At 38.5% G+C, this 142,772-nt stretch overlaps 11 protein-coding genes, 4 long non-coding RNA genes and 1 pseudogene across 53 annotated transcripts; 6 read left to right on the plus strand and 10 right to left on the minus strand.

Annotated features, from left to right (window-relative positions):
* Positions 1–3,769: 3,769 nt before the first annotated feature.
* On the minus strand, positions 3,770–4,177 carry LOC147472829 (uncharacterized). Its single transcript, XM_086588144.1, has one exon. The coding sequence runs from the start codon at positions 4,175–4,177 to the stop codon at positions 3,770–3,772; it is 408 nt and encodes a 135-aa protein (XP_086444270.1).
* Positions 4,178–4,404: 227 nt separating this feature from the next.
* Positions 4,405–5,673, minus strand: LOC147472830 (uncharacterized). The gene has a single exon (XM_086588145.1). It carries the CDS (start codon positions 5,671–5,673, stop codon positions 4,405–4,407), a length of 1,269 nt encoding a protein of 422 aa, XP_086444271.1.
* A 14,337-nt stretch (positions 5,674–20,010) lies between these two features.
* LOC147472831 (plastidial pyruvate kinase 2-like) lies at positions 20,011–22,523 on the plus strand. The gene is made up of 5 exons (XM_086588193.1): positions 20,011–20,054; positions 20,975–21,077; positions 21,186–21,341; positions 21,854–21,962; positions 22,307–22,523. The coding sequence occupies exons 4-5, from the start codon at positions 21,906–21,908 to the stop codon at positions 22,412–22,414; spliced, it is 165 nt and encodes a 54-aa protein (XP_086444319.1). The 5' UTR covers positions 20,011–20,054; positions 20,975–21,077; positions 21,186–21,341; positions 21,854–21,905; the 3' UTR covers positions 22,415–22,523.
* Positions 22,524–25,284: 2,761 nt separating this feature from the next.
* LOC147472832 (uncharacterized) lies at positions 25,285–28,061 on the plus strand. The gene is made up of 5 exons (XR_015210673.1): positions 25,285–25,735; positions 27,009–27,178; positions 27,380–27,504; positions 27,634–27,896; positions 27,976–28,061. It is a non-coding gene; the product is annotated as an uncharacterized LOC147472832 (long non-coding RNA).
* Positions 28,062–30,033: 1,972 nt separating this feature from the next.
* Positions 30,034–32,447, plus strand: LOC147472833 (uncharacterized). 3 transcript variants are annotated; one of them, XR_015210672.1, is made up of 4 exons: positions 30,034–31,121; positions 31,399–31,824; positions 31,934–32,030; positions 32,121–32,447. It is a non-coding gene; the product is annotated as an uncharacterized LOC147472833 (long non-coding RNA). The 3 variants fall into 3 exon arrangements; XR_015210671.1 differs by having other exon boundaries at positions 30,229–30,393; positions 30,882–31,121; positions 31,399–32,030; XR_015210670.1 differs by having other exon boundaries at positions 30,256–31,121; positions 31,399–32,030.
* Positions 32,448–48,203: 15,756 nt separating this feature from the next.
* Positions 48,204–50,249, minus strand: LOC147472834 (uncharacterized; annotated as a pseudogene). Its single transcript, XR_015210674.1, has 4 exons — positions 49,438–50,249; positions 48,796–48,896; positions 48,553–48,676; positions 48,204–48,423 (listed from the first exon to the last, which is right to left on the minus strand). The product of XR_015210674.1 is annotated as an uncharacterized LOC147472834 (transcript).
* A 1,322-nt stretch (positions 50,250–51,571) lies between these two features.
* LOC147472835 (acidic endochitinase-like) lies at positions 51,572–52,635 on the minus strand. Its single transcript, XM_086588195.1, has one exon. It carries the CDS (start codon positions 52,601–52,603, stop codon positions 51,704–51,706), a length of 900 nt encoding a protein of 299 aa, XP_086444321.1. The 5' UTR covers positions 52,604–52,635; the 3' UTR covers positions 51,572–51,703.
* A 7,026-nt stretch (positions 52,636–59,661) lies between these two features.
* Positions 59,662–62,160, minus strand: LOC147472836 (PR5-like receptor kinase). The gene is made up of 5 exons (XM_086588146.1): positions 62,157–62,160; positions 62,044–62,103; positions 60,922–61,878; positions 60,474–60,682; positions 59,662–59,748 (listed from the first exon to the last, which is right to left on the minus strand). Exons 1-5 carry the CDS (start codon positions 62,158–62,160, stop codon positions 59,662–59,664), a joined length of 1,317 nt encoding a protein of 438 aa, XP_086444272.1.
* A 66-nt stretch (positions 62,161–62,226) lies between these two features.
* LOC147472837 (uncharacterized) lies at positions 62,227–66,989 on the plus strand. Its single transcript, XR_015210667.1, has 2 exons — positions 62,227–62,461; positions 62,881–66,989. It is a non-coding gene; the product is annotated as an uncharacterized LOC147472837 (long non-coding RNA).
* An 8,427-nt stretch (positions 66,990–75,416) lies between these two features.
* LOC147472838 (WRKY transcription factor) lies at positions 75,417–79,042 on the minus strand. Of its 2 annotated transcripts, none has more exons than XM_086588138.1 (3): positions 78,953–79,042; positions 78,554–78,604; positions 75,417–78,044 (listed from the first exon to the last, which is right to left on the minus strand). In XM_086588138.1, the coding sequence occupies exon 3, from the start codon at positions 77,798–77,800 to the stop codon at positions 75,806–75,808; it is 1,995 nt and encodes a 664-aa protein (XP_086444264.1). In that variant the 5' UTR covers positions 77,801–78,044; positions 78,554–78,604; positions 78,953–79,042; the 3' UTR covers positions 75,417–75,805. The 2 variants fall into 2 exon arrangements, with proteins under 2 accessions (XP_086444264.1, XP_086444263.1); XM_086588137.1 differs by lacking the exon at positions 78,953–79,042 and adding an exon at positions 78,803–78,915.
* Positions 79,043–82,758: 3,716 nt separating this feature from the next.
* LOC147472839 (protein PAM71, chloroplastic) lies at positions 82,759–88,566 on the minus strand. Its single transcript, XM_086588194.1, is given in 13 exon segments — positions 82,759–82,964; positions 83,351–83,398; positions 83,486–83,556; positions 83,898–83,942; positions 83,945–84,026; positions 84,930–85,004; positions 85,149–85,200; positions 85,752–85,820; positions 86,008–86,069; positions 86,871–86,924; positions 87,617–87,919; positions 88,216–88,306; positions 88,385–88,566. Coding segments are annotated over 11 exon segments (786 nt in total). The 5' UTR covers positions 87,773–87,919; positions 88,216–88,306; positions 88,385–88,566; the 3' UTR covers positions 82,759–82,892.
* Positions 88,567–92,539: 3,973 nt separating this feature from the next.
* LOC147472840 (dirigent protein-like) lies at positions 92,540–97,746 on the minus strand. 5 transcript variants are annotated; one of them, XM_086588190.1, is made up of 3 exons: positions 97,285–97,711; positions 96,697–97,004; positions 92,540–93,390 (listed from the first exon to the last, which is right to left on the minus strand). In XM_086588190.1, exon 3 carries the CDS (start codon positions 93,360–93,362, stop codon positions 92,793–92,795), a length of 570 nt encoding a protein of 189 aa, XP_086444316.1. In that variant the 5' UTR covers positions 93,363–93,390; positions 96,697–97,004; positions 97,285–97,711; the 3' UTR covers positions 92,540–92,792. The 5 variants fall into 5 exon arrangements, 3 of the variants coding, with proteins under 3 accessions (XP_086444316.1, XP_086444318.1, XP_086444317.1); XM_086588192.1 differs by lacking the exon at positions 97,285–97,711 and adding an exon at positions 97,095–97,182; XR_015210666.1 differs by lacking the exon at positions 92,540–93,390 and adding an exon at positions 93,620–94,315 and having other exon boundaries at positions 97,285–97,746.
* A 719-nt stretch (positions 97,747–98,465) lies between these two features.
* Positions 98,466–100,355, minus strand: LOC147472841 (disease resistance protein SUMM2-like). Its single transcript, XM_086588147.1, has 4 exons — positions 99,997–100,355; positions 99,765–99,907; positions 99,287–99,603; positions 98,466–98,840 (listed from the first exon to the last, which is right to left on the minus strand). Exons 1-4 carry the CDS (start codon positions 100,353–100,355, stop codon positions 98,466–98,468), a joined length of 1,194 nt encoding a protein of 397 aa, XP_086444273.1.
* A 598-nt stretch (positions 100,356–100,953) lies between these two features.
* LOC147472842 (uncharacterized) lies at positions 100,954–104,145 on the minus strand. The gene is made up of 5 exons (XR_015210661.1): positions 103,433–104,145; positions 102,176–102,454; positions 101,767–101,848; positions 101,555–101,667; positions 100,954–101,466 (listed from the first exon to the last, which is right to left on the minus strand). It is a non-coding gene; the product is annotated as an uncharacterized LOC147472842 (long non-coding RNA).
* A 127-nt stretch (positions 104,146–104,272) lies between these two features.
* LOC147472843 (uncharacterized) lies at positions 104,273–121,802 on the plus strand. 31 transcript variants are annotated; one of them, XM_086588165.1, is made up of 12 exons: positions 104,273–104,353; positions 111,457–111,867; positions 112,635–112,749; positions 113,162–113,231; positions 114,145–114,309; positions 114,397–114,428; positions 114,516–114,560; positions 115,343–115,423; positions 115,914–116,002; positions 116,158–116,208; positions 116,323–116,691; positions 121,762–121,802. In XM_086588165.1, the coding sequence occupies exons 5-9, from the start codon at positions 114,236–114,238 to the stop codon at positions 115,922–115,924; spliced, it is 243 nt and encodes an 80-aa protein (XP_086444291.1). In that variant the 5' UTR covers positions 104,273–104,353; positions 111,457–111,867; positions 112,635–112,749; positions 113,162–113,231; positions 114,145–114,235; the 3' UTR covers positions 115,925–116,002; positions 116,158–116,208; positions 116,323–116,691; positions 121,762–121,802. The 31 variants fall into 31 exon arrangements, with proteins under 31 accessions (XP_086444291.1, XP_086444299.1, XP_086444296.1 ...); XM_086588170.1 differs by having other exon boundaries at positions 104,291–104,353; positions 112,688–112,749; XM_086588164.1 differs by having other exon boundaries at positions 104,307–104,353; positions 112,622–112,749.
* Positions 121,803–125,291: 3,489 nt separating this feature from the next.
* On the plus strand, positions 125,292–142,476 carry LOC147472844 (uncharacterized). Its single transcript, XM_086588188.1, is given in 17 exon segments — positions 125,292–125,402; positions 125,529–125,656; positions 125,732–125,825; positions 125,917–125,992; positions 126,137–126,233; positions 126,371–126,473; positions 126,680–126,813; positions 127,011–127,188; positions 127,284–127,438; positions 140,513–140,722; positions 141,030–141,038; positions 141,040–141,139; positions 141,142–141,377; positions 141,535–141,575; positions 141,577–141,633; positions 141,635–141,657; positions 142,092–142,476. Coding segments are annotated over 16 exon segments (1,752 nt in total). The 5' UTR covers positions 125,292–125,402; positions 125,529–125,569; the 3' UTR covers positions 142,244–142,476.
* The last annotated feature ends 296 nt before the right edge of the window (positions 142,477–142,772 follow it).

Genomic DNA, 142,772 nt, shown 5'->3' on the forward strand with positions numbered 1-142,772 from the left:
GCCCCCTCAAATCCCACTCAAATCTCTCTCTTCTCTCACAAACCTCAAAACCCTCAAAACAGTAAACCCTCACCAGTTTTCTTTTCAACTTCCCCTTCTTCAACCTCTTCCCCCGTTTCGTCAATTTCTTCGCGCAACCTCCGGCACGCTTTGGTTCTACGCCCTCCATTGCTTTGGCCCTCTCTTGCTACAGGTTTGTCTTAAATTGTTTTCCTTTCCTCTTGTTATTTGTGCATTCATTGTTTATTTTGGGGGTTGCTTCCTCATTATCTTCTTTTCTTAGATTGCGCATCTATCTTTTTCTGAACTTCCCTCTTTGCACTGTTTCCATTATGCCTTCATCGGAATGTGAGGTCATCTCCTCCACCCAATCCTCCACCACCACATCAGGTAAATCTGGATCCTCTACCCCTAGATCTAGTCAGCAATCCGCGGACAGATCTGAATCCCCGGCTTCAAACTCTACCGATCCCATTGATGTTCCATCTACTTCGGGTAGGAAACCTTCTCTGCCATCACCGCCGTCTTACTACCGCAGACCCAATCTAGATGCCGTTAAAGCCGCTTACGACATTCCTAGTGACATTATTCTCGAACATGTGTCTGGCGTCACCCACTTTCCTCACTTAGTATCACCGCGCCCTGGTTATCTCGTAGCTACTGTAGGACAGATAGCGGCCGGTTTACGTTTCCCTTTGACTCCCCTTGACGTCGAGGTCTATAACCATTTCAACATTCCTCCGTGCCAGGGCATAGGTAACTTCTGGCGTGTTATGTATGCCGCCAACCACTACAATGAGACTCACTCCCCCAAAATACAACTCCGTGATATCCTTGCCCACTTCTATATAAAAAAAAGCACTAAACTGGGGAGTGTGGGATATCAATCCTTCTGCACTCGTCCTCAAAAGAAGTCTTTCCTTCTTCACATCACCACTTCTGACAAGGTGTGGCATCAGTACCCGTTGTATGTGTCCGGTAATTTTTTATCCGCGGACCTCCCTCCGGAAGTTTCTCTGAGGCATCTCCATTTCCTAACAAGTGGTAAGTAAGCCGTTTTGAGTCGCGGTATTTATCTCTCACCTGTATTTAATTTGTCTTTGTTCTTGGTGATGTAGGTTGGAGACCCGATTCGCGATCTCAGATATACAACGGTGTTTACTCAGAAATTTTCCAATCCCTCCACGAACTCGGGAGTTCACAGTGTGAAGTCCTTGGCATTGATCCGGAAAAAGCCACTCCTCTGTTACTTGACCCTTCTCTAAAAGACATTGGCAAATACCAAGGCCCCCTCTATCGTCTGCCGCCCCCCAAAGAAAGAAAGCCCAAACCATCCCCACCTCAAAAAAGAAAACGCCCGTCTTACAAGTCTTTCAACTATACCACCAAAATCTCCCATTCACGAGCTGTTGCTCAACGTGCCGCTGCTGCTAAAAATAAGACTACTACCGCGGACACCCTTCCTCATTCCTACTCTTGTGTGGCTGAGTGGGAAGACGATTTTGCTCCTACTACCGCTCCCCCTTCTGCCACCGCAATGGATGTGAACAAGTACAAGCTTTGGGACAACGACTCTGATGGGGATGCTCCTGTTGACGTGTCAAACAAAAGCCCTCCCACCAAAAGGGCTAAAACTTCTTCCGCTGTTCCTCCACCAACTACTGGCCGCAATGAACCTCCGCAGTCTGTGATATCTTCACGCCGCCCTAGACAGGATTCTTCTTCAATTGGTCCTTTAACCTCTGGGCCTGTCGAGGTGTGGCAACCCAAGTTCAAGGCTAGGGACCGCGATGTGACTACACGAGACTCAGCTTTGGAAAATCCAGCCGTTGCCGCCTCCTTATTTTTCAGCTCTCACCTCCCTCGGGATCAAGCTTATGGAGATGCTGGTACCGTTGCTTCCCACAGGGCCTCCATTTACACTGGATGGGAAAAGCTATGCGTTATTGACTATAATATCTCTCCATCCTTTGTGCTACTATTATACCCAATATGTCTCTGCAGCTGAGTCTAGACATCGGCTATGCCGCTTTGGGTTAACCCAAAGACCGTGGAGAACTTGGGGGCGAAGCGGCGGAGATACACGACCCTGATGGCTGGAAAGCAAGGTACGCCAAGCTGGAGAAGGATAGGGACGAGGTGTGGATCAAGGCAGTCAAGCTCCATAAGGAGCTCGGGTAGTGAGCCGGGGCGGATTAACCGCGACTACGTAGCGGGTGTCAATTCAAAAATGGAAAGCCTCAGAGAGACGGAGAGGCTTGCCACTCAAGCTGCTGTGGATAAGGCTGTAGAAGAGGCCGCGGATCGATTCTGGGGCCTTGCTACGAAAAAGATCGCACGCGAACTGCAACAACAACTTGATCAGCTTAGCGCTGCTGGCCGACTGCTTCCACCGCCTCCTCTTGTTGTAGAGACATCGTCCCTGGTAGAACCAATTGTGCAGTCTGAAGCTGTTGAGACGCCTACCACTGGTGTTACGACTCCCATCACCAGCGCGGTCCCTTCTCCAGTGGAGGCGAATGAAGAGGCCAGCATCCCAGTCAGTGAAGATGAAAATACTTCTCCTGCAGAACCGACTACTGATCCTCAGTAGTAACACATGTCGGCTTACTTTCTTTGCAGATGGCCTTGGATTTGTAATAGTTGAATAATTATCGTTGTGTTTATGAGGAACAACGTCTTTTGTAGCTAGTACTTTTATATTCTTTGTGCTCTTTTTGCATTGTAATTCACTATCCATCGTGGTTTCGACATTTAATTTTATTTTAACTTCGTTATGCATGGAGCTATTGATCTATATGTTACTTTGACTTAATCCCTTTTCATTTGCATCTCCAAACTCCGTTAGCTGGACACTGGCTATGATTGTCCCTTGTTATTTGGACGCACTGTTGGCGAAGGGCTCTCTTCCCCCCTGCATTTACTATTTGTATGGTTTTTAAACAAGTTAGGGTTGCCCCCAGTTCGATTCGGACAAACAGTCCGCGAAGGGCTCTTTCCCCCCGCTCTCTCTTTGGTAGCTGTGAAGCTAGTTAGGGTTGCCCCCATTGTGATTCGGACACACAGTCCGCGAAGGGCTCTTCCCCTACGGTTTTGTATAGGCGTGCGCGGCTAGCTAGGGTTGCCCCCAATTTGATTCGGACTTTATCCGGCGAAGGGCTTCCCCCCCAGCTTCGCTTTGTATAGGCTGTGAAGCTAGTCGGGGTTGCCCCGGTTTGATTCGGACTTCACGGTCCGAAGGGCTCATCCTCCCGCTTCGCTTTGTATAGGCTGTGAAGCTAGTCGGGGTTGCCCTCGGTTTGATTCGGACTTCTGGTCCGTGAAGGGCTCATCCCCCGCTTTGTATTTGGAAGCTAGTCGGGGTTGCCCTCGGTTTGATCCGGACTTTACATCCGCTGAAGAACTTCGTCCCCCAGGCCGCTTTGTATACGGAAGCTAGTCGGGGTTGCCCCGATTTGATTCGGACTTACAGTCCGTGAAGGGCTCGTCCCCAGCTTCGCTTTGTATAGCTGTGAAGCTAGTCAGGGTTGCCCCCAGTTTGATTCGGACTTACAGTCCGCGAAGGGCTCGTCCCCCCCCGCGCTCGCTTTGTATAGTGTGAAGCTAGTCAGGGTTGCCCCCATCTTGACTCGGATAACATACTCGTCCCTGTTTGGTTTCTATTATGCGTTGCTAATCTTGTTGGAAGGAATGCATGTTTATTTCATAGTCATAATAATAAACCATACAAAGAGTGCGTTATCAAATATGAAAAGACTGAACAAAGATCTTAGACATGGAACTTTTTCAACATTCTGATGTTCCACGGCTTATCTATTTTATCTCCAGTCGTAGTCTCTAATCCATAAGTTCCAGAGGTACCCTTCTTACTGATGACATATGGGCCTTCCCAGTTTGGCCCCAGCTTCCCGTCGTTATCTTTCTTGGTGGCTGGAGTAACTCGTCGCAGCACATAGTCCCCCACCTGAAAACTCCGTGGCTTCACTCGTTTATCATATTGTCTCTGCAGAGTTCGATGGTATTCCTCCAACCGAATTCGGGCTATCTCTCTTCTCTCCTCAACAAGATTCAAGTCCGCGGCCAATATTTTCTCATTCAGTCCATGTTCCACAGCTTGCGTTCTGGTCGTGGATTCTATCATTTCCACTGGGATGACGGCCTCTACTCCGTACGCCATTGCGAACGGCGATTCATTAGTGGAAGTTCTTGGTGTGGTCCGATACGCCCATAGCACATGACTTAATTCGATGCGCCCATGCACCTTTCTCTCTTCCAACTTTCGCTTTAGATTGTCCATTATTATTTTGTTAGATGCCTTTGCTCGTCCATTTCCTTGAGGGGTTGTATGGGGAAGAAAACCCTTGTTTGACTCTAAATGCTTGAAGAAATTCTCGACTTTTTCCCTCAGAATTGAGTTCCGTTGTTCTGCGATAGCGGTATCGGCAGCCGAACACGCATATTATATTCTCCCACAAAACTTTTCACACTCTCTTCTTTAACCTGTTGCAAAGCTACTCCTTCCACCCATTTGGTAAAATAGTCAGTAGCGGCTAACATAAATCTCCTTTTTCCACTTGTCAGTGGTAGAGGTCTTACAATATCCAGTCCCCACATAGCGAACGGCCATGGGCTGAACACATTATGCAGTGGCTCAGCTGGTGAATGTATGAATGAAGCAAATCGTTGGCATTTCCCACATTTCTTGGCATACTCGGTAGCGTCTCTTTTCATATGGGGCCAAAAATACCCTTGCCCTATCAATCTATGAGTTGTAGTACGCCCCGCGGAATGACTGCCACAATCTCCTTCGTGAACTTCGGCTAGAAGTTCATGAGCTTGCCGCGGACCTATACATTTTAGCAACGGCCCATTGAAGTTTCTCCGGTACAGGTCATCATCCAGTAATGTGTATCGCTGACTCAACTGTTCCATTCTTCGCCTGTCTTGTTTACTCTCCACCTCTACCCCTCTCAAAAAAGCCTTGATTGGTTCCATCCAACTCTGATCCCCTTCGGTAACGAGGCAAATATCATTTTCATCTGATGTACTCGGCTTGCTTAACACCCTTACATCAATAGACCGACCCTTTGATCCAGGCAAAACTGCAGCCACATAAGCCAAAGCATCGGCGTGTCTATTCTCTCCGCGGCCCAGATGTGCAAACTGTATTTTGTCGAACTTACTTGCCCTTCGCTGTAGGACCTCAAGGTATCTTGCCATCCGGGGACAATGAGCTGCAAACCCTCCATTCACCTGACTCACTACCAAGTTGGAATCTGAGAAAACAGACAACTCCTTCACCCCTAGATCTCTCGCTAAGTCTAACCTAGCTATCACGGCTTCATATTCAGACTCATTATTTGAGGCTGCGAACCCCAATTTCATGGATAACTCAAGGCGATTGTTCTCAGGAGTAACTAACACGACCCCTATGCCATTTCCCGTGTCCATAGCAGAGCCATCCGTGAAAACTCTCCACCCGTTACGCACATCCCACGGATCCAACGGATCGCAGCTGACCTCCGCTTCAAATTCCATTACCATTTCATCTCCCCAAGTGGGATCCTCTGCCGGAAATTCGGCCAGAAACTCCGTCACGGCTTGTGCTTTTTCTGCTGTTCTAACTTGATAAGTAATCTCATAAGAACTGAGTAAGACCGCCCACTTAAGCATCCTACCTGACTTCTCGGCCTTCAACGCTTGTCTCAGAGGCAAATTTGTTACCACAACCACAGAATGAGATTCGGCACGGTTTCAATTTAAGTGCTGAAAATATCAACGCTAAAGCATACTTCTCAATCCTGCTATATCGGGTCTCTGCCTGCAGTAAGGTTTTGCTTTGAAAGTACACTGACTTTTCTATCCTGTTGACCACCCTCACAAGAACTGAACTTATTGCGTACTCACTAACCCCCAGATACAAATGCAATTTCTCTCCCTGTTCAGGCCGCGACAGCAAGGGTGCCTGCCCAAGGTATCTTTTCAACTCTTGAAAGGCTGTTTCGTACTCCGCGGTCCAATGGAAATCAGGCGATTTTCGCAGCAATCGGTATAATGGCCGGCACTTGTCCGACGATTTGGAGATGAATCTGTTAAGTGCGGCAACTCTCCCAGCCAGTCTTTTTACTTCCTTCACATTCTGCGGAGATGGCATCTCAATCAGTGACCGGATCTGATATGGATTTGCTTCAATTCCGCGATGAGTGACTATGTAGCCCAGAAACTTTCCTGAAGTTACCCCGAATGAGCATTTCTCGGGATTTAGTTTTAGCTTATGCTTCCGAAGTATGTCAAAAGTTTCCTGGAGGCCTTCCAAGTGCTCTCTTTCCGACATGCTCTTTTCCACCATATCGTCGATGTATATTTCTATCCCTTTCGAATCTTGCCTTCGAACATCTTTTCTCCCAACCGCTGAAAAGTAGCACCTGCGTTTTTTAAGCCAAAAGACATTCTGGTGTAACAATAAGTACCACCTTCCACCACAAAGGTGGTTTTCTCCTGATCTCGCTCGAACATCGCGACCTGATTGTATCCCATCGACGCGTCCATGAAGGGAAAACACTTTGTAACCCGCCGTTCTATCAACTAGCTCATCCACGGGGCATCGGTATGCGATCCTTCGGGCATTCTTTATTAACGTCCGTGAAGTCGACACACATTCGAACTTTTCCGTTCTTTTTCGGTACCGCGACTACATTAGATAACCATTCTGTAAACTCCACTTCCCTTATTATTCCTGCCCCTTTTAACCGTGTAACCTCTTCGCGGATCCCTTCCGCGTATTTTTGCCTTATACTTCTCATCTTTTGTCGCACTGGCTTAGCACCTTCATTCATATGCAAGTGATGACAAGCATACTCCGGATCCAAACCTATGATATCCTCAATTACCCATGCAAATACATCGGTGTTGTCTGCAAGAAAATGTACCAACTTACATTTCCATTCATCCGGCAAGTCCGCTCCCACCGATGTAAACTTTTCCTCCTCTCCCACCCCGAGGTTCACTACCTCCAACTCATCCAGCGTTTTCGGTCCCAGTGGAGGCCCATACCCCTCTATTCCCGCTTCCTTCTGTAATTGCTATGCAGGTCCAGGATCGTGCGATGCCTCCTCGCCCTTGGTATCGCAGACCATACTTTTTACAGTCACTTGATGGATACTTTGCGCTGCTACTTGGTCACCCTTTATTTCATATGTTCCCCCATTAGTGGGGAAGCGGATCACCTGGTATAATGTCGATGGGACGGCTTTCATTTTGTGGATCCATTTCCTCCCGAGGATGGCATTATACTGGGAACTTGCATCCACCACCATAAATCTGGTGAATACCGTGGTCGGGCCGGCTGTAACCGGTAACATCAATTCACCCAAGGGCTCTGTCATGCTGCCGTTGAACTCATAAAGATTAGTTTGGGGGGCTTGTAACTGGTCTTTTCCAATATTCATCTCCTCCACCGCCCCCTTAAACAACAAGTCAACCTGAATCACGCGATCTATTAGCACCCTCTTTACCAGATAATTGCCCATCGCTATAGTAATCACCAGAGCATCCTCATGCGGGGAAATTACTGACTCTAAGTCTTTCGAGGTGAACCTTATGCTTTCATCGCCCATTACGACTCCTCGAACTAGTCGCGGTATGCTCACCACTTCATTCACTTGTTGTAAATTGGCTGTCTTTCTCATCTTTTCTCGGTGTGCATTTCTTCCCAGGGTTTCCCCGCTGAAGATGACATTGATGGTACCTAAAATCCTTGCCGGAACTGGCCCTCTATCGGCTTGGCGAACCTCTGCGACAAACTCCCTGAGCATCCCTCTTTCAATCATTCTCTCCACCAACCACTTCAAGGCGTAGCATTCATTGGTAGCGTGATTCCTGATTTTATGGTAGGCACAGAATGGCTTCCCATCTATCTCCACTGGCGTACTCCGCGGACCCTCAAAGTACTGTAATCCCTTAATCAGCGGCAAGATTTCCTCAAGCGGCCGATTTAGCGGGGTCTGCTCGATTTCCCTGTACGGCTTCCTCTCTCGGATATCCGCCCGCCACGATCTCCGGCCCTATCCGGACCCCGACTTTCTCCTCTCATGCGTTCCTTTCCCTCTTTCCTCTTCTCTTCCTTTTCCCTTGCGGTCATCGCGGTCAACGGCCTGCACTGCCTTCCCTGCTCTCTTATGTTCCTTTGCATTTCTCTGCATTATGTCCTCGTAGCGTATATATTTTTGTACCTTGGGATACATAGCGTGCAAAGAAGTGATTTTGATTTTGGAAACCGACTCATGAACTCTAGTTCCCGCCCTCAAGCCGTGCTGGAAGGCTATGACCGCTGCATGTTCCTCCAAATTTTCCACCCTCAATGTCTCCTCCTTGAATCTGCACAGAAACTCTCTCAAGGACTCCGCTGACCTTTGTTTTATGTTGAATAGTGCCGCGATGTCAACCACCCTTCTTTTCTGGTGTATGAAGTGACCAACAAACGCGCGCTCCAATTCTTCAAACCTTTGGATACTCCGCGAAGCCAACCTATAATACCAATCCGAGGCTCCCCTTTTCAGACTAGCGGGGAACATCATATACCGAAGTCCATCATATTTATTCTCCTGCCATAACGGCATATGTTGCCTGAAATGGTGCAAATGATCCGTCGGGTCTCCCCTTCCATCATACCTCTCAAATCTTGGCTGGGAGAATCGTTTCGGCACTTCTGAATTCCATACCGAATCTGCCAGTGGATTTTTGTTGAGGCTTGCAACCTCCTTCTACGCAGCGCTCTGGTTCGCTTTTTCTGCAGTGCGATTCATCTCTCTCTCCTTCTCAATCATTGCCTTCACTACCTCCAAGGTGATACCCACCGTTTGCTCAATGTCCTGTGGCGGATACTCCTCGTTCTCCCCCTCTACCCATTTGCTCGATGATCATCCGACCCGTTGCGCCCTGCGTAACCTCTCTTCCCTTCCTTAACTCATCATTTTCCGTTCGTAGCCTAACAATCTCCTCCTGAAGAAGTTTGGTAGCATCCGCTGCCGCGTTTGATACCTTTTCTTCTCCTATTCCCTCTTCCTCTCCTACCCTTTCTTCTCCAGTGATCTCTCTTTCTTCGATATTTTCTCTCACCGTTGCTTTCTTAGGTCTCCCTACTCCTCTTTTCACTACCGTAGCCATTTTCTCTCGGTCCCCACAGACGGCGCCAAATGTATAAATTGTGATTACAACCTATAATATTACTAGTCACAAGTTCTTGCTCTCTTCCCTCTCTCTTTTTCTTTTTTCTCTCTCCTCTCTCTTTCTCTCTCTTTTATATCTCCTCCTCCCCTTCCACGTACAGCAGCGGTTATCTTACGGTTCTGGTTCCTCTCTCCACGTCTCGCAGCAGTTCCAGAGCGGTTGGAATACCGCGGATCTGATCCTGTGCAACCTGTCTTCCCACGCTATACCGCATCCGGTCCCGTTGTCACCACTAACCTCTTAGATCATGTGTACGTCCTATACAGGGCTCTTTGCTCAAAGGCCTCTGGCAAGTGTTCCTCGACCTTGCTCCGATTATGGAGTCAAACATTAAGTCCGAGTAATAATTCATATGGTAAGAAGCAGCAGGACCAAAGGGTATATCGTATATGTTGCAGTCCGGCAGAATCATTTGACCCCATACGTACTATACGTAGATCATTTCACTCTTAATACTTAGAATTAGCTTTTGTAATGGTGGACGTATAGACTTCTAAGTCTATGAGAGAGGAAATTGTTGCACATTTTAGACGACATGATATATAAGTAGATAATTTTGACAGAAGATCGTAAAGCAGTTGAAACATTTTTGCTACGCATCTTTTCTCCAATAAATACTTGTAATGATGAATATAGGTGAAATTCTAATAACATCATATGGACTAATAACTTGTGACTTATTAGGCACATCAACGCAGCCTTGCGGTGAGCACAAAGCGACTATTCACAAAGCGACTATTCTTTTCTCTTTACTAAACAATAACTTGTGACTTACTGAAAGCATATCTTGCGGGGAGCACAAAGCCGAAATATTCTTTAGCCTTTTACTAAAGAATAGTGGCATAATGTTCCTTTCGTCTGTTTCAACTTTCAAGGCATGCAAATTTAAGTGTTTCGGGTTTCCCATCAGATCTTCTCCGCCCGGGTAAAAGTGGTCTTTTTACACCTTCCAAAAATATAGTGATACCTGTCCACCTATTTCACACCAATAACAAAGAGTTCTAACGGTGTTAGATAGAGATAAAACAAAAAATCAAAACAAATTCTACAAATAACAGGAAAGATTTTGTGCATGGAAAATAGGGAAAAAACTCTTTGTTCTCAGCTCTTGAGTCTTGATGTAAAATATATAATAAAAATCAGTTCATGGAATCCAAATAGACAACTCGTGAATATATCGACCATCGCCCTCTTCTTCTACGCTCTATCTGAAAGAGAAAAAAAAAAATATTCATACTCCAATTAAAATAAAATCTCTTGAACAAACATAATGAAGTTAGGGAATACCAATTATATTGTGATAATTGTTACAAAAATAGTTTAATAGGGAAGAAAAGGAAAAGAATGGAGTAGTGGAAGATCGGCGAATTAGCGGATTCAATATTACTGTGTTCGTTTCGATATTCAACCAACCCAAAACTACGACAAGATTTTATTTTTGGCTGCTAATATCTTGAGATTCCTTGCACCCTTTTAATTACTGGTTTCTTTTTTGTGTGCTTGTGCTCCGAACAGAGCGTATTCTTACTTGATGTGAAAAGTCTCACTTGATGTGAAAAGGAAGGTGTGGGAGTAACTAACAACACTTCTGTCCGATACTTTATTATGTTGGTTTGTAAGAGGTACCATTTTAGGTAATATTCTCTTTATGTTTACCCACATTACTCTATTCGCCTTACGATTTAACCAATGAGATGAAAGTATTGGGCATCAAGTCTACCAGCAAGATACCTCTTGATGAACTCAGTTATGGAAGTGTTGCCGTTAGAACTCTTTGTTATGGTTGTGAAATGGGATGACATGTGTCACTATATTTTTGTAAGGTGTAAAAAGACCGCTTTTACACCCAGGCGGAGAAGATCTGACCTCTTACCAATAAACACAACACAAAGTTTACAATCACCCGTTCACCCCTTCACCCCTTCACTTAGATATTTTTTTTGGTAACTCCCTTCACTTAGATATGGCCGATGTACTTGTCTCTCCCATTGTTGAACTTCTTGGCTCCAATTTAACTTCTCTGATCAGGAACGAGTTTGGTTTACTACATGGTGTGAACAAGGACTTGGTGAAACTATCCAGCACTTTGGATGCTGTTCGATCTGTCCTTGATGACGCAGAGACGAAACAGATCAAAGACAAGTCTATTAGAGATTGGCTAAGAAAGCTCAAGGACGCTGCTTATGAAGCCGAAGACATCATGGATGATTGAGCATTAGAATTTCAACGCACCGAGTCAGAGGCTGGGGAGCCAACTTGCGGTAGGCAAGTAAGTAACTCCCTCTCAACTTGTTTTGATTTCAAACAACTTGTGTTTCGTCACAAAGTGGGAAAAAGAATTAAAGAACTCAGGGAAAAATTTGATGAAATTGCTGTTGAAAGGCTCAAGTTTCATTTGAGTTGTGTACTTAAATAGGATGGTGGTACAGAGTTAGGTCCCCACCGAGAAACTAGCTCTAAAGGAAAATGCAAAATGGCGACGTGCAGTGCTGCTACTTTGTTGGGGTCTTGTGGATTATTTGGATCGCAAGAAATGACACAAGGTTTCAAGGTAAACGTCCTCATCTAGTTCGATACATCAACAAAGCCTCTAAACACATACAGCTGGTTAAGGAAGTCATGTCCCATCAGATGCATAAGGAAAAAATGCGGGTTTATATTAAATGGTTCCCACCCAAAGATAGCCTTGTTAAACTGAATACAGATGGGGCTTCTATTGGAAACCCAGGATATGCAGGTGGAGGATGTATTCTCAGGGATTCAACAGGTAATTTTATAATGGGAGCATCGATTTCAATCTTTTTCACTACCAACAATGAAGCGGAATTTTTAGCTCTTTTATATGGACTTCAAATTGTGGCAGAAACAAGATATATGAAGGTGGAGGTAGAAACAGATTCTCAATTGCTGTTTAAGGTTTTCACGGATGAAAACTTAAACTGTCATTGGTTACTAGCTAGAATTGTTACTCAGATTAAGCGTGTGCTGAGTAAATTTCAAGAAGTACACTTCAGTTGGTGTTATTGCGAAGCAAATGGTGCTGCAGACACTCTAGCCTCACATGCTGCTGCTCAAGTAAAGAATTTCCGATTGTTGGGGCCATCAAATGTACACTTCCCAACTGGGCCTGTTGGAGACTTGTCTTTCTTTCCATCATTTTCGTCTGTATGGTGGCATTAGGCGCTAATGATTGTGAATATGTAAGTCCTTTATGATGTACTGGGTACATGTAAATTTCGTTTGGTTTAATTAATAAAAGTTTGAGGTTTACATCAGAAAAAAAAGAAAAAAGAAAGGGAGAGATGAGAACAGAGAAATTATTGTGAAGATACAGTTTTCATAAAATTAATTTGATTTTTTTAAATATTTTTTTAATTATTATGTATTAAAAAAATTTAACTGTAGAATACTGTAATGATTCGTAGAAAGTGTGTTGACTCGTTGAGGCATAATAATATAGTATTAATAAAAGAAAAAAATAGTTCAACAAACATAATTAATTTGTTTCATGAACAAACCACTGACAAATCCTAAAATTTAAAAGTAGAATCTATCTTTCTTTCATACACAAATTCAAATTGGAAAATTCATTGAACTCAAAATTTAACTGTTGACATTTTTTAATTGATTATATTTTGACAACCAGTAATTTTTTTCCCCTAATTTATACTTTAATTCATAGGCAGAACATGTTGAGTTCACATTTTGTGAAAACATAATTATTTATATTTTAAAATTATTTACTTAAATTACATAAATTGACACCCTTCACAAAACGGGAACCATTTTCATATAATTGATTTTTTTTAATAATAGAACGGGGACCCCCCCTGATAAAACCTTTCGACTATTTTGTTGTTGTTTATTAATAGAAGTTTGATTAAAGATTTGTGAGAATGTCGGATGACCCCTCCTGATAAAACCTTTCGACTATTTTGTTGTTGTTTATTAATAGAAGTTTGATTAAAGATTTGTGAGAATGTCGAATGAGGCGAAGATCATAATTAATGAAGCCACTTGAATAGCAAGACAATCCCAATTATACAAAAAAATATATATAATAAATACCATTTTAAATGCAAAATTATATTTGTCGAGACTTTCTCACTACATATCATACAACTATGTTTTGAGGTTAGTATGATGCATTTGCATTCAATTTTCGATTTTTCGTTAATACTTATTTGATGCTAGTTCGATTCATTTGCATCAGTTTTCGATTTTTCGTTAATTATTCTTTGAGGTTAGTTCAATGCATTTGCATCCAGTTATTTTTAATTTTTCATTAATTATCCAAGGTGGTGTATAATATCAACTTCTATTGATCTTTCTGTAGCGTCCTTGAAAACATCGCATAAAAAAATATACATGATTCACTATGTGGGATCATCATAGATTATCCAGTTTTCGATTTTCTGTTAATTATTCTTTGAGGTTAGTTCTTTGCAGTTGCATCTAATTTTCAATTTTCTGTTAATTATTTTTTGATTAATTATTCTTTGAGGTTATTTCAATACATTTGTATCCACCGATTTCCTGTTAAATATTCTTTAAGGTTAATTCGATGTATTTGTATTTAATACTTTTTGAGGTTAGTTCCATGCATTTGTACCCAGTTTTCTATTTTCTGTTAATATTCTTTGAGGTTAGTTTAATTCATTTTGCATCCAATTTCTGAGTTCTCGTTAATTATTCTTTGATGTTAGTTCAATGCATTAACATCCAGTTTTCGAATTCCCGTTAATTATTTCCTGAGGTTAGTTCAATGCATTTGCATCCAATTAATTTTCAATTTTATTTTGATTATCCTTTGAGATTAGTTCCATTCATTTGCATCACATTTCCGACTCCCGTTAATTATTATTTGGGGTTAGTTCAATGCAATTGCATCTAGTTTCCGATTTCTCGTTAATTATTTTTTAAGGTTAGTTCAATGCAATTGCATCCAGTTGCCGATTTCCCGTTAATAATTCTTTGAGGTTAGTTCGGTGCATCTAGTTTCTGATTTCCCGTTAGTTATTAGTTGAGGTTAGTTCTTTGCAGTTGGATATAGTTTCCGATTTTTCGTTAAATATTCTTTGATGTTAGTTTAATACATTTGCATCAAGTTTTCGATTTCTCATTAATTATCTGAGGTGGTGTGTAATACTAACTTCTATTTATCCTTTTTTAGTGTCCTTGCAAATATGACATTTAAAAAAAAAAAAAAAAAAAAAAAAAAAAATTATACATGGCTCGTGGGATCATCAAAAAATTATTGAGTTTCTGATTTTCCATTAATTATTCTTTGAAGTTAGTTAGTTCCATGCATTTATACCTAGTTTTTTATTTCCCATTAATTGTTATTTGAGGTTAATTTCTTATTTCTCGTTAATTATTCTTTTTCCAATTTCTGATTTCCCGTTAATTACTCTTTAAGGTTAGATCAATGCATTTGCATCCGGCCAGTTTCCGATTTTCTGTTAATTATTATTTGACATTAGTTCAATGCAGTTGCATCCAGTTTTTTATTTTCGTTTTGTTAAGGTTAGTTCAATGGATTTGCATCTAATTTCCTCTTTCCCGTCAATTATTATGTGAGGTTAGTTTAGTACATTTGCATTCAGTTTTTTATTTTCCGTTAATTATTCTTTGAAGGTAGTTCCATGCTGTTGCATCTGGTTTCTGTTTTCCTATTAATTATTCTTTGATGTTAGTTCTATTCATTGCATTCTGCTTTCTATTTCCCGTTAATTATTTTTTGAGGTTAGTTCAATGCATTTGCACATAATTTTTGAATTCCCGTTAATTATTCTCTGAGGTTAGTTCAATACATTTGCATTCAATTAATTCTCAATTTTTTGTTGATTATTCTTTGAGATTAGTTCTATTCATTTGCATCACGTTTCCGACTCCCATTAATTATTCTTTGGGATTAGTTTAATACAATTGCATTTAGTTTCTGATTTCTCGATAATTATCTTTTAAGGTAAGTTCAATGCAATTGCATCCAGTTGCCGATTTTGCGTTAATAATTCTTTGAGGTTAGTTCGATGCATCTAGTTTCTGATTTCCCGTAAGTTATTAGTTGAGATTAGTTCCTTGCAGTTGGATCTAGTTTTCGATTTCTCGTTAAGTATTCTTTGACGTTAGTTTAATGCATTTGCATCAAGTTTTCGATTTCTCATTAATTATCCGAGGTAGTGTGTAATAATAACGTCTATTTATCATTTTGTAGTGTCCTTGCAAACATGGCATTTAAAAAAAAATTATACATGACTCGTGGGATCATCAAAAAATTATCGAGTTTCTGATTTCCCGTTAATTATTCTTTAAGGTTAGTTTAATGCATTTGTACCCAGTTTTTTTATTTCCTGTTAATTGTTATTTGAGATTAATTTCCGATTTCCCGTTAATTACTCTTTGATCGAGGTTAAATCAATGCATTTGCATCCAGTTTCCGATTTCCTGTTAATTATTATTATTTGACATTAGTTTAATGCAGTTGCATCCATTTTCCGATTTCCATTTTTTTAAGGTTAGTTCAATGGATTTGCATCCAATTTTCTCTTTCCCGTCAATTATTATGTGAGGTTAGTTTAGTGCATTTGCATTCAGTTTTTGATTTTCCGTTAATTATTCTTTGAGGGTAGTGTTCCATGCTGTTGCATCCGGTTTCCGTTTTCCCGTTAATTATTCTTTGAGGTTAGTTCCATGCACTTGCTCACAATTTTCGATTTCCTGTTAATTATTCTAATTCCATGCAATTGCGTCCAGTGTCCAAATTCCCGTTAATTATTCTTTGAGGTTAGTTCAATGCATTTGCATTCAGTTTCTGATTTCCTGTTAATTATTATTTGAGATTAGTTCAATGTAGTTGCATCTAGTTTCCCACTTCTCTTTAATTATTCTTTGACGTTAGTTCAATGCATTTGCATATAGTTTATGATTTATTGTTAATTATTCTTTGAGGTTAAGCATTTGCATCCAGTTTCCGATTTTCAGTTAATTATTCTTTGATGTTAGCTCTAGTATCCGATTTTCCGTTAATCATTTTTTTAGGTTAGTTTAATGCAATTGCATCCAATTTCTAATTTTTCGTTAATTATTCATTGAGGTTAGTTCAAAGCATTTGTATCCTGTTTATTTCTCATTAATTGTTCTTTAAGGTTAGTTCGATGCATTTGCATATAGTTTCCAATTTCCCTTCAATTCTATATATATATATATTTTAATGAATGCTTGCAGATACATATTTTGATCAGAAACTGAGAAAGAGTTCAAATACATGTACCTTGAGTGAAAGTAGTTTGGAGATTATTATTAGAGAAGGCATACGATTTATAGAACTTGGAGCTAATTGTGAGTGGAGCAGAGTTAGTTATCAAGGTGGTGAAGAACCTCAAGGTGTGTGTAGATTGTCATGCTGCTATTAAGGTGATTTAAAAGCTGACTGAAAGGGAAATAATTGTGAGGGATAACAACAGGTTTCACAGTTTCAAGGATGGTGTCTGCTCTTGCAAGGATTATTGATGAACCTAACAAATTCTCGCAATAGTTTGAGTATCACAATAGACATGCATGTTTGATAAAATAATAGGTAGTTTTCGATAGATTGTAACTTAAAGATTCAAGTTTCTAAAGATTGGAGTGTATGATAGGGGCGGTCTATTTACAGCATATATACACTAGTACAATTTGGAGCACTTTAGCAAGAAAACTAATGTGCTAAGTAGCCAGGGTACTTAGCTTCATACAAATTAATTTTCGTAATGAAAACTATTGTTTAGTTAAGAATAGTGTAATTAAAGTGCATTAAGTCTGCCCTTAACACTTGGTGGATAGGACATAGAATCAAACGTTGTTGGTAATATCTTCAATCAGATTAAAGAACATGCAGTTCTTCTATTGTCTATGTTGCTAGGGCGCTGTGCCAAAAATTGAAAGTGCAGATTCTGTGCCAAATCTTCATTCTATTATCACAGCATATGATGGGGTGGGTGGTCAATGATCTTTGATCTTTCATTCTCACATTACTTCTGTATTTGACATCAGATAGACAAGTTGCTAGATTGAAAATACAAAAAAAAAAGTACAAAATGAGTATTTCTTTTCACCTCGTTATATGAGGGTGAGTTTCTTGGGTTGGTTGTGTTCTTACGATTTTACTTGTTCGTATTATTTTATATACCTCTATGCAGTTTTGTAATCTACTATCATAATTGTAATCTCTTTAATGTCCTGATTTCACGACTTCCACTGGGATGGCTCCACTGTTCTAGTGGTTCAAGTTGACACCTAAATATATCTGTGATCCGAAATGTTTGCCTGCTTAATGACTATTCATTTTGTTCAATGTGAAGAAGGTCTTTAGAACAAGACAAGGAATATCGAGTTTGCATATAATCCATTATCTTTGATTTATATCATTTTATGTGAGATCTTTGATAAATATAGACGGACTGCCTGGCCTCCATAGTTCTTGACCCCATTCATTTCCCCACTGGAGAGTATATACTTTGTTTTCTCTATGAAGATACTTAGTAACTTAAAGAGCAATTTGAATATACTTAGTACTAATCTGATCTTGTAAATACTTTTTTGTAGGCCATGGTAGCTAGGGGAGATCTTGGTGCCGAGCTTCCTGTTGAGGAGGTCCCTCTGCTACAGGTATTTCTTTCATTTGCAATAAAGAGGAGATATATAGGGGACATTATTCACAAGAAAAATGCTCGATGGACCTGAACAAGTAGTTTACTATATTTTGTTTTTTATTACGACCAGATCAATGACATGTCTTTTTCTCTAAAAACTAACTCAAACCCTACTAAGGGATGCAACTTTTTCCCCATCTCAAAAGTTGCTAAAACAACTCACTGCTTTTTAATGCAGGAAGAAATAATTAGGCTGTGCTGTAGCATGGGAAAAGCTGTCATGGTGGCAACAAATATGCTTGAAAGCATGATTGTGCATCCTACACCTACCCGAGCAGAGGTATCAGACATCGCCATTGCAGTCCGTGAGGGTGCTGATCAGGGACGGAGCCAGGAATCTCACCTAGGGGGGGCGAGTCAACGAGTGTATATATACAATCAAAATACAAGACGGCCGGACGGAGCCAGAAATCTAACCTAGGGGGGAGTGCTTATACTATTTCAGAAAATGAAATAGCATGAAGTGTGTTTACCACTTTGACCATGTAATTAACAAGGGATAACAAAATGTATTAGTAGATGAAGTAAAACATTTAAATTATGAACATACCCCATAGATCTCGAAAAGGAACAATCAAGGCAGACTATGAGAAAGCAAAGGCTTGGCCACTTTAAGCTCCCCACAATCACTTATATAGACTGTTTTAAGAGGTCTATTCCATATATTACGTGCACTCTCAGCTCTTTCGTCTCCAAAAAACTAAGTCAAATCGTTGAATTGGCATATCCGATCGGATGGTTTGTAAGTAAGTATAACAACTATGGTCATCACCACATCAAGGCCTGAAAACAAAAATTACCACATCCCCCCAAATGAGCCAATTAGGCCCCCAAAAAATCCTAATTGGCTCATCTTGGGGGAGGGGGATATGGTAATACTAGTTAACCCAAATTCACCACTTATATTTTTTCATTCTTCTACTACAAATTCACTCACGCTACACTATAGTCCAACATATAAATTATACATTGTACATATAAATTAACCATAAAATGACTTATACACTGTCTATAGTAATAGACAGTAAGTAAACAACACCACAATTGGAATGACAGTTTCTGCATACATATATTTATCATCAAAAAGTATGATTGCAAAATCAAAGAGGATATACAATTAATCATGATCACTTGTATCTACATACCACATTTACAAACAAAAAAAAAACTATTGGTTTGTTAGCCTATATCCTACTATACAGAAAAGATCGAACAAGGAGCTCAAGTAGCCAAGTCAGGCATTTGAAGCTGCTCTCGTCGAGTTTTCTTCAAGACATCAAAAGCATCTATGATAGAATCTTTATCAAATTGTGTAGCAATATCTTTCTCAATAAACACAATCAAATAATTTGCTAGATAATCATCTTTCATCCTATTACATAGTTTGGTCTTTACAATCCTCATCGCTGAAAATGCACGTTCCGATGTAGCAGTTGAAACAAGTAAAGTCAACACAAGACGAATCAGAATCAGTCTATCTATAAGATGATAAATTGTTGACTTTCCTGTTTCTATCAAAACTTAACACAACTTGAAAATTGGTGACAAATTTTGAAACTCAGAGTGTATGAGAATGTCATTCTCATAGTTTTGCAACTGGTATCTCAAATGAAAATTTTCTTGCTCAGTGAAATCCATCGGATAATAATTATTTGCAAGCTCACAAATATCATTAATTTTGAATGATCTATAATTGTTCCTGGGATCTAAAGCCGAGCTAAGAACAAATAATCTCATTACATCCTCCTTAAACTTGTGATTTAATTCTTGTAGCTGTGAATCAATTGTACCCATGAAAATTTCAACTCAAAAATGATGCTCATTGGTAAGGGAATCTTGAGTAGATTAATGATAAAACACTTGGGTTTGATATGGCGCTCCTACACCTATTATAAGAAGATTATAATGTGGCTTTACGTTTAAAAAACATAGTCAAAAATTTTGAGGGGGCGGTAGTAAAATATTTAAACTTATTTTGAGGGGGGCGAACCTCTACGTATTCAAAAAAAATCATACTGATAATACATAGAACATAATGGTTCTTCAAAATCTTTGGGGGGCAACTGCCCCGCCCCCTGTCTCCATCTATGGTGCTGATGCAGTTATGCTTTCTGGAGAAACTGCTCATGGGAAGTGATTATCTTTTATTGTTCAGTTCTTACATTCTCGAGTTGGGATTCGCTCTACCATTTAATGTTTCACCTTTAAAGTCTCCAAGGCAATAGGTTTGGGATGACATAATGAGAACCTTAGTACTAGCACTTGGCCCGATTCCTAGTCACTTATCATAGATGATAAACTTGCACACACTTCTGTGTTTTATAGTAAAGTATGAATACTATACCCAAAATGTTCCAATCACATTCTTTAAATATGAAGTCTACAAGCTAATACAAAAATAGTGCATCTTATCAACTGATTGCCCAATTTGGTTAATGAAGCTTACAGTTAAACATAATGTAATTTACCACTATTTGACATGGGCTTCTCAATCTCAACATTTTTTAAAAATAAAGATCGGTTGTTGGAGAGCTTCCATACCTTCAGCTGTTCGTGGGTCCCACATGGTGACAAACTAACAATGTAATGGGAAGATGATCTCCTTTTTAGTTTTTACGGAGACCCCTCGCGAAGTAATTTCAGCATTACCATGCATTTTTATGGGATCTAAAAGCTGAAAGACATTTCTACAGTCGTTTACTCATTGTGGCATTGATGCATTTGATGTCCATGTGGATGGAAACACCAAAATGAGCATTTTTTTTCCAAGGATGACCTCTGTTGTAAAGAAATCACAAAGACTTGAGCTAATTTGGATGTGCAGCCTGTGTTTGGGCACTTCAGAGTCTCACAAAACGATATTGAAAATGCCAGCTGAGTATCAAATGTTCAGACAACTAATTCTTTTTTCAGGCCTAGTAAAAAAACACCTATTTTGTCTCTTTTTTGTTTTCTTCCAAATCGCATGATAGTTGCCTAAAAAATGTGTGTTTATTCTTTAACGAGTAAATATTCACATTATGTGAAAATTTACTGAGCTTACTTCCCTGTAGGTTTCCTTTGAAGGCGGTGAAAGTTATGCACACAGTCTCATTGAGGACTGAAGCAACCATGGTTGGGGGACAACAACCTCCTAATCTAGGCCAGGCATTCAAGGTCATTTACCACTACAAACTAGTTATTACTTATTATGCAGTATCAATGATGTCTCGTCCTTTTAAACCTTTTGGCTCCAAATGCTCACTCAACCTTTTGCGTTTGCAGAACCATATGAGCGAGATGTTTGCATTCCATGCAACCATGATGTCCAACACTCTTGGCACCTCTATTGTAGTCTTCACCAGAACTGGTTTCATGGCCATCCTGTAACCTGTTGAGTCATTATCGACCTTCTGGCACTATTTTTGCTTTCACAAATGAGTGAGTTTTGTTCTTGTAGTCTTTGCTAAAACTTGTTGGGGATTATTTGAATGTGTAGACTGATTATATGTAGAGTGCATCCTGGTTGTGCACCTCGCCTAATGTTGAGGTCTGTTGCAACCAACTTTCCCTAAAGTTGACGCTGATTAATGCAGCCAACCGTTTGATCTAAGCATGTTCTGAACTAAAAGTAAAAAGCACACACATTTTTCAGTTCCCTCTGCTTGAATTGTTAATATTCTCAAATAATGAGTATTTGTTCTGAAAGAGTTCTAGATATGCAGGGCTGAATGTGGTTGCAACCGTCCTCCTTTTTCTGAACTGTTATCCACGTGACAATGTAAAGAATAATGAGTGAATTAATTTATCCTGAATGTTGATCTCAATCCTGCTAATCGGGGGACAAGTTCTCTATTCTTTGTTTATTTCTTTGTCTTAAGAATATAAACCTTCTCAATCTGCTTAACTATACAAAGTCAGAAATGGACTGATAACATCAATTGCTTATGCAGGGAGAGAGTAAGACAAAGACTAGCCTTGTACCAAGGAGTATGCCCCATATACATGAATTTCTCAGATGATGCTGAAGAAACCTTTCAAAACGCTGTATCAGTCTTGCAGGTAACTGAAAATACTCTTTTGAATAGATAAATGTAACCAAGTTGATCAATGATCAACCTTTTCCCCTACTATAACAGAATCTCGAATACCAGTTTACATGAATTGTAAAAGGTCAACTTGACCCTGACCCAAGGGTCATCCCACAGTCCGTACCCATACCAGATTAGATCTTTGGTAAAAGTTTTTTACTTGGGAAACTACACATTCGAGAAAGCTTTACTTTTAATAAGTGTTTGTATGGATATTGTTAGTGGAGTTTATGTCTTCTTATATCATAAACACAGCGTTCTGCCTTTCAAGTAGCATCTAGAGGTTCTCATTATGACATGTAATTTCCTTGCCAGAAACAAGGGATGGTAAAGGAAGGAGAAGAGGTAGCACTTGTTCAGAGTGGCAGGCAGCCCATCTGGCGTTTCCAGTCCACTCACAATATTCCGGTCAGGAAAGTGTAGACATGAAGACAGATTGAAACACGGAGATCCTAGTCGTACTTGCGCGTGCCCATAGATGGAACGGCATGAACCCATAGATGGAACTACATGAAATCATTATGTTAATTTGTTTGTTCAAGAAATTGGGCTAGAGAGTCTCATTTAAAAAAAAAAACAACTCTAAAGCCCTATCCATAATTTTTTTGGGTTTTAATACCCCTACATTGTTTTTATTCGCCATAAGTGTTTTTTTATAGAAAATCTTTAGAATCTAAGCTTTTGACTCGAGACTAGGTACCACCTGTTATTTTTTAATATAAATTATTTTCTTTTTCACCCTTCCAAAATAACTACTTGTAGATAAGATAACTACCAGAATAAAGATTGAATAAGATAACTACTTTTAGATAAGATAACTACTAGAACAAAAAGAGTAGATTTTGGGTTTGAATAGAATTTAGCAAAAAACGTGTATTGCTCCAAAAGTTAAATTTGACACTACTACCTGTTTTTCATCCGAATGTGGGCGTTATAAACTTATACATTTTAAAATCTGGATGCACCATGTTATAAACTTATATATTTTAAAATCACGAGGATGCACCACGTTATAAACTTATATATTTTAAAATGCAGATGCACCACGTTATAAACCTATATATTTTAAAATGCATACACACCACGCATTTTAAAATCTGAGATACAAAATGCATTTGATTATTTATTTTGTGGGTTTGATTAACTACTATTAAATGAAACGGGTTGGTTTAGAGTTTATTGTTTATAAATTTAGAATATAGGGATTAGGGTTTTAGTGTCTTAAGGTTTAGGGTTTAGGCTTAGGGTCTAGTTTATAGGGGTTAGGGTTTAGTGTCTTAAGGTTTAGGGTTTAGGCTTAGGGTCTAGTTTATAAAGATTTTGGGTTTAATGTCTAGTGGTTTGGAGTTTAGACTTAACGACTAGTGTCAAATGCCTCCACAAAATATTGGAGACATAATATTTTTAGTTTTTTCATTACCGAAAAGCTAGTGTAGGTGTGTCTTTCAGTATAGCATATGGGCCACTCATATAGGCACAAATCTTGGTGTATTGCAAAGAAAGAAGTATTGTCAAGGGCTCTCATTCCTCAAGACTCATACACTCGATGCACCCTAGATGCCCTCTTTTTCATTATATGCATTTTTAAATGTGAAGGCGTGTAGTTATAAGTGAATTTTTTGTGTGAAATTTAATTTTTTTATTTTGTATCCCACTATATTACTTTCGGTAGAGATAGTCGGTTATGTTTGTTTCCAAGTGAGGATATTTTCGATCTATTCTTGGTAAAATTGGATAACAGGTGGTTAGTTTCATATTCTGGTCAAATTGGGGTATTAAATTCTAAACAAATTTAAGAGGAGTCTTAGGACTACTAAATATTTATAACTAAGTCCTCTAGACTAATTTTCTGTTTGTTTGTTAGTGATGTAGGATGGACATGCTTTTTCCTTGCTTACAGTTATTTCATGCGTGTTCAACATTTATTTGTAATTTTCGGATTAGTTCAGATTTTCCAGAATTGCTCTAAAAAGGAGGTTTGAGTGGAAAATACGTACGCCAATAGAAACAATCTGTGCAATTGTGCCAGTCGCCCTTTGGTTTGCGTATCTGATTACAGAAGTTTATGCCCTGAGTGGTATAAATGTATAATCCAAAATCTTGCAAAGAAATGATACTCTCCTGGGACATGGTTGTGGATGGGTTTGATTGATTTATTTGAGCTCAGTGGGATCCTGGCATGTAGCAAATGCCTAATTGGAAAGAGAACCGAATTTCCAGAGTCCCAAATACTAGTCTGAATCATCAATCATCACTTCCTTGGTTTACAGTCTTTAGGTTTGGTGATGTTTTAACATTGATTCCCAGTCTAGAAAATGTGAAACTCTTTCTCAGTTTTAGCAATAGCAATTCCATAAGTAGTTCCCCATCAAAACCTAATGCTCTATAAAATTTGCAAAGGGGGACCTTCTCAATTATCCAAATTGTGCTCGTTCCTTACTTCTTATAATTGAACACTCCTTAAAAAAAGGGTACCCTAAAAAAAATTGATTATCTTTGGTCGCTTGGACAACATTCGTTTATTAATCTTGTCACTGAACTGATTCCACTTTCTTCATAGAAGTATATAAACCAAATAACTCAATAGACAACTCAAATGCCAGCGCAGAAATAGAAAAGAGTGTGCCGTTCAAAATGGAAGTCTTCTAAGATGGTCTAGGCCGGCTAATATGCCCAATGTACCCCCACGCAGGATTTACAGATTGTAATTTTCCAGTTAATCCATAACGATCAGACACCCATATTCCAGGACCATACAAACCTGTTACATGATATGCACTAAACCCTACCCTGAGAGAAATAAATGAATTCCAAAGATCTTGGGCAAATTCAAAGAGGATTTGCCGGTAAGACAAACCAATACCTCATTTAGTGATAAGCTATGCTTATTGTAGAGAAACATAATGAAAGTACTTTCTACAAATGTCTGAGGCAACTACATATTGTAGAAAATGCACTACATGGAATCTTGAATCAGGAAAGACTTTTGCTAAACCACCGTTTAGCTTGCAAAGAATTGGAAACAATAAGATATCTCTACTACTAGTATAGCCTATAATAATCGTGACCTCTTAAATTCATCCCGGACTTTTTCTGACGCATAATACCCTTAATGAATAATAAAATCAGATGCTTACCTATTTATTAATGAGGACTACTTTGTCTTTTTATGTGTTTATAAATTTTCAATACCAATATTGTCCTTAAATAAACAATTGTTTAACACCTTTAAATAGAGCCAATCAGCCTTTTCATGTAGGAGTATATTAGAAAACCAAATCCACGTCATTCTCAATTGTACGCATTACTATAAATGTCATTTATTAATTATTAGTAATAATTGGATTATTTAATAAGAGGTTCTTTTAATCAGAGAATACGAACCGATTCATTTCCTTCTCTCCCATCTCTTCTCCTTTCTCTCCCATCCCTTCTGTTTCTCATAATTTTTTTTTACTCATAATGAAACTACTACAACCAAAAAAAATTCCAACTCTTCAAAACAATCCCAATTCTCGGAAGAAAACTGTTCGGTCTGCATTTTCTGCAAAACCCCACTTTTCCTTCTCGACTAATATAACTTAGGTTTGCCAAGGCAAAAAAGTGAAGTTTTAAGTGCTGAGAAAAGTGATCGCGAGGCAATACAATTAAGCCTCTTTTGACAGATACAGTACGTGTCCAGCAAGTGGAGCTGACAGATCAGGAAGTTCTTATATGTTCATTACATTGATTTGTACATTTCGTGTAGGTAACCTTTCTTAGTCCTCTTCCAATAGAAACTGGTAATTTTGTTATGCATGTATCCTGAATAATTCGGATAGGAAATGGTGTTGGTAATGTTTCCAATTGAAATGAAATATATTCATGATGGATACTTCTCTTTTTTCTTGTGAGCAAAGACATATAGTACCATCCCAAACTTTGATTTACCAATCAAACGGTCCTGGCACTCAATAGACGACTAAAATGACTAAAAATGCAATATCAAGTTTTCATGTTTTTGGCAGTATTAAAAATGTCCATTTATTAAATCTTTCTGTTTGTAATGTTGGTTTGTGACAAACCTTTCTTTCAAAGCGTTGGGTCTCAAGATAATGTTGTGAGCTTATGTGCTGACACTGTTAACTTGTGGGATTTGTGTGACAGAGATTGGGCTTACTTAGAAATTTAGAGTTCTGATTTAAGTTTTCTATGCCCTTTTCCTCTGAAAATAAGAAAATAGTTGTGTAGACTTGAAAACATTTTGATTTCATAATATCCATTTTATTTAGTGTAATCTAAAAGGCAGTTTGATAATCTTCTAGATTAAATTATAGCCAAACACGAGATCAAGTTGTTATCAAGTTAGTAAAGTGTGAGAAGGTTGTGAAGAGGTCGGATGAAACATTAAGTGATGAGAGTACGAGACATTGTGGTGGATAGAGTACTCCAGAATAGTAACCACAACCCTGGAGGATGGCAGACAACTAACCACAATGTATCTTAACTGGGTTCTTAAATGCCCTTTTCCAAGAGCAGAATAGAAGATCTATTTGGATTCATGTTTGAAACCATACTTCCGAAGTGCAAATTACAAATTTAAGGTTAGTAAAGAAAGTAAGTTACTTAAACCAGTATCATAAAAAATTGATGTGTTATAAAAAAATCAACTGTGTCCAGTTAGGGAGGGAGATAGGGAGTCATTTAAAGGAGTCAGAATTAAGTTATGGATGCAACAAGATATGATGTGCTCATTGGCAATAGTTCAACATTTTATTCGTTTTCAGCCAACTTCAGCATTGTGATCTTCACTTTTATCATCGAGAGTAAAATGACATGAGTTCTGTCATTTTTATATTTGTATTGTTGAGTAAATAAGGTTTGTGTTACTTGTGGCCCTACGGGAACTCAATATAAAAACGTGTTTGTCAGTTAAAGAAAAAAAAATAACGCAGAAGGTTTGTGTGTTAATAAGGATTTGTGCATTGTAGTTTAAAGTTGTCTTTCCTGTAATAACTGTTGTTTATGTATTGTGCAGTATGTGCAACCTGCTCACCAGTGCACGTTGGGGCATCTAAGGTTTAGAGCTTTTGAGCATTTTAAGAAAGGACTAGAAAATTCATTTAACAAAGGAGAACCATGCATTTGCCGCATCAGTTCATGTGTCTACCCAGTATTGCATGTTTGAATTTGATAAAGGAGCTGCAGGTGGGCTTAACTCAAATCTACAGTTATCCAATTTGGTAACTTATAATGCTCATTCTTGGGCTATAGACAATTGACAAACTTCTTTACAACCATGAGTTGTGATGTCCAACTGAAAAAGTTTCCTTTGAAGTATTAAATTATGTTTGTTGTGTTGCCGATATACATGCTTAATACCCAGCTCATGTGTGTTTTGATTTTCAGATCTTTGCCATATATATAACAGCCAACTTGGATCCTACAAAAGTCGAGAAAAACGTGATATAGAAGCACATCGACATCTGTCCGTAGTGAGAAATTAATTGTCAGAGTTGAAAGCCAAATATTAGGTGTTGTACCTAAGATTTTATTTTTGTAATTGCTCCAATTAAAGCATGTTGAACCCATAGAAATATCGTCATTGATACACTTGCTACTTTGAACTGAAAATTCATCAGTGATGCTTTTATGATTTGTAGAAACAACTCAATGAAGCACTCATTGAACCCGTGGATTCCCTATTAGATGTTTCTGGTCGAGACACTTGGGCATCAATTAGAATATTACTTTGATGTGAAACTGAGTCTGCTGTTGCAAAGTTCTCAACTTCCCTCTCTGGTTTTGAGTTGGACCAAGCGACTTATAATGGAATGGTTCTGGATCTACGGTAATTCGCGAGAAGTCTTGTGGAGAAAAAAGCAAAAGAAGAAGCTAGGAAGTTGCTGATCCGAATGTAGGATAGGTACCTATTTTCATATTATAAGCTTTGTATCTGCTTCATTTTTCCTTTATTTTTTTTAACCATATTTTTTTACGTTTAGGTTTTCAACAGTGTTCAGTCTTGACAATGATTAAATGCCAAGGGTTTGGTGGGAAGGAAGACATTAGGAAAATAACAAAAGATGCGATGTTATGCGGTATTACTATTCTCGAATACTATTTTATACCTTTAGGCACGGATTTTTGAGTTTCATAATCATATGCATGTGGTTTTGTTGTAACGGTCGCCAAATTATTATTAATAATGCGTGTTGCGGTCCTTGAAGATTTTGTTTGTAATGGTAGATTACGCTTTGGAAGACAAATCGGATAAGATTGAGAATGTAATATTTTTCTTTCTCGATGGATGGAACTGTTTTACGTTCACGGGTCTCAACAGAGCAATGTAGGAATCTCTGCAGATCCGCTTGCCTCAAACACATGGGAAGAGGTATGATATTCTTTCCTTCTATGTTTTGTCTTTAGGTCATAGTTCACGAGTATTGTGTTAAAGAAAAGTTTTTTCTTAGGTCTCCCCAAAGGATGCCGATTACTTGAGTTCAATGCAAGTCTTTGTGGAGGTAGTTCAAGACTGAAACGAGAATATCTGGTGACTCAAGCTATTTCCTCACAAGTATGTTACTTCTTTCGTACAATAGTTTTGTTGTTTGGTTGTATTGAAGCTAGGGGTGCAGACGGATAAGTTCGGATGCGGATATGCCTGTATCCGAATCCGAATCCGAAAGTTTGTACTTACATCCGAATCCGAATCTGAATCCGACGGATGTATGATAATAGTATCCAAATCCGATATCCGATATCCGATATTCGAATCGGATAATATCCAAATCCGATCACAAAATCAAACAGATGGAAATAAATCCAAATCCGATCACAAATCCAAATCAAACCATATATTGTCAAACCTGTCGAGCAAGTCATGAAAGAACTTAATCTTGCAATGGAAGAAGATGAAGAATTGGAAAAACAATCTTAGCCTTGTGTAAACAAACTCGAGAAGCTTCTACTATTAGCGCGAGTTTAGTGGAACGTAGTTCGGAGCAGATGAAGAAAAGTTGTTGCGAGTTTATTGAGATCTGATGAAGAGACTATTGTTAATAAAAAGCTTGCTAAGGATTTGGTTTATAAGTGGCTCCAGTCAATTTTCTGTGAGAGATGTACAAATGTTCAAAAGACCAGTAGCAACTCAAACTGTTGGTAGAGAAGACGGTATTCAATTCAGGATGACAAACATTATAAAAAGCCCTAAACTAAATTTGTATTTATATTTATATTTTATATTTTATAATTATAATATAATAATATATTTATATTAATTAAATCGGATTCGGATATTATCCGACGGATAGTACCAGCATCTGTATCCGTATCCGAAACCTGTTCGGATGTGAAAATTTATCCGAATCCAAATCCGATATCCGAAAATTTCGGATAATATCCTATTTTTCGAATACGAATACGAATCGGATTCGGATATTCGGCTATCCATTTGCACCCCTAATTGAAGCCATATCATATCATCAGAGGTGTTATAACGTTAAGGAGAGGGGACATCCCATGTGTTGTTAATATTTCTCGAGTTCTATTGCTATTTGTTTCTGACGGGTTACTCGCTTCAGTCTATTTTGCCTGTAACACATGGAGTCTTGATTGTTTTTATGGCAATAGTCAAATTGGATATCAGACAAACCAATTGATTAGAGCAAATCAATATTTCTCTCTATTTTGTTTTCTATAAGGTCCAATTCCTAACTCACCAGTGAACTTTCAAAGATCAAATAGGTATGATAAATAGCCATACCTATTTGTTGCTGACTTGCTAGATTCGATTTATTACATTGTCTGTGTAGATCACATAAGAAGAGGTCTATGAATCAACCTTTCCTATACCCAAATCTTTCCTATACCCAAATGCCAGAAAGCACAAAGTAAGTTAAAAATCTCAGGTCAACTTTTATACTTAGATTTAGAGTTGTCAAGTCTTTCTTGAAGTTGTTTTCTATATCAGTCCCGATATTCTCTCGATGGACCAAGATTTTGGATTTAATTGAGTGCTATTTTGGTGAGAAAGGGCTAGAGTTACGTAGAATTGACGGTAGCGTGGAAGTGAATGAAAGAAAAAAAGACAAGTATGTATTGCTAATTAAATTACTCTCTTAGCGGTAAATTAGTTAATTAGGGTATAATAATGCAAATCATGGTTAAGTTGTGTTCTTGGTAAAAGATTATGACATTGTGCACCCCACTGTATCAGTAAGTCTCGACAGTTGTTTCAAAATCCAAGTAAAGTTTGCGTGGCTACTTGAAAGTGATGATGTGCAAGTTACATGTTGGGTTCCTAACTTCCTACCAATAAATTATTTTTGGAGCTTCTAATAGTCAGAAAGTATATTCCCTCAGATGGAAATCAGTTGCCTTTTGTGCTTCAAAACTTAATTGGTGGTTATCTTGGTAATGAGGTGAGACTTTTGACTTTAAGCTTCTCAATACAGTTTATATTTTAAACTGTTTATACGAGTTTTTGGTTGTTTAATTATTGTTTGGCATATAAAAAGGAATTATTGTTGTAGCTCGCCATGTCATTCATTTTTTAAGTTTGTATCATCCGCGCAATCGAAGCTTTCATTAATAGCGTTGGAAATAACCAAATGGAAAGCAAAGGTGCAAAGATGCAAAGATGCAAAGATGCAAAGATGCAAAGTTTTTCTTTGAATTGAGTTCTCATATACTCATAAATCTATTGGGGTCATGGAAGCATTCAAGAAATGCACACATGCTACAATGAGTGTGCATCGTTTATGATTGAAAAGGTCTTCACAGGCACTGGGGCAGTAGTACTTGCCACACATAACCTTGAGTCTAGTGAAATTGAAAGACCTTCATGGATTTTGTATCCTTTTGTATTTCGTTAGATTTTTGTGTATGCTGATATATATGGATTATGTAGGGAAAGTTGCAGCAGCCAAGGCACAAGGTTTGGGTATAGGGAGGGGAACCCAAGCTCCAATTTGATGAGCTTAAGGGAATGGCAAATGAGTTATTGTTTGGTTTGAGAAATGCAGGGTTCCAAGTGAGCAAGTACTTCCCTTATGACCCAGTAGAGATGGTAATTCCCATACTTTCTTTGAAGGGCTGAAGAAAACAGAGGACTGTTATCCGCCTCAACCTTGGATAGGTAGCTCATGAGGTATGTTCTATGTAGGCAATACCGCGATATATCGTCGATTCACACATGTATGATGTACTATGTTTTGGAAATTTCAAATAAATAAATAAGTGTAATATGTCGAAATGTTACCTAGCCCCACCATGTTTGCTACATAAAATTTCAGCTTAAAAACATCATGTCCGCTTCTAATATTTTTTATAATGAATCTAGACATAGTAGTAAACACAATGATGTTATTTGTGCATTTGATTCCTAACCGAACTAATTTGAGGTTATTTATGTGGTTTGCATGAAGAAATTATTGAGGAGACTCAAAGTTGCAGTTTAGTGAGGTGATCTCGACACGATCATGGGTCAGGACCTCAGGTTGCCAATGCAACAAGTTAGCGGTCAGCCATGGCCAGATTTTTATTTTATTTTATTTTTTTTATGTTCATAGGACTTTAGGTTGTATGTAAATATGCAAAAATATTCCTTAATTCACAACTAAATATTTTAGCCTCATAGTGCACCTTAAGAGCATCAAGTTTATTTGCTTTTTTAAGGCCCTAACTCCTAACCTGTTTATTATTTTCATGTTGTTAAGAACAATTCAAAAATTAATATTTTTTTCTTTTGCCCCCTTTTGTATTGTTAAAAAAGCTCATTTGTAGTAAGAGGCGGCAATTGGGAGGTTTCTTTGTTGAATTGTTCCTCAGTAGTTTCATTCAATCTTAGCTCGGTAATCTTCAATTTTGATAGATGTTGCATCTACACATTTGTTAACCTCTAGCTAACCAATAAACAAATAATGTTTAGGACTATTTTGAGGCCTTTTGTTGGTGTTTCAGTTCAAGGTTTTCTCTACCCTATTAAGCACTGGGATTCTAGATGCAAGATCAACAGCCCCCCCCGCCCCGCCCCTATGATTCAGGTGCTCATACTAAGGTATTCTTTGCCATCTGGCTTATGGTCAAGTTCTCAATTGCCTTCAAAATGTCTAAGTCAACAATGCCTAATCACTCACGTAATTATCAGGTAGAGTGAGCAGTGGACTTTAGTCATATAGTTTATGGTTTGCTTCGAGGTCGTATATGAAAAGGCAAGTAAGTCATTTATAATATAAAGTAGGGTTGCAGAGATGGTCCTTGCAGAATAAACTCGTTACAAGTCTTTGCCAAAGAAGATACGTTATGTTGATCTAGAAGACATACGTTGCTTCTGTTCCAGTTTGCACATTTTGCATGTGAACTTCTAAGTTGTGAGAAAATCAATGTAAATGTATGAAGGTTGTCATGTATTATGTATCCCTGTGAAGGAAACAATGAATCGATAAATAACTTAATCAATATATGATTTATGGAATTCTTGGAAAAAGAGTTATTTGGAAACAAAAGGTCCGTGTGTTTTCAAGTCAAATTTTTTTCATCTCCCAAGTTGTCACATGATGAACGAAAGTAGTAAAGATGGCCTGGTCAAAAACTATAAAAGCACACATGAGCTGCAAGATCAATTTGTTTTCTTCGTTTTCTATCAGCACATAGTGAGAACGACAGAAGCTTTTATTTTCATTTTCTTATGGTTGGTTTGTACCTTGTGCTGCTGAGTGCTGACTTATTGGTGTCAATAAACTTGAATATATCTTGATAGGCAACCATTCAAAAGGATTGGATCAGTGTATCTAACACCTTCACAGGTTCACAGTTTGGTTAAGTGTGATAATTTTGCACTAATCAAACTTTTTACATTTAGTCAATCGTTAACAGTTTGCTTAACTAAATATTATGTCTCATTTTATTTATAATTGAATGTGTTTTAAGCTTTCGAAACAAAGCTTCAGGAATACATAAAATAAAGAGGAGTCTTGAAATTATATTGTGTTCGCCACTATTCTACAATCCCATATATTCAATTTTCTCTTCACTAATTTTCAAATGGATATTAGTTTCTATTATTTATATATGAGGTATCTTTACATATTGACGTTGTTTTGTTATCTAAGATCATTTGCACACAATACCGCTACACATTACAAGATCATGAATAACAACATCAAACAGCGCTGTATTTGAAGAGTTGGTTTCAAATCAATGGCATATTGTAAGTAAAAGATGTTGGTGCCTATGAGAATAGGTAGGTGTTGTAGAATGGATGGCCTATTATTTGTGATGATTAGACAACTGGTTCCTTATTATTCCATACGTCTCAATTTTTCATATGCTTAGTATTCAATTAAGTTGTTCATCAATGTAAAGAAGTGTTTCGGTCCTCTAACGCCTATCAAGTTTATGCATGTGTTTGTACAAAAAAATTGAGCACTTCATTTCAAATTTCCTGTTTGCTATGATATTTCCTTTATCCTTGCAACTGATAACAACAGTTTACATACGTTCACCCTTTTTCTATGTTCATGGTGATGAGTGTTGGCTATAAATTCAAGCCATTATACATGTTATGTTTTGTTTTTTTCCTATTCTTCCTGTTATCTATCTACTCTATAGGGATTTGATAGTCTTAATTCATGTGATGACCGTGCTGGCAGAGTGGCAGGTATTGCCTTTTCTTCTTATTGTTTTCTAATTGTCTTGAACTGTCTGGTACGGACAACCTATTTATTCACCATTTTTCAATCCTTTTCGAATTGTGTTTGATTGTGTTTAGTTTCTGATTTCAGTCACCAATTAGTTTGTATATATACAATCCACTGTTAGATTGCACATTCTTATTTTAGAGGATGGATAAAAACAGTCTAGCTTAGAAGCATATGTTAGTATAGAATTATGGAGAAGGGACCTATTTCCACACTCAAATATGTTAGTATAGAATTCTTTTTTTTTTTATTTACTTTCGATGCCGAGAGTAGTACTTATAACTGGAGGTTCTTCCTGGTTTATACATTATAGCACTACTTAATTGTATTGCCCTCACCCGCCCCCTCAAAGTGTGGTGATGGAAGCAACAAAGAAGGATTCCTGCTACATGAACGATTGAAGCTTTTGGCCATTTTTGTCACTCTACGCTTCAAACCAATAAGTTCAGTCTCCCTCTGCCATTTCAATTCCTTATAAGGCCTCAGAAACTCACATGTCAATATCAAAAGGCAGGTCAAAGTTTATGATACAATTTCTTTTCTTCAAAAAAGCCTATCCCCCAATCAATTCCATGATGCACTGTGTTTTTGAATGTGTTATATATGTAATGGTCATCAAACAAACTTTAAAGAAGTCCCTATGCATGCATATTATACTAACCAATGCTTACGTCACCCAAAAATCACATACTTTACTAACCTTCATATATATATTTCGTAATAAATTTTTTTGTCAACCACGTGCATATGCACTGTGTTTTTGAATGTGTTATATATGTAATGGTCATCAAACAAACTTTAAAGAAGTCCCTATGCATGCATATTATACTAACCAATGCTTACGTCACCCAAAAATCACATACTTTACTAACCTTCATATATATATTTCGTAATAAATTTTTTTGTCAACCACGTGCATAGCACGTGCATCTTGCTAGTATATATAAACAACTAAACAATAAGATAATATATGTACTATAAGATCGTGCAAAATTCCCTGCCAATACCTTTCATGAAATCTTCTCAGCATTAATGTGTTACTTGTGTGTGTAGAAAGATATATAAACAACTAAACAACCGCTATGAAAACGAATCAATCCTGTCTCGGTTAAGAAAACAAAAAACCTGCTTCAGATTTCCTCTGGATGGTCGCGTTTGTAGCGAATTTGCAGATAAATACAAGTCTTCTTCGCATCTCCAATTTACTAATACATGTCTCCTCAAAACACTTACTGTAGGGGAGCAATATCCTCATTAAGGAATATTGCGCACACGCGAAGCATAAGCGAACTCAGGGCATCGACCTCCAAGACCGATCGGGAGCAATATCCTCATTAAGGAATATTGCACACGCGCAAAGCATAAGCGAACTCAGGACATCGACCTCCGAGACTGATCTGTGAGCAGCTCCCTTAATGTAGGTGGTACGCTTGAGCTCGTTCAAGGATATCTCCAGACGAATAAACGACTGGAGACAGAACGCCTCAGATAAAAACACCACCAGGTGTAATCATTACCAAAATCTTACTTGTAGTTCCCACCACCGGGAAATAGGGACTACAACACCAACTTCCAATCAGCCCACGACTCATACTAAAACCAGCCCAACACACATTCATAATCTCCACCCTACACATGTACAAGGAGGTACACGTGTCTCAGAGATCAACACTCCCTTAGGCCTATAAATACCACATACTTGAACTACGTGGGACCTGATTCTTCTCTCTCCTAAAAAAACCAAGAGAAGATACGTAGGCAGCTCGCTTATTAGTGAACTCGGTCTCTCCAAAAAACCTCAGCCAATTCTCCTCTCTTCATTGCATCTAAAGGAAAACCAAAACACCCCTTTACATTGGCGTCGTCTGTGGTCTTGATTACTTGAGAAACCGCTTTCACACAACTCAAAAACCAACAATTCTCAAGCCCACGAAGCATGGCAAGCCTCGAAGCTTAAGGTCAAAACCTCGCAAACCAGCTAGGCTTAACAAACGAGAGCATTTCCTTGCTCAGGCAAGAAAATGCTGCTTTACGAGCACAAGTAGATGCTTACCAACAACAACCAGTCGGTAACGTCGCTGAGAATGGCATCAACGAGGTTAATCATCAGATTAACGAATTGTCGCAAAGGATCGGCCAGAGTGCAGTAAGAAAGGACGCGACCCAGATTGTTCAAAAAATGCTCAAGACATACCGCGCATCTCCGTTCAGTGCCGAGGTCCTCAATAAACCCTCTCCTCAAGATTTTATCCAGCCACATTTCCCAATGTACGATGGCAGCACGTGCCCTGATCAGCATGTGGCTAGCTACATTCAAAGTCTGGCGCTCTACAGTTCTCCCGAGTTCGATCACCTTCACTGTCAATTATTTCCAGCCAGTCTCAAGGATGGCGCACTTGATTGGTTCTTCTCACTTGAGTATGATTCTATCAAAACCTTTGAACAACCCCATCGATCATTTTGCTACCAATACGCGCGCAAATGCATCTAAAGAAAGCGGATCTTGACTCAATCGTTCCGGCTATCATTGGGGAAGATGAAACCATTCGCCAATTCTTAGGGCCGGTTCAAGGCCGAAGTTGTTATGTATGGAAAGCGGCCGAAAAGAGTCTTTTGCCATTAATCGGCATTCTCTAACGCCTGCCGAGTCGCGTATACCGACCTCTCCAAATCATTGATGAAAGAACGCCAGAACGTATTTGTCCGAATCAGTTTCGGGTAGACAAGTATATTAAGTTGCAAGAAAGTTTGAAGCTCTATGGCTTAGCCGAGGACCAGGAGGTGGCAGCGATCTCTGATCACACCCCGCGTGCCAAAAGCGATCTAGGTCGCTTGCACCAAAGGAAGGTACCTGACCAGACAACAGCAGAGAGTTCGCTGTCTTGACACGCTCCCCCAGTTACATACTGGACAAGATCCAGCGAGCCTCCTATTTCCGACCAGATGTGAGGCAACCAATAGATCGACCTGACAAGCCCTACTGCGCATTCCACAAAGCAAAATGCCATGAAACCAATGCGTGCTGGGGGCTTAAGCACTATCTCCAGGACCTCATGGAAGCTGCTCATATTAAACAGTACACCAATATTCCTGACGGAGACTTGCGCCATAAACTTATGGCTCGCCGAGTACGCAGTTGATCTCCGCCTCGCCGTAACCACCAAGAGGTTCAAGCTCGCCCTCAAAGCAGAGGACGTCCCAGAGACCGTTCTCGCCACGAGCGAAGACAACACTCGTCAGATCGTGACAATGCTAGAACCATTCATATGATTACTTTCCCCGATGATTCTGTAACCTCCTCCAGAGAGAAAAGACGTCGTGTGTCGGCTCTTCGTGAAGTGTATCATTTCACTTCACAGGCAGCACATGCTCCGTGAAGCTCAGGTCGCAACTCAGGAGATATCATTTTCACAGAGGCCGACCTCAACAAGGTCTACCTCCCTCACAACGACGCACTTGTCGTCCACGTCAAGATTAGCGACTGGATAGTAAAGCGCGTCCTGATCGACCCTGGGAGCTCGTGCGACATTTTGTTCTATCACACCGTTCAGGAGATGAGCTTACCCAAATCAGTCCTCATAGATCCGATTGCCCCCCTTTACGGGTTCAATGGCTCCAGGGCCGACCCCGTCGGTGACATCATACTCCCAGTATAGGTAGGGTCTAGTGAAGACAAAGTCAGCTGCAATACACGCTTCAGCGTTCTAGACATCAAGTCGTCCTACAATGCCATACTAGGTCGGCGTTGGATCCATCAAATGCAAGTCGCATCACAACATCAACATTGCATCAAGTTCTCCGTTTTCCAGGCCCTAGAGGAATGATGGAACTGCGCAGCAATCAGCTTGAAGCGTATCATTGTAATCAAATCCTATCAACAAGTAAGACCGACAGTATACCAATCCACACAAGGAACGAGCCCACCAGTTATACAATGGCCAAAGACCTGGTTGCCGAGGTCAGAGCCAAAGCATCAAAACAACACGCTGGGGGCTCCAGCAAGAAGGTTCAGCCGTTTGTTTCAACTCCAGCAGTCAGTCCAACCATTGTCGATCCACCAGGTCGGATCCCAGAAGTCACATCAGTTGTTGTCAATCCAGCAGTCAAGACCCCAGAAGTTACATCCACTGTTGTTGTTCCACCAGTTAGCACTCCAAAAGTCGCGCCGTCATGTTTCGCACAACAAATATCAATTCCGGAGGTCACTCCAGACTCTGTTGTCATGACCACAGAGGCCATTCCAGCCCCTGTTGTCGTCGCCGCCACGATATATCTCGGCTCCGTCGCGGCCAATTTCACTCTCCCTCAGATCGATAAAGTATCACCATCTGAGGAAGCATCAGCGCCAAAGACAACACCTCAACATGCAGACAGAGAGCGAGTGAACCTAGGAACTGAGGATGATCCCAAGTTCGTATATGTAGTGGCTAACCTTGACCCCACACTCAAGGCCCAACTTGTAAACTTTCTGGCCATGAATAAAGATGTTTTCGCATGGTCGTATATCGACGTGCCCGGAATAGATCCTAATGTAGCATGTCATAGATTAAATGTAAATCCCAATGCTAGACCAGTTCGCCAACGGCCTCGCCGATTATCCCTGCGATTTCAGAAAACCATCAATGACGAGGTCGACAAACTCAAGCAAGTCGGTTTCATCATAAAGGTAGACTATCCAGACTGGATCGCTAACATCATTGCGGTCCCCAAAAAGAATGGAACAGTTCGCCTATGCGTCGATTTCACGAATGTAAATCAAGAAACACCGAAAGATAGTTTTCCCCTACCTCGCATTGACCGACTTATCGACCAAACCTGTGGGCATGAACTTCTCTCCTTCATGGACGCGTACAATGGATACAACCAAATCCCACTCGCTGAGGAGGATCAAGAGAAGACCTCGTTCATTACCGAGCAAGGAATTTATTGCTACAACGTCCTCCTGTTCGGCCTTAAGAATGCTAGAGCGACGTATCAACGTCTGGTAACTGACATGTTCCAGGACATGTTAGGAGATACCATGGAGGTTTACATCGACGACATGGTCGTCAAAAGCAAGAAAGCAGGCGACCACCTCACTCACCTTGAGCAAGCGTTCTCCAGATTACACCGAACTCGAATGAAGTTGAACCCAGAGAAATGCCTCTTTGGAGCGTCCTCCAGAAAGTTTCTAGGATATCAGGTGTCACAGCGAGGGATCAAAGCAAATCCAGACCAAATCCGAGTGTTCTTAGACATGCCCAATCCACAGACAAAGAAACAAATACAGAAGTTGTCAGGCATGGTCGCTGCACTCAACCGATTCATATCCAGGGCGTCAGACAAGTGCCGACCGTTCCTACAACTCCTCAAAAAAGGCAAGCAGTTATCATGGAACGATCAATACCACCAAGCATTCGCCACTCTCAAAGAGTACCTCACCACGCCTCCCATCTTAGCAAAACCAACAGATGGAGAAACACTGGGGCTCTATCTAGCAGTATCAGACTTCGCCATCAGCTCAGTTCTCTTCAAAGAGGAGAACAACTCAGAAAAACCGATCTACTTTACAAGTAAGACGCTCACGCCAGCTGAAAGGAATTATTCTTTCCTTGAAAGAGTCGTGACTTGCTTTGTCAGATTCGGCAAGAAAAATTCAGCCGTACTTTCAAGCACATCCGATCAAAGTACTTACCGACATCCCCTTGAAGAAAATCTTCCACAAAGAAAACAATACTACTCAGATGGCAAGATGGGCGAAGAGCTCGGCGAACACCACATGGAGTTTGTACCTCGAACTTTCGAAAAGGTCAAGTCGTCGCAGATTTCCTAGCAGATTTCCCTGTCGATGACCCAAATTGGGAACCAGAAATGGAGCTCGCAGACACAAAGGAACGTATCAAATCAATCTGGTCTCTCTTTGTAGATGGCTCTAGCAACCCTGGAGGGAGTGACATCAGAGTCGTCTTAGTGTCACCCGATAGAACTATGGTAGAGAAGTCAGTTCGAATCGACTTTGCAACTTCCAATAACGAGGCGGAGTATGAAGCATTGATCATGGGACTTCATATGGCGCTACAGCTCGGTATACAGGAACTTCAAGTCTTTAGTGACTCGCAACTGGTCGTTCGCCAGATTACAAAAGAGTACACTACCCATGAAGGTAACCTTTCGAAATATCTTCAAGTCGTCCATCATTTATTGCCTTCTTTTAAGAAAGCTACCATACATCATTTTTTGCGTGGCGAAAACGCCACGCAGCAGACTTTAGCTTACTTAGCCACTCAAACACCGAATCAAGGCCCCAAGACAACTACTCATTGAAGTAGTCGACGGACCTGCGTATCAAGTCGAGCACGCCTTAGCAATAAGCGATCTGTTCCCTCTCTCCGCCAATCAGTTGACTCAGACATGGATGCAGCCCATCATAGACTACATCCAGCATGGCACGCTCCCTGTAGAACGTACTAAGGCCAGGCAAATCCTATATCAAGCTCGTCGTTATTGCTTATTTCTGAACAAGTTATTCAGGAAATCTGCTGGTGGACCACACTTGCGGTGCATTACTCCAGAGCAGGGTCAATCGATTTTTGCAGAAATCCATGAAGGAGAATGTGGAAACCATGCCGGAGGTCGCTCTTTAGCCCACAAAGCAATTTCCCAAGGATACTTTTTGCCCCATATGCAGATCGATGTCAAAGCATACGTCCTCAAGTGTATAAAATGCCAAACATTCGGCCACAACATCATCATCCGGCCATTTCAGCGTCTTGATCAAGATAAGCGAGCCCATGGCCATTTTCATGTGGGGCATGGACATCATGGACCATTCATTCCACGTAGAAAAAGCGGTTTTCGCGCCGTTTTAGCTGCAACCGACTATTTCACTAAGTGGGTCGATGCCATTCCTTTAGCGCATGTCAAAGAATCGCATGTCAGAAACTTCATCTGGACTCACATCATCACCAGATTTGGTTTACCACATACACTAGTGATGGACAATGGCCCCTATTTCAAAGGCAAAACAGTTAAAGAATTTCTAGCCAAGTGGAAGATCGTTCATGCATTTTCTACTCCACAATACGCTCAGAGTAATGGTCAAGCAGAAGCCATCAACAAGGCAATCTTAGAAAATTTGAAGAGAAAGATTGAAAAGAACAAGAGCCAATGGCCAAATCAGTTGGAGAACATTTTGTGGGCTCACCGCACCACAGCTCGGTCCAGTACAGGGGAATCTCCATTCTCCTTGTGTTATGGCACAGAAGCCGTAATTCCCACCGAACTGACAGTCACTACGACTCGATCAGAGCTCGTAGAGATGGGACACAATGACTCCGTCTTAGCACAAGAGGTCGACTTGCTAGAAGAACGGCGTGACTTAGCCGCCATCAGGATCGCATCTTATCAACAAACTCTGAAGAACTCCTACAATAAACGGGTGCATCCTAGATCTTTTCAGCCTGGTGATCTAGTGCTAAAAAAGACGCAAGACGACTCCAAGTTAGCACCTACGTGGGAAGGCCCATACATCATGGAACGCGTTGTCGGCAATGGAGCATATTGGATAAAAACCCAAGAGGGGAAATTGTGGAGCCCTTGGAATACTTATCTGCTGAAAAAAATTTATCAGTAAAATCACTGATGTTGTATGTTCCGTTTTTCATTTAGTATAAACTCAAGGTTAAGTTTCTTATGCTGCCTATTACAATCTACTCCATTTACTTGCATCGAAAAGTCATACAATTCGCACTGGAAGAACGACCAGTACACTTACATGGTCTAATGCTCTCAGCAAGCAAAACGAGAACGCTCTCCGTGAGCAGACAGCTCTCTGGAACTTATAGGCTCCATAACCTCTCCAAGTCTTGTCAAGTCAAGGACCTATATTTCTAGGATCGACCAAACGATAACGCTCTCCGTGAGCAGATAGCTCTCTGGAGCTTACAGGCTCCACAGCCTCTCCAAGTCTTGTCAAGTCGAGGACCTATATTTCTAGGATCGACCAAACGAGAACACTCTCCGTGAGCAGACAACTCTCTGGAGCTTACAGGCTCCATAGCCTCTCCAAGTCTTGTCAAGTTGAGGACCTATATTTCTAGGATCGACCAAACGAGAACGCTTTCCGTGAGCAGACAACTCTCTGGAGCTTACAGGCTCCACAGCCTCTCCAAGTCTTGTCACGTCGAGGACCTATGTTTCTAAGATCGACCATACGAGAACGCTCTCCGTGAGCAGACAGCTTTCTGGAGCTTACAGGCTCTACAACCTCTCCGAACCTCGCTCGTCGAAGAACTTATACTTCTAGGATCGACCATACGAGAACACTCTCCGTGAGCAGACAACTCTCTGGAGCTTACAGGCTCTACAGCCTCTCCGAACCTCACTCGTCGAAGAACCTATACTTCTAGAGTCGACCATACAAGAACGTTCTCCATGAGCATTATGCTTCTATAAGCCAACACGCTCTGCCTGAGCAAAACACTCTCTTGAGTATTATTTCTAAGCTCAGATCAATGCACCTAGTGGAGAACTCTTAATTCTAGACTCAGATTATCTAGAATGCTCCCAGCGTTTCTTCTCTTATAACATGATGAACAAGGAAGAAAACGCTTAATCGTGCAAAACGCGTGTCTCTAATCTAAGTCTCAAGCTCCTCAGTTATTTCAAGCCACATGCATAATAAGCAGGATGCTAACTACAAGCAGTTAAGCAGAAACATGCATTCTGAACACAATCAGTAGCAGTACTTGGCTGATGCCACAACAACTAGATCCACCGATCTGCTGGGACTACCCAGGAAATCCAGATCGGTGTCTATTACAAATTTAACAAAGCATCGAACTGCCACTTCCGTGGAAACTAGTTCTCTGTACCAAAGTAGCGAACTGCTCAGGCAAGCTTGAAGACACAACTCTATTGTTAACTCTCATATAAGAGAGGAGAACGTAAACAACACTCACAATTTTTTGCTAAAATAGACAAAGATAGATTGCATCATCAAATATCAGTCAAGACATGCTTATCTTCTGGGGCAGCGCTAGTAGAAGCGGTGTCGCAAGCAGATCTCAGACCTCACGCCAAGATACCTTGCCCCCGCCTCCCGCCTTCGGGCCGCTTTTCATGACGTGATACTTCTCGTCAAGAGCGGCATATCACGGCCGTGGTATCGGTATCGGTTTTCATTGCGCTACCCTTTGACATTTTTTAACATATGCAGTCACCTCAGCTAACTCCCCCTTTAGATCAGTCATATCCGTAACCAACGCAATGTTCTCGGCAGTAGCATTATGATACTTGTTGGTCATCACCTCTAGCTTCCTCTTGTCAGCCCCCCACGCAGCTCGCATACATCCTAGCTCGATGTGAGGGTTATCATCAATCTCAACGTTTTGCACAGCATCTTTCAATTTATCATACCCTGCAAGAAACTACGCGTACGAAGTTAAAGATCAAAATTGCCCTGGAAATAGACACAACAACTTAGCGCATAAGGAGCTCACCAAACAAGCAGCCATATCCATCGTCCCTAACAACGTCTCCATATCTTCATCTTTCACCTCCGCCTTGTCACCATCCAAAACGATCCCCTTCAGAAGGCTAGTCGCTATGGGTGCCGAGTGGAAGCTTCTGATCCGAGTGTTTCATCAGACGCTTCTTCCCGTCTTCCCGTGTAGTAAAATTCGCTCCCCACATCCCCGCATCGCGGGGACGAATTCTCACCAGCGACTTGGCGACCTTGTCTCAGGTCGCTACGCTCCGTAGCATGACGATCGGTGTCGCCTACTCACTGTGGTGACCTAAACACAATGCCACCAGCCGGACGACCAGCTCTCCTAGATCGCTTGTTACCCTTGACTCCTACAGAAACAGCCTTCCTCTTACCACGATCACCGTTCACATGAGGATCAAACTCCATCTCCACCATTATCAGAGGCGAAGTCTCTCTCATACTCCCTTCTCCTCTCACATATGGGCGACACCTTGCCATGATCAAACCTACGAACAGAGATAACACCGCATGAGTTAAAACTATACACCAACTCCTTCTCAAAGAGATCACATTCAAAAATGAAAACAAACGTACCTGTAGAAGCAGCGATGAAGGTAGTGCACAGCGATAAGGCAGAGATGATGAGCTAAGACAAGAAGCCAAGCAAATACCTTTGATATTCTACGAACAGTTTTACTTATTAGGTAACGTCTTTTCCCTAAGCACATCATAATTACCTTGAGTCGCCAAACGTCAGGCCACCTGCCCGCCATCATTACGCTCCTTGAACCGCTCATTTTTCTACACGTGTCACACACGTGAGGAAATACTCCCATTCTCGGTAATGAACAGAACACCATACGTCCTACTCTATGTGCAGATCACAGCGATCTAGTAACCTCATTGCAGGCGGCACCTAAAGCTAAAGACAATTTAACGACAGGACGCTCATTCAAGCCTACAGGTCACTTGGAGGTCCGTTATCACCACAGTCTATCTGACATGCATAGTTAAAGCAGTGTCACCGTTCATACATTCAATTAAGTAAGCGACACCCACAACAGGGAAGCAAGCAACGAGCATAGCATATAAGCAAAAAATGACCTATTCAGACAGGCCACAACCACAGTTCGTTCCTTAGCCGAGTTGCTGAGCGTACTCAGGAAATCCAACCCGGCTAAGCAATATTCATCATCACATGGTTACCCCAGGAAACCAGCTCTATTGTATCACAGCTTACAAGCAAACAGATTAACAAGATGAAATTACAACTCGCCATCTCTAGGCGCAACAACTAGCTCTCCAGCCACAAGTGACTCGTCAATTTCAGCATCCCTCCCGTCAACCACAACAGACACTCCATCCAAATCCAAACTCATAAGCACTTCGGACCACGGCAGCATTTTCAGCGGTACGTACCACGGCTTCGAACGACCACCGGAAGAAGCGAGAACACTACCGACATCTCCGCGACTTGCGTTTCAGCTGGTATGCGAGACATCCCGCGTGCATGCTCCTCCTTCAAAGCGTTATAGTCCGCTTCCAGCTCAACAAAGTCGGATCCAGGGCCATAGGCCTTCGTGAAGCGTCATGAGTAACCTTCTTGCAGGCAAGCAAAGGCATACTCGTTCAGCCTACCAATTTCCACAGTCGCTGCAATGACGTTCTCTTCAGCACCCTGTAGTTTTAGCCTCATATCTTCTGCCTCGGTATCCTTCAACATCTTGGCCAGACTCAGAGCTTGGTGTGCTTTCTTCAGGTCTTCAAGCTCCTCACGTTCCATCTTAGCGGCATCTTGAACGTTTTTCAGCTTTCGTCGACAACTTTACCGGCTTTCTATCCGCCTCTCTTGGAACCGAAAGCAATCTCCTTCAACTTCAAACCCACTTACAAGCTGCGGTTGCACATATATTAATAACTGTGTCGCGTAATGCATACATAAGCGCACCGATACATCAAAGGGGGACAAATCCACGTACCAGACATTGCGCGATTTCCATCCGCTTCAGGTTATCGGCCGGCCCTCTGTCATCCAGCTCCTTACGGTTGCCGTCCAGAGCTATCTATTATAGTAGACAAGCCGATACCTTACTCGACCTGAAGCTACAGTCAGTTCGCCTCACAGTCCGTTGAACCTCGTTGTCGTCTAAATACACAAACTGTGACTCTAAGTCATCAGCAACCATAACAGATTTTCTACTCACTTTGTGGTTCACTTTCGCCAACGGACTGGGTTCTCGCACCGCAGGAGATGGACTAGACCCCGCCCCAAAGTTGGCCAAGTCCATGACCTGCTCCGGTCGCACCCAACTCCGGCGAGTAACGCTGACAGACTACCTGACCACCACCGGGGAACCGCCCCGTCTTTGGAGCTTTCCCCAAGAGCATGCTGCATGCGAACTTTCGGGCAAAGATCTTGCTTTCGAGGGCGTCATTTCTTCTCTTCGCCGACCGCTCCTTACACGAGGATTGAAGACCACCGTCTCCAACTCTAAAGGAGCATCAATCGACCCCTTCAGTCGAGCTCGACCCCCACCCCGAAGCACCACCTCCGAGGGTCGCCTCAAGCCGCCACGAGCCCGGTTCCTATCTTCCGTGTTGTTATCGATCACTTTCGCTACAAGATCTCCATCACCCTCGCCTAGTCTCGACCGAAGCTCGGTCCTTTTGAGCCTTTCTTTTTTCCCGGATCGCAGGCCCACCCTTTTCCACAAAGAAATGAGCAAATTCGGGCAGCTTCACTTGTTTTTCCGCTCAAGTCAGCCGCGTGAACCTCTCTATCTCCCCACGATTAGTTCGCGTTTTCACAGAAAAATCTGCAGACAAAGCAAAGACACGGGCCAGTTAGAACAACAGTAAATCACCAAGTAAAGCGACAAAAGATAGACATTCCTACCCACCGGATATGTTACAAATCCTAGTTTGCAACCTACATCCGCTAGCACAGTAGTTGCCAACTAGTAGCAACGGCCTCTTTGTCCAGGCCTCGTTGCTTACACCGTCAATCACAGCAGAACGCGTCGTCATCGTTTGCAAACTAAAGTTCAGGTTACCAGATCGCCTCACAACATAATGCTCAATTATGTCGGATACCCCTATGTGGTATTCCCCACTCGCATTCAACAGGTCGAACACCCTAAACAGTCGCTAGGTGTTACCAACAAACTGACAAGGAGACTTCCAACAATGAGCCAAGAAGTCACAAACCAGTTTCGAGAACGGTATTTGCATATACGCTCTCAGCTGGCCCTCACAGATAATTACCCCACCATTCGGCGGGTTGTACTCCTCACTGCGTACATTTTCACTCAACCGCGGTTCGTATATCTCCAGGTCGGGAACATTGATCCCATAAGCTGCCCTCAGTTCGGGGAACGAGCTCACAGCACGACGATCCACCGTCCTAGGGGGCAACTCACTTGACGACGAACTTTCCCCTCGACCTGACGTACTGGCCACAACACCTTCCGACCCAGATCGTGTATTACCCTCGTCTACCCTAACTTCCTCATCCAACTCAACCTGAATGCCAACACTCACCGATTCTTCATTATCATCCTCATACTCACCACAACTTAATGAAACCTCCCGAACCTCTTCCGATCGAGTATCGTCAGAATCAGACATTATGACGTCTCCTTCTTATCAACTACCAAAGCTTAAACCCTACAACCTAACACTGACCTACCTACTCAACAAATCGCACTTGAACAAGAGGAAAGCAAATTGAAAATGAAAAGGCAGCAGCAGTAGCAGAAGCACTAACCTGAGAAACCCTAGCTTGCGTTTTTTGCTGGAGAAGAAAACAGGAAATACTCTTTCGAATGTCCCAAATTTGATTTTGTACAACCGTCCGTTCAGTTACCAAGAAGTTATGATTACAGCCTATGCTCTAACCCGCACACGTGTTCCAAGGACCTGTCTTCACAAAGTTCCGAATAACGCGGCGACATGTTTCTTTACCAACTGCTACAATCCTATCACGCGCCAATCACGTGCCAATTTCCCTTTCCCGCCAAATCATCATGCTGCATGATTCAAGCTTTACGGCATCTCAATCGGATCGTCCACCCCAGCTCACTCATGCTCCACACGTACTTCCGTTTTTCTCTCAGCAGATCATTTCCATGGACATAAACAATCTACTGAGAGGGGGATGTGTAGGGGAGCAATATCCTCATTAAGGAATATTGCGCACACGCGAAGCATAAGTGAACTCAGGACATCGACCTCCAAGACCGATCGGGAGCAATATCCTCATTAAGGAATATTGCACACGCGTGAAGCATAAGCGAACTCAGGACATCGACCTCCGAGACCGATCTGTGAGCAGCTCCCTTCATGTAGGTGGTACGCTTGAGCTCCTTCAAGGATATCTCAGGACGAATAAACGGCTGGAGACAGAACGCCTCAGATAAAAACACCACCAGGTGTAATCATTACCAAAATCTTACTTGTACCTCCCACCACCGGGAAATAGGGACTACCGCACCAACTTCCAATCAGCCCACGACTCATACTAAAACCAGCCCAACACACATTCATAATCTCCACCCTACACATGTACAAGGGGGTACACGTGTCTCAGAGATCAACACTCCCTTAAGCCTATAAATACCACCTACTTGAACTACGTGGGACCTGATTCTTCTCTCTCCTGAAAAAACCAAGAGAAAATACGTAGACAGCTCGCTTATCAGCGAACTCGGTCTCTCCAAAAAACCTCAGCTCATTCTCCTCTCTTCATTGCATCTAAAAGAAAACCAAAACACCCCTTTATACTTACCATCATCATAAGTACCTATACAGATTCAAGGTTAGAAAATGCTTAAAGGATAGATATACACGTGTCTGTGTTTTTGCAAAAAAAATCATTTGTTTTTTGCCACATCATGTATTTGTCATATGTTCTGAATACTGAAATTACATGATTTAATTACTTAATTCTACTGGAATCGTCGTGCAAGTTTCACTCACTTTCACAAATAAGGAACTTAACTTGACAGAAATCTGAAAAAAGAACCATTTAAAAAAACTTGGGAATACTAGTATTGTCTTCTTGTGGAGCTCAAATTGAAAACTGTATATTCAATAATGAGCAATGGCCAAGTTTAGAGCTGTCTAGAAACAGTTAGTATCCTCTTTCTCTTTTATTTAAGTTACAAGTTACAACTTGCAAATGATTCTGAAAATAGAAAAATATTGGCTCTCTATATATATACCTTTATCGTCGAATAAGGATGTTAAGATAGCAAGACAAATGCATATACTAATATCTTCCCCTACAAGCCAAAGCAGGATAAATGTTAGTGAGATATTTAAACTACATAAACACCAGCACAGTACAACTATATGACAGTCAATTGTTATTAGGCACAACCGCGCAGGACATGCACAAATTGCTAACTCACCAGTACGACAGCAAACTAATAAATTCAAAGCAAACTAATAAATTCCGTTTCTCAAGTTCAACTTTGCAAAATTGAATGCTGATGGTAGATTGTTCAGCAAGGAATACCGATCAAACTTTGAGGTCTGTCCATGAAAATTAAAATAAGTAACAATATGTTCAAATGAGAATAAGAACAAATAGCAAAAAAATAATAATAAATCAATTAAGAAAGAAAAAGTAGTAGTAAATACACACCACGTACAATGGGTAGATGCAAATAGGCATCAGCTTCAGGAAGACACATAGAAACCGCCTCAGTATCACAATTCAACACACAATCGACTTCATTAAGGAAGTTTCCACCTGCATCAGAAAATTTATATATTTAGAGAGAGAGAGAGAGTTTAATGTGCAATTAAAAGAGAATCAAGTCATAGCGCGAAGTTTGAACAAACGAGTGCCATAACATGCATTTACATATGAAAGTCATGAGAAGATGTAAATTCATTCTGTAATATTATTTATCTCAGATTCTTCCTTGCGGCCAATGTTTAATCAAATTAGAAGTTCTCTTCATAATTCCTCTTCTTTGGTTCCCACAATTAGGCAGTCTACATGATCCTTGGCTCCCAAACTTACATCGAAGGTAGGTGTTTCCACATATTCTCAATTGTTGGAGGAGAAATATGATATTGATCACCAATACAGTATAATAAAAGGAAGCATGTTGTTAGACTCTTATCAGAAACCTGTCAATACATTAGTCACATTTAACTAGCTAGACCAAACATTTGAATCCTGTCTATGAACAATTATGAAAAGGTAGGTACATGAATCAAAAAGTTCAGTAGAAAATACAACTTCATTGGTTCGGCTTAAAGTTTCAGAAGTCCACGAATCATACCATTCTGAATTGAGCCCACTGCAAGGTTTGTAGAACCCAGCCAAGAAATCGTACTATTTCCATCCATAGACTTCACATCCATTTTGTTGTGTAACAGCTGAGAACCCACCCAACACTTCGTCTTCAGTAGATAAGTGATTGCTGCTCAATAACCCTAGCGCTTTGATGCTGCCTTGAGAGCACTCTACCCCCTTTGAGCGCGATAAACTGTGTCTTTCTCAACAATATCAGCTATTTTCTGATTACATAGATAAGGGCCAGAACTTATAAGATCATAGGAGTGTTTCCAAAAAAGATCAGGGGTTAAACCCCTAGCCCAGCTTTCTCGTCATCCCCTGCACCCGAGATATAATGCCAGCTGAACTCCGAGCTAGTCCTCTGTTGAACAACACCTACTGAAATGGATGCAGTGACAAGGATGATCGGGGTGAAATCCCAAGAGTCATAGTCAGGTACCTCATTTAACCAGATGAGACTTTTTTGGGAGATCCACAGTGGGCGTAGGGGTTTTTGCAAGGAGGATGCAACAGAAGCAATATCAGCACCACTGGCTTCAAGTTGTCTAGTCCATTCTTCTAAGCGGTCCTCTATAGACTGCATCTCGATTTTAGACACCCATAGAGGAAGGTGCAAGGAGCAGTCCCAATCAAGAGACGCATTTAGAGTGTTTGCAGTATCATGATTCGTAATAATCGACTCCTGTTGAAAATATAGGTTGCTTAAAATGTCTAGCAAAAACTTAATTCGACTACTGTAAGAATGTGTCCACATAGATATGATATCACAAGGACAAAGGAGTAGAGATTGAAATTAATTAACCTTAGTGACTCTTTACACTCTTTTGCTCTCCCAAGTTGGCCCATTCAGATTACTAGAGATATATGACGCACGATGGTCAAAATAAAGTCAACTTCTAGAAATGACTTTGTTGGTTCTTAATCATAAGAATCTGAATATAATCAAGGACTCATATAATGCAAGTATACTGCTGGACAGATAGGAATAGAGAACACACTTGTTCACACAAAAGCTACTGAATGCAGTTGGCAACTACCAGCCATGGGAAGTGTTAAACTTAATGCAGATGGTTCTGTACAAGAAGGTAAGTGGGGATACGGGGACTGATCATTCATGGTCCAGGAACTCAAAGGGATACAAGCAGGTTTGTTACGTTGCATTATTTTGAAGTGTACGCATGTGGAAGTAGAGTCTGACTCTGTGAAGTCGATCATGGCAATCAAGGACACAGAAAAACCTCCCTGGTATTGTGTCAATGTAGTAGCCAGCTTCAGGCATTTGACAATGAGCTTTACTAGTATAAGTTTTAAACCTCTTCCCTCTCCTCGTCGAATCCACAATCATACATCCTCCTTTCTGTCCTACCCCATCAAAACCCAACAAAACTTAGAAACTAAACTACACAAAAGTAAAGAAAAAAGAAAAGAAAAGAGGATTATGAGAGTTACCAGCGAGATGGGCAACGTGGAGATTGAGACGAGAAGTATTAAAAGACCAGTTATTGCAATGACCATCAGTTGATTTGAAGTAACAAGTGGATAAGAAATGAGTTGAGTACCAAAGACCACATCTTAAGTTGGCAAGAAGAGTGAGTTGAGGCCATAGTGCCATACTTGTGATATTTCACCAATGAATATTGAGTCTTTGTATATTGAACGTAGTGCGTTGTATAATGAATTGTCCTTTTTTTTAATGCTTCTACAAGCTTTGTATATGGTTTGAATTTGTTGAACAAGGTTTTGAGTTGGACTTACAAGGAAGGTTATACATTGACCATCGCTATTATTCTTTCGGTCCAGTTTCCAAATTACAATTCTCACGTGTTCCCGACTTCCCGTTCATCGTGTCATTGTCTTTTCAGCAGATATCAACCTTTCGTGCCGGGTACTAGTATTTCGAAACAGAAAACGAAATATTTCAGAGCGTTTTGTTCCATGCTTTTCAGTTTACGTAATACAAAATAGGGATAAACCAGTTTATGTAATTTCAAATCTTCGTTATTTAGCTTTGGTATGAACATCGATGGTTCTACGGTTCTACCTGGATCTTCTATGGATGAGAGAGAATTTCGTATACAGGGAGAATTGAGCTTTTAGTTTGTCAAAATCCCAAAGTATTAATGCAAAGCTGCCACAGGTGTTTATCTTTATTACAAGGAGAGAAAAACCTTATTCTCATTATTCATAAGAGTTACAAATTACAACTAACAGAAAGATCTTTCGAAGAAATTTATTGGCAAACAAGCCATTTAGACGCTACTCCTTATATTGGAACTGTAGCCACTTTGATCATCAAAATATTTATTCCAAAGCATAACACCTCCATACTTGGCAGAAGTCCTAATAACTGGGAGGACTCGAGAGGTTAACACATTTGCAGGAATGAAACCACTCCCTGCTGCACCAGTAGCAGCAGGTAGACCCATGAAAATCTTGGTAGCCGGAATTGTGGAAGTCCATCGGTTCCACGAGTTTATGAGGTTCCCAGTGTTACCAGAACTGTATTGACACTGAGGATTGTTGTAAAACTGCACCCATACATAATCGAACAAACCAGTATTAAGCGCTTGGCCTAAATGTGCATCAGGAAAGGGACACTGTGGAGCTGCGGTCAAGTAAACCTTTCTAGCCGGCGTGCTAAATGCAGATAAGTGCCTAGCAAGTATATCCCAGTTTTGTGTAGGGCCCAATTCAATGTCAAAATCTATTCCATCCAACCTTGCATTCCCAAGGGGGCGCGATGTAGACGTACCCCCTAAGAAATTGTTCCACAAGTAATCAGCAACTTGTCTCGCGTCCGCTGCAGAGGCGATTGAGTAAGTGCCTCTGCCGCCTCCAAGGGAAAGCATTACCTTAATTCCGCGGCTTTGACAACTTCGAATACCGTCGCTAGTGATGGCGCAACCATTATTTGAGGGGTTACAATGACCAGCCAAATTGATCTGTGGGGTTTGACCATTTCCAAATACGTTGAGGAAAGCTATGTTAACAAAAGCATATTTCCCTGTTGCACATGTTGATGCTAAAGTACCTTCGTTGCCATTTTGGCCCCAATAGATTGCAATGTCACCTGCAAGAGAGGTGCTGACAAGTGTGAAAAGCAATATTAAGGAGAGCAATGGAGATAGCGGTGAGTTTTGGCAAGTCATGTTGGGCTTCTGAGTCGATATTGGAAGGGGCCTTCTTCTTATATGTTTAAATTCGTGGACTATATCGACGTTTAGTGTGGTTTTGCTATCGTTTACTAGTCAATGTATTGGAAGTGGTCCACTAGCAAGACCTTAGGAGGTTATTCAGACCTCGCGCCGGTCTTCCCCTCTTGAGCTTTTCAGAATAAAAAACTATAAAATCTATTAAATTCTAAATTAAATCGATTAATTTCAGCCACACAATTAATAAATATATACAAAATTAATCATAAATATTACTAAAATGTCATTTTATTGGTTCGGGTTCATATTGGTTCTGTGAAGGACAAACCCGAAACCAAACTAATATCTTATCAGTTCGGTTCGGTTTTGGGTCGGTAGAGCACAAACCAAATTACTAAAACCCAAACCGTTTTTTATTGGTTTGGTTTGATTCAGGTCGGTTATCGAAACCCATTGACTTGTATGAACCATGAAGCACCTTTTAAAGAGCGACATTGTGAACCCCTTTACAAAGTTTACAGCATATAAGAGCATTCCCAATCACAGTCACTATGGAGGGAAATTGACAATTTTCACCGTTTTTTAGGAAAAAAAACTCTTGCCCTATGCAAGGGTAACAAAATCGGTCAGTTGTGACTAAGTGAAAACAATAGTAGCAATTGCTACCGAGAAAGTAGTTGAGTTGTGAATTTCAGACGGGATGTTTTATTCCGTCTCATGTGTTTTTTTTTTTTTCCGGACGAAATGTTTCGTTCTGTCTCGCGTGTTTTTTCGGTTTTTTTAAATTTCATACGGGATGTTTCATTCCGTCAGCTGCGTTTTTTCAATTTTTACATTCAGACGGAATCAAACATTCCGTCCAAGATTCAAACTCATTTGCATTAGACAGCCTCACCTTGCTTTTCACCAAAACGGTAGGAAACAAGGGAAATTTAGCCTACATGGAGGTGAAAAATTCTCGCTTGCATTGGGAATGCTCTAATGGTAGATTTATTCTTCTTTGTCAAAATCTCACTTGTAAGTTGTGATATTGTTTACATTTTACACCAAGAATCATGGGTAAGTTTGACACCAAAACAAAGTCGTGATTGTTGACATAGTCACACAATCAAAAAATTTAGGATAGGCTGATTTTGGTAGAGTTGATCTCCTCACTTTAGAGAATGATATCTTCAAAACAGTCAAATTATTTTGAAATTTATATCCATACCAAACTATATCGATCTACAAGTAACGAGTGGTGCTTTTGAAATTTGTTCTTAGTGTTTGCATATCTATATAACAAAGAAGGGAAGTGTGGGCCAACCACCCCAATCCCTAACTTTTAGATTTTGTTTATGATGTGGCATCCAAGAGTGCTAATGGGGTTCTAATATATATGGGGGTGTGCTCATAGTAGTCAACAAGTGTGGCTGGGTTTTTTTGGAACTGGGTTTCAGTTGCAATTCGGATGGGTTTATGCTGGGCTTTTGTGGGACTGGGCTTCAATTGCAATTTTTTAAAAATCAATGCCGTATAGACTGGGCTTTTCCTTGCCCTATGGCAAGGGCATTATACTAGTCATTGATAAAGACACACTCATACACAACAAACACAGTAACAGACACACCGTTGAATAGCTCGTGACAACTTAGGCGTCCTATAAGGGTGTGTCCATATTGCAAGATGCAACAATGTCAATTGAAACTTTGAAATGAAAGAAAAGACAAGAAGTCAAAAATAAATGAATATATTAATTTTCTATTACTTCCATGCTTTTTTTTTTCTAAAGATATATATACTTCCATGCTTATTAGGAAAGCATTAGAGCATCATCAACGCATTTCTATTTTTTGTTGTGACACCTCAACATATTTTGTTGATAAAAATTTCTAAAATCAAGCAAAGAACCAGCGCGATTTTGAGAAAATTTGGTTTTTTATTTCGGACGGGAAAAGTTGTCCCGTGCCGAATTAATTTTTTTTTACACGGCAAAAGTTGTCCCGTCTTTATTGAAACAATTTTTTTTTAAAACGCGTGAATTCTCTTCCAGTACCATTTCCCCCATAGAACAGGCAAGATAAACTCCCAAACCCATCCCTTCAATCACCAAATAAAAATTCGTTTTTCAACCAACTTTATTTTTGTTTTTTGCAATGGATCAACATTGTCGAGCTAGACGTAGGAAGACTATTATGCGTGGGTCGGGGAGTTCAAATCCTCGGAAAAATGAGAGTGAACTCGTACCATAAAATGATTTCAATTTTCCACAAAGATTGAGTATTGTTGATCATCCGACATTGGCTCCTGATCCAGACAAGCGCGTTTCGTATTTATATAACACTGATAGAGTAAGTATGAGTTTATGAACGTTGTTCAATTGATTTTGATTTAAAATCGTGTTTAGAATTTATCGTATATCACTTGTGAGTTGTGATATCGTTTATATTTTACACCTAGAGTCATGGGTAAGTTTGACACCGAAACAAAGTCATGATTGTTGACAATCACACAATCAAAAAATTTAGGATAGGCTGATTTTGGTAGAGTTGATCTCCTCACTTTAGAGAATGATATCTTCAAAACAGTCAAATTATTTTGAAATTTCTATCCATACCAAACCATATCGATCTACAAGTAACGAGTGGTGCTTTTGAAATTTGTTCTTAGTGTTTGCACATCTATATAACAAAGAAGGGAAGTGTGGAGCCAACCACCCCAATCCCTAACTTTTAGATTTTGTTTATGATGTGGCATCCAAGAGTGTTAATGGGGTTCTAATATATATGGGGGGTGTGCTCATATTAGGAGTGGAACTCGGGCGGGTTGGGTCGGGTTGAGGCCTAACCCGATCCCAACCCGAGTTTCAAATGTATCAACCCGAGCCCGGGACCAAGCCCTAGTCGGTCATGAAATTTTCAGCCCAAGCCCTAGCCCGACCAAAATATATCAACCCAAGCCCTACTCGGGTTGGTCGGGTTGGGTCGGGTTTTTGGGTTTTTCGGGTTTTCTGATAAAATTGTGAAAAATAGGCCGTGAAGCAGTCACATGTCAGATACATTGCCATGAACATTATGCTTAAAGGAACAGCAACTCACATATAGCCTTAAACAACCAAAGCAAAACATATAACTAGAGAGCAAAATGACAAAACCATTATGGAAAAGTTAAATAAAACAACTGCATCAAATTGATTAAGTTCCTCATAATGAGGATTTAATAACATTTACTCTTTTAGAGTTACATAAACTGAGATTATTCAATATAAATAAAAATACAAATCTCTAAAGTTCATCTCGAACAGCTTATTTTATTGAGATGATGTATGCAGCAACAGATCAATGCCTAGCTTTATTCTTATAGTCAATGAACCATACACGTACATTCCATCGCTAAGTACCTGAAAATATTCCAGAAAAATACTATTAGACATGGTTAGCAACTAAAGGCATGAGTATCACAGTAACTTACTCTTGAATTAAATAATCTAATTACCTAACAACGTAGACTAAGCTGAACCATTCCTACTTAAACAACTATAAAGTTCAACTCAACCGGCATGGTTGCCTTCGATAATTTCAACTGGAAAATGTAAAATGTAAAGATATTAGAAGGCGAGATTTATGTATGGACTAAAATTATTATATGATATTATAAAGTAAAGTTGTACATACCTTCCTCCTCTTCATCGAAATCTTCATCCGCCTCAAGTGGTGCAGAAACGTGAAACCAATCTTGCCCACAAACTAAGCTTTCAACAAATCCAAGTTTTAGTTTACTACGAAAACGGTCAAGTATGCGACCTCCGGTACTAAAAGCTGACTCCGAAGCTACTGTTGACATTGGAATGGCCAATATATCCCGCGCCATATGAGAAAGAACTCGGTATTTGGATTGATTTAGCTTCCACCAGTTCAATATATCAAAATTCTCATCATCGCTTTCAGCTTCCTCACAAAGGTAACGTTCTAGTTCTGATTTGTTCAAAGTGCCTTGCTGTTTTTGCAAGAATTGCCTATAAGCTTTCTTCACATTTGCTGCTTTCCCAAACGTAAATTTAGAACCACTATCACTACCTTTGTCTTGAGACTTGTTTTCATCAATAGAGTTAGAAAGCAAAATAGAAGAATGATATTGTTCGTAAAGACGAACCATGACAGCTTTCACCTTGTCAATCTTGTCTTTAACTGTAGTCTCATCATGAATTTTCAGAAAGCAAAACCCTCACATATTCCAACTTGTAACAAGGATCCAAAACTATAGCAACAATTAAAAGGATGTTAATCTTATCAATATTACCCCAATATTTGTTAAACTTCAGCTTCATTTTTTCAGCCATGTTAGAGAAAGAAATAGTTTCACTTTTTGGCCACTCGTCTAAAAGTCCTTCAATGGCAAACACCTCATGAAAGTATGCATTAGAAGTTACATACCTATACCCTGACAAGCATTTTGTTACCTTGTAAAACACTTCTAAGAACTTGCATAATTGGCTCACTGTTTCCCAGTCATCATCAGTTGGCATCTCATTCCCAATTTCAGTTTGAAACTGTGGATCTTGCTCTTCTAAGCGATCAAACGCCTTTTGAAACTCCGAAGTAGATTGTAACATGAAGAATGTTGAATTCCACCCGACTAGGACATCCATACACACTGACCTGTTGTTGGAAATTTTTTCATGCTCAACACATTGGTTAAATCTCTGCAAATGTGAGGGTGAACTCTTCACAAACTTAACACAACTGCGAATTCGCTGCACCTCATCACGAACTTCATAAACACCATCTTTGACAATCAGATTCAAGAAATGAGCACAACAACGCATATGAAAAAATTCACCATTCAATAACAAACCATTTTTTTTAATGAACTTCCTCATTAATGATTGGACAGCCACATCATTTGAACTACAGTTATCCATAGTAATTGTGTTTAACTTATCAATTCCCCAAGATAAAAGACATAACTCAATAGCATTCCCAATATACTCACCCTTATGTGGAGTTGGGACAACTCGAAAATTGATAATTTTTTTATGTAATTTCCAGTCCTTGTCAATATAATGTGCATTGATGCACATATATTCAAGATTCTGGATGGATGTCCACATGTCAGTGGTAATGCATACTCGCTGATCAGTTTCTACAAACATCTTTCTCAACTTTTGTTTCTCACTCAGATACAATCTCATGCAAGCTTTCCTAATAGTAGGGCGGGACCTGTGCTGAAACCTAGGTTGCATAAGGTTGCAAAAGTGTCTAAAGCCTTGATGCTCAACAAAATTTAACGGTAACTTATCAATCATAATCATGCGAGCAAGGCTATCTACACATGCTTCTTGATCAAATTTCCAACTAGAAAGATTAGTTTCACCATCACTATTAGAGAATGACAAAACAGGTTGTTTTTTATCCTTACTTGAACGATTGGGATTCAACTTACAACTATTTGTATGCCTCCATAAGGTGCTAGTTCCTTGTGAACTAACAACCCCTAGACCTTTCCCACAATACTTGCAGTTTGCACGACCAGAAGATGATCCATCTGGCTTCAACACTTTTTTGTAGTGCTCCCAAACATCAGAAGTTCCTTTGTAAGGCTTTTTACGTTTCTTTGCTTCGTCCTCATGCTTAACATCAATCACATCAACAACAATTTCTTTGTTGTTCTCGGTATTATTATTTTCCGCCATTGAGACTGTTTATCCTACAAGGTACAGATGAACAAACAATAAGAAAAAAATATTTCGTTTGGTTTCATACTTAGCAAAATATTGTGAAGAATTGAACAAACAATAAGACAAAAACGAAAAATACAGTAAAAAAAGAAGAAGAGATAGGAACAAACAGGCAGCAGAAGGAATGATTCAATTGCAAAGAACTCGACACCTTTTCACAATTATATACGCAAATAGCACCGAAGTAGTTGCAATCTTTTGATGAAATCAATGGAATTTGATTAATTGAGGGGGAAAGTAACGTGATTGATTGATTTGATTCCATAATCCTAGGATATTCTCAATTTTAATTTTGATAAGAATAAATCTACTAAAGGAAAGTGTATAATAGAAAAAAGGAATGTATATAGGTACACGGGCTCAGGTTTCTCGGTTATTTGATATTCTAACTCGAGCCTAGCCCAAAACCGGGTTGAGCTTTCACTTTGCAAGACCGAGCCTGGACCACGGATCTAAAATGCAAGCCCAGGACCATCAAAAGTCGGGTTTTAGCCCATCAGGCTTGGGCTAATCCGACCCAAGTTCCAGAGGGGATGCTCATAGTGGTCAACAAGTGCGGCTGGGCTTTTTTGGGACTGGGCTTCAATTGCAATTTGGATGGGTTTCTACTGGGCTTTTGTCGGACTGGGCTTCAATTGCATTTTTTTTAAATCAACGCCGTATGGACTGGGATTTTCCTTGCCCTACGGCAAGCGATTTATACTAGTCATTGATAAAGACACACTCATACACAGCAACACACACACCGTTGAATAGTTCGTGACAACTTAGGCATCTTTATAAGGGTGTGTCCATATTGCAAGATTCAACAATGTCAATTGAAACTTTGAAAGGAAAGAAAAGACAAGAAGTCAAAAATAAATTAATATATTAATTTTCTACTACTTCCATGTTTTGTTTTGTTTTTTTTTTCTTTTCTTCTAAAGATATATATACTTCCATGCTTATTAGGAAAGCATTAGAAAGTGAAGTAGGGATTAAACCACGTCAGTATGATGTCTTACTTAATTGATCTTTTAATTTTAATTTTATACTTTTGAGTTGCATGCTGACAAATGAAGTAGAGCTACATGTGTTTGAACTCTGAACTACTATATTCTTTTCACATCCAAGCAGAAATTACATAATTTCACATCCAAGGTTAAGGATCAATGTAGCTTAATTAATTTATTTATTTCTTGCACTTGTAACTAGTAGTTTAGGTGATTTTGTCTTGTCATAATTTAACCTCCTCTAATGATCATACTCTTAGAGAGGAAGTAACTTGCAAGCTTCTTGGGTTGTTTTAATGAAACAGGTAGGGATATGCCTCAACCCCAATACTGCTTTGTGATATGCCTCAAAACATAGCCATAACAACATATATACAGGCATACAGCAATTGAATGTCAACCAGCAGAAGCTGATATTTCGCATTGAATTTCGCCTTGCCAAAAATATTTTCAAGAATTAAACACCAGGCCAACTTAACTGTTTGTCGAGTTGCAGGGACAATCGCACTAATCTGTTGATCATTTTGGGGCAGCGCGTGTATGCATTCAGCAACACGCTCTACATATTATTTTTCTCAAAAAAGACAAAAATTGTCAAATTCACTTACTTTAGCAAGTCATTAGTCATGAACTACATTATGTGGAATAATCAAATTATTCTTAATCATGACATATTCCATAGTAGGTAGATAAAAACATATGTTCGAGACATATGATTAATTAACTACAACTTCTTTTGTAGTTATAGCGAAAAAGACCAAAAAATACATCAAACTTTGCAGTTGGTTTCAAAAGAGACAACATACTTTTTTTTAATTCAAATAAACATTGTACTTTCAAAACATTTCAATTTAATCAAACTGTCAAATTAATTGGATGGCATGCTGACGTGGGTCGTTAAAAATTTCCCCAAATCTAATTTGCCCATCTGGCATTAGTTTCAACCTTGAGGTGGCATCCACATAATATTTCGACTCACTAATTTCTGAAATGTCAACTGAAAATCTAATAGATTACATTTAAATTGATATGCTACGGTCGAAATTGGTAATGCAGGAGATCCACTAATTTTGGTGGAATCACCTCCCGCGCTTGAAGAGCCATAATATGGATAAAACGGATCACAAGGTGACGGAAGTTGTATGTTCCCCACAAGTACCTGCACCACAACACTCATCGTTGGTTTGTCATTAGGCCAGTATTGAGTACACCATAACGCAACTGTAGCTAATGTTTTTGCCTTTGATTTATCCTTGTCAGTGATGCCACAGTCATCCATAATTTCATCTAGTTGCCCTTTCTTGAACTTTTCCCAAACTTCTCCAGATAACCAATTTTCTCCATCAAGATTCCTCTTCCTCCCCAAAACTTCAAACAACAACATTCCAAAGCTATAAATAGATGGTGGTTGCCACATTCCAAAGCTATAAGTGATGCCACAGTCGAGGTGCTGCTGGTGGTTGCTTGGAGCTGGTGGAGTCTATGTCGAGACTACCATATATTTACAGCTTCTGTTGGTTTCAACTGTTTTAATTTCAGTTTTCTTTTCTTGTTTTCAGGTTAATGTTAATTGTTTTGATTGTAAGAAGTTATGTACAAATTAATACAATCAGGGCAGTTTATCAAAAAAAAAAAAAAGCTATAAATATCACTTTTGGAAGTTACTGGCATTTGCATCCACATTTTTGGGGCAGCATAGTTGCGGGTCCCTCTAAACTCAATCAGAGATATTTGACTTAAATCTCTTTGAGAAACTTTGGTCATTCCAAAATCTGCAACTTTAGGGCAAAGTTTTGAGTCAAGGAGCACATTACCGGGCTTTACATCATAGTGAACTATTTTATGAACGCAACCTTCGTGCAAATAAGAAAGCCCTTTTGTTGTCCCAATTGCAATATCATACAATTTATCCCATTGTAAATTAAGGCGGTTCTCATATAAAACCTTGTTGAAAGATCCATTCTCCAAGTATTCATAGACAAGTGCTTTCATATTGGCCTCAAAGCAGTACCCATAAAGTATAACCAAATGTCGATGCAAAGTACTACTCATTGTTCTCACTTCAGCCATGAATGTGAATTCCATGACATTCATTGCGATGTCTTTGAGTTTTTTAATGGCTACTTGCACACCAATAGGTAATTTACCTTTAAAGACATCTCCATATGCACCATAACCTATTTGATTACTGAAATTTTTAGTAATGCTCGTAAGATCCTTATGTGAATATTGTTTTATCTTCTTTCTTCTCAGCTCATCTAATAACAATTCAATAGGGTTTGAGCTGCCATTGACCCCTTCTTCCAAAACATCCTCAATTTTTGCCTGCGTCTCAACTGCTGCAGAAAGCACTTCTCGAAAAGCACTTACGGTTTCTACGTTCTCAAATTTTGACTGCCTCTCAATTGCTACAGGCGCCTCTTCATGAGGCTGCAGAAGAGGAACATAGGTTGGTCTCAAAGGAACAGTTGAAGGATCAATTTCACCAGTGTAGTATTTATCCATCATCTCTCTTGCAGAATCAGAATGACCAACATCTTCAAAATCATTCGTCGCATCTTTTCCTGCATACGTTCAAATACGTATCATGAATCCATATCCTATGAAAAGTTGATGCAAGTTAAGTTGGTAAACTGGTAAAAGTTATCACCACAAGCCCTGGTTTATAACCCGCCAGCACTTATCACCCACTCATTAGCAGAATACATGGGTGAAAGGATGATACTTACCTGTAGCAGAAAGCAAGACCTTATCACCTCCAGGATGGTCATCCACGAATGGAGTTGCATCTTAGACCTGAAAAAGTAGTTTGAAAGCACAAGTTAAATCTTGTATATCATACACATTAAAAAATGATTTTAATTCAATGTCAAGGCTAATGCTAAACTTAAACAAGGACCCTTACAGTTGGGTTTGTGAAGGTACTTAAAGCTGATAAGACAACAAAAGCTCGTTTCAAGGAAGCCACCATTTTCCAAAGAAATTCTAGGCACACTAACAGAAAATTTTAGGTGAGAGAACATGTTGATTAATAGAGCTTCCCAATGCAATTGACTTTGCCAGGTGAGTGAACGAAGTCCTCTAGTTGCTAAAAACACAAAAAGACTTCCTGATGAAAAGTAACTTCCAACAAGATAAACTTCTTGGGTAAGTATACGAATTCACCTAGTTAGGAATCACAGAAGGAATCTCTTATACTGTCTCGCTATTTTATTTTCCTGTTTTCAAATGTTTATATAATTGGTGGGACAGGATCTAAATAGTTCACCAGCCACCACCATGTGACTCTACTAAACTAGGTATATCAGGTGAGTTTGTGAAGGTGACTATAGCCACCTTGCATTGAGAATGCTCTAAGACGCATCACCAATCTACCATAAGTTTTTATAAGAGTTTGACCTTTATTGGCTTCTATCAATATTGGATATATACAAAAAAACAAATCCTTAGATACCTCTTTGCCTGAATCATCTAATTTAGACAAAAGTTTAAAATCAAATTCAAAACTAAGACTTCAATTATTTAAGAAGTACTTCTAACCTGTGATAGTGTTTCTTGTTCAGCAGAAGGCATTTCCCTTGAAGCAAGTTTGTCACGCAGTTGTACAAGTGATATGGAATGAAAGGAACTGGCGTCTCAAAAGGAAGAGATACTTATCAGCTGAAGTTGTAAGTTTTAAGGTTTTGAACAACATGAGAGTGTATATTGGGAAATCACTAGATAAGGTTAAAGAAGATGGGGCTACGAGAATGGTGTTGACAAGGCTAGGCATTGTGGTTAGTTTCAAACAGAGAGAAGAGAAGTAGGTAAAGTGGGAGAAGCCTACCACTGACGTGCCGACCTTAAACACAGATGGATCGCTACAAAATGGACGAGTTGGTTATGGAGGGGCTTTGCGAAATTGGAATGGGGATGGTGTTCACTGGAACCTCAAAGAAGTTATCAGTATTGCATCAAGAACTGTTGGGAGTACTTCAAGGGCTTAAAGGGGTGGCAGCAATGAATGTCATGAGAGTGGAAGTGCAATCTGACTCAGTGCGAGTGGTGAAGATGTTGACCAAAAAAGAAGACCCGCCATGGTACTGTTGCAACTTAGTGGCCCAGATTCTTGTGGAGCTAAGGAAGTTTGAAGAAGTAAACTTCAAACATGTTCTAAGGGAAGGCAACCAGGTGGCAGACTATATGTCAAAGCTACATACTACAGACCTAGATGCCACTAGTGAATGTAATGAAACTTTGTATTTTATGCCCCCCATGGATCACAAAATTAGTGAATTGATCAAAGGGGATAAAGAAGGGAAGTTGTACTTGAGAACTTAATATTAATATAAATAAAGGTTGGGGTACCCTAACCCCTAGTTGTTTCAAAAAAAAATCAAAACTTTGGAAAAACTGTCAAGTTTTTCAATTGAGTGATAACATGAGACTCAAGAGTGACGTGATGGACTATGACATTGTTAGTTCTGTAGATGAATTTAACAAATGGGTTCTAGATCTAGGAGATGGGAACCTACTTGCAAAGGCGATAAATGAAGAAATATAGCCGACTTGGATCAAAATACCTAATAACTTACTCATTCTAGAAAGTGACAACTTAGCTGAAGATATCATCAACACCATTTATCCAGATTTGGTGAATAAGTATATAGAAATTAAGTACTTGAAAGAGAGGAGTATTCTAGCACCGAAGAATGACACAGTAGACGAAATAAATTCTGCAGTTGTTTCAAAAAATCCTGGAGATTTAAAAAGCTACTTAAGTGCAGATTATCTATGTCCAATCCCAGGAAAGTGCGCATAACAAGATGTTCTGTATCCAACAGAATTTTGGAATTTTCCAGAGTACCAAACCACAATTTGAAGGTTAAGCATGGAGTCCCTATTATGCTGATACAAAACATGAATCAAAGTGAAGGACTGTGTAATGGTACTAGACTCACAGTGACAAATATTGCTCCAAAAGTCATAGAAGCAACAATTATTACTGGAACAAAGATAGGAAAACCAGTTTTTATTCTCCGAATGATTATGTCTCCAAGTGAGACGTACAAAATGGCCTTTCGTCTTTAGGAGGAAACAATTTCCTATCAAAGTTTGTTTCGCTATGACTATAAACAAGAGTCAAGGTTAGACTTTTGATAAGGTTGGTGTTTATTTACCCAGACCAATTTTCACACATGGCCAGTTATATGTTGTTGCCTTGCGAACCACCTCAAGAAAGGGATTGAAATTCCTAATAAAAAAGGACGGAAATGAACTCTAAGGACGCACAAAGAACATCGTGTATAAAGAAATTTTCAATTCAATATGAAGATATCAACTCAAGGTATGTCCTAATTTAGATATTTTACATTCAAGATGAATCACATACAAGATTAAAATAAAAATAAGTTAAATAAATATATATTAATTTCTTGCATAATACAAAAGCATGGCAGCAGATCTCCTAGGGATTAGATTGATTGTTTCTTCTGTAGGTCTAGGATACAAGCTGTGAAAGAGTGTTGAATTTAATCTAAACAGGTTTACTGACGTTGGATATGGTGGTGCTGCAAGGGACCATCTAGGTGAAGTTGTCTTTGCTTTTTGTGGTGGTTCTGGAAGGAATTATGTTCTTTTTTATGAGCTACAAGCTATAGAGAAAGGGTTGCAAGGATGTAGTTCAAGCTGTAAAAGAGTGTTGACTTTAATCTAAATAGGTCTACTGGCGTTGGATATGGTGGTGCTGCAAGGGACCATCTAGGTGAAGTTGTCCTTGCTTTTTGTGGTGGTTCTGGAAGGGATTCTGTTCTTTTTCAGGAGCTACAAGCTATAGAGAAAGGGTTGCAAGGATGTCAACTACATGGCTTTCGGAGAGTTGATGCTAGTTCTGACTATTTGTTCAGAGAATATCAGTAGTTCGACGAGTTAATTTTTCCAGTCAATTATATTGTAATTCCCCAAATTACATCCTCACTTAGACATTTTGACGTGATCCTAATAAGATCTTTGCACTATTTTATTTTATTAAAGGGTGAAAAGACATCAAAATACAGCCCCCAGCTCCGAAAGGGCCAAATACAGAGGTCTTTCTCAGTGTCTACTTGGAATATTTTAGAAAAACATAAGATATTAATCACTGCAGTATGTGGTTAATAACAATAGTGTTTTTGACGTAATTATCTGTTCAATCTTAGAGATGAGATGACCAGTGTAGTCAAGGCGCGCGCCTAGGCGCGCTTAAAGCGCAAGGCGCACTTTTAGTGCCTCGCCTTGACCAAGGCGCGAGAGGTAACATAAGGCGTGCGCTTTTTGTCGAGGTGCGAGGCGCACAAGGCACGCGCCTTATCAACTTTTACAGTTTTTTCATTTTTTTTTTACAATTTTTTGCTATACGTGACACATTTACACTCGATCCAATTGTTGTATGATATAAGAAATTGTACAAATTTAATAAGTTTCATTGTGGAGTACACTTTAAACTTAATTTTGACTAGTTTTTGTTAGGTTGTATGGATTGAGAGAAGACACAAAGATGGATTAAATTTTAAATGAAGTTTTACGGGATTCTAAAATTGAATCACGTGTTCTATTTTATGAAGAACTCATTTGACTCAATTCTATCGGTTCATTATTTTAGTTTATTGAAGTTGAGCTAGATTATATTGAGAGATACGAGTTTTATTTTGCTCTTTACTTATTGCTTAAGATTTTTCTTTTAAATGACTACAATGGTTTTATGTTTGCAATCACATAAAATTAATTTTAAAGTTTGGCTAAGCAAATCAGTGATAATTCATGTCATATTTAATATTTATTTTATTTTTTATTTGATATATCTATTTTTTTATTACTATGCGCTTCACTTCAATCAGCGGCACACGCACTTCAAGGCTTAGGCCTAAGGCACAAGAGGGTGTTGCGCCTTAGGTGCGCTTTAACGCCTTTACTACACTGGAGATGACTCATCATACATTTTTATATATATGGATTCATATCTTGAGTAATTTTTAAATCTAGAAATTTTCTATATGATACACAACAGGAAACCAATCCTTGATAAAGGGGTCATTCTGTGCAAATAAAATGTGAGACTCAGAAAATACAATATAATTAGATTAAGAGTCTAGGTTTGAAAACAAACAATCGATTGATAAATTAAGTTGATCACAAAGAAATAAACAATCGATGATTCAAATAAAAGAAAAATATGAATTTAAACAACCATGACAATTATTGTTTAGGTGCTACGTTGTCAATATATGTAATGAAATTATTTAAAAAACAAAACAAACATAAAAAATTCAAGAGATAATAAAACAAATAAACAGCCAAACAATGAAATAAATAAATAATGAATAATTCTTGTAATTAAACAAAATAACATGAATTTCTTAGCGTCAAGAGACTACATCAAATAGAACACAAAAGTTCCAAATAAAAGCAAACTTCTTGATGAAAAAGAATCAAACAAAAGCAACCAATCATTACATACCTGTGCCAATCTCCCCAATGCAGAGGCTCACATTTCCCTAAGCTGTGTATCTGGAGATTGAAGCATCTCAACAAGAGGGTGGATAACTCCTCTCTGGACAATGTGCACCTGTTCCAATCAAGTTATTAAAGAAAAACAATAATAAAATATGCATCAATAAACTTCTCTACATTCCTATGCTACTGTCCTATCTCTAGGAATTCATCCTCCACTAGCAGGTTCTTTTTCTTTTCCAACGCTTCTTATTTATGAAAGTTTGTCACTATTGAATCCGTCTTTAATTTTTAGTTTAAATTTATAATACTATCTTAAATTTCTTATATGATTTGCAACTATGTTCCTTTCTAAACTATAATTATGACAAGGAATTGATACTAAGATTGTGTCGAAGTATTTAAAATTTATAGAAAATTTTAAAGCCGCCTTGCATATTTTGATTTTTATATATGAAAATCAAAATCCTCGATTGCAGTTATCCAACTAGGAAAGGTATAGGATTAAAACATGTGTAGAATATTTTGTCCCACTTCTGTTCTAGGAGTGCAGGTGTTTCAAGAACAACACCCTAAACAACTCTTATGGAAGAAGTATCTAGGTATTTTTCTACGAATCTTGCAAGTAATGAAGATGACGTACGCAGGAGAAATTTCTAATGGTTTAAGAACCACTGCATTTCCACCTACAATAGCTCCAATGATTGGATCAAGAGATAACATTGGAAGGAAACATAAGAGAAGCTTAAAAATGATACAGCTGCCTATAGAGAAACATGAAGCACTATAACAAAAACCAAAGAATCTACTACCTCCAAAGAAATGTCATAGTTTTTAGAGTTCTTTTCAGCAAGATATGGCAACGGTTGAGGCTCCTACAAGTGTAGTGTTACAAAATAACCTTTCACACAAGAACTATAATCAAAAGAAAGGGATAGTCTTATGGATTTTGTAACAATGAAAATGGTTGGTTACCTGTTTAGGAGCATCACAAGAAAAGGGCTCCAGAGCATCCAGTGTTACTATCCAAGGGGATAATGTTACAAAATAGACTATGGTCGTCAAAATTAATGAATGGAAATGCAAAACAGTAAACATAAGAGCACAAATCCTTTATTAGAAACGCAAAATAGTAAAACTTTGCAACGGTAATTTTGCGGTACAGTGAACTCAATGTGTTTAACGAGCCATGGAAGTTTATGCTTGACCAAGCAGTCAAGAAAATATCTACAGCATCAAAATCATGCTCAAATAAAAATCAAAACTTCATGCATTGATAGTGGTTATATGAAAATTTAGACTAAAATTGGTTCAGGACTACTCTTTTTTAAGTTTAAGTTAAACGATGTCCAACCAGTAATACTAGCACCAGTAAAGGAAAATTAAAGAAAACATTTTGTTTCGCAAAAGAACTGAATAAAGAGAGCATACAATCCACAGAGCAGCTAATAATCTTACCTTCAACCAAAGTTGAATCCACCAAAAGGGACTGGATGCTCACTTCCTCCAAAGTTGAAACCAGGTTGTGCAGCTCTACCAGGAGGATCTGCTACTGCCTCCTCATCATTCTCCAACCAATAAGTCTCAAGGATCATCACTGCTTTCTCATAAATATCAGTGTTGTCATGGCTTTGGGCCTCATCAATAAGTTGAGCAAAGACATTCGATCATGCCTTCAGTGTGCCCTGCATTCTTCTCAGCTTCTCCAACCTTCAAAATATTATCAAGCCCTTCCAGACAAACAGTAACTATTCTTGGATCAGGGCAGACAAGTAGATCACATAATGGTCTTATAAAACCCTGGCTCACAAGGTACCTAACATCCAGGATGACAAACAGCTAAATGCACATTCAAACTATAATAATTAAAGAGGAAAAAGAAAATGAAAAGAATCATACTTAGTTTGCTCATTGTCGCCACCAAAAGTAGCATTTGAGATTGCCCAAGCAACTTCTTTCTTGATATCAAACTCAGCAGTTTACAGAAGATGGACAAGAGGTCTAATCATATCAGCCACAATCACAACCTGCACAAATTAGAAAGTAGAGATTAATCTCATGATCAATCCATATACTACAGTAAGCAGCACAACCTGCAAAGATTAGTAAGGACATTAACGGTGGTAATAAAAAACACAAATGTTCCTTGAATTTTTAACATGCTTCTATATCAAGTGAGTTAATTTTTACTTTCTAATTTGTGTAGGCTTCTTTCTTAATACTTTTCTTATGATTGTGCGTCAACAGTTTTAGAAGGCATGAAAGAGCTTGCTGATTGATGATGAACTGGGGAAAAAATATAAATTAAAAAATTAAAACACAATGTAAAATAGAGTAACAGATAAATCACATGAAAAAACATATGATTATGCATTATAAGTTCGTAACCGTTTGTACAAATACCTCAAAGAAAACCAAACAACGAAAACAATCATTACCAACCCAACACTTAACTTCTACAAGCACATCGATATTTACCTTGGGATTAAAGAGAAGAACCACAAAAGAGGCATAACATAAACTCAAGATCAACGACACGAGCACAAGAATGGCAATGAAGAACATCAGGGAGAGTACTAGAAGAAGGTGGGGGAGGAGAAATGGATGGTGGGAAAAATAAAGAACAATTGTTATAGTGCATGAGTGGTTCTTTGCTTGGCCAATTTGGCGGGAATAACTCAGAGGAAATGAAGTTGGCCAATTCATGAAAAATATACTGGGCTTGAAGCCCAAGTTAAAGTTAAGGACACAAAACAATATTTGGGACCTTCCAAATAGAACAATTATAGATATACATGAATTTAGAATAATACACAAACTAAACTTCTAATCACATAGGGAAACCTAATCAATTTACATAAATAAACATATATATGTAGAAAAATAAAACTCGTTCATATTGAATCCAGAGCATACGCATATTAAACAAACGGTTAAGGTAAACAATTCTTCTTATCATCCTCAATATTGTATACATATATAGCAAAAAATTCAATTTAATCCAAATATCTATACTTATGAGTTTCATATATTTAATTGTGTTTTCCTATATAAAAAAATTCTATTGCACGGTCATGGAGTATGAAAATTACAACTTACGTAAAACTAAGTTGCTAAAAGATATTCTAGAAGCAGTTCTTAATGTTCAACAAGATCCACTGTACAACACAAAAATAGAGAATAGACGATTCATCAGCAGTGTAACAATACATGTACCAAAAGACATATTCTGATGCTTTTAATGCAATAAAATTTATAAAAGATGAACATGAAATAGAAATTGAAGACTTCAATTTCAAAGAGCTGTTGAAGAAAAGAGAAGAAGTTGAAGAAAAACAAAATCAGCTTGACACCCTCAAAAATTTTATGCTAGATTGTATGATTCAAGACAAAGAAAACAGAGACAAGATCTTTGAGCTCAAGGAAATAATTAAAGAGATGAAGGAAAAGGAGAAAAACACTTGGAAAGATATTAGCAGCAAAGACGAGAAGAAAGATTTGAGAATAAAGAAAAGGAAAACATCACAATTAATGTCGAGGTTTAACACTTCTTATTGAAAGTTTGTCATTATTGAGTCCTTTAATTTTTAGTTTAAATTTATAATATTAACTTAAATTTCATATATGATTTACAACTATGTTCAGTGATAATCTTTTCAAGTTTATATGAATTAATTTAATTTCTTATCACTGTACATTTCATAATTATAGCAAATGACCTTTTAGAGATATTGGCACATTTACTAAATCACACTACCTGCTTAATATTATGGAATATGGATGCTAAAGTTGCAGGAATACTTCCAGATAAAGCCATGACAAATTTTGAGTGGACATAAAATTTCACTCCAAGGATTTTAAGCACTTTCCTAGCTTGACTTTCTAAACAATATTGTGATGTACAAGTATCATGGCAATTAAGGGTTCACGGTTATGGTGAATGCGCAAGAGGTTTGTTATGAGTCGAAACACTCACTTTTCCAATCCGACTACTTCAACTTCGCCTTTGGAGTAGGCAGTCGTATCATAGCTTTGTTTTATTTGGTGACCTTCCAAAAGAAGTGAATAAATGTAATCATTTTTTTAGCCAAGGTTTTGTGTACAAATGGCATTTAAGAGCTATTCCCAGTCATCAAACCACGGGGAAAGAATGATAGATATCTCTAAACAGATAAATTGCTCTACATACTCATGTATATTACAGACAAAAAAAATTGCGTTGCCACTTGCCATTATGACATAATTAGAAGTGTTGGGTTTAAAATATTAATTCTAACATAATCAGAAGTGATGGGTTTAAAATATTAATTCTAAGAAAGTGTGAAGAGTGCCAAAAGTAGGAAAGCATAGCACACAATGTTTTCTTTGTGCGTTGTTAGTTCTGTTACAACTCATTTCTCTGTTTCGTATATCATAACGAAATTGAAAGTAACCAGATACCAAACCAATATATCATAGCCCATTTCAAAGCTCACAGACAAGTGAGAAGCAAATGCAATAAAAAGATCCCAGTAGCTATGTAAGCAGTAAGCTAAGGGGTTCACAATGTTCTGTGCTTGAAGAAACCTATGCATTGGCAAATTCAGAGCAGAAACATAGAGTTGAGGGAGCATGCCCCGCGCAAATATCTGGGTTTGATCAGCTATATCTGCTCCTAGGCCCAATGCTTGCAAGATTGTACTCGAGTACCAATATAGCAAGGAAGATAGTATTGTTGCTCCCAAGTGCAAAATTATGCCCTGTTGGCAAATGACACCGAGTGATGCGTACTTCTTTACTCCATAGGCTTCGCCACAACTAATTGTAACCACAATAGCCATACCAGATTGTACACAAGCATGAGTGTTCTTAGGCACATAAGCAAGCAGAGAGATAGACGGAAGTATATCGGACAACCAAAAACTGTGTGTCATCTATTGGTGTTTAGAATGCACAAGGAGGTAACACTTGCCTAGAATGCATCAGATTATTCTCGCTATTCCTTTTAAATTCACCGTTCCGGGAAATAACATTCTTCACACATTTTCTCTATCTCCAACTCATCTTTCAAAATATTTGCTCTTCTATTAGCAATTTCATACATCATGGGAGCTATTACTACGTCAACCAACAAGGCTCTATTTAAGCCAGGGCACAACCTTAAGGCTAGGCTCTACGACCAAGGGGAAGGAGATTGTTGGAAAGCCTTATTACAACTGAAGTCTTGCACCAGTGACAATTCATCCTGTTCTGAAATTAGCACAAGCCACATTACCTAGGAAAGGAAACGATTACATCAATGGAAGGTATATCGGACCACCAAAAGTTGTGTGGCGTCTACTAATGCAGTTAGTTCTTACCCTATTATTGGAGCAAATAAAAAATGAGACAAGTGGAGTAATGTTTAGCAAGTTCAGCAAAGGGTCCATGACTGCAGCAAATGAGCCAAGTAGAAGAATGTAAAATATCAACCCAAGTTCATCAACACAGTGAAGCTTTGACTCAAGCGTATGGTCAATTCAGAAAAAAAAAAAGACAAATAACTCTATCTAATGGGCTTTACTTGGGCTTTTTTAATAAATAAACAATGAGGCCCAAACAATTTAAAAAGTTCAACAAATTAATGGACTATGGGTCAAAGTTTGGGCTTTTGTAAAATACATACATAATTAGAAGACTTTGGGGTTTTCACGTTGTTCATACATTTTTTTTGCTAGATAAGCTGTTCGTTTTCACTATAAACTCCACATACGTTGAGAAATAGTAGCAAATAAATAATAGTTCAATTAATACGAATTTTATCTTTCCAATTCGTTGATTCTTCTTCCATCATATCTTAACGATTCAATATGTATAGTAAGTGCAAGTTTATACATGAACAAAAAGTTCTTAATAAATAATACTCAGACCAAGGACACGACTATAGACCACAGTTTGGACTTTTGTAAAATACATACATAATTAGAAGACTTTGGGCGCAAGTTTATACATGAACAAAAAGTTCTTAATAAATAATACTCTGACCAAGGACACGACTATGGGCCAAAGTTTGGCCTTCCATAAAATACATACATAATTAGAAGACTTTGAGCTTTTCAAGATATGTAGATTATCTTTCAGACCATTGATCATGAAACGGCGTATGGGAAAGACAGGCTTGAAGAAGACGATAACGCGTTCGAAAATCTCGCGGAACAACTAACAGAATATCAAATTCAATCATAGAATGAATGGGCTTCCGTTTATTTCTTCACTTCTAATTCTAATCTCACCAATTATTCTTCTTCTTCCAGCTATTCATTATTCTTAATTCACATACATCATACATCAAGATTATCTTCAAAGCATGTTGTAGTATAAAACACTTCCTCCTCTTCCTAAGGTTTGCCTACATCGTAAATAAAATATAACACAAAATGTTGCACAATGTAGCAACTACCACGAACATGTTATTTTTTTTTTCTTAATAAGGTGCATTGTAACTCAAATATGTCGTCCAAATATGTAGTTTCTTTCCTTTACTAAAGTTGAAAAACTATGTAGTTGATTGCTTCATGCCTTCACATCTATTTTGTTTTGTGATATTAACACCCAAGTTGAAAAAATGCTCCGTGCATTAGAAATAATGAAGTAATAGTCCTTAATATCGAACTATGCATGGTATACCACATATATTCGGAATTCAAATGTGAATGAAGTTGACGTTATCAATTACACGGTGGCTCAAGGAACCAAAACTAGGAAAACCCTGAGAATTCAAAAGAAGTACTCAGTCATTGTTCTTAAATCAGATAATGGGAAGAAGGTTATAGAGTTGAGAACTCAATTTGCAGAAGTTTACAAGCCGACCAAGTTCATTATTCAAAAAAAAAACTTATTCAATGGCCATGTCAGATATCCAATTGCTTTATTTTTGGTCTGTAATTTTTTTTTTACTGCATAATTATTTGAATGCAAAAAACTAATGTAGTCTTTTACCTGTAATCCTTGGAGTATCTAACTTCATAATACAAATTATAATAAGTGAGATATATTTGAAATGCCGAATTATAAATGATGATTTTCACATAACTGGACTTATTAAGAAGAACAAAACATCTAAAAAAATTCCATGGAGTTCACAATTGGAATTCATGTGATATCCCGTCACAATGTGAATGTCACTATATTATTTCCAGTGCAACAACGCTCCTAAACTGCAACATGCTATCATACTATCAATTTTCAAATGCTTAAAATGATTGCTTATTATTCACCACATATGTTTTGAGTCATTATAAACAATATATTGCAACAAATGACACACATCAATTACCAGGTTGCATCTTATTTGTTTAATTTGATGTCATATGCCCATTGCCAAATTTTATATGAACCTTATTTATATTAATAATTAAGTAAATGCTATGGATATTTCTCTACTCATAGATAACTCCACATTAATACGTACAATTTTTTTTCAAATTATATTAAAAAAATATATCATAACGGCACCCGTTCGAAAACTAGTATGCTCCTGGAAGCAACAATGTACAATGTCAGTTCTAAGGACAACGTAAATCCTAAGTCGAACTTGCTAGCCGGCCAGAACTTTTAATCCAGCAAATGAGTTAAAATCTTGGGTCTTTCTTGCTATAATGAGTCACGGTATTGGTAAATGCTACTAAGATGAATAGCGCCATATGTGTCCCCAATAACGAGAGGGGAGGGGTTCTAGGGACATATTTTATAAAAACACAAGTACATAAACAAACTCAAAATTGTTATGGCATCTATAAATTTTAGATTAGGCTAATTTTTTGTAAATATGATTTCCTAACAATTCCAAACATTGTCACAGATAATAATAAAAAAATAAAAAATTTATAAACTTGTCAAATATCTTATAAAAAATGGTGAAAATGAACGGTCCAAACTAGCCAAATTTTTTAATTTGTTGACTACATTTGGCAAATTTATAATTTTTATTTTTATTTTTCCAATTATTTATGATAATGTTTAGAATAATTAGGAGATCATATCTACAAAAAATTAGCATAATCTAAAACTTATAAATGCCCTAACGATTATGTGTTTGTTTACGTGTTTTTAAAATATGCCCCTAATGATAATGTTTAAAATACCATTGCGGCCATCATTGGTTTGAGTCCAGTTGGTTATGTGTTCAGTATGTGTGTGTTCTATGCTCTGTAGTCTGCACCCCTTCATGGTTAGATACTTTTAGTCTCTCTTCCTCCATTTTTGCTACACAACGGAGAAAGAAGATGGTGTTTGCAAGGAACGATATTTCTATTAAGGTTCCCGGGTGAAATCTTTCGATTAAGGTTCAAGTTGCACGTATTGAGAAATGCACTAGCTTGTATTGTTAATGCGTTTTGTTGTTTTTATGTCCCTTGAGCTGACTTCCTCCTTAACATGCAAGGCTGTTTGTTTCGCTCAAAGAACTAAATCTGTTTTACATTGGTAATGCATTTATTTTTTTTCTTCAGTCGCATCAGGCAAGCACACAGAGACTGTTGCTGACTTGCTGCTCAATGAAATCCAACCCCAAATTTCATGTGACAAACAGTTGCTGTTTGTCAACGATTTTCCTTACTACCTAAACAATAGAAAGATCTAGGTAGAAGACAAAGAAAAACTTCAATAGGTAACCAAATACATAAAGCCAGAAGATATTATTGGCAACTTAGATTCACACTAATACCAATTATTCACAAGGACCTACACAAGCTATAGATATTTACAGGTGGATAAACTCCTAAGCAACCTATATCACCTAACTTGCCTACATTTCCCCCTTATTGTTCCATAAGGGTGTCAATTTGAATCGCCTTTGAAATTCAAACACCAGATAAAATAATGAATGAGAAAAATTCCCAACTTTCTCATCTCAAAACAGCAAACCACTAACTTATAGAAGAACACAAAACAGACATGCAAAGCAGCTTTGCAACCTAACATCACATACGAGGAAAGAGACCAGATCTTATTTCACTTGTGGCGCTTATACGCGAGCTCCCAGGCTTAGATAGACCACCCATTATCTCATTCTTGATGCTGAGTCAGGCCTGACTTACCTGTCAGCATTGCCATTAGACTTCCTCCATGCACTCTACCTTCTGGACTGCGAACTGAACCTTGCGCCAACCCTGTACTAGAAACTGGTAGTTGAACTGGTGGAAAAAACTGCAGGGAGACACCCTGGTTCATACATCCCGTCGAATTAAAGCCATTCCAGTCTTCAGCATTGTCTTCACTGGCACCGAATGTCGGGCCATCAATATGCATATCTACAACATCAGACATGCCTTTCATCTTCTCAGACTTGGTAGGCTCTGGGCCGTAGACAGTATGTCCCATGGTTCCAGCCCCATGCACCCGCTTGTCTTGCACTAGGCCACTGTGGGAAGCACAAAGACCAGTCTTCCCCCTGGCAAAACGATCACATGGAGTAGTAACATGGCTACCAAATTCTGATCCTGGTTGCCCCCAAGAGCAACGCTTACCTCCACCATGTGCCTTGCAGAAGTCAGTGCTGCCTTGTGCGCTCTTCCCACATCCTTCAAATCTGCACCTCTTACCACCACCATGACGAACACAGAAATCAGTCCTCCCTCTTGCGCTCTTGGTGCAGTCTGAAATGGCACATCTCTTGCCACCTCCATGCGCTACGCAGAACAGGGTCCCTCCATGCACACTCTTGGGGCATCCACCTTGGAATGAACACCTCTTTCCTCCTCCATGGCCCTTGCAAAAAGGCGTGCTCCCTTCGGCACCCTTTGTGCACCCCATAACCGTACATCTTTTCCCTCCACCGTGAGCCTTACAAAACAAGGTGCTGCCTTGTGCCCCTTTCGTACATTCTGCAAATTGACAACGCCGGCCACCTCCATGAGAGATGCAGAGGCCTGAAAACCCTTCTGCACTTTTTGTACAATTTTCCTTCTGACACCTCTTGCCACCTCCATGCCGAATGCATAAACCAGACCTTCCTCTAGCAGCTCTGCTGCAACCCTCATGACTACATCGCCTACCACCACCATGGGCAATACAATAGTCTGTTCGCCCTTCAGCACTCTTTGTGCACCCAAGATACTGGCACCTCCGTCCTCCACCATGAGCTTTGCAGTAAACAGTCCGACCCTCAGCACCTTTATGGCAGCCAGTTTTCTGGCATCTCCTGCCACCGCCATGCGCTATACAGAGTCCAGAAGCACCTCTAGCTCCCTTTCCACATCCCTTGAATTGACATGTCTTTGAACCAGGGTTACGCTGTTGTAGCTGGGTAATCTCTGAAGTACAGGTGAGTGAGCCTTTAGGTGTGGATAGCATGGTGGATGAAATGTCTGGATTTACAGGTACCAGATTAAGATTATCAGGAGTCTGTCTAATAACATTGTTCTTTTCATGCAAACTATACAACGGATGAACAGCATTCCGTAGTTTCCAGTGGGATGACGCCGACTCATCATCAAATGGGAGGGAGTGTGAGATCATCGAGTAATTCTGAGGTATACTGGTGCCCAGGTGAATACTTGTAACATCAGATTCAGCAGGACCTGTTGATAAACTTAATTCAAGGTCAAACTTGGGTTTACCTCGTGGTGCCTTTGGGGTCACACTAGCTGACTTGTTTCCGCTGCCCATCTTATCACCGCCAAGATGGAGATCAAAGTTAAAACTGACATCCATTGAAGACTCTTCCTCAGTTTCTTTGGCTGACGAAATGGAGGTGCAAGCAGTTGCTGAACTCCCTTTACTATCTGAAGAACTCTGTGGACGACCTAGCCCAAGAACCAAGGAGAAACCATCTTCTGGATTCGTGTTTCCATTAACTTCACTCCATTTCCTTTTATTACCATTTGGGGTGGACAATTTAGGAAAAGAGGTAGAAATGGAATCCAACCGCAAATCAGTCTCAGTGCAATAACCAGATCCAACTCCTTTAGTTTGCACTGCTTTTCTCAGATTTATGAAGGCATTTGAAGGGTTGCGGAATGAAAACCCTAAATGCTGAAACCTGGAACCATTGGCATCCATAACTTCATCCACTTAAAATACAATCCTTTATTTGGGGGAAATCTCAAGGTTATATTATTAGTCTAATCTAATCTCGGTTAGCAATTATTGAAAACAAAACTACATTAAAGCTCCACCAATGAGCACACCGCACCCCCCACTAACAAATCCTGAAGTATCGCACCGATCCATTTTCTGAGGTAACTCGAATTCAGCCTAATCAGCAGTTGCAGGAAAAAAAGATAGGGACATATAAACTTGCGTCCTGCATAAACAAGAACACAGCAGTCATTCATAAAATCCAACAAAAATAACATCATTTGAAAATAGATATGATAAAATGTAAACCACTATTTTAAACTGAAGAAGATGAAGAAATTAAAAAGAAAAAGTAGTATAAAACCTTAACAGCATAAGAAATAGCAGATAGTTTTGGATGTATTCACCATGACCAATCACGAAAACAGATCTGGGAGATAACACTACTGAAGATGCTGAAGAATGATGGATTCCAGTGGAACTTATATTAATAGTTGGGGAGGGGGGAAATTATAGACCTTCCATCATAGCACTCAGCGAATTACACATAGGGTAAATGTAACAAATTTTGTATAGAAATGCACTCCATTCAAATAAGACTACTGAATGACGAGTTGAATCCTAAGTAACCAAAGGCCTGAAGGAAAAACGTCCTTAAAATTGCCTCTTGTTCAACACACAACTCAAAATAAGAAGATGAAAGCTACAGAGATACTAAGATGGCAAGAGGATTACCTTTTGAATTTCTATCAGGACAGACGATGTCATCACTCACTATCACCAAACCTGGTAAATAAATAAATAAATAAACATATGATAAATCAGCCCAGTGACAACTAAAGTAACAAGCTTCCATATAACCAAAAAAAAAACATTCTTTACACAATTCCTTAACATAATTTTTACCTGATGGAATCTAATAACAACAGATAATTAAAATTTTCACCAAATTTTCCAATCAAGCAGTAAAATAAAAGTTATTACCTTTTAGATATCGTTGATGAATTCGTTAAGAAAATATGAGAGAGAGATGTTTAATGAACAGCAGGTTGAGAAAGAAAGAAAGGAAAAAAAAAGCGCAACATATAGCCCAACTTATTAACGTTTATATATAGGCAACAACAAAAAACTTACGCGCCGCCCGATTCGAACTGAATCGGTCTAAGTGAGTTCGATTGAGTGACACGTCATGGATGACGTGGGGATTTTGACAGAAATATAAGGGGCAGCGGCTGCTCGTCACCGCTCGTGGTGCGCTTAACGGGTTTGCCAATGGTCCACATGACTGACCTTGACCTTGGTTAGTTATGACTTATGAATGATATGAAACTTTGATTTAACAAATAACAATCAGTCAATTAGTAATAAGCTTCTTTTTAATTAGTGAATATTCATGCCCATTCATTTATGATATTTTTTTTTTTTTTTTTTTTTTTTGTATAAAAGAAAGAATAAGGTTATATAGCTTTTGACTGGTGTTACGTTTGTATTTGACTATTTTTAGTGATTGATTTGAATCCAGGTCCCATGATCAACTTATTCTTCATCCTTACAAATTACAACCACTCACAATGGAGTTCTGCTACTCGAGTACAATGGGTAAAAATTAGCAATGCTTAATATGCCGAATTGGGGCCAATTAAATGTTGTTACAGACCACATTGTAGCAAGACAAAATCTAACGGGGAACATTGTTATATGCTCTTTGTCAAATTAGCATGTAACTGAGATTACGTAATGAGATAATGACGAATATGCTAGTGAATTGTATATGGTCATTATATGGGATATATTGGACAATGTTGCTTTTAGGTATGCGTTGAGATCGTGTTTTTACTTGCATTATAAATGGTGACAGCATGAGTAGGACCTTAGATGTCATTTTCGACTCTGACTGAAGAGCATGGCCGGTCGTTTCAAAGAAGGAAAAACAGGACATAAATATACTTATCTTATTGCATCAATTCCATACATGGATTCTATACTTATTTATTTATTTATTTTTCGATAATCCTACATGGATTCCATATTGCAATCGTAGGAAAAAGGGGCGTTGCATAGTAGTAATTTGTAGCTCAAAGAAACCACATAGTCAAAAGAAAACAATTAACGTTGGTTGCTCTTGCCTCTTTGGAGTACTACCATTCAGTACTTGATTCTAAAAGATCAGAATATATAACAGAAAAGGACTACAGCATTTGATACTTGGTTCATTATTTAAGATTTTTTCCCCAGATATGAAGATCCTTGGGACAAAAGCAAAACATTATTTTGTTTTTTCGAGCTTTATTTGGTTGTGTAATGCAGCGCATGCAGGTGGTCCTATACTTTCAAGCTAAGTGCATTCCAATAATACTGTACATGAATAAATAATATGCAAATATCGCAGTCTAGGCCTCTAGCTACCATAAACCCCTAATGTAGTAGGGACTTGGAAGAGGAGCAAGGGCTGCAAGGAGATACTAGACGGAAGTCATGTAGCTTCTGACAGGAGAACAGTTATACTTCTGCTGGACACTTTTATTTCTGTTGTAGACTACTTACTTCTAGACTTGTTTGAGAGACTTAAGAAAACTCCAGTGTTTTAGTAAAGTCCGCAGAGAGTTTCACTCTGTATCCTCTATAGTGCAGTGTGCATAGTTTAATTAAATCTAGCATTTGATGAACGATCAACAAAAAGTGCCTAATTAATTTAAATAGTTTAAGTTAATATCGCGTGATGGGTTGGTCCTATACTCCAATGCAATATGCAGCAAAAAAAAAAAAAAAATCACAAGTGGCACTATTTTCAGGTCTCTCATTTCATTGCAGACTTCTATTTGGATTGTGTTTGGTCCATTAAAACCAAAATGGTCGAAAAAAGGACGAAACAAAGATATACAAGGGAGACCTAGTGCGAATGTGCGATGGCAAAGAGGAAGAGAGACAGAGACAGAGACAGAGACAGAGGCACAGGCATGTTAAATCAAATTTGTACCAAGATATAGCGCAATACAATTTTCCCAAATGAAAATATAGAAAGAAAGTATCCTCTTAAGCATATTCCTTAGAAAGTCCTAATTTTCACCAACCCGAAATTTGTCTCCTTGTCCACAGAGGCATACCTTAAGGCTATTAGTATATTTTTACGTGGTGGCGAATAATGTGCGGAGCCATGAGTTGACATCTTGGCTGTGTCGTCAAGTCGTCTACTATGTTAGAATGTATATATGATAGAAAGAATGAAAGATAGAATTAAGGATTTGATTTCCAAAACCGCACATGACAAAGACTGAAGGAATTTGGCCTTTCTGAAACCCTTCTTTCAAATGAATTGAAAGCGCAAAGGTCTGGTATACTTTTGTTTTGTTATTAGAAAGTGGAAATTGTAGATATTAAGTGGCAGCTACTAGGAAAAGACGAAAAGTAGGAAGTGGCGCGTGCATAACGCGTATTTCAGTTAGATTAATATTAGGCTAAATTTATTCAATTTTGAATTTTATGCACACCCAGCAAATGGAAATTAAGAACATTGCCAGGAGGCAGGAGCCATGGTTCAAATTTTCAGATACATAGGAGTATAGGAGGACACGACAGTATTCAATCTATGGACCACTTCTGAACAGCACCACCAGTGACTTTACACACTTGAGTATAAACGTGGTAGTGGACTGACCGAGTTGCTTTTCCTACGAATATGCTCGCTTAATTCGGTTCTCTCTTAACACGCATGTGCCTGTCGTTCACGCTACATACTACCCACATGCACACTCACTCTCAGTCTTACTCGATTGAGGTTTCATCGTACAGTGGGATTTTTTGTTTCCAGCCTTATGATAATTAACTATCATCTTTAACTGATCATCAGTTATAATGACTTGTTATAATTATGGACTTATTAGGCAGTTAGGCTCTTAGCTGATCTTCTTTGTCAAAGAAGAAGAGACAAGTTGAAAAAAAGGACAAACAATAATGTATGAGACTAAAGTGGAGAAGTGGGTTCCACATACGGCACATAAACATCTTTGGCTGCGACTTTGCATTCACAAAGATAGCTAACTGATGATCTTGGAAGCTCCACGTAAACAACTTTGCAGCGTTTCGACTAGCTTGTTGATTGCTTGCTTTTTGTATGCTTGGAGAAGGTCAAATGAGACCGCGTGGATTAGAAGCCGATTGCTCTATCTACCTAGTATTTTGAGACTGAAGCATGTTCTGCTAGTATGACATCGAAAAAAAAATTAGTGTTTTAAACTTTTAAGGCAACTCAATTTTTAATCCAAGTTTAAGAATTAAGAAACTTGTCAAATATATCAGGTCTAGTTGCTTACATGCAGTCATGCACACAGCGCAAAAAGAATAAAATATTGATACTGAAGCTGGTTCTGCTAGTGTGACATTGAAAAAAAAATAGTGTTTTAATTTAAACTTTTAATCCAAGTTTAAGAATTAAGAAACAGGTCAAATATATCAGGTCTAGTTGCTACATGCACAAAGCACATTGATACTACTTAACGAAAATACAAGAAGAACATCATACTTAATAGTTTGTTTCACTCACTTTCTAGACAATTACATTAGGGTTAACTAGTATTACCCCCCACTAGATGAGCCAATTAGGATTTTCCCTCTACTAGATGAGGAAATTAGAGTCTAATACGTTGAAGCAAAATGCACTTGGGCAATCCAAAATAATCTGGTGAATAATGTATACAATACCTTGGGATTTTGAATGATATTGGGAATAACCATATACTCACTGATTGTGATAATCCATTGGTTAGATTCCTCACCTTGGGCTCTATCTCGTAGAATTGCAATCTTAGGTCTTAAAATAATAGCAATCATATAATCATTATAATGACATATGGACAGCTATAGACATTCTAATCAATAATTCAATATGAATCAGAAGAGATATCACCATTGTTAAAAAGAAAAACAAGAATATGAGATGAGACTGAATACAAGAGGTAATCTTAGCTTTTTCTTAATACCAAAATAATGCAATAAAGAATGTACATTTTGCCCTAATGATTTTACAAATTTAAAGCTACGCTGCTTGTCATAATATATCAAAATTTGACAAGTGCTTTTAAGTGACTATCTCAATCAGTGTTACTGCGGCAAAGACGAGAAAAAGAGTGCCTCCAACATACGCAACAACCTACATAGGGAAGAAAAAGTTTCAGTAGAAACAATTTAGTAGTGCAACAAAGAAATCACCCATTCAGAGAAGTTTCCTCATTCTAATTAATGCTAATCAGCATCAGTTTCCATCTCTTATAATGTATGAAATATTTGAGTGCATGTGTTTTTTAAATCACTAGATATCATACAGTGGAACCTACTGACTGGTTGGTGATGGGTTCAAGATCCCTTTGATCAGTGCAAAATGCACAAAAGAGGCATAGTAAGTTTCTCAGTCGGCATTCCAGTGATCTTGATTAAGTTTGTACCAAAATCAAAATGAAAGAAGGAAAGCGGAAACAAGGTAGTGGCAAAAAAATACGGCTCATTTGAATGATCTGCTTGAATCACGTCAGAGCTCACCTTTTCTGACAAGAATGTGCCTAACAGAGAACCACCCAAAACTGCAATCTGCAGAAAGTAAACCATTGACTGATGTGCAAGGAAAACAAATGTAGTTGCTCAATCTAAAGGTAAAAATAAAGGTTTCTGGGTTACCAATGTTGCAGCAGCATGACCAGCCAGTGCACCTCCAATTACTCCAAGAGGTGAAGAAGCTGCAGCAAGTGCTGCAAAAGAGAGCATTCAATGTATAAGAGTTGGAAGGAAAGGATCGGAATATTAGGGTCAAGATGGGAAGTTATGGCACATTCCAAAATGCAATGAATGAATTGCAGTCCGCCATTATAGGGATCCCAACTTGAAAATCTCTAGACCAGAGAATATCAGATTCTAATCATCTGCGCGGTGAATATAAATGTTGACAGAAGTGAGTAAATTCTCGTGAATTAATTATCTAGGCAGATGATGAGGCTAGCTCCCCATGGTGGGATCTCAAATGGCTGAGTTTACTTTTCTTCTTGTCTAACCAAGTATCATCCATTGAGCATATTAACGTATTTGCACTCACCTATTGTGGAGAAGAAAGATTTATCACCCCATTCAGCAACAAAACCACAAGAAAAGTGCTAAACACAGTGTTAGCAGCAGCAAGTAAACCAGCACCGTTTCCTGAAAACTCAGAAACTGCTAATTCTGCCTGGTTGAAATATGAATACATTTTTAGCCAGAAAACAAAAGGACACATAAATGAGAAAACACAAGTCAATTCTACTACTTATAAACTTAAAGAATGACAAAATAGTAACCACTGGCACAGTTGATATTAGGCTTGCAATAGTTGACATCTTGGTGTTATGGCAGTGGCATTAGAAAAGGAAAAACCATAGAGAAAAAAACAAAGACGTGCCAAGTACGTATTGTTTTCTCAACAGTAGTGTATTGTTGAGCAGTAAAACAATAAGATGTTGTAACACAGAGAGGCATACCTTTTAAAGAAATTGAAGCAAAAAGAATATATTATCAAAAAAAGAAGAAAGATATCAACAAAATGTTTCTATAGGCATGTGCTCTCTCTGTCTATGCTAAAAATCCTACAATAGTCCTTTGATCTCTTTATTGTACAAGTATGATGTCTTTGTGGTTGTTTTACTCCAAGATTCAAACGCAAGGATTTGGAATGTTGCACTATATAACTAGTGGGTGGTTTCATTTTTCTTTAATCCCACCGCCTTGTGTATCAGTGAATTTGAATTACTGGGCAATCTATCTATTTTCAAAGAATGCTCAAAAGGCTCATGCCGTCTATTGTAACTACACTATATTCCAAGGCATAACAGAAATATAACTACACTATTGTAACAATGCCGTCTATTTGGCTAGTGAAATGCCTTGTCTCATGCTTCCATAACAGAAATATAATACCAAAACTAAGAAATGTTTGTTTAAGGCTAAGAATATTCTACTAAAAATACAAATAAGGAAAGTCCCGCTAAAAAGGAAAAATCAAGTCACTTCAAAGTAAATTCAAGACAATTCTGACAGAAATTAGCTAACTAATATTTGTTCAATAAGTTCACGCTTAAAATTTATGTTTATTTACCTCCTTTTGTTCTTCTTCTGCTTTCAGACCATCACCTGAGGCAGCTTCAATCAAAGTGGAAACTCCAAAATAAATCTGTAATTACAGAAATTAGAAAATGCTTGTATAAGATAACATTAGGTGCTTCTAGAATGGTTGTGCGACGTGTCTCATTTTATGCCTCTACAAGCTCAACTAGTTCTTTCATAGAATACAATTAAGTGGATGAAAAAAATATACCAAAAGACAAACTGCTGCAATATCATCAACGGGCAAATCTGATTCACCAAATCTGCAAAATCAAAGATCGTTGTAGAACTTTGTGTGATTAGCAATGAGCAGATATGCACAACAGAATGTAAGAAGGTCATTTCGATATTCATATACCAAAGAGTAAACTAAAGAAGCCTACTGTACACCATAAGAAGTTAAGAACTGTCATTCAACAGAATACCCTTACAAATTGGTTGACGGGATTGATAACATGGTTGATCATCACCATTGTTGATAAGACAGCTCTTATGGTAATACCGTTACAAGTTGTGGCAAGACTTACAGTCTTTTGTTTTGCTCGGTGCATTCCTTTTGGCGACAACAACGCAAGATTGATAGTTATGAACAGATTCATATCACTTCCATCACCAATGATTGACAAGATTGGTTGTCATCCAACTAAATATCTAATCTCTGATCTTCATATAGTATTAAGCATATTTCTTTGTAAGCAGAAAAGTAAATGAATTAGATGACGTGTCTCAAGAATTTTGACAGTGCACACTGCATAAAATGGTAGATTCTTTTGACCGTCCTATACAAGATAAATGAAGACCCCAAGGCACGTACCTGAATGGAAGGATATCGTCAACATAATGAAAAGTACGCCCCAGGACCACAGAGATAATAGTCATTGCTCTGCACACAAAATACACAAAACAAAGGCGACCCTTACGAAAAGAGCTTTGTAGAAGATCCAGGTAGTACTCACAAATGTCATGAAACTATGTTACAAAGAGAATAACAAATGTCAACGCCTATAACCATTGCATCAACAGATAGTTCTAAGGATATCACCATTTGAATATGGCACAGAAAAACTTACGCAAGTGCACTAAAAGTCCCAATGAAAATAACTGTCCCAGAGTTCCTAGCTGCTAGAAGAGCCTGCACAAGCCACCAGGTATATTAGTCAGATGAAAACCTGATTTTATGATTTGCTAACCATGTAAGATGCCTGGAAATATGTACAAAAAGAAATAAAAATGGACACAACTCTTCTTCTGCAAAATCCTAAACATGGACATATCGAAGTAACATGAAGGTTAAAAATTTAACTTTTAGGAAATTATTTGTTTTGCATTGAAAATTTTATGTTAGGAATTTTCCATTTCATTGTCGAAATTCCAGTTCCATACTGGGTTTTCAAACGTTCATGTTCTACAGTTAATATGAGAAAGCTAGGGAACCATTTTCTCAAAATAATCCCTTAAGAGTTAAGATCAAGCTTTCTAGAAGACCGGGATGTGGTGAGATCTCTGTTCTTGAAGGACATGAGACTCTCCATCCCTCCACACACTACCAAAGTCATAACAGTTTCCATAAGTACTGAGCTACTAGTTAAGGTTGGAAAGAAAAAATAAAATAAAAAACAGTTAAAGTAGAAGCTTGAAGAGAATGCCCAAAGCTGAGAAAAACAAGTCACAGAGGAAGATTCTAGTTAAAATGTTAGTCCTCATAGCCTGCTATGTCCCGTTGCTAGTGCCTATCCTTGGAAAGAAGTTGTCACAATAAAGTTGAAAGTAGTATAGCTTGTATTGTACAAATACTTACAAAATCTCACCTTGCTATAAATGCATGCAGAAATATACACGGTGATAGGTAATAATAGGTTATGGTCCTGTGAAAGCGCACATTTAACTTAAAAATTGTCTATGCCTTATCAACTATCAATAGCTGTGTCCTTACCGCAATAAAAAAGGTCTTGTCCCCTAGTTCAGAAAAAAATATCAGCAAGAAAGCCTGCAATAAATCCCAATGGTGTCGTTAGTCTGAATTCAGTGAATAATCTAAACGGTAATAGCAATCTAGGTGCAACACATCAAGCTCTTATGTTTTTTATTCCTTCTTTCTGGAACTTATCAGGCAGTCTATGCAAAACACTCCCTAAAGAACTAATATACACATACCACCCTTTAAACTCCCGAACCACTTTCCCAGTATACATGCTTTTCAAAAGGATAACCAAGAAACTTTAACAAATAAATCACTCTATCATTAAAGCCCGAACAATTGAGGGAATTAAGTTCATCTTCCCAAGCTATGTTATGGAATCTTGTTATATCCAGGTAGGTATAGGGCAGCCTAAGGTATAAAAGGTTAAATCGATAAAAAGAAGAGGACAAACAAAATTACCCTGCCAAAAACAAAAGCTAAGTAGATTTCCGTATTTTCTGTCACAGTCCATTTATAACTTGTGCTATTTAAGAAACATAGTACAAAAACAAATCAAGTAACAAGGCTAGATATCTCATCACCAGAAAATACATGGTAGGAACTAAAACAAAGCACAATCAAGTTTAAACACGACATGCAACACCAAGTTTAAAAACACTACATGCAATATCAAGTTTAAAGCTATATAGAATGATTCAGACTTTACTTACATCAACTACACTACAAGCGCTAATAAGTTACAGGGAGGTTTTCCTAACTGAAGCAAAACCTGTGCTAATATCCCCGAGATCCCCGAAGTAAGGAAGGGAAGGCAACCCCGAAGTAAACTCTAACCCCGCCATTGCCTGGTGAGAGTCTAGAAGTGTGAACAGGCCAATGAGCATTGGAAACTTCAGCAGAGTATGTGATGACATCAAAGAGGTCACAGCATCTTGAAGACAGAAAGCAGTGCTTGGGGTGAGCTGTTCATGACTTTTTTCCACATCACTGGAACTATTCAGACCATAGGTAGCTCCCAAAGTGGTTTGGTAACGCTCACCATCAAAAAGACTGAGCTCTGGCTATTAATGTAGAGGGAGAAAAAAATTGAATCAAAGTCAATGAGAAAAAATGCTCCATTAAAACATTAGGTCAATTTGTCATAGTATTGAAAGTTTGTACAGTGGAAAAATATTTGTCCATTTTTCTTAAATGTGTCAATAAACCCATAGGTAGAACTCACTTGGAAAACCGGCTGAGAGCGCCCCAAGAGCTTATCTACTAGCACATTCCCAAGTATCCAAGCAATGTGGGACTATTATTCCTAACAATGTTTGATAACTTAATAGCACAAAGATTTACGATAGAAAAGCCTTACAACATCATGCGCATTTGTGGTTGATGCTTGAGGAGATAACCCATTCCACTCTTCATCTACATTTGAATCTTGAAAATATTGCCTTGAATGCCTGCTCAACAGTTTATCAATCATTATTTTCATATTTACAAAATTTTCAGAAAAGACCACAAATGAGAAAAGCAGAGACCTTGAATAAGCGGAACTCAACGTTGTATTCACATGTTTGTGTTTCTGGTTCTGGTTCAATGAGTGAGAAGTTAAACATATATAAGAAGAAGAGTTGAAAGATTTTAAAGAATTTTACGAAACGAATGAAACTTTGCAGTAAAGACACTCTCAGAGAGCGTTAGAGTTGTCATGTTTCTCAACTCTCAAAATCTGTCTGAGTCTATGCGTTGTTATGTGTTCTTGTTGTGCACCTCACATTCAGAAAAGTTCCCGCTTTAAAAAGATAACGTTACTATGAAGATAGAAACTGATCAGTCGTTTAGATCGTTGTTCCTCTTTCTGGGCCTCCAAGTAGCCAGGCCCACGAAGCCCATAATCCTCTTTGCCTTGGCACCATAGTCACAAAAATCTCCGCTTTTTTCAAAAAAACATAAAAATTCTCCAAATTTATAGATTGCCGAATTTCAAAACGAATAAACAAAAAAAAAAGGGTAAAAATCTCTTTATTTGTTAGAATTAAATAGAGTTAAAGAGAACACCACACTAACTTAAATAGATGGAATCATAGAGAGAATGAGAGAGAAATCTTATTGATTAAAGTGAGTATGAATGGGAGGAGGTTACCTTTAATATCCGAACCCGAACCTGAACCCAATTAAAACCGAAATTTAATATCCGAATCCGAACCGAATCTGACTTACCCGATCGGATAACACTAAAAATTCAAAAATAGCCCAAAAAATATATCCGAACCCGAATCCGAATTCGGGTAAAAATTCAAAAAGCCAAAAAATATATCCGAACCGAATCCGAATCCGACACGAATAAGTGAACGGATAAAAAAATCGACCCGAACCCGAACTATTCAGATTCGGGTTGGGTCGGATTCAGGTCAAACCCGACCCAATTCCCTGCCCTAGTGTTCAGTGTGCAAAAGATGGAAGTCTATGGCATCCTCCTCTTCTTTTCGACTTGCCTGCTCTCAAGTTCCTTCCATATTGAAGTTTGTATTCTATTAAAATTCCAAGGCCATATTAAACTTCCACGGATTTAAATGACGTGGGGTTGATTCTGGGGTTCGAGATTGTCGAAAAGGGTTATCAAGAAAGTCATCATGTTGCAAGAGAGACTAGATAATGTTCATGATCAAACTGAGACTAATTGCGAAACCCAAGAGAACTGGGAGATTGTCGATCAAGAGATGCAAGAGAATAATTATGAATGCAACTGTGAAAGCTTTGGGCGAATTTCAATAGAATATGATTATTGTTCTGCTGCTAATCAATTTAAACTTTTCATTCTGTTTTTTTCCTTCTAAAATTTTGATGTTTTTAGAATATAATGACTCTTAGATTATTATGGAAGATTCAACCAGTTCAGCACCATTGTGTTCTTCTTTTTTGGTACCATTGTCTTCAATCAGATAACATAGATCTTTTGCAGCCCACTTTATGTGTTTTTTCGATTTTTTTTTAGTTTTTTTTTTTGGCTAATTGAGTTATTTGTGAGGTCTCCGTTAGACAAATTAGACAGAATGAGATGGAAAATAGACGAAGGTACTAAATTGCACCAAATTAAGAGTTCGTGGTACTAATAGGCGAGAAACAAAGTACATGTACCATTTAGAAAAAACAATGAAAGTACATGGTACTAAATAGTCATAAACTCTATTTTTCCCTTAATGCATGTAATTGGAACCGAAAAATGGGATTCTGACATGTTGACACTTCCCATTAGTACCAAGCCACCTCCCAACTATATGCCTCAAAGTTTTGAAACTTCAAAGAAAAAACCCCCTTACTCTTCTTTATTGTTTTTTCAGGTTAACCATTTGTCAGCCCAAACCATTTAACTCCAAGCAGGTAAACTATTTCATTTTGTTTTTGTTTATTTATTTATTCCAATGGTGTCATAAAACCACCCAGGTAATATTTGTCTCCGATTGCAATTTTTTGCACATGCAATGTTTTGTAAAGCTCAAATATGTGCAAGTCATCTAATGAATGTGCAGTAAGAGGGTTTCAACCACCATAAAGTGAAATTTCTTAAAAACATACAAACACCAAGCTTGACAGCCAAACTAATAACATGAGAGCCAAGACATGAGTCCCACACTTGCTTGCTAAAATTATTTTTTTCCACTTAACGAAGCTTTCTTTCCCATTGGCATTGTTAATAGACCAAGGAAATAAAGGTGGTTAAATTGAAAGGTATTATAAATCTCCATTTCTCATGAAGTTAGCCCTAAGTATTGTGAGTTGTTGCTTATTATTATTTTTTTCTTGATGTTGAGTTAATGCATGACTCAATAATTTTTTTGGTATATATATGATGAATATAGATGACATCCGTAAAAGCATTAACTTCAATGATGACTATGGTCTGGACCAATTGTCAATTCGAGATATTGATTTGTATTGTGTATTCTACTTTATGAAGTGTTACTGTCTTTACTACTATTTATAAGCATGTCCTGTTTATTATTACGTCACTTCCTTTCTTGCCCATTGAGGCCAGTGAAATATACGAGCTTGAAGTAAATGATTGGCTCCTTAGATAAATGTAGATTGTTACCAAGTGTATTGTGGTGGTAGAGAGTGGATGAAGTAGTAAGAGTAAGAGCTTTAAGAGTTCATTGGTGCTTGAGATGAAAGAAAGGTTGTGTGTATTGGTTGGCTCTGCCTCACGGTTTTATGAAATTCTAAAAAGTACCAAGTCTTTCTCTATTCGGTACTTTGTGGTTCCAATATTTGTGTTGTCATAGTTTTCTACTTAGACAATTTACTTTGGTTTAGTTTATCCACATTACACTTTGTTACTAGATTTCTACTGGAAAGAAGTTTGGTTTATGTATACCAAAAATCATCAATAAACCAATTGTTGAAGTAATTAAGAAAAGGGTTCCTTCTTATATAGTTTGGAGGTTTTGAGTGTTGTATAATTGATTTCTAATAAATAGTTCTTTTTGTTATAGGCACTTGAGTGACAGATTTTATGTCAATGCACACATCTTGCCAATTCTGCCAACGATGATAACCTGATTTTTGGGTCATATATTGAGACAATAATTATATTTAATTTTGTTATAATAGATATTATGAACCATAGAAGATGCTCCTGTTGAATGTAATTTTTTTCTTTTATTTTCTTTCCCAAATATTTAGCTCTTACATTTTCTAAAGGTGTTGTATGTGTCGAAGGTACAATGTTTATATTGTATATGGGAAAATAAATTTGTCAGATGTGGTGCTATGGTGCTCATGTTTTAATCAAAATGTTAACTCTATTTTTCCAAGTTTTGTCTAAATGTCAAAATAATAATAATAAAAAAAAAAATGAAAACTCTTATGAATTTTACCTTTATATCATTAAAGTTACCCATAGTGACTCGAGTTACACCACGGATTAGTTAAGGACTCGAGGGTATCATAATGACACGACCGCGTTCAATTTAAATGTCAGAAAACATGGGTAACTCTGTTGTAAAAGTTAGTGTAGATTGTAAAATACTACATTTACGTGTGTTCATTTCATAATGACTCGAGTGGCGTAGCCACGGGTTAAATTCTAGTTTGATATATGCTCGAAGTAACTTTGACATAATACATAATCACGCTCTGCATACTATTTTATGTTTTAATTATTTATGGTTTTTCTGGTTTTTTCCGATTTTTTTAACGAATTTTTGTACTCTGCCAAATTGATGTCAAATTCCGAATTTGTGACTATGCTTGGCACCCACGCACTTAAGGTTTATGATTGTACACATTTTTTTTAAGGTTTGGATGTAATGATTAGTAGCAAATATTTTTGAGTAGTTAATTCAAATGGAAGAAAAATATGAAATAGAGAATACTGTAATGCAATGCTGAAGGAATAAAAATGATCACACTTTCTAGTTATGGTGGAACAAAGAATGGTCGGATGAACTGCTTAATGTATATAGTGCTCTGGATTTTTCGTTTTTACTAAGCCCAAATTAATCACTGGAGAAAAGTTCGATCGGCATTGGAAATGCATAGGTTTATGTTGCAACACAGTGTAGCATTGTTGACTTATAGGTGTGAAACTGTGAATTGAAAAGTGATTCTGGTTAAGATTGAAAAAAGTATCGTCATTGTGAATATGAAGGTGTGCGTATGTAAGAACGAAAAAAGAAAATAATGAAAATAGATTTAAGCAATACACACAACCAGAGTACTAGCACTTATTTTATCGCTTTTAATATGTTGCATTCTCAACATGTAGAATAGCAAAGTAGACATCCAAAGCATCAGAAACTCGCAATACCATAAATACTACTGCATACAGACCTTACATTAGTTACATACCACCTTGCACGCAAAACTGAAAGAAAAACGCGACAACAAAATTTAAGGAAAAAAACTAGTCTTTGATAAACCAGTTCATGATCGAGTTTTATCTATTTACCAACATTCATACAGCTTAATATCGACTTGAAGTCTAAAATAAACCTCTCCTTCAAATGCATCAGTCATCAAAGTTGCTATTCCCCTACTCATAAAGAAGTCGCCTGTGCCACCAATAACAGAAATGTCCCTTGTTTTGTTCATCAAAGGATCTGCTCCAGCAAAGTTTATAGTTCCCTTGTAGTCCTTACTGTCAAGAACGAAAGAGAAAGCAATCCAAGCAGTAAAAATTTCTTTCTTGTCGTAGAGGTAGAAGCCCTGTGCACGACCGACTGGGCTAGCATGAAGATTGTTGTCTAGAGTAATTGGGTCGTCGAAAACAACCAAATCACCAAAATGTTTTTGTCCTGCTAAGATGATCTTGTCTGCCCAACTGGGTGCACCTATAATAGCTGAAGTTGCATTTTCTGCATTTTTTCCATTGTAAATTATGTCATGGAAATACAACACCAACCTCTTACATGGCTGACGCGGATGCTGCTTCCGCTTCTGTCCAAGGAAGGCAGAGGCCTCAGATAGGCAGAGAAAGAGGAGAACAATGCAAACCAAAGTACTTCTACTTGCCATTCTTCTTGTTTGTAGTTTCTTAATCGATCTTCATGTCACATTATATACAAGGTTTTCAGTATGATGTAATTGACTGAAACTGTTTTAAATGTTTGCTTACAAGACATCTAATGAAAAAAGAAAGCATATATTAATATTAATATGAACCTCCCCATGCTTGCTTCCTTAATAATTATGAAAACATCATTTCACCACTAAGAGTGGGGACCGGGGACCGTACAGTTCCAAAGAGTGTATCTTAAGATTTGGGCATTTGGCTCTTCATTCACATGCCAATGTATACAAACATTAGTGGAATTTACAGAACAACTTTCACAAAGAAAACTTGGACAACACGATTTTGACTCTTTTTGTTGGATGTGGTGAGCTCACCAACAAACGTCACCAATATTGCAATTGCTGAGCAGGTGCATTGCATATTTGCATGTCGTTATTGGTACGAATTGGTCTTGAAGAGAAGTTAATAAGACCATCATATGGAATACCAGAACTGTTTTATATATCGTGTTCAGTCTATCCAGTAAGTTCTCAGTAGAATTAAGGAATTCTGCGTTCTGAATATATCGTTTTTGCTTACAGCACAACAGTTTAAATAGAAAAGATTAGTGGACACGGCGGATACTAGATCTTCACCCTTCCACTTATAAACCTCATCATGCCTGCTTTTGTCTATTTAATTAGGTAAAAATGGGATTCTTTCACGATGATGGAGTCGAATTTTCGTGGAGTCTAAAGTGGGTTGTTCAAGTAAGAAAGGTAATATTTTAGGACATGTGCGCATGCTTGCCAACACACACATCATGATGGTGATGGATGAAGAGTATATTCAGTTCTGCACTGTGCTTGTGCTTGTGCTGATGGGCTTAGTGACTAAGTCCAATTTTTGTTCGAATATGCTACCGCCAACCATTTAGCAGAGTCACATATCAGCCTTGCAATTTTCACACTCCAATCTGTATGGAGCCATGAAATGATAATCCAAAAATAGGAAACGTACGCTTATCAGATTAATGTGAGGAACAATCCAAGAATAATCATGCATTGAAGGTGTCAGAAAGAAACAAAGGGCCAGCCCAGTGCACAAATGGCTTCCCAGGTCACACTGGAGCAACGTACCATTCGGTTGCGCAAGGCACCAAGGCCCACCCTCAGTCTAAATGAAACAGCATCACAGATATCAAAGACAGAGGGAGGTCATCTAACGAACTATCAGGCCAAAAGAAGGGATCAAGGAGAATAAGTGGAGAAAAGGCTTGTTCATCGTGGCTAATTGCATTGCTAAGGAAAATAGTGCTCATGCAGCATCTCAATAATCTATAGTAAAATGGCGTTATGATCAGGCTGAAGCAACAGAGCAAGACTACGTTGTCTGCCAGTGTAAAACTGCTAAGAATTTGTGAGGATATATGCTAGGGAAAATTACATTCCTGAAAAACAAGCAATGCTTCACAACATACACAGAGATTCATCAAAATCACAATTCTAGAAATATATAAGATCTTAAATTTCTTTTACCTAAAAATAATAAAGTAAAATACAATCCATATTGTGAGATTACAATGTAAACAAACTGAAACAGGGAAACAATGCAAAATAATTAAAGCAGCATCCATCTCAAAACTTAATCATCTAGGTAAAACAGATAGTAGTCAGTTTCCCCATCATGGTATCGGAGTAAACCAAAATGAAGGCGCTGCACTAGTTTAGAATCAATTGGCGAGATCTCTTAGATGCTTTCATCTTCTAAGTTTTTTCTCGCTAACAAAAAAAATGACTATATAATGGCAGCAGATAGCAGTAGAACATTTTATGATATGGCGAAGAAGGTGAAAGAAAGGAGCTATTATAACCCACGAGTCAGAATGATGACCACGGTGATGGTAATTCTGGAGACAGTTTTGCAGATAACAACGTCCATGATCACAGACTCACAGTAATGAGAACAAGTATGATGGGTATAAAAGATAACTTAAGGAAGACCATGTCCATGATCACTATGATGACGAGGATGTTAAAAAAATGATAGACAGCTTTCAAGACAAGAAGAATCAGATATGGTGATGCTAATGGTAGCACCAAAGATTGGGCATAGTGCTGGTCAAGATCAAACTATGGTAAGGGTGAGGAGCCTGAAGACGACTGCTGATGGTCACACTGATAAAAACATTTATAATCCAATAGTTGAATACAAAACCGGGCTACTAGTGTTTGAATTTTAGCTATAAGCATAGTTACTGAATTACCAGATCACCTAAGAGAGAAATGGTTTGGAACCACACTCAAATAAAAGATAAATGTTTTTCGGGAATGTTGTGAAGCATTGCTTGTGTATGTTGTCAAGACCTGAATTTCTGATTCTCCACTAAAAATCAATATAAGTTAGAATTTATATGTGATCAATTGAACAACAACATCAGCATGACCTATTAATTCTTCGGGACCTTGATTTTATAATAGTAGGGAAATTTTCATTAGATCAGATTATGAACAAGTTTTATGGTATAACTTATACCGTATAAGCACTCCTCCATTAATCAATAGACCTGACATACACCCCTCCATTATTCTCAAATCACAACGCAAAGCACCCCTCACCCATTGTTTCAATTAAATCGTTTTCTACTGAATTTGTTTTTTAAAACACGAATGAATTTAAATCGTTTCAAAGTATTCACGCTCTCCTCGACTCCTCGCGGTATCTCTCCTCTTTACAATCATCGAACCATCTACCACCGCCGAAGACTTATGTTTTTGTTGGTGTTCACGGCAACTGCTTGCCACAGGAACATATATGTCGCGGAAATATATAGTCGTGAATATATGAGGGGAAGGGAGTTCCCCACGGCAGCAAATCTTTGTAGCTTATTGGTTTCCACGACACATACCTACCGCGGAACAGTTCTCACTGTGGGGAAGATACCACAGTGATTAAGCAGAAAAAGATGATTTCATCTACAGTTCGTTCCCGCACCTTCCTGCCACAAGGTTGCCAATGCTACTAAAAAAATTATTACCATCACTAGGAAATATCATTCTCCCATCTAAATCTAAAAGATGTGCACTTGGGTTTCAATGTTCAATACTGAACTCGAATTGGGTTTCAAGGTACTCTAGCGATTTTTATTTAATTACACTTCGTAAAAGTGAATGTTGGGTATATTGATGATGAGAACATGGGATAAAAACTATGAACATCATGACAAATTGAAAAACAAAAGCAGAGATAAAAATAAAAATCAATTTCAGATGCAAGTAACTACAATATTTGGGAATAACAAAAAACTACAAAAAGAAAAGAAGAAGCCCATAAAAACATGAGGGTATTAGAGCATACCAATACTGACGTTCATCTTCATCAAGTTTAATCCTTCTGATGTTCACTTCCAAGACGCCAAGCCCTAAAAGTTAAAGACATAGCTATTTGAAACATAAGTAGCAAAGAGAGAACGGGAATTAACTTTTGTGGGTTTTACAAGATAAATGAAAATCATAATTTGCAAATCTGCAATTCTAAAGAACCAACCATTTGCTGTCTTAATTCTAAACAAATTCTTAATTTGTTTTTTTCTTCTTCTTAACATTACCGAAGAATGGGTGCAGTAGTCAATCAATAGTAACAAAGATTTTCATCTTCAAAGTATCCTGCAGTCAAAAATTCTAGAAATCAGTTCAACTGGAAAAAAACAAAACAATAAAATTAAAAAATTCAATCAATTGAAACCAAAACAAGACCTGAATTTCAGATTCTCCACTAAAAATCAATATAAGTTCGAATTTATATGTGGATCAATTGAACAACAAAATCAGCATGACCTATTAATTCTTCCATACCTTGATTTTATAATAGTAGGGAAAATTTCATTAGATCAGATTATGAACAAGTTTAAAAGGAAAATGGAAAAGAATAAAAGCCTTAACTAACCTAATGCTTTTTAAAGAGATGTTCAGGACATGGATAAGTCCACTGAAAGTGAATCCCACCCTCTCTGCTTCCATTAATTTGTTTGAGAGAAGGTGGGGATGATTGATGTTCTCGGTTGAACAGAGGGAGCCTTTTCAATTCAGGACAACAGTGTACTTGAACTGTTTGAAGAGAGTCACAAACCATCACGCCCTTCCAAATGCTCTTCAGTTTGGTAGACTGGCTAAGAACAATGTCTTCAACCTTGGGAGTGCGACAGTATAATCAATTCCAGTACCACTGTCTTCAACAATTAGCTCCTCCATTTTCGCGTACAATACCCCACGCTGATTGTTTCAAAGTTAAGAAGTTGTTGAAGCAACCTAGACGACAATAAAATTTTGATATTACGACAAAATCTAATCTCTAACCTCTTCATACAAGGAAAAGCTCCGCTTTGGGACCTTCTCATATATCTTGCTTAGACTCGACACAACCCGACACGCATGCTCTCAATCCGTTGTAGGAAGATGCCCTCTTCGCCTTGGGTACTATGAATTGGATTGAATTGAATGAATAAATCACGAAGTTCTTTTAGGTCCTGCTGCGAATCATTTAAGGGCAACTCTGATAACCTTGTGATTTGGTTAAATTCTCCAACTTGAAGAAATTGAATGCGTTTCGGAAGTGAGATGGCATTGCAAGGAATACCCTTTGAGTTGGACAAACATAGACTTCTCTCAGGCTCCCAGGGCCTACGTCTTCTCTCCATTCTTTCCATTCCAATACAGTACTTTTTTAACCTTTCAAAGTTTCCAAATTTATCACCATAGGCAATGAAGTCCAACAACTGGTGAAATGCAATACCAAGATTTTCCAATTGTGTCAAGCTTGAGAGTTCCTGCAAAATATCTCCCCCTCTTTCTCGCGCATACACATTATCCGGTTTTATATACCGCAATGTTAACTCTTGAAGTAAAGAAAACTTTGATATCAATCCCGTGGGGGTCATTTCTTTCAATTTATAATTGCCACTGAGATCAAGGCTTCTGAGGTTGACCAACATATCCATGCCTCGAGGCAGTTCTTCTATGACCGAATCTGTGAGCTTCAATACTCTCAGTGACCGAAGCTTGGATAGAGAAGGCACTCTAACTAATTTCCCACAATAAAGTAAGAGTAACCCACGAAGATTAACCAAATCAGAGTTGTCTTAGGTCCTGCTGCGAATCATTTAAGGGCAACTCTGATAACCTTGTGATTTGGTTAAATTCTGCAACTTGAAGAAATTGAATGCGTTTCGGAAGTGAGATGGCATTGCAAGGAATACCCTTTGAGTTGGACAAACGTAGACTTCTCTCGTGCTCGTACTTAAGGTGGAATACCCTTTGGAATACCCTTCCCGCCTCAATAAAGTACTTTTTTAACCTTTCAAATTTTCCAAATTCACCATAGGCAATGAAGTCTGACAACTGGTGAAATGGGATATGAAGATTTTCCAATTGTATCAAGCTTGAGAGTTCCTGCACAAAATCTCCCCCTCTTTCTCGTGCATACACATTATCCATGGTGAGTTCCTGCAATATTAACTCTTGAAGTAAAGAAAACTTGAATATCAATCCCGTGGGGATCATTTCTTTCAAATTATAATTGTCACCGAGATCAAGGCTTCGAGGTTGACCAACATTTCCATCCCATGAGGAGGTTCTTCTATGGCGAACTTGTGAGCTTCAACACTCTTAGTGACCTAAGCTTGGATAGAGAAGGCACTCTAACTAATTTCTCACAAAAATCTAAGAGTAACCCACTTAAGATTTACCATCAGAGACTCGACCGGGTAACGACTCAATATGAGTCCGGGATAAATTGAGAACCGCGGAGACTTTTCATGTGCATAAAGAAACCACTTTGCGTGTTTTAGTTGACGACCCTCATAATAACTTTGAGAAAGGATGAATGTCAAGAGTTTAGGGCATTTGGGAATAATTGAAATGTCTTTTATACGACTTTGCAAAAATGAAACCCTCTCAAGATCTTCAGACCAATCATCTTCGTGCGGTATTTCTGTTGATGAAAGCCCAGTTCTGACCATGAATTTAGGTTTTGTTTTCGTGATGTAAAGAGCCATATCCCTAATCAAATCATGCATTTTAACACGGTCCCTATCCTCATCTTCAGAATCACTATCTTCTTCAGAAGAAACTTCTTCTAGCATGCAACAACGCTTTAGTGTATTCAGTATAACATGGCCACGAAGCATTTCATCTTCTTTGCTCGATCCCTCCACTAACCCTTCCATAACCCAATACTCAATCAACTCACTAGTGTTGATTGCAAAATCTTCAGGATACAGTGCACAATATAAGAAACACTTCTGATGATTCTTCTCCCTCAATCGATCGTGAATCGAACTTGATTATTTGAATCACTTGTTCCTCCATGTCCATGTTCAAACTTGTAGACTTCTTCAGATCTGATAATGCAACTCGCCACTCACCAACATCTTTGCTTCTCATAGCTTCGCCTGATTGTGATGATTGCAGGGCAAACCACAACACTCGCAACAACTTCTTTTGCAATCTCTTTCACTTTGGGAACAAGCTCCTCATGGACATTTACCAAGAACAGGTCCCATGCTTCGATCCTTAGAAAGCGGTTTAACTTTGACATATTTCGGCACAACATTCCGTCAAGACACTTCCCCTCGACACGGTAGTCAATATTATCTTGCACCCATTGTCTTTTGTGGGTTCGGGAACTCCTAGCTCATGTAGATTAAATGGCTTCCATATGTCATCTAGGATAAGCACAAACTTTCCCTTTCTATGCAATGCTCTGAGCAATGATGACGATCTACTATCTTCATCTTGTTCGTCAGAAAGATCCAAACCGAGTACTTTCGCAATTTGCTTTTGAAGTGTTTGAGCATCAACAGCTTTGGATATAGTGACCCACAAAACATTTTCAAAACGAATACGTTCTTGCACGAGCTGGTTACTGATTGTCTTCATAATGGTGGTTTTTCCCACGCCACCCATGCCGTAGACACCAATTTTCTCAAACTCATCACCTACTATACATTCCCAAACCATCTTGAGGTTCTTATCAGCAGTACTACCAATCAATCAAGTGTATAATAACGACAACAAACAAGGAAGAAAAAATTTGTAATGAACTGACCTTATAATAATATAATTGATCGACGCTTCAGGTCTTGTCTAGGCGCAAAAGATAAATTGGAACTTTAAAAGATATAGACCAAGCCCATTCAAGAATGGAGGGAATTAACACTTATATGGCTAGCTACACCCATATCATGCAATCAAAAGTATTTGACCCAGACTTCATCTTTCTTTACTTTCCTAGCTCAGCTAGTTTGTCTAGTTACTACGACTAGCACAAATGGCCTCAACTTAAGAATTTTATTACTTTCGGAATATTTGTTTAATTTTTAATGTGTACCACATACTAAATATACCTACTATACTTTTTTATTTTTGGTGTTGGCTACAGTCGGCACAAACATTCCAGTCTCACAACAACATACAACTTACAGACTATACAACATCAAGGTTAAAACAATAACAAGATATTTTACTTTTGTTATTATTAGTTCAATTATTTGAGGGGAGAAAAGGAGATTCCAAGGAATTGGATGATGAACTTTCGTTCGATTGCAGCAGCCAGTATGGCCTATGGTTTCCTACTTTCCTTACAGAACATTGTACCAAGCGGTGGTGACAATAGCTATGATGACTGAAATGATGAAGTTGTTGATGAAGATGCAGGCTAAAATGACGATTAAAATCTTGTATAATACATAATTTTATCATCCTTGCATATGATTACTTCAAATATACACCATACTCACCCACATATTTAAGATGCTTTATCATCCTCAAACCTAGAGTTCCTTCGTTGAGTATGAACATGAAAAGATCACGGGTACACACCTTAATTGTTTTGAGAAGAGCTGCATGATGTCTCCACTGCAAAGAAATTGTTCTTTTGTACATGTCACGGATTAGCTCTTCAGTTCTCTGAGCATGATCATCATCCAAATTAAAGTTGATCGGGGGTTCCATAAGATCATAGTCATCATAAAGTGATCCTTCAAAGTCCAGCCTTGGTTCCACAAAGCTAACCCCTTTCCTCCAAGGAGGTGGCTTTCCATGTATGGTCATTGATTTCTCCATATTCCATCTGATGGAAGAAAAGAATGAAACAGTAAGTATGAAATATCCAAAAGTTACCGTGATTCTTAGTCAAGGTACCAAAGAAGAAACCCCACATTGTCAAAATTTTATTTAGCAAGCCAGGACGATCTGCAAGGTAGCTAACAGATGCTCTAGATGTGTCTCGTCCATAAATAACCTCTTCAGCAGCCCTACCGCCAAGTAACACCTAATACATGGGATGATGGGAATACATACTGATGATCATTATCAAACGCGACGGAAGAGAAGACCAATCTCACAGAAATAGTAGAATAAGTGACTATACCTGAAGCCGGTGCAACAACTGAGGTCGACGCTCAAATATATAAGACTCGCCGTCAAGACGATGAAATACAGTTTTAGAGACTCTGCATGCATCAGTTAACAAACATTTTTGTTAGAGAGAGTAACTGAATGGTTAGACCTACTTGAAATACATCACGCATTACAAGTCGATGAATTAATTAGCTTAACATTTTGTACTATTTGTAGTGAATTATTGACTAATTATCTTAAATAAATGGCTAATGGATCCAGATGTACTGTATTATATTGGCATAAGCTATTACCATTATACAGAAGTACAGAACTCACCATTGTATGAATAAGTTGGGTCCAGATGGAGGTAAGACAGCCTCCATTATGAACAAAAAATAAAAGAATGATGGAATTTCAATTAAACAATGTGTTAGAACCTGGCCACGAGGAATGATTGAGATGCGTCAAGAGGATTCCACCTTAGCCGTCCTCATAGCACTTCAGTACGTAAATAAGATGTCATTGCAGTTCCAACCTCAGTAGTTGCCCTACGACACTGCCCTTGATGACCCAACTCAATCCCTACACGCTTTGGGCCCACAGTTAAGCGGTCAACAACATCATCTACGTCTGACTGAAGGATAGAACCATGCCCTCTCCGAACTGCCACCAATGCAGCCTCTTGGAGTAGCTGCGCTAGTTTTGCTCCTGTCCACCTTGATTAACCAAAATGTTAGTTTCTGTTTCAAATAGGCACTTCACCACTGAAATGGATATTACTGCATTAACTGTAACCTTCTATGAAGGACAGAGTGCTGAACCAAAGCGTGAGATATATAGCTATCAAACTTAAATTTAACAATGCACCAAATTGAAGGACATAAATACTGTATGCTAAACTACACTGATCAAAGGAGATGTAAATACAACGTACAAATATAAACCTATAGAGAATCTATTCACCTTCACAGCTTGCTAAAGTACAAATGTACAGTGATTGAAGCTAATGTATTCTCATTAAAAAGAGCTGACTGGTGGCACTGTCCCTCTTCGTCAAAACTTAAGTTTAAGATCATGAATATCAGAGGAAGCATTGTGATATAATATAGGTCATAGGTGGGTACTAGACGTGCAACTACACAAGGTAGAAATCATTTATATCAAAGCTTCCTTTTCTGATTGATTTATGGGAAAACTAACCACTTAGCTGGTACTGTGCAGAACCAGTACAGACAAAAAAAAGTTGGAGTTGGATTTCTATTTTCTTAACTATGGGCTTTGTGATCACAAAGATGGGTCAAAATTTCACGTTGAAATGTGCAGATCATTAATGAAATTTAGGTCAAAAAACAAGTTACATGAATGATTCCTTCTGATAAATTGATTAATGTATTAGTAATAGAGAATAACTAAATTATTTAGTGTATACAATTTTCACTGAAATTCCACAATATCTTCTATGACAATGTTTATTCCATTTTACATTTTTAACTAAATTGAATCTCAGTGGAACTAGACTTTTGCTAATAACTTTGTCTAGAGCTAGGCATTTTACATTGTACACACTACGCAAGTTCAGATCATGCTTTAACAATTAGTACTGATCAAGGGCAAATCCTTTCATCTGAGAATGAACATTACATAAGAAGCAGCATGCAACAAATGGGGGACATTTCCAGATAAAACTGTTTTACCTGGTAAGTTCTGCACGTAACTGGACATGTTGTTTTCGCCTTCACATCCTTTCCACAAGGTGAACAAGTTGGCCTTGCAGACTGAAACATAAGGAAGACTAAAACTCCTAGTTATCATGTTAACAAATTACATTCAGTGAAAATTTCTTCTAGTGTCTCATACATCAGTTCTAGTGCTTTCATACAGTTGATGAGCACCTAAATGGTTTGACAATATACTCCCACTCAAAATAGCAATTACTGGAAGGCGAAGGTCATCTCAATTGATTTGGAATGTCCAGATGTATGAGAGTTTTGAGATGCAGAGCACAATTATAACCAAAGAATTCAATTAGTAGAATTCAGGAAAGCAGAGATGTGCACAATGGTCTTTAGAAGTTAAGCCTCCTATACCGATGATATGTCTATACACCAATCAAAATCAAGCTGAACAAAAACACACGAAAGAACATCTTCCAAATGGAATTTTATTTTGAAGCAAGTTTTATATATACACTATAACTGCTATAGGTAATGCAATCTTTTATATAATTCAGAAAAAAACAGAGAAAACTACTGAAATAATAGTTTTTAGAAATGCGTACAGCGTACTACTCCACATATAAATGCCAATACATAATCTCATCACCAATATCCTTACCAACTTTCATGAACTAGAAGAAACTAGTTGCAACATAACTTCTACTATCAGTAGCAAGCAGAAAAAAAAATCAACTTACCTGGATACTGCCACCATAAACCATAATACTAGGTCGATTAAGTCAGCCCATTGCCATAATTACACCTGGCATCTGAAAACACACACATGGAAAACCCAATTAAAAATAAAATAAATATCAACAAAAGAGGGTGAAGTAACATACATTTTTATCACAACCACGAATAGAAATATTCCCATCATACCACTGAGCAGCCATAAGAGCATTTGCAATGCAGGTGATAGAGGGGGGGAAGTGATAACTATCACCTACTTTCCTCCAAAAGTGCTGTGCAATGCTGGGTGATAAACTCGGTGATAGTTTTCCCGAGTTCAAAACAAGGTGAAACCTTCCACCGAGTTTATCACTGAATTGTTAACTTCGGACGGGATGTTGGATTTCGTCTGGATTACAAAACTCACCATACGGAATCCAACATCCCGTCCGGAGTCCTAATGGCTACTGTACCAACGGTCAAAAAGTCAGAACCGTAAAAAAACGGTCAAAATAAAAAACTTTGGTATATATACAACATTTGCTTTATTTCAACTCACACTTCCAACAATCATATATCATATTTCTTCTTCTTTAAAATCAGTTCTTAAAAAAACCAAATATCAAATGGCATCAACTCAAGCATCTCAAGCAAGTGGTAGCACTCAAGCAAAAGCGAAAGCTCACTTTAGCATGTCCGATGATCAAGCTCTATGTCTTGCTTGGATAAAAATTAGTGAAGACTCCATTGTTGGTGCTTTCCAAAATGCAAAAGGATTTTGGAATCGTGTAACAAACGAAGTTCAATCAAGCGTGGGTCGGATAGGTCTCCCGATTCAATTAGCAATAGGTGGAAATATATTTCAAAAATGATGAACAAATTTGTTGCAATTGTGAATGCGGTGGAGGCTCGACATGCAAGTGGTACAACAATACAAAGCCGGGTAATTACAACGTTGTCAATTTGGAATTTATTGATTATCTTAGTCTTAGTCTAATTATTTCCGTCTTCGTCTAATTATCTTAGTGTATTTATTATTTCCATTTTAGTCTTAGTCTAATTATTATCTTAGTCTAATTATTATTGCAGTTTAATTATCTTAGTCCTAGTGATTATTTTAGTCTAATTACCATTTTTTTTAGTTGTCCGAGGCAAGGATGACGCGTAACAACTACAAGAAAAATCGGCTTTTTCACTTGATCATTGTTACGCGTTATACTTAAGGATAATCCAAAGTGGAGTAACGCGTTTTTGAGGCAAGATCAAGCTTCCACAAAAGGGAAAAAGGTCGCAAAAATGATGGTGAAGATTCAACTTCTAATTCACCAAGTGTTGGTGGAGTTGAATTGGAGGGTTCTCAAGAAATAGAGCGTCCAAAAGAAATGGAGCGCCCCCTTGGATCGAAGAAAGCCAAGTCCAAAAGGAACCAAGAAAAATCAATTGGTATGTTGGAGGGTTACTTTACACGTTTAGAGGATACATTTTCACATGATGCAAATGAAACACAAAAATGCTTAGAACTTAGGGAAAGGGAACTTGCATATGGTCAAAGAACTGTGATGGCAAGAGAAGAAAAAAATCGGATTCAAGCAGAAAAAAATCAGGTTCAATTGGAAAAAAATTGGCTTCAAAAGATGCAATATGAAGCTAAGATTTTAGCGACCGATACAAGTGTCCTCCATCCCGATACCGCTTTTATAATCGAGCAACAACAAGCTGAAATACATGCTGAATGGGGAAGGGCTAGAGGTGGTTCTAGCTCTAACTAAGCTTATGTATTTTAATTATCTAGTATTTTATTTTAATTAAAGCACTATGTATTTTAATTAATGCACTATGTATTTTAATTTCACTGTATTTTTAATTAATGCACTATGTATTTTAATTTTATTGTATTTTTAATTAATGAACTATGTATTTTTATCTAACTGTTTTTTTTTTAAATTAATGCACTATGTATGTTCTGTCAAATATAATTATTTTCATAGAAATACAATTACCAATAAAATTAAAATACATTGTAATATAGTTCATTAAAACACAACTCATTAAATACGTTGGAACTACATAGGAAATACATTAGGAAATACATAAAAAAATACGTTGGAACTTAATAGTTCACGTTAGGAAATACATAGGAAATACATATGAAATACATAGGAAATACATAGGAAATACACTTTCATTTCCATTTTAATTTTCGCCTCCTTCTCCCTCATCTGGATCCGACCAATTTGGATCATAAATTGGTATCGGATCTGCTGTTTCTTCAATGCCAGTCCAATTAAAAACATGTTCAACTAAGTCCTTTTGAAGATTAGTATGTGTAACTTCATTTCTGATCTTATTTCTTGCTTCAATCATCCGATAGACAAAATGAAAACCATCATCTTCCCTGAAAAAGAGCGGGTATTGTTTCTTTCCTCCGACCTTTCCAATTCCAAACTCCACTTTCACGCTCATTCTCAACAATCATATTATGCATTATAATGCATGCCTTCATTATATCTCCAAGAACAACAACACTATGACAACGAAGCCTTAACAATATGTCATCGTGCACTCGCAAAACTCCAAACGCCCTTTCAACATCCTTTCTTGCGGCTTTTGACGTTGAGTAAAGATATTTTCATGCTTATTTCTTGGATAACTAATGGCTTGAACAAATGTGCCCCATTTTGGGTAAATACCATCAAAGAATATAATATCCCATATCATAGTCATTACCATTCACATTAAATGCAAAAGAGAACCTCACCTTGCTCTAATGATTCAAAACATGAGAACGATAAAGCACGCGTTAATGTCATTATGCTAACCCTCGGTAGGCGAAGAAGCAATGCCGATCCAACAATGTTTGTCGCAAGAACGGCTTCAAGTATCAAAGTTGGTTCCTTCTTGTACCCTACATGTGTTCCAAAACCCATCCACTTGGGCAATTCTTCCACACCCCGGTGCATACAGTCGATTGATCCAAGCATTCATGGAAAACCCTTGTCGCATTTTTAGCTAATATCCTAGCAATTAATGCCTTCTCGGTTGGTCGCCTCAAGTACTCTTCCTCAAGCGCCGTGATAATTGCCTTGCACCAACGCTTCATAGATACATTTTTTGTGGAATATCCAATTTGTAAATACTCATCCGTTGAATCATAAGAACAACCGGTTGCTAATTGTGCAAACCGCAGCCTAGTCCCTTTTGTAACCTTGTAAATTGCTTGCCAATCCAATCCATCCACCTTGTCTTTAAAGTCGTCGAATGATGCAACAATATGCAACATATACATAAAAGCTCTCTTGTCATCCCCAGACCTTCGCCTAAACTTATGAGACGCCACCTACAAGGTGTTGTGAAGTAATCCCTCATTATCTTTTGTTTTACTAAAATCACCACCATCTCTAAACGCGGTACTCTCGCCGCCTTCACGATCCACCGCGTTTCTCAGATCCACATCTTCAATTTCAATGGTCGCTGAGTCATTAATGCCCCAAAGAAGTGGATAATAACCGCAACATCCTCCTCCTCCTTCGGCCTCATCATATTATTATGCTCATCTCTTACTCTTTCCATGTAGTCATCTTCGTATACCGTGAAGATCGACCCGTGAAACCGTAAGAGGCTAACTATTACTACTAGATCCTCCCCCATAACCTTTGGTTATATGCAATTCTTTATTCTCTAGACATTTTTCCTATTTTTAGCTTGGTTGTGGGGAAGAAGATGGTTGTGTTGTTTGTTTGATCTAAAAGAAAGAAGAGTAAAACTAAATATGAAAGGTAAGGTCACATATGATAAGGTCACATGTGATACTTCCGATTTTGGTCCACTTACCAATTGACAACACATTTTATTAGATTTTTGTTCACTCTCCAAGTGACAAACACATTGTATCCAAATGTCTATCCAAATGTACCCTCAATAATTCCAAATGGGCCACCATCCCCATCCATTATTCCATTGTTTGGAATAGTAAAATGTGCAAATGAGGAGGGCTTAACAAACTGTGGGGCGTTACATTCCGCCTCGGTCTAAAAACCGCACGGGATGTTACATTCGCCTCTCGGTATCCCCATACACTATTTCTGTCGCTTAACTTGTCGAACCAAAACCACCGCAAAAACGAAAGTGATATTCCAAACTCAAAATTTTCTGTTTCAACAAAGACAGGAAATGAGTGAAACGAATGTGAAATGAGTGAAACGAATGTTCCATTTTTGGAAACATACAAACTTATAAAATTTTAATTTTTTTTTGCCATAACCTCATTTGTTTTATTGACATATTCATATCCAAAACCTGCTAATATACTTTGAAAATAATAAATAAGACAAACAACAATAATGAACAACACCCAGGGCTAACACAGAAACTCAGTAAAAAAACTAACTTATAATTTCTAAAAAAAATTGGACATAACCTCCTTTGTTTAATGACATATTCATATCCAAAACTCATCAAAGAAAAACATGCTAATCAAAAATTCATTACAAACAACAATCCCAAACGCCATAAGACAAGTAATGGCGCACAGTTATTACAAACTACAAAAAATATCTCATCGAGACCTCCCCCCCCTACGAAGGCTCGATTCGAACGAAGAGCTCTCCCCCCTACGTCGTTGTCGCCTCTGGTTGAGGTTGAGCTTGAGGTACTCCACTTCCAAAGATTCTCCAACTCTTGCACACGCCTCTAAAGCCGCAAAGTTCGACACGCTCTTCTTGTAAGTACTCAAAACTGCGGCGACGAAGACTCCATGAAGGACTCACGATGGCATAACCGGTAGAGTCTGAAGTTAAGGAGCTCCGACCTTACTTCATCCTATTTAACAAAACAAATGCATGTTGGGGTTATAGTGAATACTAATAATAAGAAATCATGAATAAATTCAAATCATACTAACCTCGCTAATCGCCGAATCAGATCGACAAATCTGCTACCAATCTGCGGCATCTACCGGTGGAATAGGTATTCTCATATCTTGTCCCGAGAAGTAATCATGCTCCAGGTGCCAAAGGTCATCATCATCAAATATCCGTGGAGTTCTTTCATGCATCCGAATATCATGAAACACCCCGGTCGCGGGATCGTGGCAACTCCACTCCTCCCGGGGGAAATGAATGTCGGGCCTCAATGCTCCGAAGTAACCCTTCAAAATTGGTGCCCCGGTATAATGCACCTAGCAAGAGACCTCGACCAACCCTCTTCCAATATAAGTCATAGTCGCCGTAAAACTGAAAAGTCGATGCGCCCGGCCACTCATTTAGGTTTGCTCTATGGTGTGAAAGAACGGCAGGAAGAATATCGAGGTCATCATATCTATAGGTGGTGGGTAAGGTATAACAATCTCTCCGGATACTTGCCGCCAACATCCGTCCCCCAAGGTACCATGCGTTGGATCGACCCTATAAGTATCATTCGGCCAACGAGAAAGAAATCTTGCTCTATGACACATATATGATAGTCTACAAGATCGGTGTTCTACGGAACATCCGGAATATCCGCATAAGGGGTCCGAAAGATGAAGGACTCTCGACCGGGGTTGCCACTTTCGGTCGGGTAGCTCCTAAAAGCTCAATCACGACGAGTGTTATGAATATTATGTGATAGGTCCCCATACCCCCTCGGGCCACGATGAAGCCCCCATGCTTGAATACGTGGAATCAGGTCATGAGTCTCATCCTCTTCCAACCTCTTCAACACGGGGATGCATCACACCTAAAATGTTCATACCACCCAATCGCCATCAATAGATAAAATACAATATCAATATATATATAAACATGTCAACATTAATAATTAGATAAATAAATGAAATGAAACAATAACTTAATAAATAAGACTTATCGGTATAATCCAAACAAAGCCGCACAAATTGCCTTTTAGCGGCTTTCGTCTCAACTGAGGTCTAGCCGGCGTAAAAGTATGCCAAGATGGATTGACCCTACCATAATCCCACATCCTCTCTAATGCCCGAGACACGCCATCCACCCGATACATAAATAACTATCAAAGATATCCAAATAATACCGCACCAACAAAGTAGAAGAGGAAGGCACGTACATACCGTGGATCGACTCCTCACCAATATGATAGTCTTTTCGGCTTCTCCTCGAGTCTATTCAAATATCTCAAGTAAACCAACTCATATTTATAGCTCCTCCCTTAAACCGCTTTCACCGATAATCTCAAAACTTCGTCTTGCTCATCATCTTCAACCAAATCAAAACCTTCAAAGAAACTTCATCGCCGTAGTAAAACCTCCAAAGTTTCATCAAAAGGAACGGCATCTCCATAACCAATTGGGATACCCGTGAGCATTGTGAAATCAAGAGGGTAATCCCAAGCTCACCCCATGGGAAATGGAATGTGTGGGTAGTTTGCCACCACCGCTCAACTATCCCAAACAACGGCGCTTTGATCATTTTGTCCCAAATTAGAATTCAAAAGCTCCCAAATGGTGTGGCGGATATAATGTCGGTAACCGTGACAAAATTAGGATCCGTTTTTTATTTCATACAACGCCACCACGACACAACATTTGAAAGTGCACAACGCACTTTCCATAAGTGTACTTCATACATTCAACAAACACGCACGCAATACGATATAATTACAAATATTTTTTTTTAAAACAATGCGACAAATTCAAACTAATTACACAACAACAAACTTGATATAAATTAACATAAATAATAATAATTAACATAAAAAAAAATCAAAAAACTTATTTTGAGACTCCGCCCACTCGATTTGCTACGTGTCGGACCGATGTACTTGCTAATGGTGGGTGTTCCTCGATTTTCATTAACGCGGTGGAAAATTGAACCCAAGTTCAATTCAGTCCTCCTCACCCACAAAACAGCGTTAATCGACGGCCATCCTTTTTGCCCATTTTTTTGGAAATTTTAACATTTCCAAACCATCGGGAATGCTCTTCATGTGGTGAGGTTGGTGGGGATGGATTGGGGGGTTGAGAAGTCATTATGAATGGAATTTTGTATGAAAAGGTTGTTAATGGAGGCTTCAAAACCGGAATTTTGGCTAGAAAGGAAGTGAAAATGGAGCATGTTCGCGTCTGTTGGTATTGAGCCATCAGACGGGATGTTACATCCCGTCTCGTTATAAAATATCAGATGGGATGTTACATTCCGTCTCGTATAAAAAAACTCCAGACGGAATCTAACATCCCGTCCGAGATATTTTTTATCACCTTTACATTGCACAGCTTCACCTTGTTTATCACCGGGTTGGTGAAAAGGGGGGTGAAAAGTGAGGAGGTGGCGGTGATAGAGGGGGGAAAACTATCACCTGCATTGCAAATGCTCTAACAGTTTCAACACTTCCGCAATCAAATCACGAGATTGTAAACTATAACACATTCCTCTAGTCCCCATAGAAATAGCAACACTAACACCAATAGTAGTAAACCTTAAACCAACCATTTTGGTGATTTTGCAACATTTCTTATCAGTAGCACACATAATTTTTCCACCTAGAGAATCTGAACAAGTTTCATCCGAACTCTATTTTTTTTTCCACCTAGAGAATAGCAACACCCTTTAAACTCGGCGCAACACCCTTTAAACTCGGCGGTGGGATGTTTTGCTCTATTTGAGTGATTTTGCAACATTTCAAAATTCTGATTAGTAACACTTATACAACCATTTGTAAATTATAAGCGGGACCATTTTCACTATCACGCTCATCTCGCACACGTGAGGGAAAAAGAATTCTTGATCGGGGTAAGTTGTCATCTACACATCTTCTATTCTTTTTTCTTCCTCCCGTTTCTCCTTCCCTCCTCCTTTTGCCAAGGTAATACATTCTAGGGTATCAATTTTTTGAAATATGGTTTTAATTTTCCAAAGGTGGTTACTTGATTTAACACACCTAATCCCTGCCACTAATTTATCTTGAATTGATGTTTGATGATGTGAAATATCGCTTCCAATCATAAAGTAAGGGTATGCTTTGGTTTAATTTCCATTTTGTTTGTAGCCATCATATTATACATGGATTGGTTGAGTCAGTAGGTTTTATGATGAGTTAGGCGAACAATTGGGTGATTTGATTTTAGAATTGCTTGAATTGTTTTGCTAGAAAAAGTTGGGTGTTGATAGAGTTCGTGCTTTGTTTAATAATAAGTTGATAAAATTTGCTTATAAGAACCATGGAAAGTCTGTTGTTCAGGGGTTGACAAAGAACACAGTGGTGTGGTGGACTAGTTCTTGATGTCACACTACTATGATTTATCTTTTTTTAGATTTGTTTCTTTGGTCTTGGTTGTTTCATATGCTCACAGTCTATCTGATGAAAGTTCCTTAAGGGCTATAGTTTTTATGCTTTTACTGTTTTTGAAAATTAATAATTACAAACAATGGTTTACGATCATGCGACGCGGCACTTGTCTAGTTTTTATCACTTAACTTTAGATCATGCTAGCACCTTTCAATTCCACTTAATTTTATACAAGTTGTTAACTCATTCATGATGTAGTTACATATTTTAGGAACACTGCCACCTGATCTTCTACTTGATTTGGTTGTGGATTTGAATGTTCAGATTCCAGTCCAATTCTTAGAAGCTCTCTCGCTTCTTTTGCCACATTGGATCTTCGCTTGTTGGTTAGTACTTTTATATCAAAAGCTACTCAGTCTCTTTTCAGTATTCAGAATAACTTAAGCCTGGCTTGGAATTTTAGTTACTAGTTACCAAAACATAAACAAAGAACTATCTTCTTCCACTACTATTCAAGCACTAGGTCTCATCCTCTTCACACACCAGTTTGATGAGGCTACTGAAGCTTCTCCCGAGTTCTGGTCAAATGGGGATGCATTTATTTGTCCCTCTCCTTTCTCTCTCACGAGTATCATACAATATGTATATGTCTTGATGTTGTCAAAATCATATCGTATTGATTTTGTCCTTGAGTAGCCTAGTGCAGCCACCTAATTAGGTTGTTTCGTCATGTTGTCTTCTATGATAAGTTTTAGGGTATCGTTTTAATATAACGTACACTTTTGTTATTTCCTATAGGTAAAACGACCACTGCAAAGTACCATCAGTTCTATAAACTTAGAAATCCTTCACTATCCCCTTCATCAAGGTATTCTTCTATCTCCTTATTTTGATTATATTTTATTTGACTTTAATTTTGTAATTTGTTTTAGCTTGATCTGTCCTAGTAACTTCACATGCAATTTACAATTAGGTGAACTATTCTTATACTGAAAAACATTTCAATCATGTCATGCATATAGGAATATACGAGCTGCTTTGTGTTGCCACGAATATACGAGAGTTTTTCACGTTTTGCGATATGCATCTCAATGATTTGAGACCATAAATCGTAGTTTGATTCCGTGAGGGTGATTCCTGCATTGAATTCCAACCCTTCGGATTGAACAATAATGGATTTGGTGTTTGATGATTCGGTGTCATTCTTTGCCATGACGAACCATATAGGAATTCGATTGGTTAGGATGTGCGGTGGTGGTGGTGGGATATTGGTAATCAAACCCTACCGACACTGATTCAAGAGTGCGGCTAGGAGTTTTAGAACCTGGCTTTGATACCTTGTTAAAGATTAGGGGGTTTTATTTATTCATTCATTCTAATATTACACTGAGAACACATACATATATAGTGTAGGATCCTTGGAGTAGATCCTACAATCAAACACTTACTATAATTACAAGTCTCTAGAATAGGAGAGACTTGCAGCCCAATATCGCAATACTTCCTACATTCCTTACATCCATACATAAACTAATCAACGACCTTGCCGTAGCAGGGTTCAAAGTAAAATGTGGAGGGACTTGTTGTCCCCTAGCTGCGAGTACATGAGCAATAATGTTCACTACTACTTCAATATTCAATCACGCGGTTTTATGAGGTATGTTCCGATACCTCATAAAACCGCATAATTCATCTAAACATTACTGTTATACATATATATATATATATATATATATATATATATATATATATATATATATATATATATATATGTATAACAGATTGCCAATGGTCCTGCAACGAACTGAACCGAGTTTGAACTTTGAAGATTGAACTAGAAAAGTTTGTCAAGCAGAAAACAACGCAACAGAGATGGGTCCTCGAAAATGTGAAGTATGCAAAGAAACACAGTCCAAATACAAGTGCCCAACATGCTTCACTCCTTAGTAAGTTTGAAAACTTATTAACTTAAAATTTCATGAATCATGTTTAGTTTTTAATCAGTCCCTCTCCTTGTTCTGTTTGTTTTGCAGTTGTTCTTTGCCTTGCTTCAAGAAACACAAAGGTATGGGAAATTTATTTTCTTGATGTCGGGATTTTAGCTAATTGTATTGTTTGGAATATTAAGTTTGTGAATATTTATATGGTGCAGAAATACCTTGTGAGAAGCCAGTTCCTTTTGAGGAAAAAAAACCAAGTAAGACTTCTTATTATAAAGTTTGTATTTTAGTGCTTTGATATTCTACAGTTTCTATGTGATATCTATGCAAATATGCAATCATGAATGAAGAATGCCATTTTGATACCGAGTTAATATATTCGACATTGATGTATTTCCAGTTCAGTAGATATTAGTACTCTTTTGCTTGTTCCATAAAGTAGGATGACTGGTTTATGATTTTCTGTAAGAATGTGCGGAGGAGACCATAGAGGTATGTCCAACCAACAGAGTGTTATATGTAGAATGGTTGCTACCAATGAGCTATGTAGGGGGAAGCAATCTTTGTGATTTTCTACCTTTCATTTCGTTATGATCTCATCTTTTTCCTGATAAAAAGAAAAAAATCGATATGATCTTTTTCATAAAAGCTTTTAAAGGAAACTGAGATTACCTAAAGGCTTACCCTTGATCTCTTGATGAGTTCAATCGTTGGTTTTTTGGCCAGAGCACGTATGTTGTTTTCCCATCTGTGATCTTGTGTTGGGAGTTGGGACCCTGTCAAGGATGGATTTGTGACCTAGATCACCCTTGGATTTAATCATAGGCTATTCCTTCTTTTGTTTTATGGGAAACATTGTAGAATTGAAGAGGATGTGAGTTGTCCTCTTTAGTTTGTCTTTTTGAAATTTATTTTTGAGGGAACAATCCAAGAATTGTTTTACCAAAGGAAAGATATTTCTGGTTTGAGATTTTGATTCAATTTAGTTATCTATAACCAAACTCGTGCTCTGATTTATTGTTCTAATTCATTGGTACAGGTCCCACTTCGCTTCCAGAAAAAGTGCTCCGGGTAGATGAACCAGGTCATCTACTTCAAAATAATCGACTGGAGTCAATAGGTGGACTTGTTAATATATTCCATTTTGTTCTAATTTCAATTAGCATCGTTGATGTTTACTTTTCCAAGTCCTGTAACAGTTATATGTCAGAATAGGGTGAGTTAAGGTGAGTTGATATCTGTAGTAATATCGTGGCTACGAGAGGGGAAGATAGAAATTAAAAACGATAAAACCTAGGATTGGGAATTTGTCATCCATCTTTAGCTCAATACCTGTCAAAGTCAAGGTATTTCATAAGACCTAGGCAAATGGGAAGGCATGCAGTCCTGCTTAAACCCCTCTCCCCCATTTCTTAAATCTTGATGAGAGGATCTTACTCAGTTAAGGCCTAATCTGTTATCTCCTCAAGAACATTTTGTGTAGGACGAATCCTACGAGAGATTTGTTTCAATGGGTCTCTGTACATCGACTCTTTACTAAACTTCTTCAAGATTCTTAATATCAAATCAGTTCCAAAAGGTTTCTCACTGCTGATTTTCACACTGCAAAGCTGTCTACTGAAATTAAGTAATTCCTTGAAGGATGAAGATATTCAAAAGCTCATATGCAAGATTGATTCTTCAAATGACTTGAGACAATGTTAGTATTTAACTTTTAGTAAAAGAATTTTTATTGTCTTCAACTTTGGTTTTGGAGGTTCATATTGGCTCATGAAGATCAATATGACAGAACCTGACTGACCACCCGAGAGTGTCTGCAATTCTTTCCTAACAACTCTGATCTCATTTTACCAGGAACTTGATAAAGTCATGGAATTAGAGGGCTTCCACAAGTTCACTGAGAAGGTACTAACCTTGTACTTCTACTTTTGTGATTAAAAACCAATTTTAAGAATTTTACTTTGAAGGATGAATAGCACACTGTGTTCATATTTTGATGGATTAGTTTCCTTCTTGCAGGTTTTATCGGTGATTAGCACAAAGTAGATCGAATCTGGAAGAAGATGATGCTAAACAAATTAATATCATACGTTATGCACACCATAAAGTTGTTACTCGTTCCTCTATACTGCCTTGGAAACTTTATCCGATTTGCATATCTTTTGATGATGAAGGTGAAGCATGCCAGAGGAAAGCCTACTGCCATATCCCAGGATAACCTGGGTTTTTGATAATATTGTTTGCTAGTTACTTCAACACACCACTTTTTGACAGTAACTCTAAGTCCGATTGGACTATTTTATTTTAGTTTAGTTTTATTACTTAGGTGAGTGTATACTTGAATTTGTTGTTCTGACTTTCTCCATGAGGATTCAGAACCATTCACAAGTTACTTTATTCGTCTTCTCTCTTTATAAAAATTAATAAATTTTTTTGGTATTAACCGTAGAAGACCTCCTATTTTAATTTTGCTTAGGGTCCCAATTGTCTTGAGCCGCACATTCTCTCCACCAAAACAGACCTAGTCTCCTCTCCCATTCTCTCCACCTGATCATGGATTTTGAGGTTTAATGCCCCTCTATTTCAGTCTTTTCCCTCCATTCAACATCATCTCTATGTCCACACTAATCCAGTTTTACCGAGTGAGAATCAATCTGACTGGATGTTTGGGCAAACTGTGGTTTAGTTCTATGTGGTGATTGCTGGTGAACGGTGGTAACAGTGATTTCATGGATTTCCGGCGAGTTTAACTAGCTATCTGATGTCATTTACTTCGAATTTTCAGGCGAGGCAAAGAGGTTGTTATTTTGAGGACTCTATGTTATAGGTTGGGATTTGATTGATATGATATTGGTAGCTTAAATCGGTCGAAGATCCTGTTTTTTCTGGTTGTTGCTTTCATCCGATCGGACAATTTATTAGCAGTTGTTTAAATATTGCATGATTGGTTTAAAGTCTTGATTCTTGGTTGAAGGTGTTGGTTTTTGAGTGTGTTGCAATGACAGGATGGACTGAATTGAGTGATAGAGTGTTTTGTAAAGGAATTTTTTTTACAGTATTGGAGGCTCATTCAGAGAATTAGTAGGACGTGTGTTTCACCTTTCTTTAGAAGGAAACTCTACTCAAGCATCAACTTCTGGTAAGAAAAGAAGAACAGAGGCTTGTTTTATCTGACCAGCAGCAGGCCTCCAGGAGTCATGAGTATCATCAGCTGGAACTGTCGAGGTGTTGGTCGTCCTTCGATGGTTAGCGCACTTAAGGATCATATTAGAAAGGAGAGACCTACATTGATTTTCTTGTCTAAAACTTTGGCTTCTTACAATAAGTCTGTAGGTGTTATAAGGAGTCTCGGTGGTGAAAATTGATATTTTGTAATTCCAGCAGTTGGGCATTCTGGTGGGCTTTGGCTATTGTGGGATCCCAATATAACAGTTAATATTATGTACTATGATTCATGGATCATCCATGCTGAACTGAATGGAGTAAGTGGCTTGGAGTGGTACTTTTCTGGTGTGTATGCTAGTACTAAGATGAGAATAAGGCGCACTCAATGGAGTATTCTCAATCAACTCCAACCAAATGCTCAAAAGCCTTGGGTCTGTTTGGGAGATTTTAATTCAATTATGTGGCATGAGGAAAGATGGGGGGGTAGACCAGCAAAAAAATCACATATAGATGCGTTCCAGGAGATGGTTTATAACTGCGGCCTCATTGATGTTGGCTATGTTGGGAATATATTTACTTGGTGTAATGGACAGAAAGGTCTGAGCAGAATGTACCAGAGACTAGATCGAGTCTTATGCAACCCATCTTGGAGGACAATTTTTGCAGAGGCACAAGTTATACATATTTCGACAATCCATTCTGATCATAAGATTTTGCTGGTCCAACTTCACCCTAAGAAGTCAAAGTTAAAAAGGTCATTTAGATTTGAATCAATGTGGACAACAGATCCTACATGTAAGGAGGTGATTAAGGCTGCTATGCAAATAGAGTTTTATGGTTCGAGCTCTTATGCCTTTTGTCGAAATTTGACGCTTTGTAGAAGGGAACTACTCAAATGGAATCAAAAAGAGTTTGGCTACCTACAAACCCAAATGAAGGAGATTGATAATCAACTCAAGCAACTGCAAGAACATAATGCTATGTGTATTATGCCTACAGAGTCAAGTATCCAGAAAGAACAGGAGCTTTTAATCCAATATGATCATCTGCTGCAACTCCAAGAAATGCACTGGCATAAAAAGTCAAGATAGGATTGGTGGAAATTGGGAGAAATGAACACCAAATATTTTCGTACTTTGGTGATTAAGAGAAGACATCGGGCAAACATTTCCCAAATTAAAGACTCGAACGGCACGACACACCAGCAAAGGGAGGACATTGGTAACTGCTTTGTGAACTACTTTTCTGATCTATTCTCCTCCAGTGTGGATAATCTCCCTGGAAGTTACTTTGATGTTATCCCTCAGCTTGTTTCTGATGAAGATAATCAATGTCTACTGAGACCAGTTCAAGATTCCGAAGTCTTCGAGGCTTTAAACCATATGGGATCATTAAAAGCTCCCGGCCCAGATGGTTTTCAGGTATTGTTTTTCAAAAATTATTGGAATGAGGTAGGACCAAAAGTACTTGACTTGGTTAGAAACTTTTTTAACACTGGAGCTTTCTCTAAAGAAATCAACCACACTCATATAGTCCTTATTCCCAAAACATAGAATCCCATCTCACCTGATCATTTCCGACCGATAAGTTTAACTAATGTAGTGTACAAACTCATTTCAAAAATCCTAGTTAATCGAATGAGACCCATTCTCTTGAAAATAATAAGCCCTCACCAATCTGCATTTCTACCCAATCGTTCACTCCATGATAATGCCCTCCTCACTCATGAAGCCTTCCACACAATTAGATCAAAATACAATCTGAAACAGAATTACTTCGCTCTCAAATTAGACCTACAAAAAGCTTATGACAAACTTGATTGGGGTTTTCTCCAAAAAGTCTTGAGAGCTTTTGGATTTGATGAAACTTTTGTCAGAAAAATCATGTTTTGTGTCAAATCTGTTTCCTATTCAGTTATATTAAATGGATCACCGTTCGGTTATTTCTGCCCTACTCGTGGAATCAGACAAGGTGACCCAATGTCACCTTATTTGTTCATAATTTGTGCTGAAGTTTTGTCTTTAAAACTTTTGGAGCTTCAATCAAATTCTGCCTATGATGGTATCAAACTTGCAAGGAATTGTCAACCTCTCACACATTTGATGTATGCTGATGATATCATTATATATGGCAAAACGGATTTGAAGCAAGCTGTTGATATTAACAAGGTGCTTGAAGAGTATTGTCTTTATTTGTCGGTCAATCAATCGGTCAAAGTCACAATTCATTCATCACAAGAATTTACATCCAAAGTTTGCAAAAACTCATGTTCAAAATCTTCAAAGTTCCAACAACTCATATTTTTCCAAGCTATCTTGGTGTTCCATCTGTCCTCGGACGGGCTAATCAAGATAAGTTTCAACCTTTGGTGCAAAGGTTCAGAGATAGACTGGCCAAGTGGAAAACTATTTTACTGAGTAAAGGAGGAAGGTTAACTCTAATTAACTCGGTTCTTTCTGCTCTTCCTTCTCACATTATGTCATGTATCAAACTACCATATGAACTGATTGACCAGTTAGATAAGTATAGAAGATCTTTTTTATGGGGCCATGATATAACGGAGCGGAAAATGCATTATTTTTCATGGGATTTGGCTTGCACCCCGAGTTAGTGCGGGGAGGGCTTGGGGTAAAAATCTTGATATTCATAACCTTGCACTCCTTGGTAAGAAGGCATGGGATCTTTTGCATCAAAACTCGCTTTGGGCAAAATACATGAAAGACAAATATTTTCCTAATGTTGATTTTTGGCGAGCAAGATGTCGGAGTTTAGTGTCTTCAGCTTGGAAAGTGATGCATAATCTGAGGAATCTATTATCTTTTGGTGTTGCTTGGCGCATTGGAGATGGATTATCTGTTCGAGCATGGTTGGATGCATGGGTCACGTGAACACCGTTGGAACTTCCTTTGATTCAAAACCTTACAATTGCAATTTAGATAGAGTTCTTTGATTTCATTGATCCCAATCAATCGGCGATGGAATACTCAATTAGTGAGCGATCTTGGCCGATGGAATATCTTGATTGGATTTTGACTATCGGTGAAGATTGATGCAACTCAAGACTCGATATTGGGCTCCACACCATAAAGGATGCTATCTGATTAAATCTTCTTATCGGATGCTTCAAGATTGGATTGAGCCCTCAAAGTACCACAACAAAATTTTGTTTGCTTTTATATCGGAAATGTAACGTTGCATACAAAATTAGGTGCTTGCTTGTGGCAAGGATTTTAAGAGGTAATTCCTACATCAGATTTCCTATTAAGGCATCATTTCCATGTGGATCAAGAATGCTTTTTATGCTGACATGAAGAAGAATCATTACATCATTTGTTCATCGGATGCCCTTTTGCAAGAGCTATATGGTTTGGTTTTGACTTACACTCCATAATATATGGAACAAATTTCATAACTTTCAAACAATGGATTGAGGAGGTCATCTACAAGTGCAAGGAATATCAGGTAGACCAAGATTTGGTTCAAAAATTTGCAATAGTCTTTTTGGTGTATTTGGTTAGCAAGAAATTCATTTCGATTCGGTCAAAGGATCACGAACATAATGCATTTTCTATACAAAGCTAAATCTATGCTCAAATTAAGATGAAGATCTTTGATAGTGCTCTCTTGCCATGAGAGAGAGATAGCCAAAGTAGCGATTTCAATATCTTGGCAATTTCCTCCTAGCGGGTGGTTGAAATTGAATACAAATGGGTCTGCCTTAGATTGTCCGGGGCCACCGGAGCCGGGTGGAGTACTACGAAATGAATATGGTGGTTTTATTTATGGATTTGCAACACCTTTCAAGCGAGCTAATGCCATATTGATGGAATGTTATGCACTTAGAATGGGATTGTTGGTAGCAAACAAGTTAGAACTCGATCGCATCATCATTGAAGTGGACTCATATTTCCTTCATAAAGTAATAATTGGTGAGAAAGAAGAATCACCTTCATCTGTCATAGCTCTAATAGAAGACATCAAACAACTATTGAAGGGATTCAGGCATACAAGGATGGTTTGGAACTATAGAGAAGCGAACTGTGTTGCTGATACTTTTGCTCGACATGCGTCGACACAAGCTGCAAGTGATGATTGGATGACCAATCCAATTCCTCATCAAGATAATATACCAGAAGTGATTCAGCCCTTGTTAAATGAGTTCTCTTCGTTCTGGTGGTCTCATCCACCTGCTTTTGTATTAAGCTCTATAAGAGCGGATGTTCAAGGAATTTGTACTGAACGATTAATCAGTAAGTAAATAAAAAAAAGTATCGTTTTATCAAAAAAAAAAAGTTACTTTTGATAAGGAGTTCGCTGTCTTTGCTTTGCTTTCCTATCATTGTCTCAAGCACCTTCAGGATCTCCAGTTCTTCTACGTTATATGTAGCAATAACTTATTCTTGAAGAGTATTAGACCCAAGTCCCAACTGCTACTTAGATCTTGTTTTTGGGGCGGTGTTCTGCTTCCCAAAAAACTTGGGGTCCTGTCTAATTGGTCAATGTTGTGGGAGGCTACACTGTTGAGCGATCATGCAATTGCAAAGCTGTTTTGCAGGATGTCCAAATGGGTATCCGACCCGGTTTGAACCCGATTTTTCGGGTTTTGAACGGGTATCAGATTATTTGAACTCATACCGGTTTTTAGCGGGTCGGGTTCGGAGTCAGTATTTTGTTGAGAAGTGTGACCAAACTCTATTCTAATCCTATATTTTGGGTACCCATCGGGCTCGGATTCGGGTTTCGGGTAAGATAAAGCCCGCTATAAATGAAGAAATAAGACAATAAGAATCTTTATTTTAAATATATATATACATTTTATTATTTCTTCTGCTATCCACCAATCATTCAAACAAAATAAAACTTTTAATGAACTTGGAAGTAATTATCACCTATATTCGGACATAATTATTTTATATGATTTAAAAATAGATACTCGGAATGAACTATAGACACATGATCACATGCAATTATTAAAAAAATTGGAAATCTCGACATAAATTTTTTCATAATCCAATATATTAAATAACTCATCATTGTAAACATGAATAAGATCATAATCCAAATATTTATCTAACTCATTCTTTTTATATAAGATTAGTAGTATGCAATTGAACCGGATTTGGGGTTCGATTTCGGTCTGGATTTGGTTTCAGGTTTTTTAGCCCTTTTAACGGGTTTATGGCTAGATTATCGGGTCAGGCTCAGGTCGGTCCGGGTTTAGAGAGTGTGACCAAACCCTACCCTATGTATTTTGGTTCGGGTTCGGGTTTGGGTTTTATCAGGTTTGGACAGGGTTCAGTGCGGGTATTTTGTTCAGGTTTTGGGCGGGTTTCGAGTTTCGGGCAAGATGGACATCCCTAAGTTTTGGTGGTATCAAAGATTTTAAAGAGAAGATTTCATTTCTACTTCAACCATTATGCCAATGTTAAATTGGTCGTTTGTGTGTAGTAATTCAGACATGGAAATATCCACCTTGAAATTAACTGATGAATGTCCTGCGAACTCCAATCCCAAGTTCCCAACCCCATCACTCCCTTCTCTTTATTTTGTACCATGTATGAAAATGAATTACTTCACTATTAACATTTTTTTTAAAAAAAATACTTTGGAAGAAAAGTTTCTTTAGAAAAAACGACATTTATTAAGAAATTTAATGATTAAGTAGAAGAATGTACGAATACGGATTTATCACATTAGCTGAAGTCCTCAAGCAAAAAGGAGCCAATTTATCTTGGGGAGCTAGATCAGTCGCATATGATATTTACTATAGTATCTCTTTGTTTGATCATTGTAATTTCTTTTACATTTGCAGAGACTCGAACATTATTGTTCATGTACTCGCAACTAGGGGACAACAAGCCCCTCCACATTTTACTTTGAACCCTGCTACGACAAGGTCGTTGATTAGTTTATGTATAGATGTAAGGAATGTGGGAAGTATTGCGATATTGGGCTGCAAGTCTTTCCTATTATAGAGACTTGTAATTATAGGAAGTGTTTGATTGTAGGATCTACTCCAAGAATCCTACACTATATATATATATATATGCGTGTGTTTTCAGTGTAATATTAGAATGAATGAATAAAAACCCCTAATATTTAACATGGTATCAGAGCCAGGTTCTAAAACTCATAACCGCACTCTCGAATTAGTGTTGCTAGGGTTTGATTACCAATATCCCACCACCACCACCACCACCACCGCACATCCTAACCAACCGAATTCCTATGTAGTTCGTCATGGCAAAGAATGACACCGAATCATCAAATACCAAATCCATCATTGTTCAATCCGAAGGGTCAGTATTCAATGTAGGAATCACCCTCACGGAATCAAACTACGATTTATGGTCTCAAATCATTGAGATGCATCTCGCAAAACGTGAAAACCTCTCGTATATTCGTGGCAACACAAAGCAGCCCACAAAATCAGATGAAGGGTACAACAAATGGTATGCGAAAAACCAAAAAGTCAAGCGATGATTGTTGATATCAATAAGTCCTGAAAGCATGAAGCGATACATACGCTTATCCACGCTAACCCACTGCTAGAGAGATATGGGATGCCCTCTCAAAGGCATTCTATGATAGAAGTGATGAATTGCAGGTGTATACCTTACATCAAAAGGCCTTTACGGCCGAACAAAATGGGAAAACTCTATCTGTTTATTATGGAGATTTAACTGAAATTTTTCGTGAGTTGGATCACCGTGATAAGATAGTTATGAAGCGTTCCGATGATGTTATACCGACTTCCTTAACGTCTTCTTTTACGATATGTGCGAGACGTAAAAGATGCATGTTACACGTATTTCCTTCATACCAAACTGGTGATATACCAATTTGAGGTTTATCCATGTCTTTTTCAGTAAGACCCACTCCATATAATATAGCTTGAGACCCTACTTGTGACTTGGGTTCGGTTATTGGACAATTGTACTTGTTGGGCCGTTGAGCTTTTGTCGAGGAGGGGGTGGTGGTAATTGGAAATCGTCTAGTACGTGAACATGAGATTGAAGAATGAGTAAAGGTCAGTCGAAGACATTGTAAGGAAGGGGTATGGAAAGGGAATGCTGACGGTTTGAAGGTTGGAGTGGTGTTAATGGTGAAGGGTGAGGAGATTTGAGAAGTTTGCATTGTTGTTTGTTGTTGGTGATCATTAATAAGTGAGGTTGGTTCTTTCGTTTGGTTAAGTGTTCAAGTACGAGTACATAAAGTACACTAATCTGACACTCTGATCCAGATAGATTCGGGCTCAAGTACGTCCAGAAATAAATAAGGTTATGAGTGTAATCTTGTCCAGGTTATTAAGTGAGCGTATGCGAACATTCTTGAGTTGTTGTTGTTGTTGTTGTTTTTTTTTTTTTTTTTTTTTTTAGAGGGTGTAAAATGACTCTTCGCTGTTGTATGTTGCCCCTCTATAGTTTATCTCTTCTTATGCTTATTTTCATATTCCTCTTCTCACCCTCTTTATTCTCGGTCATTCTCTCTATCTTCCTCCTCTTCTCATCTTCTACCCTTGCTAGGCTTACTTTCCCACTGCTATGGAGTAAGTAATTTTAGTAATCTAAAACTTCCATAATGAAATACTGAATATGCCCTCACCTCAATGATTTATATTTCGTATGCAATTTTCTATTCTACTATTTAACAAGTATGAACCGATGAATACACTCAATGGGTGTTTAATGTTTGAAGAAAATTAGAGTGAGGGTTATGTCTAATTCCCAATTATAAATAGAGATGAAAATTTGGTATTATTATTAAGCAACAGTAAATCAATCAATATATAGACCTTGAAGAAGGCCCACACTCGGCCCAATAAGAAACCTCAAGTTTGGAAACAAAAACGGAAGAAGGAGAAACCGATGTCTTTTCCTTAAAAAGTATTTCTTCACTTTCTCAAACCCTGCAAAACCCCCTCTGCTTTCACGGTAACCTCTCTTTGTTTTATTAATTTATTTGAGTTTATAGAAGACAGAATAGCCAAGTAATATCTTTTCTGATATATATATAGACTATAAATGTATAAAAGAATTTTTTTTATTTGTTTGTTTTAGGCCAAAGTTTCCCATCAAGTAGGTAATAAACAAGACGGATAATGCTGAATAGTGCAAATCTTGCTTACGGAGCTTCTGCGGTTCGCCTTTGCCATCCTCAAACATACAACTATTGTCATTCTTTACAGGTAATAAAACAAACTCACCTACTACTACTACTACCTACAACAAGGATGAACAAACTATATATGCATTTCTTTCAGACGCCAAACTTCTTCTTTCACATAGCTTCGGTCCGTTTAGTTAAGGCAATGGCTGGGGCGGAAGAAACAACTAGGTCTTACTCTTCTGGGCCAGGTACTTTTTTTTTTTTTTTTTTTTTTCGCTATGTGCGTGTGTGTGTCCAAGATAAAATTGTGAGATCTTATTTGTTTTATTGTTTTTGCAGGGGAGAAGCAAGCCTTGATATCACTGTCAGACAAGAAGGATCTAGCTTTCCTGGGCAATGGACTTCAGGGCCTGGGGTGAATGCCAATATTATAACTTTGTTTAGATTAACTTAATAAAGACCCAAAACTCTGGTTTGTTTAGACAAATAGGATCTAGCTTTCTTGGGCAATCGACTTTTTTGTCTTCCAATACCTAGTTATATCCTTTTTAATCCGCAGGTTTACTATCGTTTCAACGGGAGGGACAGCATCAGCTTTAGAAGAAGCAGGAGTCCCTGTTACCAAAGTTGAACAACTTACTGGTTTTCCTGAAATGGTAAGCTGAGTCCTACAAGCCTGTGTCTCTTACATCTTCTATTACTTCACCATAAATGTAGCTCCATTTCAATTTAATAGAGTCATAGCATTGATTTGTGGAAATTAAAATTTTCCTTTTGCCTTTATGTTTTACAGCTTGATGGTCGTGTAAAAACTTTACATCCTAAGGTTCATGGAGGCATTCTTGCTAGAAGGGACCTGAAACATCACATGGAAGCTCTAAAGGAGCATGAAATAGGTTAGTCCTCGTGTAAGTTCTCAACTATGTCTGCATCAGTGTATGATTTTATCTTTAATATTTAATTGAAAAAAAAAACAAAAACAAACAAACAAACTTTTATCAGTAAAGATGCACTTATTTGCGCGTCTTCTTGTAGGTAAGTGTCGATGATTCAGATGTAATTTTTTAATAGAGTTGCTATTGTCAATTCTATTTACCTACAGGTACTTTTGATGTGGTGGTGGTGAACTTGTACCCTTTCTATGACAAAGTTAGTTCAACGAGTGGAATCTCATTTGAGGATGGTATTGAGAACATTGATATTGGGGGTCCTGCCATGATAAGAGCTGCAGCAAAGGTTTGTTGAAATGAAAATTTTATCCTATTTTGACTAAAAGACAAATTGGGTTCGACATGCTCAACATTACATGCAGGGAAATCATTTCTTAAATATACAGCGTATGTGGCATTAGCATCTCATTCTCAATGTTTCCTTTCAATTTTTTTTTATTCTTGTTTTTATGTTTATTTTAATGGAACACGATCTTTCAACAGAACCACAGGGATGTACTAGTTGTGGTGGACCCAAAAGACTATTCTGAACTTCTAGAATATCTGAAAGGAAACCAGGGTGATGAATGGTTTCACAGGAAACTTGCTTGGAAGGCTTTTGAGCATGTTTCTTCTTATGATTCTGCAGTTTCAGAATGGCTGTGGAAGCAGACAGGTGTAGGTAATACTTATGCTTCAGTGTTTATAATTAAAGCACATACTTGTTTCTATTTTTAAGGGACGAGCAAGTTGATATGGTTTTTGTCGTCATGGTAGATGAGTTTCCTCCGAAGTTTACAGTGCCTCTCTCGCTTAAAAGCTCTCTTCGTTATGGGGAGAATCCACATCAAAAAGCTGCATTTTATGTTGACAAGCGTCTTTCAGAAGTCCAAGCTGGAGGTATTGCAACTGCTATACAACATCATGGAAAGGTCAGAAATGATTTGTCTTTGTGCAATGCATGGTCGTATTGTTTCAATATTTGGTAAAAAGAAATTACAAATGACTAGAGTATGTGAGCTGATCTTGTTAGTTTCATGGTTCACACCATGGTCTCCGAGAAGAGATGGACTTGTATTCCTCGCTGTTGCTTTATATACATATATCCAATCTTATATTGCATCACATTTTGAGTCTCCTATATTGTAGGAAAACGACTAAGAAGAGCTTAGTTTAAACATCCAAGTGTTTTTACTTTTGCAATATCAAGCCTTAACTTACTTATTTAATCCATAATACTTGAGAATCGTCTGGACCTAAGTTACATTGACACGGATCTGAAGTGTCTGACACGACAAAGTATTCAAAACTGAGTTATATCACATACAATGTGTCTGACTTCTGCCGAGACGGACATGTGGACACATTTCCGACACTGATTATTCCTAAAATATGGTGTGTCCATGTAACATAGATCATAGATCTGGACTAGTAAAAACGGAAAGAAGTTCGTGATGTCAAGGTGGATAGGGAAAATTGGTTAGTGACTTAGGGTGTGTTTGATTTGTGGAAGGTAATTTTTTTTTTATCAAACTCCTGATTTTGTGGGAACTTGAATCTTTTCACAAGTCAATATTTGTAGTAAAGTGGGAAACTCTTTATAAGTTGGGGAGTGGAAGAGTTAGGGTGAAAATAGAGTTCTTGAATGGGAAAAGTTCCCACCGATGAGTGTGGGAATGTTTCCCACAAATCAAATACACATGTTTCCCACAAATCAAATACACCCTTAGTGCAGGAATAGGTACTGAAAAGTGTATATTTGGAACTTTGGATAGAAGAATCTTGTTACTAAGAGAATAAGATTAGGAGACAGGTATCCTGTCAGATTTAGTGTTATGGACCTTAAATGGTTTTGGCGATGGGTATAACGTTAATTGCCAAAACAGAAAAGCCAAATTTTTAGGAAATATAATGGTAAAAACTTGAGACGTTAAATAATTCTCAGGAAAATGGAACTCCTTTTTTCCAGGAACAAAATGACTCAGGGCGTGTGACTCTATTTTTTGCTGGGGGGTGGGGGTGGGGGTGGTACTGCCATAATGAAGAAAACAAAGATTGAATTTTACTAGGATTGGGAACTTGAGAAGAGTAGATTAAAAATATGGAATCTGATAGACTGATAGAAGAATCTTGTTGCCAATATTTACTGTTTTTCCCTTCAGTTGTTGGTCTGCTTTAGAAAGAGTGTAAGCCTATCCTTCTGCACTCACTCCTCCCGCCCTGCCGATTGACAAGCGTGCTGACTGCATGGAAATAGCTGAAGTTGAAGTTCTTCCCGAGTAGTTTTGAGACAACCTACTTTAAAGAGTATAAGACAGCGGTGCCTATGCCATAAAGAAGAAAATAAAGATTGGATTTTACTAGAATTGAGAGCTTGAGAAGGGTAAATTTAAAATTAGAATTGGAATCTGTTAGACTGATAGAAGAATCTTGTTGCCAAGATTTATTGTGGTTTCCCCTCATTGGTTAAGTGTACTGACTGCATGCAAAGAGCTAAAGTTGAAGTGTGTCTTCCCTAGTAGTTTGTAACAACCTACTTTAAAGAGTATAGGATAAGGAAATAAAAAGTGAAGATGATTAGAAGAAAATATGTTTATCCATCAAAAGACATTTTTGGCCCATTCAAAATATAATCTCTATACTAAATACAAAATTTACCATAGCTAACAAGCTGAGCGATCAATGCTATATAGTATGTTATATTAGCCAAACAGGAAATGTTATCGACACAGACTGGAATCCTCCTAAGCAATCTGCGGTTCAAATGTCCGCAGCTATTACAGCTTATTCTCGTATTCATATGTACAAATACATTTCTAGATCTGACTGTTACTACACTAATACTGACTCCGCAATTCTCGGAAGTGCTCTTCCAGAAGATGAAATATCTTCCAATGTATTAGGTAAATTGAAGTTAGAGTGCGAAGAGTGGGTACAGGTTCTTACCGAAACAGGGCTTTATTGCCATCCCTGCTTACATGGGAAGGTTTGAACCGGGAAGAAAGTAAGAACTGACCTTGGAGACAGGGAGTGGGCTTTACGATCAAGGTCTTCCGACTCAGCTTGGACTTGCAGTGCCTCAATGGCTTCTCCGTCCCAAGCAGAAAAGAGAACCAATCTATCGTCAGAGTCCTCAAACTACAGAAAAGTCTAGGGATAAAAAAAGAAGAAACTCTCAATTACGAGTCCGGGGCAGCATCTTCTCTCTTTTCCTCCTTTCCGGTGGCTGAAATGCTCATGTTTAAGCACCGGCTTCACGAAAACAGAGAATGAACCTCTACTGTTTTCAAACAGCGTGTTTTTTTCTAATAAAAATGCCCTTATAGGACGAACCCGTTTAGACTCACTATGATTTAAGCGAGCAATCACCTTATATCCCATTCCACCTATTCTCAAAAGAGTTGATAACCGACGGGTAGGATACTAGGCCTCTATCCCCATTAATCCAAATGGAGACATAAACGACATCAAAGTCCGAATAGAAATAGGACTCAAGTCCACACTCCCATTCTTAACAAAGAAGTTCCATGGGATTTGATTGGTGTGCGCTGTCTGATTAAGACAGTTGGTTTTGAGTCAAGTGAGGATATCCTCTGGGGGTTGTTGGGTGAAAGTGAAATGGAGTTGACTCCCTCCATATAGTTTTAGCTTTTGTGCAGTCTCGAAGCACATGGAGACCAGTTTCCATGGGCCATAGAGATAGACCAGCTAAGGGTGTAGTTACATAGGATCCCGTCTCAGAGGAGAACTCGGGTTGATAGCTATATAAGATGTAACTTGACTCAAATAGGAATGGTGCTACCCATTTTCCTTTATTTACGCTGGTGGGCCGTGGATGAAGTGGATGAAACTCCTTCACCATAGAAAGGGGAAAATCCTAAGCTGTTTTGCTAGTTTCAGACCTCGTGTAGGGAGACTCCTGAAGGTAGGTCGTGCTATTCATCTATTAAAGAGGCTGCTCCCGAGAAGTCTTCTGTTGGCCTAGTATCTCAATCTCGAATTGGATGTGTTAAGCATAACATTGGGTTCACTTGGAAATCTTCCAGTCGTGCTTAAAAGACGGCTTTTTGACATGCTTTTATCCTCGATTGACAAAAGATGTTTACTTAAGGAATTACTTTTCAAGCAGGTCTTCGAAATGACCTCTTCCGAATGAGTGATCCAAAATTCTCGGAGTTTAGCAACTCGATAGTACGTCGAATTTTTGATTACACGAGATAGCGAAATAGGACCCAAGGACGGGTCCGATCTTGGTGCGTATGGGAGTGAACCCCTATGAAATGAAGGAATAGTTAAGGAATGCCTGGACCCACGGGATCTAATGCTGGACCAAGGGTCTGAAAGAGAAGCTTAATGAAACGAACAAGGAGAAGTCGGGACCGGATGGAGGCGAATAAGAATCCAATTCCTTCTCCTCGAGTTCTTTCTCTAGTAGGAGAGGCTGCATATGCTAGTTCTTGAGCTTGCCTGGTCTGCTAAGGTAGCTCTTCCAGTTGCTAGTAGTCCTCGTTGGCGCCCTTGGTTCGTACTCTAATTTTTTTTACTTTGGACTACTCACTTGGTAACTTCTACCCACCGACCTACCTATATATTCTATTATCATATGCTGCTCCTTCGCCCTCTCTTCTCTGCCTATTGGTCTAGCATAACGGCTTCCTTCGTTGGCAGAACCCAATTGTATGTCTGCTTGCGGAACGGAACCTAACGGAATGCGGATGGACGCGAAAGAACTAGTGGACGAGAAGGAACGGAAGTAGGTCGACTGCTAAGGAGAGAACGGAGTAGCTTGACCATAAGGGAAAGAGTTATTGCTACCAGAAAGCCAGAAAGAACAAATTATGAGATCACTAAGGACTGTGTTACCCTCTATTCCTTCTATTAGTTAACAGCTCTCTCTTTCGTATACGGCATTTTTTACTTTCTCTTTGGCCTGGCATAAATCTATAAACCCTGGCAACCTCCAGGGAACAGCTACGCTCCATGCGAAGAAAGCTAAAGAGGGTAGCGTCTCCTCCGATAATGCGTTCTATTTTTACCCAGAAGCAAAAGAAAGAGTATGCCAGTTTCAAATGGACACGAGCCTGGTAGAGATTCAACATACTATTGTAAGTGTAAGCTCCAGCTTTGAGGCTTTACTCCTATCCCTTTCTTTTGAAAACCATTTAGTGTAGCAACGATGGGACCTGACCGCCACCTCTCTAAACTACGGTATCGGGTTGACAATCCACTGTGTGACCCCGCTTACTAGGAACGTGGGACTTTCCTGGGATCAGCCTGACATAGGGTACATCCACACTAGCAAAAGGGATTGAATATGGGCTGGATTGAATCTTTCTTTTGGAGAGCTAATACTTGAAAGGAGAGTTCATTCTATCACTCAAAAGTGAAAGACTGCTTTGAATTCATGCCAGTGGAATTTGAGAAAGGAAGGAAACTCGTACTTGTGGAGAGAAGGTGGTGGGCATGGCTGCCCTCGTAGTCACACGCAGGTGATTCCGTTTACACACTATATGATGAGGGGAGTTCAGAAAGGGCTAGAAGGAATCAATCATTACAGGAAGAGGAGGGAGGACTTTTTTACTTCTTACGCAGAGCGGGAAAGACAAGCGCAAATAGATGACTTCCTTCTATAAGGTCACACTGGACTTGCAAATCTCCTAGTATTTAGGCATTGACTCAAATAAAAAATCTTTGCCTGCTCAGCCGCAACTCCTTCCAGGGTTCCAAACCTTGGTCTATCTTACTGTCTGGCCTGTTAGGCTTTTCCGTATTTTCATGTCTTGTGATGTTTGTGAGGATATGAAAGAGAGCTCAGTGGCAGAAAACCAATACTGTTTGGAACTTCTAGAGCTCCATCTCTCCAAAAGCTGGAATAAAAGATTTCGTGAGAGATGATCCTACGCTTTCTTTCTCTGTCTTACAAAGAGTGAGTGAAGGTAGGGAACACGGGAGTGAGTTTGTTCCATTCAATAAGAGGTAACAAGTGTGCTGTGGTATCCCCCGACTGATAGTCGAAGTGGTCTCTCTCCGGGGTCACTCAATATATAAGTAGGAGCATCTTAGTGCACAACTGATAGGAGAGTAGGTTCTTTTCCAGCTAGGTTCAATTAAATCTTTCGGTTTTATTCTTCTCTTTTCGGGCAAGTTGCTTTAAGTTAGACATCCACTTTCCATTACGGGAAGCGGAGATCAATTCCTGTTTTGGTTAGCGGTTAAGGTGCAGTTGACTTCTAGCAGCAGGTGCTGTGTCTTGTGTCTTAGCTCATCGCGAGGTGCGACGTAAACTGAGACAGCCACTTTCGTTAGTTCCGTTACGTAAGCTAGGCTTAAGGTTTAGTTAGGCGGTTTAGGGATAACCTCTGTCCGTTCTGTCCTTTCGAATAGCTGGCTAAAAGAAAATCTGTCCGTTACAGTCGATGGCACTCTGACTTCTAGTTCAGTTCTGTTCTAGTTCTTGGGCAGTCCAGCTGTAAGTTCATGGAAAGGAACCCAGAGAAAGACAGAGCGACGTTTCAAGCTTAGAGCGGCTTTGGTAAAATTCCACCAGCTCTCCTATGTCAATCAGTGAAGGAACTTGCCCTTCTTATACAATAACAATTCTCAGTGTCATCCGAAGCGAAAGTGCAAACTCTGAATTAAGGGGCAAAGCCCAGCTTTCTATGACAGATCCTGAAGTTTCCGTCGATACCCCCAAGTTTCAGTTCGTTCCTATGGCCAGATCCTTTATTACTTGGTCTAAAGCCCTTCGAAGGGTCGGAACTTACCCGACAAGGAATTTAAGCTACCTGAACGAACTTTCATGATTGTCAAATTACCAAACTTAGCTCTGGACTCGGTCAATCTCCCCGCGGGAAGGTTGGTGTAGATCAATCAAGATTGAGGAAGGAAAGACAGGAGTAGACTCGGCTAGGCTTGATTTCATCCTTTTCTGCCTTTTAAGCCTTTGAAGGGAGAGCACGCCAGCTTCCACATCAGCTTCTACTAGTGGAGCTGCATAAGATCTATGAGAATCCGATGTTTTAGAATCTGATGTTTTAATCTTTTTTTATTGTCTGATTGTCTGCTAATTATCGTCTTGTATTGCTATTCCCTTCCACAATGAATTACCTGATCTTCTTCCAGATTAAGCCTTTCTAGCCTCTTTTTCTCTACAGGTTCAGGCAAATCTCTTGGTGAATGCAATCGATTGCACTGGCAAAGAAGAAAAAAAAAAAAGAAGACAATAAAATCGGCTTACCCAAGCTGTTCGACCATTAATTTCTTGAGAAAAGGGAAGGAAGTCAAGCTCTCTAGAATGTTATATCCCATGATTTTGGCCTGATGCCTTAATTTAGGCTGCTTATCTGAATAGGAAGCATTGATCGCAAACCCGGTTAGAATAAGCCTGTGATATGTTTATATGGCAGTACGCGAATAGATGGAGATCGGCAATCCATAATGAGTTAGGCGAGCAGGAAAGGAATAGGAGATGCGACCACCATCTGGTTTAGATCCAACATCTATGCTCTATAAGACACAAAAATAAGGAAAAATCAAAGAAAGGATGAGGCAACGTAGGCAGTTCCATCCACATCTATTCAATTCGTTATTCCATTCTGGCTGCTTTCAGTCTTGGAGAGGAGATATAGAACTATTCGTACGTACGGAATGAACCTGTAAGGGTAAGGTTTCTTGGCAGGGAGGGTCCCAAGCCAGTGAACAGTGGAAGCGGATTCGTTTGCGTAGTGAACTACAAGAAGCTATATTCATCTAAGGCCGTAGTTAGCTTGGCTTGTTCCTCCGTTTGATCTGTTGTATAAGATCAAGGAATGTGGTCCGGGAATTGGAAGTGTGTTGGGCCTAGGTTTGCTCATTCCGTTCCGTCTGCTGCCCCTGCCATTGCTTCTCCAAGTCCAGGCTAGGGAGGCCTTCCTTTCTCCAGTTTGCAATTGAATTATCCACTATAAAAATATAAGAGAAAACATAGTAGGGAGGACCGGCGTTAGCTTCTGCTCTCTCTTGTAAGGACCCTTATTCCTTTGTTCTGGATTGGTCCGTGAGTTGTAAATAAGGGCTGCTTGCTAAAGGGCCCTAAGTCTTTCTTGTCTTAAGGGAGCCGGATAGGCCAATTGGACTTAGGCGGCATCTCTTCATGTGGATTCAGGGCAAATCGTAGGGAACCAGATGCTTAAACTGTACCCGAATTTACTTATCTTAGCTCAATCTGTCTTCGGAGGAAAAGGACAGCGCTGCCACTCGAGACCTGGACTCGAGGAGGGGTGATCCCAGCTTTGTTGGTATGTTGGTTACCTGCCTATCTTAGTAAAAAACAACATCATTCCCTTGCTTCTTTGGTGAACCAATCCTTCCCTTTATAAGGAATATCCTTATGCTGGTTCTCATCTAAAGAAAAAACGCACTTGATTACTATAAATAGCATTTGAAACTACTATTATAAGTACACTTTCAACAAAGTAGTACTTGAAGCTTTCATTACTGCTAGTCGTTACTATCCTTCGGACCCTTGCCTTTGCCCTTGCTTCTGCTTGTGCTGTTGGCTGCTTCTAAAACCAACCGGCTAACAGAAAGCTGTTAGTAGAAGGAAGACTATAAGTTCAGGAAAGTATAAGCTGGTACCTCAATCCGAATCGGCCACTCGCCTTTGCTAGTATGATTTCGCACTCCCCTTCTTGTTTTGAGATTGAGAAGTCATCGGACACTGAAGCATGAGACGAATAGCGCCCAGCTTACGATATCCAACTTCCTCCCACAGCTGATAGAGGTCTCCTGTTTTCAAGTAGCCCTCCGTCTTGTCTTAAGCGAGCTTCCAGGCCTTATCCTTATACCGATCGCATCTCAAAAAGTGGAATGAATGTTTCACCCATAGGTAGTTCCCTTGATGCTCAAAATGCCCCTTTTTTTCGCAGATAAGAATATGGCTCGAAGTGAGTTCCCTTCCTGCTATTCCTTCCTTTTACCAGTATTATCATATTGTAGTGCAGACTATAATCCGATAAGACAGCGGCTGCAGCTACTAATCCTTGAGTTGAGGTGAAAGGACGAGTTGAGCGAGGTAGTGCCCTATCAAGGAAGATAATCCGATAAGACCATTGCTAGAAAGCTGATGTCTCAGACGACTTCTCAATAGTTTACTAAGTAAGGTGGTAAGGTCAGCTCCATTACTTCATCATTCATACAGTTGGACAACTTCCTTCTGTAGCAAATGTGACTTGAAGTTCCCACACTCACTTTGAGTTCACCTTTCAGTCTCGCCACGGTTAGTTAACCCTTCCCTTCACGGTAAGTTGAGTAAGGACTCATTCTAGTTTGTGATAGTTAGTATGCGAATATTTCTTTCCAAGAAAAGAAGGAATCAGGATATTCTGAAACCGAATCAACAAATCCTGTCTCTGATGAGTAAATTGGGCTAGATCAGGTCTCGTTAAGAGCCATTTCGAAGATCAGATCCGAAAATGAGCAGGAATTACTGGATCGAGCTCGGCTAAAAGAAAGTATGTCTGTCTCCAGCTCTCCAAGGAAAAAGGTAAGCTAACCGCCAGCTTATTCTCTTATTAACTAGCTCTGAAGTGGAAGCAAGCAAAGCAATGCCGGCTGCGATCAAAGAGGTGCTTTTTCTCTATCTTATCTCTTGTTTTTTCACTTAATCTTTCAAATTATGTAAAATAGAAGCATTAAACATAATACCAATGAGGCAAGCAACAAGAGCTAGTGCAATAGCTTTCTTTATTGCCTTATCTCTATCTTGATCAGTGATCTCCAAGTTATGTTACCTCTGATGTGATGACATGACTTGCACCACTTACTTAACACTATTATGCCAGTGAACCCGGGAAACGCAAAGTGATTGTGTCCGCTTGGGAGATCCCCATTAGTGCAGTTACTGGGAGAGCAGTGGTCTTCTGGTGTGTTATGGCCGTCGAGAACTCGATATGCGTTTGACCAGTTCAATAAGTTTTTCATTGGAGTTGATTTAGACTACTTTGAACGCTTTATTGGTCCTCAGTCGTTCTTCATTTTGATCTGATTCGTTTTTTTAGCTTCTGAGAAAAGATGAAGATAGAATGACCCTGTACTGGCACAGACCTACTCTTCTCCACAAGCTCGAGGAAATTAGGGTGTAGAGTCCACATCTTAAAGAATTTAAAAGGTGAGTTCTTAGGTTTGGAGCAGTCAAATTGTCTTCCTACTAGAGGAGAATGATCTGAGCAAAGCCTACCAAGAACTTTATATGACCAACCTGGAAATTTTCCATGCTATATTCATGAATGCTCTGTCTAGCTTACCCCAAGTTCTGCTGCTTCCCAGTTGCCTATTGCACCATGTGAAATGATACCCTTTGCTGGGGGCCTCAAGCATCATATTGTGATTTATAACTTCTCTGAATTCAGTCATTGCTCTGTTAGAGGGGCAGAGGCCACCCCTCTTTTCAGTAGGGCTTAAGTAAGTATTGAAATCACCAATCAATAGCCATGGCAAGTTAGACTGATTAATGAGAGTGAGTTCTCTCCATAATTGTCTTCTACCAGTATACAAAGAATAAGCATGAACAATTGTAATCAGACAACCATTGACTTCCACTGTAATTTGCTGAGGAGATTGGACAATGAGGTTAGGTGCAGGTATATTGCTCTTCCACAAAAACAAAATATTTTGGCAGTGAGATGGATGCTGATTGACATGAAGGCTAGCACTGTATCCCAGATTTGTAAAGAAATGCAAGTGAAACTGATTAGGGTCTACTAAAGGCTCAGCAATCCCTATGAAGTCGGGATCATGATCTTTTATTAGCTTAGACAGCCTATTTATGGTTTTCTCATTTGAAATACCTCTAAGATTCCAATAAAAGCACTTCATTAGAAACTAGAGAGTTTATTGGGTAAATTGAGCAGAGCTCAGTGAGAGATATTTTCCCCACCAGCCTTGGACCTCAAGGGGGGGAAGGTAATTGCTGCTGCCTTGTGAGAAGGTGTTTGTTACCTGTGCTTGCTTCTTGCTGATCACTATCAATCATGTCTGCCCAGCTCAATGCAAAGAATTCACTGACTTTATGAGGATCAGGTGGCTCTGCATCTTGATTTGGCATCCCAGCTTGTAAGCCCGCAAGGTGGAGAATGTGATCTGCTTCTTCATTCACTTTTGCTCTCCGAGCTAGTGCCAGCTCATCAGATTCTGTAGGACCAACTTCTTCTCTAACAATCTAGCTGAAATATTTGTTTCAGTGACTCTAGAAAGACAACAATCTGTTCCCTCTCTATCCATTTCACTAACAACTTGTGGTGCTTCTGTCACACTAGGATCATTATGGTGCAAAGCCACTGAACTGAGATCATCAACCACAGGTCTAGGTGCATCAACAACCCCAAGGTGAACCATCAGAGCAAGTTCACTAGCATTACTGCATTCAGCAACTTGTGAGCTCCTTTGATTTTCTGTTTGTCCTTCAAGAGTGTTAGCATTATCATGTTCCACTTCTACTGCTAGAGCTTGAAATCTATTCACTGCTGTGATGTTTTCAGACACTGTCACAGTAGGCTTACTTAATCCAAGAGACCTTTGGATCAACATGAGGCTTTCTTCTTGTGTCTTCTCTTCCCTTTCTTCTCTTCTACAACCTTTAGCCCGTTCGGTCCCCTTACCTAAGCTCACTTCTTCAGCTACACACATTGTTTCACTCAATAACTGTTTTCTTTAGACAAGAGCACGTTTTTTTACCTGAAATGACCAATCTATCATCAGAGTTCTCAAACATAAGATTTATCTAAGTATAAATGGGCTTCTAGCTTGTTTCATGGGCTGCCTTGAGTTGACTATCGTCAGAGTCCTCAAATGAGAGATTAGTCTAGCTCGTAAAGTGCTTTTCTAATAACCTCCTGTCGTCGGTCTCCGGCGTTGAGTGACTTGAGTCTATCCGAAAGCTGACATTGAACTCAGAAAGTTAGGTTCTATAATTCAATATGCATTTGCTTAACACACCTATATTGACTATCAGAGCTGCTTCTTATGCCTAAGTCAAGTACAACAGAATTAGGAAAGCCGAAGGAGAAGCTTTACGAGTTAATGCATAGTTCCGGAATAGGAAAACGAATGTCAGTGCATACTATCTATGAAGATAGGAAAAGGCATTAGGAAACTTAAAACAGACTGGTAAGCTCATCTTAAACCCCAGAATACTTCAGGAAGGAAACACAAATTCTTATTGGGTAGAGTGATCAATGAAACCGAGTGTTCATTTCAGGCTAAGCAATGTATTCGCTGAGACAAGCATGTCTGTCTCAAAGATAGCTGCATGATGAGCTCCTGACCTAAAACAGTAGCTTGCCTAGGAGGACTGGTATTCCCAAGCATAGTACAAAATATCCTGATATATCGCGATATTTGGAGATATCTATCCAGATTTAAGAGAAAGACATAAATATCACGATATGTTCAGAAATATATACGACCGCAAATATCGGTGATATTTCAACGATATTACGATATTTTGTGATATTTGGAGATATTTAGCGATATTTTGTGTATATAACAATTTTATTTAATATTTACTATTATATTTCAAATAAATATAAATAATATATCATGATATATCAAAAAATATCCATAATATCCACAATATTTGTCGATATTTTAGATATATCCACGATATTTGCATGTGAAACAATGTCAAATATCCCCAAAGAGGGGATATATCCACGATACATATCTAGAAATTGAATATCGATAAATACCCATATCCCCGATATTTTGTACTATGTTCCCAAGAGCATGAATCGAACTCTTTGAACTCAAGGACAAGAAGGCATTGATTGGAGTGTGGCCCGTAGACATCGCGGTAACCTGGCTCCGTGAACTCTTGGCTATAGCTCCGCGGAAATGGTGGCACTCCTTGACGAGCATCGAAGCCAAGATATCACTGCTGTGTACTGTGACGTTAAACCAATACCCCTAGACTGGCAAGTTAAGATAGAATTTCCCTTAGGGGTTGACTTATCCTTTTCTTGCCCTAACCTAGGCTTGTGTGGAACTCTTACTCAAAACATATGCCTATTTGTCCGACAGGACAGACAGTCCGGAGAGAACAAGAACAATCCGGAGCTACATACATTCTTTTACTCGCTCACTGACTCTCAATGGATTACTCCCTTCGCCTTTTTGGGGCTATGGGAGTAATCCTTGGAGTCCGTTCACTCATTAGCGAGAATCAATGTGTCAATACTCCCGGTTCGGTACCCTTTTTGAAGGGCACCTCTCTACTGATCAGTCATTCTGATCGTTTCCCAGACAAAGCTTCGGCCTCAATCAGTAATAAAGCTAAATAAAAACGTCCGTTTCGAGACCCTTGTGAATCAGTCATGAGGCAGTCAAAACAGGCGTGAAATCGCGTTCTTTCCTTGCTTCACAACAGATCACGAAGAGAGGACTCTTGGTATTATTATTTTTGAAATCATGTATTTAGAAAATTAGAATGTTGCCTGTTCGAAAGTTATGCACATTACGGCTAGGAATCTCAAAGGTAACTAAAGTCCACACAGGATCTTTTTAAGAGAAACTCCTTTGTTTTAGTGGGTTCTTAACCAATTAAGATAACTCACTACATGTATAAGTCAAATTAGAAATAACAACAAATACATGAATAAAAGAGGACCCATATTAAAATCGCACAAAGCTGTTTTTTTTCACTGCGTGCCTTTACATTTCAAAGTTGTAGCAATGATGAAGATCTTGATTAATGCAAAAATTTTGTTCAGCTTACTCAATAATTCTGTATCTGAAAATGGATTAGATGGGTATCTATAACTGGCTTCAATAGGAGATCAAGCACAAAAAATAGTTTACGTACTTGGCTATTGGCCTATTGCTTTCTCAGCATTTTACTTTTAGATTTTTATAACTTTGGGGACCACATTTAGGTTGGTTTATCAGTCAGTACATTCCTATGTTATTATTACTATTATTATTTTTCAGATTGATGTTTATCTATTTAATCTAACTTGTTTGTCTTTTCTCAGGAGATGTCCTATAATAACTACTTAGATGCTGATGCAGCATGGAACTGTGTATCGGAATTCGAAAAACCTACCTGTGTGATAGTCAAGCACACAAATCCTTGTGGCGTTGCATCACGAGAGAATATCCTCGAAGCTTACAGGCTAGCCGTGAAAGCAGATCCAGTGAGTGCATTTGGTGGGATAGTAGCTTTTAATGTAGAAGTTGACGAGGTAAGTTTGAATTGAAAGATATTATGTGCATTTTGGCTGTGTTTGGTGTGAAGCAAAAGATTGCAAGAGTATATGGACTGCAACTCAGATCAAATTTTTTGTAGTTTGACAACAAATTTGATTCAGTTTGCATCATCTATAACCTTAAAATGCAGTGTGGATGTGGGACCATTGACGGTAACACAACCAAAGCTCCCCAACAAACTTTGGATACCTTTTCTTTTTCTACCAAGGGTAGCCTTGTCTGTTGTTGATATTAATGTTACTGTTAATGAGTGTTCTTAATTCAAATGGTATGCATTTTAAGGCTCTCGCCAAAGGATATTCGTGAGTTCAGAAGTCCTGCTGATGGTGAAACACGGATGTTTTATGAGATAGTGGTTGCACCTAAGTACTCTGAAAAGGGTCTTGAGATACTTTGGGGAAATCAAAGACTTTGAGGATCCTTGAAGCTAACAAGAATAAGCAGGGAAAACTCTCGCTCAGACAAGTTGGTGGGGGATGGTTGGTTCAGGATTCTGACGACTTGACCCCTCAAGATATCCAATTTAAAGTGGTTTCTGAAAGGACTCCACTAGAAAACGAGCTTCATGATGCAGAGTTTGCCTGGCTCTGTGTGAAGCATGTCAAGAGCAATGCCATTGTAATAGCAAAGGTTAGTTCTATCCATGTCGATAGTACAAGCTGTTAGTGCTCTTCCAAATTGAAGCATGAATGTTGCTCTTGTTGATTTGAAGTCATATTTATAAAAAGCAAATGTTAAGATTTACTTTAAAGATTCATGATTCAAGTCATCTCTTATGTTTGTTTAGGATGACTGCATGTTAGGGATGGGAAGTGGGCAACCTAACCGTAGAGAGTCTAAGAATTGCTCTGAGGAAAGCAGGAGATGAAGTTAAAGGAGCAGCGTTTTAGTGATGCCTTCTTTCCATTTGGTAAGTATTATGTTCTCATTGAGTCCAACTGTCCAAATGTCAAACTTTCAGTGTTTTATGCATCTACATCAACAATGATTTAGATGGTGTGTCAGTTGGGTTATGCTTGGTCCATCACTTTTTGACGCGTGCGAAATTGCAGCCTAAACCCTAAAAACAATCGAAAAGCATCCACTTTATTAGTTTTCTCAACACATGAATATATGGTTGTACTGCCTAAGTCGGACCTAGTTTTAAATCTATTTGCCATCTGAAGGAAATTAGAGTCCTTATTTACTGGAATGCACACGATGACAAACATTCTTTTTGCATTCCAGTTCCTATATTTACAAACCCTAGATCATGCATACATGCAGAGTTAAGAAGAAAAGAAAGAAGCCTGATATATGCCTTATCTTCTGATTTTGACTCATTGGGCACTCTTCTGTTGGCAGCTTGGAATGACGCTGTAGAAGAAGCATGTAAGAGTGGGATTGGGGCCATTGCTGAACCTGGTGGAAGCATTAGAGACAATGATGCCATAGACTGTTGTAATAAGTATGGAGTCTCTCTTCTCTTCACCAACGTGAGGCACTTCAGGCACTAATCATGTGGCACTTTGGCACAAAAAGACTAGATACCCTTGGCATTTTGGGTTCTCCGGCCACATTGACCGAATTTTTTTAAAGGTGCTCTTGCTGGTGGCAGAGAGTTTTGAGGTTATTTAGGGTTTGATTTAAGTTGTTGCGGATGAGTTTTCTTCCTTTAAGCTTTTGAGGATCTTATGTGTTGTAACTTTTATAGTCTATTAATATTCAATCTATCTTCAGATTCACAGAACCTTCAGCCTTTTTTTTTACTGTACAAATCTTGTATAAAAGTCTTCTGACACAATCAATTTAATCGAATTACAAACATGCACCTTAGAGATTGACATAATGTAAATACAAACAGAGCAACTTGGCAGACTTGAACACCGAATTCAGTTTTAGCATTTGTGAGTCTCTGTCTCGTATGGTCGTATGTTTACTAAGGAAAAAGTTTTAATACCCCAAAAGAAAGATTAGTTGTTCTCTTCATCTCTTGTCCCATATCTACAACTCACTCAGAGAATCAAAACTCGTTTATGGAAAGGG

Source organism: Coptis chinensis, unplaced genomic scaffold (genome assembly GCF_015680905.1).
Source record: "Coptis chinensis isolate HL-2020 unplaced genomic scaffold, ASM1568090v1 utg724_pilon_pilon, whole genome shotgun sequence".
NCBI lineage: Eukaryota > Viridiplantae > Streptophyta > Magnoliopsida > Ranunculales > Ranunculaceae > Coptis > Coptis chinensis.

Coding starts and splice junctions, on each gene's coding strand:
- LOC147472829 (XM_086588144.1), bottom strand. CDS start 4,177: ATGGCGTACGGAGTAGAGGCCGTCATCCCAGTGGAAATGATAGAATCC.
- LOC147472830 (XM_086588145.1), bottom strand. CDS start 5,673: ATGCTTAAGTGGGCGGTCTTACTCAGTTCTTATGAGATTACTTATCAA.
- LOC147472831 (XM_086588193.1), top strand. CDS start 21,906: ATGAATTTCTCAGATGATGCTGAAGAAACCTTTCAAAACGCTGTATCA. Junction 21,963..22,306: donor ACGCTGTATCAGTCTTGCAG/GTAACTGAAAAT, acceptor TTTCCTTGCCAG/AAACAAGGGATGGTAAAGGA.
- LOC147472835 (XM_086588195.1), bottom strand. CDS start 52,603: ATGACTTGCCAAAACTCACCGCTATCTCCATTGCTCTCCTTAATATTG.
- LOC147472836 (XM_086588146.1), bottom strand. Junction 61,879..62,043: donor GGTCTTGCTTTCTGCTACAG/GTAAGTATCATC, acceptor GAACGTATGCAG/GAAAAGATGCGACGAATGAT. Junction 60,683..60,921: donor TTTGATAAACTGCCCTGATT/GTATTAATTTGT, acceptor TGTTGTTTGAAG/TTTTGGGGAGGAAGAGGAAT.
- LOC147472838 (XM_086588138.1), bottom strand. CDS start 77,800: ATGGATGCCAATGGTTCCAGGTTTCAGCATTTAGGGTTTTCATTCCGC.
- LOC147472840 (XM_086588190.1), bottom strand. CDS start 93,362: ATGGCAAGTAGAAGTACTTTGGTTTGCATTGTTCTCCTCTTTCTCTGC.
- LOC147472841 (XM_086588147.1), bottom strand. CDS start 100,355: ATGGTTTGGGAATGTATAGTAGGTGATGAGTTTGAGAAAATTGGTGTC. Junction 99,604..99,764: donor AAGCTATGAGAAGCAAAGAT/GTTGGTGAGTGG, acceptor TGTATCCTGAAG/ATTTTGCAATCAACACTAGT. Junction 98,841..99,286: donor GGTCTGAAGATCTTGAGAGG/GTTTCATTTTTG, acceptor TTAATATTGCAG/GAACTCACCATGGATAATGT.
- LOC147472843 (XM_086588151.1), top strand. CDS start 114,236: ATGGGTCCTCGAAAATGTGAAGTATGCAAAGAAACACAGTCCAAATAC. Junction 114,429..114,515: donor TTGCTTCAAGAAACACAAAG/GTATGGGAAATT, acceptor TATATGGTGCAG/AAATACCTTGTGAGAAGCCA. Junction 114,561..115,342: donor TTTTGAGGAAAAAAAACCAA/GTAAGACTTCTT, acceptor TCATTGGTACAG/GTCCCACTTCGCTTCCAGAA.